A 143,711-nucleotide genomic window follows, 5' to 3' on the forward strand; every position below is an offset into this window, starting at 1 on the left:
CCGACAAATCCCACAATGAGCAGGCAAGACCGCAGGTAAGCCGCTAGTTAAGTCCCAAGAACCAGAGGTCAGACAAACAGGAGCCAGCTGCAGGATCCAGTGCAAGCAAAAGTCCCCAAGCCTTGCCAGAGAGTCCACCTATATTGGGTGCAGGCCCCACCCCCCAAGAAAATTCTCTTTCAACTGATTGGCTACTCACAGCAGATCCCATCATGGAGGCGATCATATTATATCAGGTCTCATCACTGAGGTGATTACATCATTACAACAAACTATATCATAACTGGAAACCCTGGTGGCATAGTGGTTAAGAGCTACAACTGCTAACCAAAAGGTCAACACAACAGTTCAAATCCACTGCATGCAAAAGCTGGACAATTAATAAGGAAAACCAAAGAAGAATTGACGCCTTTGAATTGCAGTGTTGGTGAAGAATATTGACTATACCATGGACTGCCAAAAGAACAAACGAATCTGTCTTGGAAGAAGTACAACCTTAGAAGCAAGGATGGCAAGACTACGTCTTACATACTTTGGACATATTGTAAGGAGGGATCAGTCCCTGGAGAAGGGCATCATGCTTGGTAAAATAAAGGTCGGCGAAAAAGAGGAAGACCCTCAACGAGATGGATTGACATAGTGGCTGTAACAATGGGCTCAAGCGTAGCAACAATTGAGAGGATGGCGCGGGACCCGGCAGTGTTTCCTTCCTCCTTGAATGCTCCAACTGGGGTCACGATGAGTCGGAACCGACTTGACGACACCTATCAACAACAACAATATCATAACTGCCAAACCACTGGGAATCATGGCCCAGCCAAGTTGACACACAACCTTAACCATCACAGACAGGCAGAAGGGCCTCTCAGCTTGTGTTTTGAATGAATGATTTCTGGGTTTTAAACTTTGACTCCATATCCCTTTTCCCTGGGCTGTGGTTTCTCATACCCACCAGAGGGCAATCTGACACAACAAATCTTCAGGTCAGTGTCACGGCCACCTCTAGCCTTGAGAAAGAAATAACAATAATAATAATGTTGTTGTTAGTTGCCATGGAGTTGATTCTGCCTCGTGAAGATCCCATGTATGCATAGTAGAACTGTTCTATGGGATTTTCAAGTCTGTGGCCCTTCAGAAGCAGATCGCCAGGACTGTCTTCCAAAGTGACTCTGGGTGGGTTCAAACAACAGGTTTGTGCCATCCAGGGTCACCAATAATAATATCAACTGGTAATTTCAGCCCTACCGCATGCCAGACCCTGGGCTAACTGCTCGTCCGTATCCCTGATCTCTAAATCAATAGCTAGATGAAACCTAGAGAAAGTGAATGAGAAAAGCAAGGCTCAGAGAGGTTGTTCAATTTTCTCAAATCACACAGCATCCAAGTTGTGGGAAAGATTCCAGCCCCAGCCTCTATGACTTCACAGGTCTTTGTTCTGTTCTTTACCAAGGTCCCTGTGAGAGACAGTGGTGATTCCATAATGTGCCCCTTGATGAAGATGGAGGCAATGATTGGAAAGCGGGCTCTGTCCAGGAAAGCTCCCCACCCCCTCCAGAGCCTACATGCTATACGGCAGATTTTCCTACCCTCAGATGATAACCTCTGTAATTCTCACAGCAGTCCTGTGCTGTGAGCCCTATTATTAACCCCATTATACAGATGAGGAAACTGAGGCTCATGGAGGTTGAAGAACCTGTCCAGGGTCACAGAGCATGGAAGTAGGGGAATTGTGATTTGCCCTTGGGTGTGTCTGACTCCACAGCACCATGTACTGTGCAGGGGGCTGCGGTCACGGGATGATGTAGAACCCTCGAATGTCAGGATAAAGAAATGAGACTCAGTCCTGAGAGGAAGAGGACGGAACTAAAAGGTGGGGGCTTGGGAGGGGGGAACAAGAGCCTATATTAGGAGGAAGAAAGGGCAGTCATTTGCAGATTTGGGTCAAAAATTCAAGGAATCTCAGGGATCCTCTAGATTTTGAAAGTTCTTATTTTGGACAGAATCCATACCCATACATTGGAACATTGTACAGCCATAGAAAGGAATGAAGTACTGGTACATGCTACAACATGAATGAACCTAGAAAACATGATGCTGAGTGAAAGAAAGCAGACACAAAAGACCACATGTTGTATGAAATGTCCAGGACAGGCAAATCCATAGAGACAGGAAGTAGATTAGTGGTTGCCTAGAGATTAGGGGCAGGGGGATGGGGAGTGACTGCTTAAAGGGTCTGAGGTTTCCCTTTGAGGTAAAGAAAAATGTTCTGGAGCTAGAGAGTGGTGAGCTTTGCATGTCATTGTGAAAGTACTAAATGCCACTGAATAGTACACTCTAAAATGGTTAAAACGGTGGACTTTATGTTACATGAATTTTACCACCAAAACCAGACAAACACACACACACAAACCCCAAAGGATGCAGACCGGGAAAGGGGATGTGACAGGGACCGTTAGAAGAGAACAATCTAGGCCCTTTATGGACCTGCCTGGAAAAAATGTCCGGGTAATATTAAGTGAGAGCTTTAAAAAGCCATTGGTAGCATAATGTATGTAGAATGAGTTCCTTCTAGCTAACCAAATAAATAAATAGAAAAAGCTAACATTTATTGCCTGCTAATGGCATGCCACCGTGGGTGACCCTGCTGGTATTTGAATACCAGTGGCATAGCTTCCACCGTCACAGCAACACACAGGCCCCCACAGTACGACAAACTGACAGACACGTGGGGCCCAACCTGAGGGGCTCATCTTCTCGCACTATAGCAGACAATGTTCTGCTGCCATTCCTTAGGTTTTCACTGGCTAATATTTTTGAGATGTAGACCACCACGTCCTTATGAATACCAGCAGAACATTGTCTGATATAGTGCGAGAAGATGAGCCCCTCATGTTGGAAGGCGCTCAAAAGATGACTGGGGAAGAGCTGCCTCCTCCAAGTAGAGTGGACCTTAATGACGTAGATGGAGCCAAGTTTTCAGGACCTTTATTTGCTGATGAGGCACTTCTCAAAATGAGAAGAAACAACTGCAAACATCCATTGATAGAATGGGGAATGCATAAAGTATGAATCTAAGAAAATCGAAAGTTGTCAAAAATGAAATGGGACACATAAACAGTGATATCCTAGGCATTAGTGAGCTGAAAAGGACTGGTACTAGCCATTTTGAATCAGAGAATCATATGGTCTACTATGCCAGGAATGACAAATTGAAGAGAAAAGGCGTCACATTCACCATCAGAAGGAACATTTCAAGTTCTACCCTGAACTACAACAATGTCAAAAATAGGATAATATCCATACACCTACAAGGACAACTTCTTCATTGCAAATACCATTTTTCAACAACATAACTGGTGACTATACACGTGAACCACACCAGATGGGATACACAGGAATCAAAAACGACTACATCTGTGGAAAGAGACAATGGTAAAGCTCAATAACATCAGTCAGAATAAGGCCAAGGGTGGACTGTGGAACAGACCATAAATTGCTCCTATGCAAGGTCAAGTCGAAGCTGAAGAAAATTAGAACAAGTCTACAAGAGCCAAGGTACAGCCTTGAGTATGTCCCACCTGGATTTAGAGACAATCTCAAAAATAGATCTGATGCACTGAACACTGATGTCCAAAGACCAGACAAGCTGCAGAATCACATCAAGGACACCATGCATGAAGAAAGCAAGAGGCCAATAAAAAGACAGGAAAGAAAGAAAAGACCAAAATGGATGTCAGAAGAGACTCGGAAACTTGCTCTTCAAAGTTGAACAGCTAAAGCAAACAGAAGAAATGAAGTGAAAGCAGAACAGATTTCAAAACGGAGCTCAAGAAGACAAAGTATGATAACGACATGTGCAAAGAGCTGGAGTTAGAAAACCAAAAAGGAAAAACACGGTTGGCATTTCTTAAGCTGAAAGAACTGAAGAAAAAAATTCAACCCCTGAGTTGCAATATTGAAGGATTCTATGGACAAAATATTAAATGATTCAGGAAGCATTAAAATAAGACAGAAGGAATACACAGAGTCACTGTACCAAAAAGAATTGGTTACAATTCAACCATTTCAGGAGGTAACATATGATCAAGAGCTGATGGTACTGAAGGAAGAGGTCCAAGCTGCACTGAAGACGTTGGGGAAAAACAAGGCTCCAGGAATTGATGGAATACCAATTGAGATGTTTCAACAAACATTTGCAAGGCTGGGAGTGCTCACTCGTCTATGACAAGAGATTTGGAAGACAGCCACCTCGCCAACTGACTGGAAGAGATTCATATTTATGCCTACTACAAAGAAAGGTGATCCAACAGAATGCAGAAATTATCAAACAATATCACTGATATCACACACAAGTAAAAGTTTGCTGAAGATCACTCAAAAGCGGTTGCAGCAGTACATTGACAGGGAATTACCAGAAATTCACGCCAGATTCAGAAGAGTATGTGAAATGAGAGATATCATCGCTGGTGTCAGACGGACCTTGGCTGAAGGAAGAGAACACCAGAAAGACATTTACCTGTGATTTATTGACTGTGTAAAGGCGTTCTACTGTGTAGATCATAACAAATTATGGATAACATTGAGAAGGATGGGAATTCCAGAGCACTAAATTGTGCTCATGAGGAAACTTTACATAGACCAAGAGGCAGTCGTTCAAACAGAAAAAGGGGATACTGATCGGTTTAAAGTCAGGAAAGGTGTACCTCCGGCTTGTATCCTTTCACCATACTCATTCAACCTGTATGCTGAGTAAATAATCCAAGAAGCTGGACTACATGAAGGAGAACGTGGCATCAGGATTGGAGGAAGACTCATTAACGATCTGCAATATGCAGGTGACACAACCTTGCTTGCTGAAAGTGAAGAGGACTTGAAGCACTTACCAATTAAGATCAAAGACCACAGCCTTCAGTATGGATTGTACCTCAACATAAAGAAAACAAAAGTCCTCGCAACTGGACCGATAAGCAACATCATGACAAGTGGAGAAAAGATTGATGTTGACGAGGATTTGATTTTACTTGGATCCACAATCAACAGCCATGGAAGCAGCAGCCAAGAAATCAAAATACACACTGCATTGGGCAAATCTGCTACAAAAGACCTCTTTAAAGTGTTAAAAAGCAAAGATGTCACTTCGAGGTCTAAGGTGCACCTGACCCAAGCCATGGTATTTTCTATCACCTCGTATGCATGAAAAGCTGGACAATGAATGAGGAAGACCAAAGAAGAATTGCTGCCTTTGAATTACGGTGTTGGCGAAGAATATTAAATCTACTATGGACTGCCAGAAGAACAAACAAATCTGTCTTGGATGAAGTACAGCCAGAACACTCCCTGGAAGCAAGGATGTCGAGACTTCATTTCACATAATTTGGACATGTTATCAGGAGGGACCAATCCCTGGAGAGGGACGTCATGCTTGGTAAAGTACAGGGTCAGTGAAAAAGCAGAAGACCCTCAGTGAGATGGACTGACACAGTGGCTGCAACAACGGGCTCAAGCATAACAACGATTGTAAGGATGGCGCGGGACCGGGCAGTGTTTCGTTCTGTTGTGCATGGGGTCGCTATGAGTCGGAACCGACTCGACGGCACCTAACAACAACAATTTAGAAGAGGGGACACATGAGGGAACAGCTCACATGCACATGACAAGAAGCTCAAAATGATTAGAATTAGAGATTTACAAAATATAGCAACAGTGAGTATCACTTGACGCCTGTGAGACCGGAAACCTTAGAAAGCTGGATGTTGTCGTCAGTTGCTGCCGCGTCAACTCCAACTCATGGTGACCCCATGTGTGCACAGTAGAACCGCTCCATAGGGCTTTCAAGGCTGTGACCTTTTGGAAGTGGATCACCAGGCCTTTCTTCTGAGGCATCTCTGGATGGGTTCAAACCGCCAACTTTTTGTCTAGTAGAGAAGCGCTTAACTGTTTGTGCCACCCGTCAAGTGCCACTCAAGGACTTCAGAAAGCTGGATAATGCCAAGAGTATCCTGATTTTCCAGATGAGACACTTGAGGCTTGTGGGTATGTGTGTGTGGCGGGGGAGTCATGTGCCGAGTCCACACAACTGGGAAACAGGATGTGAGCACAGGTTCTCTCAGACTTAAACCCCAGACTCTTCACAGCTACACTAGGAGGCCTGCTGGCAACACCATCACTGCCATCCATCCGTCACTCATTCGTCCGTCCACCCATCCATCGTTCCATCCACTCGTCATCCATCCATCCATTCACCAAGAAGAGCATCCACGGTTGGTGGTTACAGTTGTAATCAAGATAGGCCTGGTTCCAGCTGACATTTTCAGAGACCGAAGTTAACTGTACAAATCAGCATCCAGTTGCTGCCCCACCCACGTGTGTCAGAGCAGAACTGTGCTCCACAGGGTGTTCAGTGGCTGATTCGCCAGCAGTGGCTCACCAGACCTTTCTTCTGAGGTGCCTCTGGGTGGGCTCAAACTGACAGCCTTTCGAGTAGCAGCCGATCACATTAGCCATTGCACCACCCCAGGCCCTTTAATTACACAAACAGTTGCTTAATTACAGATGTTGAGTTATTGCCTGTTCACTGTTTTAGTGACTATTAAATAGCTTCAGCTGGGTCCCAAAGTACTAATCTGGCAAATGTTGTTGTTGTTGTTAGGTGCCGTTGAGTCGGTTCCGACTCATAGCGACCCCATGCACAACAGAACGAAACACTGCCCGGTCCCGCGCCATCCTTACAATCGTTGTTATGCTTGAGCCCATTGTTGCAGCCACTGTGTCAATCCACCTCGTTGAAGGTCTTCCTCTTTTCCACTGACCCTGTACTCTGGCAAGCATGATGTCCTTCTCCAGGGACTGATCCCTCCTGACAACATGTCCAAAGTACGTAAGACGCAGTCTCACCATCCTTGCTTATAAGGAGCATTCTGGCTGTACTTCTTCCAAGTCAGATTTGTTCCTTCTTTTGGCAGTCCATGGTATATTCAATATTCTTCACCAACACCACAATTCAAAGGTGTCAACTCTTCTTCGGTCTTCCTTATTCATTGTCCAGCTTTCACATGGATATGATGCGATTGAAAATACCATGGCTTGGGTCAGGTGCACCTTAGTCTTCAGGGTGACATCTTTGCTCTTCAACACTTTGAAGAGGTCCTTTGCGGCAGATTTGCCCAATGCAATGATCTTTTGATTTCTTGACTGCTGCTTCCATGGCTGTTGATTGTGGATCCCCAAGTAAAATGAAATCCTTCACAACTTCAATCTTTTCTCCGTTTGTCATGATGTTGCTCATTGGTCCAGTTGGGAGGATTTTTGTTTTCTTTATGTTGAGGTGCAATCCATATTGAAGGCTGTGGTCTTTGATCTTCATTAGTAAGTGCTTCAAGTCCTCTTCACTTTCAGCAAGCAAAGTTGTGTCATCTGCATAATGCAGGTTGTTAATGAGTCTTCCTCCAATCCTGATGCCCCATTCTTCTTCATAAGTCCAGCTTCTCAGATTATTTGTTCAGCATACAGATTGAATAGGTATGGTGAAAGAATACAACCCTGACACACACCTTTCCTGACTTTAAGCCAATCAGTATCACCTTGTTCTGTCTGAACAACCTCCTCTTGATCTATGTAAAGGTTCCTCATGAGCACAATTAAGTGTTCTGGAATTCCCATTCTTTGCAACGTTATCCATAGTTTGTTAGGATCCACACAGTTGAATGCCTTTGCATAGTAGAGAAAAAGAAAGTTACAGGATAATGTGTTCAGTATGATCATTTATATCGATCAGCTCTAGTCAAGACGCATCATATTTCATCTTAGGAAAATGTTGTATCCTTTTTCCACCTGTTGGCTGCTAACCAAAATGTCGGCAGTTCAATTCTGCCAGCTGCTCCTTGGAAACCTATGGGGTAGTTCTACTCTGACCAATACGGTTACTATGAGCCAAAATTGACTAGATGGCTATGGGTTATTAACTAGTGAGGGGAGTCCCTGGGTGTCGAAAACAGCTAAGAACTCAACTACTAGCCCAGAGGAGGGCGGTTTGAACCCACTCAGAGGTGTCTTGGAAGACAGGCCTGGCGATCTGCTTCTGAAAGGTCACAGCCATTGAAAACCCTATGGAGCAGTTCTGCTCTGCACACATGGGGTCACCATGAGTTAGAATCAACTCCAAGGCAACAAACAACAGCAATGACTAGTGAATGGATAACCACTTTTGGGCCATTATGAACAATGCTTCTATGAACGTTTGTTTTTTGTTTTTGTGTGGACATATGTTTTCATCTCATATACACCGAGGAATGGAATTGCTAGGTCAAATGGTTACTCTATGTTTAACTTTTTGAGGAACTACCAAGACTCTTTTCCAAAACGGCTGCAGCTAGAGGTGGCTCTTTAAGATTGCCTCTTTTCTCTGTATTCATCCTCCTGCCCAAGAATTTTTGGAATCCAGACAAAGCTAAGCTACAAATTATTTTCAAATAAAAGACATGGTAGGAAAATTTAACAATCTATTTGACCTTCTTCAGACATTTAATTGTTAGCAAATTTTGATTTTGCTGGTTTCTTTCTGTATTCAGAGCCAATACTTTTTTTTTCCTGATTCAAACATTTTGGGGGGTTCTTAAAAATGATTGAGGTCACTGTGCTCGGCTACTACCTGAAGGTTTGAGGTTTGAACCCACCCAGAGGCACCACGGAAGAAAACGCTGGCAACCTGCTACATAAAGATCACAGCCAAGAAAACCCTATGGAGTAGTTCTACTCTGTAACACATGGGGCCGCAATGAGTTGGAATGACTCACTCGACGGCAACGGGTTTGATTTTTGGGTTGGTTAAAAAATGATTTATGCTACCCACTAGGCCCATGGGGTCTTGTAGACAAAGTATTAAAATAACTCAGCAAGAGTGTGCTAAGTTCGTGAATTTGGGTCTTCGATTCTCATAGCTACGAAAAGCTAACTGTAACTCTTGGTTGTTAAAACACAAACTTTGTCGTTAGTTCCTCTTCCTGCTGCAGCTGAACTATTAATAAAGTGATTTCAGACAGTTTTCCCGAAACTTAAAAATAAAGTCAAGAGGCTTATTTTTTGGATTCTGCATATTTCTGTTGTTAATTTATATGTATATATATATACACACATATGGGCACAGGGGAAAAAATCTGACAGCTAACCAAAATGATAGCAGGGTTCCTCTCTGGGTTGGGAGGTATATGGAGAATTCCTGCTGAAGTTATGTATTGCAACATAACAACCAACAAAAGTAATTAGAAAAATACATGCTCATTGTAAGAATTTAGATATATATAAAATCACAAGGAGAAAATAAAAAATCAGCTAGAATTCTTCAACCAGAAATCAGATAACCCCTATTCTTAGTTGGTTGTATACTTATAATCTGTTTTATAGACATAGATAAGGATTAGATGTAGATGTAGACAAGGATTTGAATAGAGATATGGACGTAGACGGCACTGGGTGGCACTGGATGGATATGGATATAGGTATAGGTATAGATATTGATATGGCTTTAGATGCATGTTGTGAGGTGCCATCTAGTTGGTTCCAACTCATAGAGACTCTACGAACAACAGAACGAAACACTGCCTGGTCCTACACCATCCTCACAATTGTTGCTGTGCTTGAACCCACTGTTGCAACCACTGCGTCAATCCACCTTGTTGGGGGTCTTCCTCTTCTTTACTGACCTTCTACTCTACTAAGCATGACTTCTTTCTCCAGGGACTGATCCCTCCTGAAAACATGCCCAAAGTATATGAGATGCAGTCTCGGCATGTTTGCCTCCAAGGAGCACTCTGGTTGTACTTCCAAGACAGATCTGTTCGTTCTTTTCGCAGTCCGTAGTATATTCAATATTATTCCCCAATGCCACAATTCAAAGGTGTCAATTCTTCTTTGGTCTTCCTCATTCATTGTCCAGCTTTCACATGCATATGAGGCAATTGAAAACACCATGGCTTGGGTCAGGCACACCTTAGTCCTCAAGGTGATATCCTTGTTTTTCAACACTTTAAAGAGGTCTTCTGCAGCAGATTTGCCCAATGCAATGCGTATTTTGATTTCTTGACTGCTGCTTCCATGGCTGTTGATTCGGGATCCAAGCAAAATGAAATCCTTGACAACTTCAATCTCCTCTCCATTTATCACGATGTTGCTCATTGGTCCAGTTGTGAGGATTTTTGTTTCCTTTATGTTGAGGTGTAAACCATACTGAAGGCTGTGGTCTTTGATCTTCATCAGTAAGTGCTTCAAGTCCTCTTCACTTTCAGCAAGCAAGGTTGTGTCATCTGCATAATGCAGGTTGTTAATGAGTCTTCCTCCAATCTTGATGCCCCATTCTTCTTCATATAGTCCAGCTTCTTGGATTATTTGCTCAGCATACAGACTGAATAGGTATGGTGAAAGGATACAACCCTGATGCACACCTTTCCTGATTTTAAACCATGCAGTATTCCTTTGTTCTGTCCGAACAACTGCCTCTTGATCTATGTACAGATTCCTCATGAGCACAATTAAGTGTTCTGGAATTTCCATTCTCTGAAATGTTATCCATAATTTGGTATGATCCACACAACCGGATGCCTTAGCATAGTCAATAAAACACAGATAAACATCCTTCTGGTATTCTCTGCTTTCAGCCAGGATCCATCTGACATCAGCAATGATATCTCTGGTTCCATGTCCTCTTCTAAATCCAGCTTAAATTTCTGGCAGTTCCCTGTCAATATACTGCTGCAGCCACTTTTGAAAGATATTCAGCAACATTTTGCTTGCATGTGGTATTAATGATATTGGTCAATAATTTCCACATTCAGTTGGATCCCCTTTCTTGGGAATAGGCATAAATACGGATCTCTTCCAGTCGGCTGGCCAGGTAGCTGTCTTCCATATATCTTGGCATAGATAAGTGAGCTCTTCCAGCACTGCGTCCGTTTGTTGAAACATCTTAATTGGTATTCTGTCAACTCCTGGAGCCTTGTTCATCACCAATGCCCTCAGTGCGGCCTGGACTTCTTCCTTCAGTACCATTGGTTCTTGATCATATGCCACCTCCTGAAATGTTGAACGTGTACTTATTTCCTCTCCTTTTGATGTTTCCTGTGCCGTTTAATATTTTCCCTGTAGAACTCTTCAGTATTGCAACTCGAGGCTTGAATTTTTTCTTCAGTTCTTTCAGCTTGAGAAATGCTGAGCATGTTTTTCCCCTTTGGTTTTCCATCTTCAGGTCTTTGCACATGTCATTATAATACTTTGTCTTCTCAAGCTGCCCTTTGAAATCTTCTGTTCAACGCCTTTACATCATCATTTTTTCCTTTTGCTTTAGTACTCAATGTTCAAGAGCAAGTTTCAGAGTCTCTTCTGACATCCATTTAGGTCTTTTCTTTCTCTCCCATGTTTTTAATGACCTCTTGCTTTTTTCATGAATGATGTCCTTGATGTCATTCACAACTTGTCTGGTCTTCAGTCATTAGTGTTCCGCGCATCAAATCCATTCTTCAGACGGTCTTTAAATTCACGTGGGATGTACTCAAGGTCGTACTTCGGCTCTCATGGACTTGTTCTAATTTTCCTCAGTTTCAATTTGAGCTTGCATATGAGTAATTGATGGTCTGACCGGCAGTCGACCTCTGGCCTTGTTCTAATGATATTATGCTTTTCCATCATCTCTTTCCACTGATGTGGTTGATTTGATTCCTGTGTGTTCCATCTGGCAAGATCCACGTGTGTAGTCTCCATTTACGTTGTTGAGAAAAGGTATTTGCAATGAAGAAATTGTTGATCTTACAAAATTCTATCATGCCATCTCCAGCAACATTTCTGTAACCAAGGCCATATTTTCCAACTTACCAATCCTTCTTCTTTGTTTCCAACTTTTGCATTCTAATCACCAGCAATTATCAGTGCATCCTGACTGCAAGTTCAATCAATTGCAGACTGCAGAAGTTGGTAAAAAATCTTCAATTTCTTCATCTTTTGGCCTTAGTGGTTGGTGTGTAAATTTGAGTAATAGTCATATTACGTGGTCTTTCTTGTAGGTGTGTGGATATTATCCTATCACTGACAGCATTGTACTTCAGGATAGATCTTGTAATGTTCTTTTTGACAATGAATATGACGTCCTTCCTTTTCGAGTTGTCATTCCCGGCAGAGTACACTATATGATTGTCTGATTCAAAATGGCCAATACCAGTCCATCTCAGCTCGCTAATGCCTAGGATATCAATATCTATGTATTCCATTCATTTTTGACAGTTTCCAATTTTCCTAGATTCATACTTCCTACATTGCAGATTCTGATTATTAATGGATGTTTGCAGCTGTTTCTTCTCATTTTGAGTTATGCCACATCAGCAAATGAAGGTCCTGAAAGCTTGACTCCATTCATGTCATTAAGGTCAACTCTACTTTGGGGAGGCAGCTCTTCCCCAGTCATATTTTGAGTGTCTTCCAACCTGAGAGGCTCATCTTCTGGCACTATATCAATTTTCTGCTTTCATTCATAAGGTTTTCACTGGCTAATTATTTTCAGAAGTAGACCACCGGGTCCTTCTCCTTAGTCTATCTTAGTCTGGAGGCTCAGCTGAAACCCGTCCGCCATGGGGGATGCTGCTGGCATTTGAATATCAGTGGTATAGCTCCCAGCAACACACAAGCCCCCACGGTACAACAAACTGAGACACATGGGGGGGAAATGTATATTAAAAAAAAGATGGATATAAATAAGGCTATAAATACAGGTGTAGATGGATATAGATGTAAAGATATGGATACATCTGCAGATTTGTATATATATAAGGATGTAGATATTATCAGGAGGCACAAATCCTTGGAGAATAACATCAGGCTTGGTAGAGGGTCATTGAAAAAGAGGAAGACCCTCAACCAGATGGATCAACACAGTGACCGCGACAATGGGCTCAAACATGCCTACTATTGTGAGGATGGTGCAGGACTGGGCAGCGTTTTGTCCTGTTGTACAGATAGTCCCCGACCTACAACGTGTTTGAGCTACAAAGAACCGCACTTACAACCACCTTTTTTTTTTTTTGTACAGCTTATCGTTATATATACTACACAAAGTGTTGCAGCATGTAACTTGCTGATGTTATCGTTCTCAGATGTTCACTTGCAAATGTTCAATGTTGTGATTTAATGTTCAAAACACTGCCATATAGCAGGCTATGGCAGTAATAATGAAAAATAAAAAATAAAAAATGAGGTATTCAACTTACTTCAGAACTGACTTACAATGGAGTTGTTGGAGCAGAACCCCATTATAAGTTGGGGACTACCTACATATGGGGTGGTTATGAGTCAGAACGAGTTCAACAGCATCTAACAACAATAACATAGATATATATATACCTGGTGGCACAATGGTTAAGCATTTGACTGATAACCGAAAAGCTGGAGGTTTGAATCCACCCAGTCATCCTGTAGAAGAACCTGGCGATCTGCTCCGATGAAGATTACAGCTAAGAAAACCCCATGCGGGCAGTTTTACTCCATTATATAGGGCCACTATGAGTCGAAATTGACTCTATGGTACCTAACAACAACATAGATGTAGATGCAGACATAGTGACATGTATATAGGTGTTGCTTTAGGGTCTTTGTAGATGTAATAAAGTGAAGGATCTTGAGATGAGATCATCCCGGATTATCTAGGTGGGCCCTAAATCCAATGAGAGTGTCCTTATAAATGACAGTAAAGAAGACACACAGACACACTGAGAAGGCCATGTGAAGATGGAGGCAGAGACTGGAGTGATGCAGCCACAAGCCAAAGAAAGCCTGGAGTTACCAGAATCTGGAAGAGGCAAGGAAGGTGTGATGGTTAAGGTTGTGTGTCAACTTGGCTGGACCATGAATCTCAGTGATTTGGCAGTTAAATAATGATGTAGCTTGGCAGTTATGTAATGATGTGGTTATCCTCCATTTTGTGACATAATGTAATCACCTCCATCATGCGGTCTGATGTGATCAGCCAATCAGTTGTAATGGGAATTTCTTTGGGGTTATGGCCTGCATTCAATATATATGGATGTTCTGGCAAAACTTGCTGACTTTTGCTCACTCTAGATTCTGCATCCAGCTCATCATCTGACTTCCAGTTCTTGGGACTTGAGCCTGCAGCCTGCCGTATTGCCTGCCAATCTTGGATTAGTCAGTCTCTGAAGCTACATGAGTCCGAAGAACCCTCTAGTTTGACACCTGACCCATGGACTTGGGACTTGCCAGCCTCTACAATTACACGAGCCATTTCCTTGACATAAATCTCTCTCTCTATGTATATATATGTATGTGTGAGTATGTGTATGCTTCACTGGTTTTGCTCCTCAAAACCCAGCCTAAGACAGAAGAATTCTCACCTACAGCCTTCAGAGGGAGCATGGCCCTGCTAACACCTTGATTTCAGACTTCTGGCTTCCAGAATTGTGAAAGAATAAATTTTTGTGGTTTTAAGCCACCAAACTTGTGGTAATTTGTTACAGCAGCCACAGGAAACTAATACAGACACAGATATGGATGTAGATCTGAATGTAGATGTAGAGATATAGATAAGGATACAGCTGTAGATAGGGATATAGATGTATATAGACATAAACACTGATGTAGACAGATATGACTATAGATCTTTTTTATGGCTGAATAATAGTCTATTGTATGGATGCACAATATTTGCTTATCCACTCATCTGTTGATGGACAATTGGGTTGCTTCCACCTTTGGCTATGGTGAATACTGCTGCTGTGAACATTGGTGTACAGTTTTTGTTTTAGTTCCTGTTTTTGATTCTTTTGGATAGATACCCAGAAGTGAACTTAACTGGATATGAGTTAATTTTATATGTTTCTGAGGAACCACCAAATTGTTTTCCACAGTGGCTGCACCATTTTACATTCCTACCAGCAACGTAGGAGGGTTCCAATTTCTCCATGACCGCCTGTGTTTAAAGTACAGCTGCAAAGCATGAGGCTCCCAGGACCCTTGACTCTGCGTTTCCCTCATCCTGAGACCAGCACCCATCCCACCCCTCCTGGTGTCCCAATTCCCCCAGGGGACCCGCCTCACCCCATGGGCCTATAGCCTTGTGGTTAACAGCTCTGGATTTAGGAAAACCTAGGGTGCAAATCCTGGCTCCATGGCTCGCTGTCTGTGTACCCTCAGGGTAAGTGGCACCACCTCTCTGTGCCTCAGCTTCCCCATCTGGAACATGAAGGCTGTGTGGCATTGTGGGTGATCAAATGAAATCACAGCTTTAAATTCTTAGCACGGTGCCAGGCATAAAAGAAGGGTTCGAGACTATTATTATTAGTTGAATTTGGGACAATGACAGGAGGTGGAGAACAGCGTTTTTTCTCACCCACTTGGCCTCTGCCCTCCCTCTACTCCGGAACAAGTGTCTCTTGAGCGCCTCCTGCAGGCCGGGCCGTGCCAGTGCAGAGGAATGCTGGCAGAATCCTAGCACAGAGCTGGGAACAGGGCAGACACAATCCCTGCCCTGAGAGCTGGCATTCTGGTGGGGACACAGACAGTGAAGATGGCCAGCAAACTCTAAATATGTTGGAAGTGGCAAAAGTGCTGAGCAGTGCTCGAGGCAGGGTCCTCACGTGAGATGGCAGGACCTGAGCAACCCTCTCAGCACAGATCTAAGGCCGCGAGGGAGATGGCTAAGTAGGTGAGACAGTGAGACGGAAGCAGGTAGAACAAGTGCAAAGAGAGCAGTTGTGGCTCAGTGGTAGAACTCTCGCCTTCCACGCGGGAGACCTGGGTTTGATTCCAGCCCAATGTACCTCATGCACAGCTACCACTTGTCTGTCAGTGGAGGCTTACGTGTTGCTAGGATGCTGAATAGATTTCAGTGGAGCTTCCAAACTAAGACAGACTAGGAAGAAAGGCCTGGCAATCTCCTGAAAATCAGCCGGTGCAAACCTGTGGATCACAATGATCTGATCCAGGGCGGCTAATGACAGAACAAGTGTGAAGGCTCTGATGCTGACAAGGGCCTGGAGGGTTCCAGAAACAGCAAGGAGGGAGTGGGGTCTCAGTGAACTGAGGGGCAGCGGTAAAGCAGAGGAGACAGAAGTAAAAGGCTGGGAGACAAGGATTTGCCAGTCATGGAGGAATCTGGTTTTTACCTAAGACTGGTTTCACATGGGTGAGGGGTCTAAGCAGAGGGACTCACACCTCAAAAGAGCTCCACAGGCTGAGTTTCCCCATCTGTCATGTGCTGGAGTGTGTGGGGTGAGGGGCAGTGGTATCTGTCACTCTGGCTGCCAAGCACCTGACATCCCCTGATAGGTGAGGGCAGGCACCTTCCCTCTGTGCTCCTGAGTAACAGGTAATCCCTTTGCCTGCCCAGGGTGGCCAGAGGTTGGGCCTATGACCTAATCAAGGCTACTGACAGGTGGGAGGGCAGAGGAAAGAAAACAGCTTAAAAGGGACCAAGGGTGGGAGACTCTGGGTCCCAGCTGCCTGAGTCAGCTCCATCCAGAAGGCACTTGTCCTGAGTTCACTCATCATTGCTGATGGGGGCCAGGGTCTTCTGATACCCTCCCTTCCAGTTCTCAGCCTCTCCTTCAGTTTCTTTTGCAGGTGCCTGTTACGGATTGAATTATGTCCCCTAAAAATATGTGTTTTAAATTCTAACCTCTACACCTGTGGTGGGTCCCTGGTGGTGCAGTGGTTAAGAGCTCAACTGCTAACCAAAAGGTCAACAGTTCAAATCCACCAGCAGCTTCTTGGAAACCCTATGAGGCAGTTCTACCCTGTCCTATAGGGTTGCTGAGTCAGAATCAACTTAACGGCAACAGGTTTGGTTTTTTGGTTTGTTCACATGTGATTATAATCCCATTTGGGAATGGGATTTCTTGGTTATATTGAGACAGTATTAGTGTAGTGTGTGTCTTAAGTCAATCTCTTTTGAGATGTAAAGAGCAGATTGAGTAAGCAACCAAGCAGGGATGGGGGAAGATAGAGATCTCCAAGGAACCAAGAAACAGAGCCCTCCTAAACTGAATTTTTCTTTTTTTGTTTCCCCCTGAAACCTCTCCAGCATTCGTTATTGTCTATTTTTTTTTTTTTTTTGACTAGTGCCAGTAATGTTGGGATATGATAGTACCTCACTGTAGTTTTTTATTTTTGTTATTGTACTTTAGATGAAAGTTTACAGAATAAACTAGCTTCTCATTAAAGAATTAATACACATTGTTTTGTGACATTGGTTACCGACCCCACATGTCAACACTCTCCCTTCTCAACGTTGGGTTCCCAATCACCAGCTTCCCCCTCTCCCTGCCTTCTTGTCCTTGCCCCTGGGCTGGTGTGCCTCTTTAGTCTCGTTTTGTTTTATGGGTCTGTCTAATCTTTGGCTGAAGGGTAAACCTCAGGAGTGACTTCATTACTGAAATAAAAGGGTGTCTGGGGGCCATACTCTCAGGGTTTCTCAAGTCTCTGTCAGGCCAGTAAGTCTGGTCTTTTTTTGTGAGTTAAAATTTTGCTCTACATTCTTCTGCAGTTCTGCCCAGACTCTTTATTGTGATCCCTGTAGAGCAGCCAGTGGTGGTAATCGGGCACCATCTAGTTGTGCTGGACACATTCTGGTGGAGGCTGTGGTAGTTGTAGTCCACTAGGCCTTTGGACTAATCTTTCCCTTGTGTCTTTGGTTTTCTGCTTTCTCTCTTGCTCCCAACGGGGGAGGCTGGTGGAGTATCTTAGATGGCCGCTCACAAACTTTTAAGACCTCAGACACTACTGACCAAAGTAGAATGTAGAACATTTTCTTTATAAACTATCTTATGCCAATTGAGCTAGATGTTCCCTGAGACCATGGTCCCCACAACCTTCAGCCCAGTAATTCGGTCCCTCACGGAGTTTGGATGTATCTATGAAGCTTCCATGACCTTGCCTTGGACAAGTTGTGCTGGCTTCCCCAGCACTGAGTACTGTCTTACCCTTCACCAAAGTGACCACTTATCTATCGTCTAGTTAGTGTTTTTCCATCCCCACCTCTATCCTCCCTTGTGACCATCAAAGATTTGTTCTGTGTAAACCTTTTCATGAGTATTTAGTCTCATACAGTATTTGTGCTTTTGTGATTGACATCTCACTCAGCACAATGCCCCTCAGATTCATCCCTGTTGTAAGATGCTTCACAGATTCATCATTGTTATCATTGCGTCATACTCCACTGTGTGTACCACAGTTTGTTTATACCCATTCATCTATTGATGGGCATCTAGGTTGTTTCCATCTTTTTGCTATTGGGAACAATTCTGCAATGAACATGGGTGTGCATATGTCTATTCATCTGACATCTCATTTCTCTAGGATGTATTCCTAGGAATGTGATTGCTGGATCATATGGTATTTCTATTTGTACAGAAGGGGGAGTACATGCCAGCAAACAGGGCAAATGTTTCATAGTAGGTGAATCTAGATAAGGAGCATACAGGTGTTCTTCATATTACTCTTGCAACTTTTTATGAAGTTTAAAAAATTTTTTTCAAATAAAGTTAAAAAAAAAAAAAAGTGAAATCAATCAGGATTTTATGTGGAATGCCAGTTTGCAATCCAGAATTGAGTCATCCTTAACATGTAGGGCCAAGCAAGTGCCAAATTAAATTCCAGAATGGGAACTTTTCTGTAGGAAAGATCACATCTCTGGGCTTAATTTAGGGCTCAACCAATGACTTTTATTTTTTATCAAAAACTAAAAAAAAAAAAAATTTCCCCCAAAAGGGTTGTCACATGGTCTTGGTGAGGTTTAGCATGTCAGGCTGTGCCTTCCAAAGATGACTGCCACGATGTCTCCTGTCCCACACGCTCCTCTGCACTGTGACCTTGCCACTTCCATCAAGGGGTGGAGTCTGTTTCTCCAACCCCTTGAATCAGGGTTGGCCTCAGTAATTGCCTGACCAACAGAATACGGAGGAAGTGATGCTGTGGGACTTCAGAGGCTGGGTCACAGGCAGCTGGGAATGCACACTCTTGGAACACAGCCACCATGCTGTGAGAAGCCCAAGCCACATGGAAGGGCAATGTGAAGGCGCTCCAGTCAACGGTTCCCAGCCAACAGCCTGCATCAACTGCCAGTCATGAGAGTGGGCCATTTTGGATGTCCAACCAGTCGAACCTTCAGATAACTAGTCCCAGCTGCCATCTAACTGCAAACACCTAAGACCTCAAATGAGAACCGCACAGCCAGGCCCTGTCAACCCACGGAACTGAGAAAGACAGTAAGACATTTTTTTTTAAGCCAGTGAGTTCTGGAGTGGTTTGGACCTTTTCCAGTCTTTGGAATGTCCTGCCTTTGTTTACTTGGGGCCTTGGGCCACACCAAATAATCTATACTAACAATGTGCGTTGAAGTAAAGCCTTTGAGCTACAGGGTATCAACTTGACCTCGGAGAGGCTGGAGACTAAGGTTTGCCACGTGGGTGGTCAGCACGTCTACGTGACCAACCTCCAATCAAAACCCTGGACACCAAGGCTCGGGTGAGCTTCCATGATTGGCATTACTCCAAGGGTGTTGCCACACATCGCTGCTGTGAGAATTAAATGCTGTCCATACAACTACATCGGGAGAATAAGTGGAAGCTCTTTGCACTTCTTCCCTTTGCTGATTTTAGTCTGAATCATTCAGCTGTAATAAACCGTAATTGTGAACATTACAACTTTTTCAAGCTCTGTGAATCCTTCCAGAAAATCACGGAACCTAAGGGGGGTCTTGGGGACTCCCAAGCTGTACCAGCAAAAGATAGCTGTAAAACTCAATATGCCTGAGGATATTATTATCCCATCTGTAGACCTGAAGCATCCCTCGTAACAGTCATTATGCAGTTGATTATTCGTCTCTTGTGGGAAATAAATGGAACTGGCAAATTGGGACTCAAGCCTATTTTCCTTAAGACAGTCAGAAACCCCTGGGCACCTTCCCCCAGCGAGGCAATCACACTCACCGCCATGCTCACTTGCTTCTGGAGAAAAGGGTAGCTTCCCTGCTCACCCTCCCTGAATGCCACCAGACCAGGACTGTGGTTGCCTCATTTCTGCCCCAGCTCGGGAGGCACCAAAGGGGCCAAAGTACTCACCACACTCCACACCCTGGGGTGTTATTTGCCCAGAGACAATCCCCAGGTCTACATTTCCTCAGAAAAAGGTGGGCCCAGAAGAGCTCAGAATTGAGAATAGAAATCTCACCAGGGAGCCAAAGCCAGGTGGAACAGCCTGAATGGGATGTATTGTCACTTTTGATAGGGAATAAAAGGGATGAGAGAAAGGACCACCTGGTCTTCGTTGCCAACTGGAAGTTTCGGCCTCATTGCTTAATGTAAAGAACCAAAACTGGGCCTTCCTGAGAGGGGTTGCTGTTCCTGTTAGCTGCTGTCGCGTCTATTCTGACTCACGATGACCCTATATGTACAGAACAGAACTGCTCTGCTGGGTTCTCAAGGCTGTGACCTTTGAGAAGCAGACTGCCAGGCCTGTCTTTCATGGCGCCTCTGGCTGGTTTCAAACCACCAACCTTTTGGCTAGTCATCGAGCACTTAACCGTTTGTTGTGCCCAGAGAAGTCCCCCCAGTCCTGGCAATGCCCTCGGTGCGCCAATGAACTTGGGCTGCGGAGGGCAGGGGCGGCACTGAGCAGGGGCTGAGTGGGATACTCGCTGGACAGAACGGGCAGAGGACTCGGTGAGGAGGGTCTTCCAGCTCCCACTCCTGCCCGGCCCTGCTGGCCCATTCTGGGCCTCAGTCTCCCCACACACACAACCACCTGCTGACAGGGGATTTCCTACCCTAGGTGGCATCAGAACTCTCTCTCTGGGGCCTACCACAACCACAAACACAGAAATGGGCTGGCTTTGAGGGCGATCTCTGAGCACCCAGATACAGGACCCCTCAGCTGCTGTGTCCACCTCCCACCCTTGACCAGACCCCTCAGCCTCTTTCTCCCCAAAAACCTGGCCAGTTCCACTTCCTCTATCCTGGGGCACCAAGAGAAAAAGGACGGGGGCACTGCTGGTTCCCTGTCCCCCTGGATCTCCGGAGGAAATGGGAACCCTGGCCACTCCACTATCTGGAGACAGGCTGACTTACAATAATGACTTTATTTTAACATATTTAATTACAGACATAAAATAGCTGGAGAAGGGGGTGGGCCCCAGCCTAGCCCCACCCTGGGGCTACCAGGAAGGGGGCTGCAGGTGAGGCCTCCCTGATGACCCTCCTTCCGGGGGGTCTTCCTATGGCAGGGGCCCTATTGCTTTAGCGGGGGGAGGAACCATGCAAACAAGAGGGGCAGGGAAGCCTCGTGGCCCCCATCCACCCCGAGGCTGGCTTCCCCCCAGAATGCCCGGGCTGTGCCCCCCCGACCCCGGCCTCTCCACCTCCTTCCTCTTTGTCCAGGGAGCTGACCCTCTGGCCAGCCCTCTGCTCTGCCCCCCACCCCCTCTGCAAACCTAAAGGGGGAATAAATACAAACTTTACAAAGTAAAAGGGGGTCCAACGTTGCCCTTGGGGCCGGGCCTGCTCTGTCCCCCGGCCTGGTCCGGGGTCCGTGGGAAGCGGAGGGCCCTGGGATGCAGGCCTCCCTCTCTGGACTCCTCACATCATTCCTAACTGCAGCAGCGTGTTGGCATAGGCCATGGGCTTGACGTTGGGATGAGGCTGTGGAGCAGGGTAGGCAGGGCAGACAGAAAGACACAGAAACAGGCTGACTTCAGGGGGATCTCTGAGCACCCAGATGCAGGAAACCCACCCCCCGCCCCCAAAGCTGCTGTGCCCACCCCCCTTGACCAGGCCTCTCAGCCTCTTCCTCCTAGGTCCGGGCAGAGACGTACAGGGACCTGAGGGCAGGAACTCACCACTGCTGTGAACTGGTGGAACTGGGGCCGCAGGTCAGAGCCCCGGAGGTGGATGTACGAAGCTTTATTCCCCATCTGGTCACTGCAGAGACAGGGCCAGAGTGGGCAGTGTGGTCAGGGGCTGGGTGGGGCTGCAGGACAGGAGAAGAAGGAAGGGCCAAGCAGAGAGGAAGAGGGGCAGTCGAGGGGAGGAGCCCTGAGGAGGCTGATGATGGAGAGTGGAGAGCCAGAAGGGAGAGGGAAGACACAGAGATGGAGACCACAACAGACAATGACGGAAACAGAGACGGAGATCTTGAGACAGCCAAAATGATGGAGACAGAAGAGGACGTAGATGGACAGAGAGACCGAGACGGGAGAAAAGATGACTGGGGGAGAGAAAAATTCAGACGAAAGAGAATGGGCCCAGAGGGCACAGGCAGGAGGAAGGTGAGAGAAGCAGACAGGGGAAGGAGGTGAGGGAGGGTGCGGCAGGCCAGGTGCACAACAGAGCAGGGGGCACACACACCCTTGAAGCAGGACTCTCGCCAAAACCTAGACTCAGATGGGATCGTGCCTCCAGCTCTAACAGCCAGTGCCCAGGAAGTACAGGGGCCGGGGAATGTGGCAAAGGGCACTATGGGGCTATGTAAGCTGAGTCCAGAGCGCAGGACCCCCTGCAGGATAAATGACCTGGTTCCTTCAACAAATCAATGCCAGTGGGGAGAAAAAGAGGTGCAGGGAGCTTACAGATTCAGAGACTGAAAAATGTGCCCCTGGTTTGGGTTCTGCCTTGAAGAAATCAACCAAGGAAAGACGCTTTATACAAAAGCAGAACGAAGAAACGGAGCTCTGGCTGGAGTCAGATGGTGGAAAGGGGTTACTGCCCACGTTTTAAAGGTGGGGTAAGGGGGTCATGGTTATGTTAAGAAAGAAGTTCTGTTCTTTATGAAGCACAATGAGGTGTCCATGGACAAATGAGAAGCTGCCTGGGCTTTGCTCTGAAATAAGCCATGGTTTGGGGTGGGAGTGGTGGGAGCTGACAGATTGGCCCTGAGGTGATAACCAGGGCAGGTGGAGATGGCAATAATGGGGTTCATTAAACTATTTTATCTGTATCTTTGAAATTTTTCATTAAAAAAACAAAGAAAAGGCCCGTGGGCTGGGGCTGGGGAGGAGAGGCCGTGGGAGGCGGGGACGCACCAGTAGTTGGGGGCAGAGAAGACGGTGACGCAGCGGCCACCATGTGCCACCTCATAGCCCTCGGCCTTGACCTCGTGGCTGCGGATGATGTAGTCCAGGTGGTTCTCCTCCAGGAAGGCCTTGGTGACGTCAGGCCCGAACTGGCAGCTCACACCTCGCTTGCTGACGGAGCGTCCGTTCTGGGACAGGTGGGGTAGACAGGAGCTCAGAGTGGCTATCTGTCAGCCCTGCCCTGCCTGCTGCCCACAGCCCACACCTACTGGCCCGGCCCACCCTCCCAGGCACTCACCTGCGGCTGCGGGTCTGACCAGAGCAGGTCACACATGGGACCTGCGGGGAGTGGAAGGGGTGTCAGAGCACATCAGGGACATTCCAGGGATGCCTGCCAACCCTTTCCCTGGGGTGGGTATTCATAGGCCACCCCAAGACCCTGCCCACCACCCAGCCTGGGTCAGGGTAGGCAGGGGACACCTGTGCAGAATGCACTCCAGAGCCACTAGCTGGGGTCCTGAACTGGCCGCAGTGAAGGCAGCAGCCTCCCCAAGGGTCCCCCCCACCATCCCCTTCAAGCCATCATCACCCCACAGCCAGAAGGTGTTTTCCACATCACAACTCAGACCAGGTCTCTCTCCTGCTCAAAGCTTCCTGTGGCTCCCATCACTTTAAGAATAAAGACCAAACTCCTCACTGGGCCCAGAAGGCTCATCGTGACCTGGCCTGTTAACCAACGTCCAACATCAACTCCCCTGAACTGCCACCTGCTCTCCCTGAAAACCTCTGTGCCAACTGCCGCCTGCTCCTCCCACCTGCAAGTGCTCTGCTGTGTCAATCCTCTGCACATCCGGAGCCCTTCCCAGGCTCGGTGCAGCTCAAACATCACCTCCCCAACCACCCATCTCACACAGTCCTAAGCACAGCCTGCTCACACTGTGTGTGAGTGACTGAGTGTCAGTGTGTGTGTCCTCCATAGACTTCTCACAGTTGTGTGTGTGCACGGGACTATGCCAGTGTGTCAGCAGCTGGGCTCAAGAGCGAACAGATGACCATGGTTACTGACATCCCTCCAGGGAGGTGCACCGACCCCAGGAACAGATGAGGGACAGAGCTCATGGGTGCAACTGAACCTGTGGCCAGGTGGGATCACAGCTGAGGTCTGAGCCCACGAGGTCCTCTGCTCTGGGAACGTGAGCCCCATGAAGGGCAGGGCTGCCCACCCGGCCCCACCCACTCACCTGAGTCTGGGGGCTGCCGATTTCGCTCAATCTTCCGAATATCATCCAAGGTGATGCCATCTTCACTGAACAAGCCCCCATGCATGATCTGGGGGTGGGGGCACTGTGAGGGGAGGAGCCATCTGCACCCCAGCCCCCAACCCCCTTCCCCAGGGGGTGCCATCCCTGGCCACTGCGCAGGTGGCGGTGGGGTGGGGCCCACTGCCATCCTCACCAGCACTTTGCCATTGATACACTGGGCCAGCGGGAGCCATTCGAACACCTCACTGAACAGCTCGTACATCTGGGCTGTGTACTTGGCCTTCACCTCGCCCTCGAAGCCGTAGATCTGGTTCATGTTGTCTGTCTCATGATTGCCTGGCCGACAGCGGGACAGAAGCGGACTTTAGCCTCCAGGCCCCCAGGGCATCTTCAGCATCCCTTAGTCAGGCCTGGGACCCAAGGCCCCCAGGGACATTCATGCACCAGCTCACACCCTTCACAGAAATAGGATGTGTGCACCCGGTGAGGTGTGTTGTGTTCCCACTGTGTCCCCATGGCTGGACGGCTGGTCACAGAGCCGGCTTAGTGGCTCAAGAAACCTAAAGGTTGGAGTCCACCCAGAGGTGCCCTGGAAGAAAGGCCTGGCAAGCTTCCAAACACTCAGCCACTGGAAACCCTAGAGAGCACAGTTCTACTCTGCTACACATGGGGGCACCACGAGTCGGAATCAACTCAACAGCAACTGGTTTCGTTTTCCTTCCTCCTCTAGGAAGTGGGCGTAACGGCCCTGGAGCCTCAGGGCCCTGGTGAGGGTATGGGAGGAAGGGAACAGCCCCAAGGATGACAGTACCTTCTGTAACTGTTTCCTCAGTTACTGTTCCATACCCTTGTACAGTTTAGACAAAAGGCGTCCCTTCGAGACCCCTGACTGCCACCTGCTGGGAAGGGGCCATAATCCACATGTCTATCCCTGCCGTGTGCGGGTGAGCGCTGCTCCCCCAGTGATACCGTCCCATAGCGCACGGCCTGTCCCGCCTCACATGGCGGCCTGTGCCCAGGCTCGGTGGGCCCACAGATCCCCGCCCGCACTTGCCAGAAGAAAAAACAGAGGCTCCGAGGGGAAGCAAGTGCCCCGCTCGGCCCCACATGGCCCCCCAGAGCCCGCCACCTCCCGGCTCACCTCGAAGTAGGTGGAAGTGATCTGGGTACAGGAGCTTAAAGCCGAAAAGGGTGAGGATCACTTCTACGGAGAAGGAGCCGCGGTCCACAAAGTCACCATTAAATATCTGCCCCGCTAAGGAAAACACAGAGGCGGCTGCCTTGCCATGCCCCAACTTCCTGTCAGCACCTCCTGAAGAGCTGGGAATGGCACGAGGGCACGGGGGAGGGGCCAGGCCTCAGTCCCTTCCTCGCCATGTGGAGGGCCTCTGAGGACAGTGCTGAGGTCCTAATCTGGCCTGGGGGAAGCACTGGGTGGTCAGCTCACCATGAATACGGGCCCAAAGCCACAGTGGAGATGGGGTATGGGTCCTCCTACCCAGCCCTGTCTTGGCCTAGTGGCCCCACAGTGACCATTTATCAAGCAAATATCACATTAGCAAATACTTACACAGCACCACCTGTGGCCTGTCCTTAGTCCTCACATGTACTGACTCACATAATCCTCACAATAACCCCGCGAGGCAGGCCCTATTATCAACATTTTATAAACGGGGAAACCAAGGCACCAAGCAGCAAAGGAACTGGTGAACAGGTGGTACATGGCAAAGCCAGGACGGAACCCAGGTAGGGCAGTGCCAGGTGCTGTGTGTAAGTGGTCTAACAGCCCCATTTTACAGACAAAGAAAATGCCCAGAAAGACTGAGCCGCCTACCCAAGGCCACACAGCATATGGGGACTGGCCCACAAGGCCAGCCTGCTGCCCACCCACACCGTGGTGCCTGGGCAGCCACTCAAGGCGTTTCCTTTCACACGCTCATGGCTTTTTCTCTGGCAGGGTCCCTCTCCCTCCTGCACCCTAAATCCAAGTGTGTGTGTGGGGGTAAGACAGAAAAAGGGTCTGCTCTTCTGAGAAAGGATACGTAGGGGTTGGTCTCAGAGGGTAAACCGTTGAGTTCAAATATGTTGAGAAGGTCATAGAACTGGCCGTGGGTGTCCCCGCACACTGTAATCTTCTCTGTCTGGAAGAAAAGAGGCCACGGGAGAGGGAGGGGCCCAGAGACAGACATGGGGAGGGGGCAGAGGAGAGCAGAGAGGCCAAGAGGTCACGGCAGACCAAGAAAGACCATGTGAGAGACACAGTGGGGGACAGAGATGTGATGAGGGCAGGACAGAGACCAAGAGGCCAGGAAGGAGCGACATCAGGAGGAAAGACACAGTGGGGGGTGGGGAGAGATGTCCCAGGGCAGGGAAAGGGTGGGGGGGAGAGCAGACCAAGACAGGTGAATCGGTGAGGTCCTGGGCTCCGTGGCCCTGCCCCAGCCAGGGAGCCCCTACCTGCCCCCCTACCTGCTGTTCCCACAAACCACCTCGCGGCACGCACCTCTTTGAGTGTAGTCTCCACGAGCGTGCTCAGCTTTGAGAGGACTTCTTTGACCTGTACCAGAATCTGGAAGGCAGGGCGGGCTATGAGTGGGGCTGGATGGAGGGCCCATCACCCACCCAAATGCCCAAGAGATGCCCCTGGGCTGGGGGCAGGGAGAGGGCGGGGCATGGGGGACCAGAGAGGTGGGTGGCCCCTAAGCTGTATTCTGAGCGACCTAATGCAACACTTAAACATCGGGATTGCTTCACACGAAAATCCGCTGTGTGCCATCGAGTTGACTGCGGCTCATAGTGGCCCCATATGACAAAATGGAACTGCCAATAGGGTTTCCTAGGCTGTAATCTTTTAGGACTGTGAGCACAGCGCAGGACCAGGCAGTGTTTCGTTCTGTTGTACACAGGATTGCTATCAGTCAGAATCGACATGACAGTACCTAACAACAACTATCTTTATGGGAGCAGATCACCAGGTCTTTTCTCCGGAACAAGGAGCCACTGGGCAGGTTTGAACCACCAACCTTTAGGTTAGCAGCCAAGCGCTTAACTGTTTGCACCACCAGGGCTCCTAGACTCTTAGCTTCTCTAAAATAATCAACATCATGAGGAAACACACAGATGGATCTAGATTATAGCGCATTTTATGTAACAATTGCCCAGACACTTGTAAATGCCAGTATCATCAAAGACTCCTAAAAAAGTCTGTAAGGCTGTTCTAGATTAAGAGACTAAGAAGACAAAAGAACAACATGCAATATTTGATTTATTTCCATGGATTCTGGATTAAAAGAAACAAACAGCTAAAAAGGATGTTTTAGGGACAACTGGGGGAAATCAGAATATATCTCTGAAAACGTGCATAGTATCATCTTTTACATATTGAAGATGGCCTTGACAATGTCATGAATATTTGCCAGTGTTTGCATTTTTTAATTACCTTCAGCAAAATTTTACTTGCGTATGGTATTAATGATATTGTTCAATAATTTCCACATTCTGCTGGATCACCTTTCTTTGGAATGAGCACAAATACAGATCTCTTCCAGTTAGTTGCCCAGGTAGCTCTCTTCCAAATTTCTTGGCACAGACGAGTGAGCACTTCCAGCACTGCATCCATTTGTTGAAACATCTCAACTGGTATTCTGTCAATTCCTGCAGCTGTTTTTTTCGCTAGTGCCTTCAGTGCAGCTTGGACTCCTTCCTTCAGTATCATTGGTCCTCGATCATACGCTACCTCCTGCAATGGCTGAACATTGACCAAATCTTTTTGGTGCCACGACTCTGTACTTCTTCCATCTTCTTTTGATGCTCCCTGCATTGTTCAATATTTTGCCCATAGATTTCTTCAATGTTCCAACTTGACGCTTGAATTTTTCTTCAGTTCTTTCAGCTTGAGAAATGCCGAACATGTTCTTCCCTTGTGGTTTTCTAACTCCAGGCCTTTGCACATGTCATTATACTACTTTGTCTTCTCGGGTTGCCTTTTGGCATCTTCTGTTCAGCTCTTTTACTTCAACATTTCTTCTGTTCAGTTTAGCTACTCTATGTTCCAGAGCAAGTTTCAGAGTCTCTTCTGACATCCATTTTGGGTCTTTTCTTTCTTTCCTGTCTTTTTAATGACCTTCTACTTTCTTCATGTATGATGTCCTTGATGTCATTCCACAACTAGCCTGGTCTTCGCTCATTAGTGTTCAATACATCAAATCTACCCTTGAGATGGTCTCTAAATTCAGGTGGGATATTCTCAAGGTCAGACTCTGGTTCTTGTGGACTTGTTCTAATTTTCTTCAGCTTCAACTTAACTTGCGTATCAGCAACTGATGGTCTGTTCCACAGTTGCCCCCTGGCCTTGCTCTGACTTGACTGATACAGAGCTTTTCCACAGTCTCTTTCTACGGATGTAGTCAGTTTGACTCCTGCGTATTCCATCCTGCAAGGTCCACGTGTATGGTCATGTTTATGTTTTTGAAAAAATGTATTTGCAATGAATAAGTCGTTGGTCTTGCAAAATTCTATCCTGCAATCTCCAGAGTCATTTCTACCACCAAGGCCATATTTTCCAACCACTGATACTTCGCTTCCAACTTTTGCATTCCAATCACCAGTAATTATCAAAGCATCTTGGGTGCATGTCTGATCAATTTCAGAAGGCAGAAGTTAGTAAAAATCTTCAACTTCTTCATCTTTGGCATTAGTTGCTGGTGGGTAAATTTCAATAATATTCATATTATCCGATCTTCCTTGTAGGCATGTGGATATTATCCTACACTGACAGCACTGTACTTCAGGACAGATCTTGAAATGTTCTTTTTGACAATGAATGTGAAGCTATTCCTCTTCAAGCTGTCATTCCCGGCATAGCAGACCATATGACTGTCTGATTTAAAATGCCCAATACCAGTCCATTCCAGTTCACTAATGCCTAGGATATCTATCTTTGTGTTCCATTTCTGACCTACATATATAAGTAGACTTCAATCCATTGTACTGCCAGAGATAAAGAGGGACATTTCATAAGGAACAAAGGGTCATTCATCAAAAAAGCATAACGATCCTGGATGTGTGTATACCTAATAAAAGAGGTTCAAAATATATGAAGCAAAAATTGACAGACCTACAGCGAGAAACAGGCAAACCCAAAAGCATAGTTGGAGACTTTAACAATCCTCTCTCAATAACTGATTGAACAATTAGAAAAAAATACTAAGGATATAAAAGATTTTTAACAGTGGTATCAACCAACCTGACCTAACTGACATTTATAGAACCCTATACAGAACCTATGAACTGCAAAATATATATTATTTTCCAGTGCTCACTGCATAGTCACAAAACAGAGCTAGAAATAGCAGTAAATTGAATCATACTGAGTAAGCAGAACTACTTTTATTCAACAATGTACTCATCAAACACCACCATTATGAAAATGAACAGACACACCAGAGACTAGGAAAATATTTGCAAACACTTATACCCGACAAAGGATCACATCTAGAACACATAAAGAATCCTACAAATCAACAATAAAAAGACAAATAACCCAATTAAAAAATGAGCAAAAGACTTGAACACTTCACAAAAGATACATGAATGGTCAACAAGCATGTGAAAAAGTTCAACATTATTAGTAATTAGGGAAATGTAAATTAAAATCACAATCATTAAAAAAAAAAATCAGTGCTCTCTTCGGCAGCACATATACTAAAATTGGAACAATACAGAGAAGATTAGCATGGCCCCTGCGGAAGGATGACACGCAAATTCGTGAAGCGTTCCATATTTTTAAAACATTTACAGATAAACACAAGCTTAGAGAATTTGCAAAAACCAAACCAAAGCTACAAGAATTACTAAAGGAAATTGTTTGGTCAGAAAATCAATAATATCAGATACCAACACAACACAAGGTCATAGAACAGAACATCCTGATATCAAGTCAAATAGGGAAATCACAAAAACAAATTAAGATTAATTTTAAAAAGAAAAAAAAGCTCAAAACAGGGAATCATTGAAGTCATTATGTAAAAGATCACAATGATCAAAAAGAGGGACTAAATACAGGAGGCATAGATCTTCCATATGGAGAGGAAAACAAGGCGATATAGGACGATACAAGTTAGGTTTTTACTTAGAAAAATAGGGGTAAATATTAAGGTAGCCACAAAGAGGTCTAACAATTCCATAATTCAAAATAAAAACCAAGAAAAACATAATGACTCAGCGAACATAAATTGAACTACTATGAAAATGAGGAACACACAATTTACAAAGAAAAACGTCTCAGCACAAAAAAGTAAGTGGAAAAATGAAATTGTCAACAACACACACAAAAAGGCATCAAAACGACAGTACTTAAACTCATACTTTTCTATAATTACGCTGAATGTAAACCGACTAAATGCACCAATAAAGAGACAGAGAGTCTCAGACTGGATAAAGAAACAAGGTCCGTCTATATACTGCCTATAAGAGACACACCTTAGGCTTAGAGACACAAACAAACTAAAACTCAAAGGATGGAAAAAAATATATCAAGCAAGCAACAATCAAAAAAGAGCAGGACTGACAATATTAATTTCTGACAAAATAGACTTTAAAGTTAAATCTACCACAAAGGTTAAAGAAGGACACTACATAATGATTAAAGGAACAATTTACCAAGAAGATATAATCATATTAAATATTTATGCACCCAATGACAGGGCTGCAAGATACATAAAACAAACTTCAACAGAACTGAAAAGTGAGATAGACACCTCCACAACTATAGTAGGAGACTTCAACACACCACTTTTGGTGAAGGATATGACTTCCAGTAAGAAGCTCAATAGAGACACGGAAGACCTAAGTGCTACGATCACCCAACTTGACCTCACAGACTTATACAGAACACTCCACCCAACTGCTGCAAGGTATACTTTTTTTTCTAGTACACATGGAACATTCTCTAGAATAGATCACATATTAGGTCATAAAGCAAACCTTTGCAGAATCCACAACATCGAAATATTACAAAGCATCTTCTCAGACCACAAAACCATAAATGTAGAGATCAATAACAGAAAAATCAGGGAAAAGAAATCAAATACTTGGCAACTGAACAATACCCTGCTCAAAAAAGACTAGGTTATAGAAGACATTAAGGAGGGAATAAAGAAATTCATAGAATGCAACGAGAATGAAAACACTGCCTATCAAAACCTCTGGGACACAGCAAAAGCAGTGCTCAGATGTCAATTTATATCGATAAATGCACACATACAAAAAGAAGAAAGAGCCAAAATCAGAGCACTGTCCCTACAACTTGACAAATAGAAAGCGAGCAACAAAAGAATCCATCAAGCACCAGAAGAGAATAATAAAAATTAGAGCTGAACCAAATGAATTAGAGAGCAGAAAAACAATTGAAAGAATTAACAAAGCCAAAAGCTGGTTCTTTGAAAAAATTAACAAAATTGATAAACCACTGGCCAGACTGACTAAAGAAATACAGGAAAGGAAACAACCCGAATAAGAAACGAGATGGGCCATATCACAACAGACCCAAATGAAATTAAAAGAATCATATCAGATTATTATGAAAAATTGTACTCTAACAAATTTGCAAACCTAGAAGAAATGGATGAATTCCTAGAAAAACATTACCTACCTAAACTAACACAATCAGAAGTAGAACAACTAAATAGACCCATAACAAAAAAAGAGATTGAAACGGTAATCAAAACACTCCCCCCAAAAAAAGGCCCTGGCCCGGACAGCTTCAGTGCAGAATTCTACCAAACTTTCAGAGAAGAGTTAACACCACTACTACTAAAGGTATTTCAAAGCATAGAAAATGACGGAATACTACCTAACTCATTCTATGAAGCCAGCATAGCCCTGATAACAAAACCAGGTAAAGACACCACAAAAAAAGAATTACACACCTATATTCCTCATGAACATAGATGCAAAAATCCTCAACAAAGTTCTAGCCAACAGAATTCAACAACATATCAAAAAAATAATTCACCACGACCAAGTGGGATTTATACCAGGTATGCAAGGTTGGTTCAATATTTTTTTTATACAAAGCCAACAGCCAACATCATTCTAAATGGAGAGAGCCTGAAAGCATTTCCCTTGAGAAGGGGAACCAGACAAGGATGCCCTTTATCACCGCTCTTATTCAACATTGTGCTAGAGGTCCTAGCCAGAGCAATTAGGCTAGACAAAGAAATAAAGGGCATCTGGATTGGCAAGGAAGAAGTAAAATTATCTCTATTTGCAGATGACATGATCTTATACACAGAAAACCCTAAGGAATCCTCCAGAAAACTACTGAAACTAATAGAAGAGTTTGGCAGAGTCTCAGGTTATAAGATAAACATACAAAAATCACTTGGATTCCTCTACATCAACAAAAAGAACATCAAAGAGGAAATCACCAAATCAATACCATTCACAGTAGCCCCCAAGAAGATAAATACTTGGCAATAAATCTTACCAAAGATGTAAAAGACCTATACAAAGAAAACTACAAAGTACCACTGCAAGAAACTAAGAGGGAACTACATAAAGTAGAAAAACATACCTTGCTCTTGGATAGAAAGGCTTAACAAAGCAAAAATGTCTATCCTACCAAAAGCCATCTATATATACAATGCACTTCTGATCCAAATTCCAACGACATTTTTAATGTGATGGAGATACAAATCACCAACTTCATATGGAAGGGAAAGAAGCCCCAGATAAGTAAAGCATTACTGAAAAAGAAGAAGAAAGTGGGAGGCCTCACTCTACCTGATTTTAGAACATATTATACAGTCACAGTAGTCAAAACAGCCTGGTACTGGTACAACAGACACATAGACCAATGGAACAGAATCGAGAACCCAGATATAAATCCATCCACATATGGGCAGCTGATATTTGACAAAGGCCCAGTGTCAGTTAAATGGGGAAAAGAGAGTCTTTTTAACAAATGGTGCTGGCATAACTGGATATCCTTTCGCAAAAAAATGAAACAGGACCCATACCTCACACCATGCACAAAAACTAACTCCAAGTGGGTCAAAGACCTAAACATAAAGACTAAAACGATAAAGATCATGGAAGATAAAATAGGGACAATGTTAGAAGCCCTAATACAAGGCATAAACAGAATACAAAACATTACTAAAAATGATGAAGAGAAACTAGATAACTGGGAGCTCCTAAAAATCAAACACCTATGCTCATCTAAAGACTTCACCAAAAGAGTAAAAAGACCACCTACAGACTAGGAAAAAATTTTCAGCTATGACATCTCCGACCAGCGCCTGATCTCTAAAATCTATATGATTCTGTTAAATCTCAACCACAAAAAGACAAACAACCCAATTAAAAATTGGGCAAAGGATATGAACACGCACTTCACTAAAGAAGATATTCAGGCGGCTAACAGATACATGAGAAAATGCTCTCGATCATTAGCCATTAGAGAAATGCAAATTAAAACTACAATGAAATTCCATCTCACTCCAACAAGGCTGGCATTAATCCAAAAAACACAAAATAATAAATGTTGGAGAGGCTGTGGAGAGACTGGAACTCTTATACACTGCTGGTGGGAATGTAAAATGGTACAACCACTTTGGAAACCTATCTGGCGCTTCCTTAAAAAGTTAGATATAGAACTACCATACAACCCAGAAATCCCACTCCTTGGAATATATCCTAGAGAAATAAGAGCCTTTACATGAAGAGATATATGCACACCCATGTTTATGGCAGCACTGTTTACAATAGCAAAAAGCTGGAAGCAACCAAGGTGTCCATCAACGGATGAATGGATAAATAAATTATGGTATATTCACACAATGGAATACTACGCATCGATAAAGAACAGTGAGGAATCTGTGAAACATTTCATAACATGGAGGAACCTGGAAGGCATTATGCTGAGTGAAATTAGTCAGATGCAAAAGGACAAATATTGTATAAGACCACTATTATAAGATCTTGAGAAATAGTTTAAACTGAGAAGAACATATTCTTTTGTGGTTACGAGGGGGGTAGGGAGGGAGGGTGGGAGAGGGTTATTTGCTGATTAGTTAGTAGATAAGAACTACTTTAGGTGAAGGGAAGGACCATACTCAATACACAGAAGGTCAGCTCAACTGGACTGGACAAAAGCAAAGCAGTTTCTGGGATAAACTGAATGCTTCGAAGGTCAGCGGAGCAAGGGCGGGGGTTTGGGGACTATGGCTTCAGGGGACATCTAAGTCAACTGGCAAAATAAATTCTATTAAAAAACATTCTGCATCCCACTTTGAAGTGTGGCATCTGGGGTCTTAAATGCTAACGAGCGGCCATCTAAGATGCATCAATTCGTCTCAACCCACCTGGATCAAAGGAGAATGAAGAACACCAAGGTCACAAGATAAGTATGAGCCCAAAAGACGGAAAGGGCCACATGAACTAGAGACTTACATCATCCTGAAACCAGAAGAACTAGTTGGTGCCCGACCACAATAGATGACTGCCCTGACAGGGAGCACAACAGAGATCCCCCGAGGGAGAAGAACAGTGGGATGCAGACCCCAAATTCTCATACAGAGACCAGACTTAATGGTCTGACTGAGACTAGAAGAATCCCGGCGGTCATGGTCCCCAAACCTTCTGTTGACCCAGGATAGGAACCATCCCCGAAGACAACTTATCAGACATGGAAGGGACTGGACAATGGGTTGGAGAGAGATGCTGATGAGGAGTGAGCTACTTGTATCAGGTGGACACTTGAGACTGTGTTGGCATCTCCTGTCTGGAGGGGAGATAGGAGGGTAGAGAGGGTTAGAAACTGGCAAAACGGTCACAAAAGGAGAGATTGGAATGAGGGAGCAGGCTGACTCATTAGGGGGCGAGTAAATGGGAGTACGTAGTAAGGTGTATATAAGTTTATATGTGAGAGACTGACTTGATTTGTAAACTTTCACTTAAAGCACAACAAAAATTATTAAAAAAAAAAAATCACAGTGAGATACCATCTCATATCCACTGAAATGACTGAAATAGAAAACTGACAACAACAAATGTTGGCAAGGATATGGAGCAACTGGAACTCTAATACGCTGCTGTTGGAACTGTAAGATGGTACAACCACTTTGGAGAGCTGGCTTGTATTTCTTATAAACATAAATCTACTCTATGACCCACCAATTTCACGCCTAAGTATTTATGGACCCATGAGAAATGTTCACAAAAAGACTTGTACAAAAAAGTTTGTAGCAGCTTTATTATAAAAGCTAAAAATTGAAAATAATCCAAATGTCCATCGGCAAGGGACTGCATAAATAAATCGTGATCTATTCACACAAGGGAATACTACTCAGGAGTGAAAAGGGATGAACTCCTGATACATGAAACATACATGCATGAATCTCTCAAACATTATGTTGAGTGAAAGAAGCCAGACACAAAAGAATGTAATCTTGTACAACATTTATGTGAAGCTGAAGAACAGGCAAAATTAATATATGGTGGTCAAATAAATCAGACCAATGGCTGCCTCTGGGGTGGAGACTGACTGGAAAGGGACACGAGGGAATTTTCTGGAAGACGGAAATGTTCTGTAACTCTCTTTGGGCAGTGGTTACAAGGGTATATAAAAGTATGTGAATTATACTTCAATTAAAAAACAACCAGGAAATCTGGATATTCCTCCTCCTCTGTCTTCTCATCAATGTGGTCGCCATAACAGCTCATCAGTCAAGGGTGCTAACTACATGCCAAATACTGTTCTAAGTACTTGACATGGATTAAATCTAGTCAATCCTCACAACAGCTCTAGGTGGAGGTACTATGAGCATCCTCAGCATACAGAGGAGAAAATCCAGGCACAGAGAGGTGAAGCCACGTGCCCATGGTTGCACAGGTAGTGAGTAGAAGAGCTGAGATTTGAAGGCAGGCCATCTGGCTCCTTCATAAAAGCAGACCCCACTGCTCCCTAAATCCTCCCCACCACCTGCCATGCTCCTTGATGCCTCCTGCCTGTCAGCCAACTCACAGGAGGTGGTGGACCCCATCAGTTTCCTCACCGCTCTGAGATGTGACAGCAGAGAGCAGAGGGTCTCATCCAGACAGGACACTAGAACCCAAGTCTCAACCAGCTCACCTCATAGGGGCCACAGGGGAAGTATCAGCCACCAAGTCCCAAACAACCTGCAGAACTGCTGTTTCCTCACCTTTGACCCTGGTCAAGTTAACCAACCCTTCTGGCTCTCCGTCCCTGCACCTGTGAAATGGCAGTACCCGCCACCTCATCAAACTGCTTCGGGCACTGGATGCGATCATGCAGTAGCCCCTCCGCATGGTGCCCGGCACACCACACACTCAACAAATGTTAGCTATTGTTGCCACCTTTCTCTTCCATTTTGCTATCAGGGAAACTGAGGCTCAGTGCCCACGGCCTCAGAGGGCATCTGCCCTTGGGGCTGAGTCTAGGCTCTGCCAGCATTGCAACGCTGTCCTGGGGTTACAGGCGTTTGCAGTACCTGTTCGGTACCTATTAGCTGATGTTACCTGGTAGGCACACTTCCGGTGCAGTTTCTTCTGATCCTTGTACCACTGCATGAGCTCTTTCATGAAGGTGATTGTCACTCTGCCGTCCTCGAGCTTGGGCCCACTGTACTCGTCCTCGATGGCTGGTGTGTAAATGGGGGAACAAGAGTCAGTGGCCACAGCCATTGTGAGGGTGGGAAGGGCAGGACCGGCTTCCAGGGACTGGGCAGACAGTCCTGGACACACACAGGTCAGGAGAGGGACGGAGCGAGTGAGGAGTCCACTCTCCAGTTAGGTCCTCTCGTGGCCCCTCCTTTCCTGGTCTGACTCAGAGAGACCCTCCCTTTCTAGTGTATCCTCCCCTTCCATTGCCCCTCTCCCCTCACCCTGTCTGATTCTGTAGCACTATTTACTCCTTGGCTGACTCGATCACTCCCCACTAGAACATCAGCACCACGAGGGCAGGGGCTGTTTGGCTCACAGCCGCATCCCCAGTGCCTGGAACAGTGCCTGGCATGCAGTAGGTGCTCAGTAATTATTTGCAGAACGAATGACCGGATCACCCACTCAGGGTCGTCCAGGGGTGAATCAGCTGCAGGAGGCCTGGGCACAGAGGCCAGTAGGGAGGTTGGGCCTGAGGGGGGGTCAGAGCGGTGACAGGGTTAGGGCTCTCACCCAATCAGGGGCACTCGAGCCCAGCTCTGGCCCGTGCAGCTCCCAGGAATGCACCTGAAGGAGCCACCCTGAGCATGCCCCACCCAGTGTGCATGGGGAGCAGAGAGGCCCAGGTCAGGGGCGGCAGGTTCTGGGCCAGAGTGCTGGGCATGGCAGGGCACCCAGGCTTGACTCACTCATGCTCTCGATGTCCAGCGAGTCCACGACGGAGCGCTTGTGCTCATCACCCGCAATGGCCCGCTCGAAAGCCTTCTGCTTCACGATCTTGTTGCACTCCTGGTATTTCATTTTAGCATCTTTGTCATGGGGCTTCACCTTCACCACCTGGGCAGGTAGGTGGCGGGGGGGTGGGGTGGAGAGACATCAGTGCTCAGGCCCAATCTCCCCTCCCTCTCCATCTCCAGTTCCAGGGGCCCAGGGGCCAGCCCACCTGTGGCACGGAGCAGTCAGGAGCAGGGAGGTGGCGGCCCAGGAGTAGGGACACAGAGGCCAGGCCACCCCGGCACCACGTGCCAGTGCTGTAGCCCTGGGCATGTTTAATCTCCAAGCCTCAGTTTCTGCACCCCAAAACTGGGCGTGACAACAGAGCTGCCCACACAGAGCTGCTGTGATGACTAAATGAGTCAGTCCACACAAGTGCTTCTTAATGACTCAGAGCCCAGACTACCGTTAGAATAAAAACCACCGTCTGAGCACCATGGCTCTGCTTTGGGTGCCTTCTGGGACCCAGAACAGGTGTGAGAATGAGCGTGTGCTCAGGCGTGGTCAACAGGAGCCCACCTTCCTGACATTACTATTGTTCACCATTATCACTGTTATTACCAAGGGAGGTGGGAGTCTCGGAGGAAAGAGTGGGCCAGGTCTAAAGTCACAATGAACAGCTCAGACTCATCCAGTCGGCCCAGGACTTGCTGGCTGACCTGGAGTCTCTGAGCCCCAGCTTCCTCATCTACTGTGTTGTTGGTAGCTGCCGTCCAGTCAGCCCTGACTCATGGCGACCCCATGCACAACAGAACAAAACGCTGCCCAGTTCTGCACCATCCCGTGACTGGTTGCTGACCGGACCGCTGTGATCCACAGGGATTTCACCAGCTGATTTTCCAAAGGAGGTCACCAGGCCTTTCTTCCTAGTCTTAGTCTAGAAGCTCCGCTGAAAACCTGTTCAGCATCACAGCAACACGCCAGCTTCCACTGACATATGGGTAGTGGCTGCACATGAGATGCGCTGGCTGGGAATCTAACCGGACCTCCTGCGTGGAAGGCAAGAATTCTACCACTGAACCACCACCACCCTCCTCCTTCTATAAAATGGGAGCAGTAAGCGGCCCCACCCACCAGCGCTGCTAGGAGGATCAGGTAAAGAATGCAGGACCTGGCATTCACACAGTAGGGCTCGGCAGGCTGCAGCCAGCACTGACTGGTGGCCCAACCCTCACTCAACCTCCAGCTCTCGGAGAACCCCAGGACAAACGACTTCCCTCCATTTCCTCTGAAGAGAAGTGAAGACTGTGGGCCACAGAGCCAGGCCATCTGGTTCAAACCCCAGCTCCGCCAATTAGTAGTTGAGTAACCTAGGGCAAGTGAGTTCGCCTCTCTGCATCTCAGTCTCCTCCTCTGTAAAACCGGAGTTATGACAGTATCTCCCTCTGAGGGTTGCTGTGAGGGTTAAATGAGTGAGCACTTGTGATGTGCATGGCAGTGAGGCCACCCCAGTGTTGGCTGCCCTGCACCACCACCTCTTCCGTGGGGTTGCTGTGCCAATCAAACCAGATCACACACAAAAATCCTGGCAGGGACAAAGTGCATTCTCAGGAAGGAGTTCTTCCTCTTCCCTCTGCCCACTTTCCATCGGGCTTCCTGCAAACTCTGATCCTCTGAGACTGGGCTGGATTCAGATCCCTGCTCTGCCATTTGCTGTGTGACCTTGGACAAGTGACCTCACCTCTCTGAGCCTCGGTTCAGTTATCTGTACCTGTTGCAACCTGCCCTACAGCTCCTGTACCGGCAGGCAGAGAGGATGCCAAGACTGGCCCTCCAGGGGTAGGGGGAGTCTCTAGTGGAAAGCCTGGCAGAGCAAGCCAGAAGCCTGTGCAGACACCTGCTGACCCCAGTGGGTGCACCCAGGCAGGGGGTAAAGCTCACCCATTCTGGGAACAGGAGCTCGGAGGAAGTGGAGTGGCTGCAGGCCAGCCTCCTCCCCGGCTGGGCAGGCCCAGACCCAGCCCACCAGGCAGCTGCACCCAGGGTGGGGTGAGGTGGCAGGGGAGGCAGGAGCCTCAGACATCCCCTGGAGTCCTTCCCAACAGGGAGGCAAGTCTGGACTAGGGGATAAAGTCCAAATTGCCACTTGGCCCAGGCCACCAGGCCACACCCGCCGCTCTTTCTGTTTACCCTGTCCGGTCCAGCCAGACAGAACTCACGTTCCCCAAACTTGTCAGCTCCCTCACCCCCAGGCCTCTGTACAGGCTGCCCCAGGCCCAGAACATCTTATTTCTACCTCCAGCTCCTCCTCCGAGTCTCAGCTCTGCCAGCCCCTCCTCCAGAAAGCCCCTACCCCACCCCCCAAATGACTCAGGTGTCCCCTCTAGGCTCTCTCTCCCCAGTCCTGAGGACTGCTGGGGATGGTCTGTCCCCCTGGAGAGCAGGGGGGCTCAGCCATGTTGCGTCCCCAGGGGTGAATGGACTAACATCTCCTTGGAGGCAGCCCCATTCTCGGGTAACCTGAAGGCTGGGGTGGGAGACAAGGCCAACTATGACACTGCAGGGATAGGAACGGCAATGGCAGCAACAAAATAGGCCACAGCTAGATTTTTGAGCATTTACCTTTACGACACTGTTTGTAAGCAACTGACTTGGTCACTTTATCCTCCATCCACCCTATGAGGTAGTGATATAGAAACTCCCATTTGACAAATGAGGACACTGAGGCCCAGAGAAGTGACGTCAATGACCCAAGAAGTAGCTAGGATTCCATTTTCTCCCTGGTCAACCCACCCCAAAGCCAGGGCTCCTGACTCCTCCAGGCAGGCTAGGGTGTGCTCCCCTTCCGTCACCTCATCTCCTCGCAGGGACCACAGGAAACAGCTCTGTGGCCCAACATGGGGCAGTGGTTGTGAGAGCAAGCTCTGAGGCCAGGCTATGTGGGTGTGAATCCAGGCCTTTTGGGGCAGGTGGCCCCAGCTCTCCACCCTCCCTCAGCTTCCAGAAAGTGGGAATGGTGCCAGCACCCCCATGAAGGGCTGGTGTGCGAATGCGGCACCAGGCCTGCCACAGGGCCTACAGCTGCTGCTATGATCAGTCCTTACCAAGCCTGACTGGGAGAGGGGATATTCATGCCATTTTGGAGGGCCTGGCTGAGTCTTCCAGGAGCTTGACCAAGCCTTAACACTGGACTGGTCTTTATAAAGTGGTATCTGAATTGTATCAGTGCCAGCATCTTGCCTGGGATATTGCACATGGTTATGACTCACCCAGTGGCTCCTGATGGGGGCGCGGGGGAGGCCTGGTGATCTGCTCCCATAAAGATTGTTGGTGTTGCTGGGTGCCGTTTAGTCGATTCTGACTCATAGTGACCCCATGTGACACGGTAGAACTACCCCACAGGGTTTTCTAGGCTGTAATCTTTATGGAAGCAGATCACCAGGTCCTTCTCCTGAGGAGCAGCTGATGGGTTCAAACCACCAACCTTCTGGTTAGCAATCGAGTGCTCAACCACTGCACTGGTAGGGCTCCTTCCGTAAAGAATACGGCCTAGAAAAACCTATGGAGACGCTCTACTCTGTCACATGTAGTCATATGAGGGTACCCAATAACAATGAATGCCAGCTGTGACCACTGGGGGAACTGGGTGGAGAGTCCATGGGTTCTCTGTATGATTTCTTACACCTGCACGTGAATTGATAATGATCTCAAAATAGAAAGTGTTTTCTGTTTTTTTTTAAAGGGTTACTGGGCTCAAACACACTAACAATCATGAAGATGGCGCAGGATCGGACAACGTTTCGTTCTATCATACGTGGGATCTCCATGAGGCAGAGCCGACTGGACGGCAACTAACAACAAAGACAGCTGGGTGTGCTCACGGCAATAACAATGTTCAAATGGAAGCCTGTGGACGTCACAGTAACAGCTCCCCAACGTCCACCTGAAGCACTGGTGGAGCAGCAGCCGGACATGTTGTGAAGAGGGAAATTGCAGGATTTCAGCAGGCGCTGCAGTGCACGCACTGTCTGTTCCACAACACTGCCCGCAGGCCCGGGGCCGCAACTGGGAGTTACACACACTCCCACTGCTGCTGCGAAGGCTCCCAACAGTCACACCATGTGTGATTTGTTCAGGGCAGGTTTTGCCACCAAATGTCCTGCCTGAACTTTCCGCAACAACCTTGTTTTTCAGAGATGGTCTATTCAGTGCAGATCAAAGTGCTGGGCTCAACCCACTAAATTTTCCCCACAGGCCACTAGGGATTAAAAGCATGGACTCTGGAGCCAGACGGCCTGGGTTCAAGTCCCTGCTCTGCCGTCCCAGCTGGGTGACCTTGAGGAGGGTCTTCTCTCTCCAGACCTCAGTTTCTCCTCTGTGAAACAGGTTGAATGAATATGTGGTAAAGGGCTAACAGGAGACCCGGCCACACAGTGAGCACTATGAGGATGCCAAGGCTGAGAGGGAAGGCCTTCACCCCGGTCTAGGCTGCTAAGAGGCAGCACCCTGGGCTCATCTGCTTCAACCAAGGTCCTATCTTGGCTCTATCTCCACAGGCCAAGCTCCTGGACACAGGGGACAGGAGTCCGGCATGTCCTCCGTGAAATTCCAGCATCTGCCATGAGACGGCCCCAACCCCAGAGCAGCAGATGGTGTATGGAGGCAGGAGGCAGAGACCCTGCTGGGGAGCCACCCTAGGACCTGGCCCCTCGCCCCGGCCCACGGAGCCAGATAAAATGTGTCAGAACGGAGAAGAATTGGTAGTTGGCAGGCATATAGATATACAATGGCTGCTGACGGTGGCCAGGCTGGGTTATGGGCTGGACAGACACCCAGGTGAGGATCGCAGACTCACATGGGGGGACTCCCCAGTGCTGCTGGGAGGGTACCCACAGGACAATGACTTATGACAATGTAAATGGGTAGGGTGAGGGGGAGGAGTCCACCTGGCAAAGTGCTGTGGAATCTCATCTGTGCGTCCACAAGATGGCTGCGATGGACGACCAGCCTCATAGCGTGCCTCTCCGAAGCTGCAGGCTCAGGCCCAGGGCCATGAAAGGAATGCCAGCGCCTTACCTGGGGAAACTTTTCTGCAAGCTGGCTGAGAAGACCCTGCCTACAACTGTCCTGGGGTTCCTCTGCCTTCTGCCCTCCATTTCCCCAAGGCCCTGCTCCCACTCTGCTGCCCCTGTCCTTCCAGTCCAGAACCGTCCTTCGAGGTTACTCATTACCTACTCTTTACCGAGCCCTCCAGCCCCATGACCTTCACCCACACTTCATCAGAGCCTCAGGACCATACCAGGTGGCAGCCACTGCCCCATCACCATTTCCCAGATGAGGATGCCAAGGGGGGCCGAGAAACTGCATGGGAGCCTGAGCTCCTAAGGACCCAGCTCTGTTCCCTTCCCCATCCTCCCAGATGTCACCTCCGCGCCCCCTCCATCTTGCCCCTGGGTCTCCAAGTACCTCTCCACACCTCCACCCTCCCTGGCACAGGCCTCCCCCTGCACCAGCCTGAGGCCCACCCCAGGCCACAGCAGCAAGAGCCCAGGCAGTCTGACCTGGCTCCTCCAACTGCAGCCCAGGCCTCATCAGCCCCTCTTGGGCCCCCACCCCCGCAGACACACTAGGGACTGCTCAGAGCTCATGCTAAATGAAATGGGGGGGAGGGAGGGCCTGAGGGAGGGCAGCAGACAACTTACTCAGCAAACACTGATGGAGCTCCTGCACCTGCCAGTGAACACAGCAAACAGAAACCCTCCTTTCTAAGGGAAGGAATACAGCCTCCTGGGGCAGGCTGCCCAGGCTCAAATCCCAGCTCTGCCAGGCACCTGCTGGGTGTCCTCAGCCAGGTGACTTCACCTCCCTGTACCTCAGTTTTCACATCTATATAATGGAGGTGATAATAGCACCCACTTCATGGGGTCATACCCACCTCACGGGGTTGTATTTACCCAATTAATTGGGCCGTACTTGCCTCACGGGGTTGTGCCTGCCTCACAAGGCTGTGCCCACCTCATAAGGTCATATCCACCTCATGAGGTCATGCCTGCCTCACGGGGCCGTGCTCACCTCACAGGGTTATGCCTGCCTCATGGGCACAGGGCTATGTCTGCTTCACGAGGTTGTGCCCGCCTCATGGGGTTGCTGCGACAACTCAGCCAGCCAGTTTACTTGAAGGGCTAAGAACATGCCTGGCACAAGGGTGGCACTCTGTACATGCTCCCTCTCATAACTGATGTCATCAAAGCAACAACGGTGGCAGTGGCGGAGCGAGGCAGCGGGTGGGCTCTTGCTGAGCTCGAGGTCCCCTCCCTCATCACCACACTGCAGTGCCCCCGCGTGCTACCCTCCACAGCGTATCACCACGTTGCTGTTTTTTTCAAAGTGGGTGCCAATGACGAGCTTCTCTGCCTGCCCCTGAAGTGTGAGTGCCACCGAAGGACCGTGCCGCACTTGTTCACCGAGAACGACAATAACCATAATGGCCGAGCCTTACAGAAACATGACCCAGTCCCAGACACTGTTCTGAGCACTTTAAAGGCAGAATACTTGTTCATCCCTCCCAGCAACCCTGAGAGGCAGGTTCTACTGTTGCCTGCATGGCACAGCTGTGGAAAGGAGGCGTGGAGAGGCTGGGCAACTTGTCCAGAGCCACACAGAAAAAGAGGGCCATCCAGGGGTTGACCCGGGCGCTCTGCTCCAGGCCACGTGGCCTCCTGAGGGCGCTAGCTGGATGAATGGGCGGTGAGTGAAAGCGCGAATGGCCTCCTCACTCTCCCCCTCCAGCCCACATGCTCAGAGACTGCCCTTCCCCAACTCCCCACCATTCCCTTGCACCCCGACTCCCACTGGCACCTGCCCCTCCCCTCAACTCACCGTCTCATAGTCACGCAGGGCAGCTCGAAACTTGCCCAGTGCCATGTTGCTGGCGGCCCGGCGGTAGTAGCCCTTGATGTACTTCTTGTCAAGTTCAATGGCCCGTGTGGCATCAGCCAGTGCGTAGCCATAGCACTCGGTGCGCAGGTAGGCCAGGCTGCGGTTGCCATAGTAGATGGCATTGCTGGGGTTCAGCTCAATGGCCTGGCTGTAGAACTTGATGGCGTTCTCATAGTCCTTGGCTGAGGAGGAGGAAGAGAGAGCATGATGAAGGGCTGCCATCACCAACACAGGCCCTGACTGGGTGTTGGCCTGCACTCCCCATCTACAGATGGGGAAACTGAGGTCCACAGCCGAGCTCAGAAATGACACTTCAGTCTGTCACTTTTGCCTGTCTCAACTGCCCCAACTGAGCTCAGGACTGGACCCAAATCCTAGGCCTTGAAGTCACTCCCCCACATCTGCCACCCTGCCCTGTACCCATCAATAGCTATCTAAGGCCCCCAGCTGGGCAACACTCCTTTCAGGGCTTCAGGAGGGTCTCACCGAGTCCTCCCTGTGCCCTGAGGGGGTTAAGTTGCCAGAGCTGAGATGTGAACCAGGCACATCTGAGTCGGGAGCTCCTGCCCTGAGCCCCTTGGCCTTCCAGCCTCTAAAACAAGCCAACAAGCCCGAAGAGGGGAGCAAGTGGAGGATAGGAAGTGAGAAAGAGGAGGGGCCTACTTAGACTCAAGGAGAAGGGATCACACAGCAGAGCCCGAAGGAAGTGACACACAAGGAAGGAAGTGACACACAAGAAGGAAGGAACAGAGTTGCTGACAGGAGGAACAGGAGGTGCAAAGGCCCTGAGGTGGGAGCCCACCCGGTGTGGCTGGGGGAAGGTGGGAGGTGAGGGCAGAAAGGCTGACCAGGCAGACCCCAGAGGCCCTGGCACCATGGTGGGGTCTGGAATTGATACCTAAGTGCAGAGGATTTTGAATGACAGGATGTGCCATGTGGCTGAGGGGAAAAGGTCAGATTGCATTTGAAATAAGCCACGTGGTGCCCTGCACTCAACAACCCGACCCCTGGAATCGCTCGTTTTACAAACGAGACTCAGGTCTTGCTTAACGGCAAACACTCGATCTGCAGGTGGCAGAGCCAGGCTGGGACCCACCCAACAGGCAGGAGAACCAAGGCTTGGGTAGCCCCCTCAGAGCTTGTCCAAGTTGGAGCACTGTGATATACCAGGAGCCATGTAGGGCTCTCAGCACCTGAGTCCCTTCACTGAACCCTCACAGCAATCCTGAGGAGGCTGCATCAGCCCATTCTCCACACTGGAGACTGAGGCTCACAGAGGGAAAGCCTGTGCTCAAGGCCACACGGCAAGTGGCAGGTGGGAATTCCACCCAGATGGAGGTGCAGGGGCAGTAAGGATTCTGACCCAGGGTCAGGAGCAGGGGCAGAGGCAGGGGCAGTGGAGATTCTAACCTGGGGACAGATGCGGGGCAGGGAGGATTCTGACCCAGGGGAGGCAGAGAGGCAGGAGTGGTGAGGATTCTGACCCAGGGGAGGCACAGAGGCAGGAGTGGTGAGGATTCTGACCCAGGGGAGGCACAGAGGCAGGAGTGGTGAGGATTCTGACCCAGGGGAAGGGGCAGTAGGAATTCTGACCCAGGGCAGGCAGTGAGGCAGAGGCAGCGGGGATTCTGTCCAGAGGCAGGAGTAGACGCGCAGGTGGTGGCCTGGGCTCCATCCCCGGCTCTGCCCCTTACTCACTGGCGTCCATGGAAAACAACCATGCCCTCCCTGGACTTCTGTTTCATGGAGTCCTTCTCCTACCAGTTGAAATGGGTTATCTCTGCCCTCACCCTTATTAATTTTTCTCCCGAGGACGTATCACCATTGCAGAAACCATGATTTTGCTTGTTTGCTTATTATTTGTCTCCCCAGTGTGAAGAGAAGCCCACAAGGGGAGGGGCCCTGTTGGTCCAGCACACAGCTGGCCCCAAGCAGACGCTCAGGCAGCATCCCGGGATTGAGGCTGGGGTCAAAGACCAGCTCACACCTGCAGGAAGCCGGTGTACTTGAGCCAAGCCCTCAGCGGGTGCTCAGAAGTATGCACATGAAAATGATGCAGAGGATGAAGGCACCGCCCTCCACTGTAACTCCAGATGGAGGTACTCTCTTTCCCTCCTCACATCTCAGAAAGAAAGTGGGCTTTGTGGGGCACAGAGGAGTCTGGGCGGATGTGGTGGGGGCGGAAGGGACACGCTTGGGGTAATAGGAGGGAGGCAGACTCTGGAGGTGATGAGAGAGGAGACTGCCAGCAGGCGCCCCTTCCTTTCAAAGGCCACATTTCCCACTCCGTGCAGCAGACCTGCTTCTCTCCATCCTCGTTGTGAGCCACTGCTCGTGACTCTATGTGATCCAGGCATGGGTATCCCTGCCTCAGCTGCACACACGGCACCCTCCTTCCCTTACTCCTGGGGCTGCCTTCCAACCTGATTCTGCTTGGGCATTGTCCCCTCCTCCAGGAAGGCCCCATGGGCCCTCCAGGTGGGGTCAGTGCCCCCTCTAGGCTTTCCATCCCCCTGAGGTCCCTGTCCCAGTCCTGCCTACTGTTTGATCTTGGCGTCTCAGGATGGGTCTGTTTCCCCCACTGGACTGTGAGCCCCAGGAGGGGCTGCCTCTCAAGTCCATTGCCCCTCCCAGAGTCCCGATGCAATCGCCTCTGCTTTGTCCTGGCCTCCCCACATCCATAACCACTCAGCTGGGCTGGGGTTAGGGAGACTGGGGCTGGCAGGGGCTGAAAGGCCAGGCCTCCTCCCACTGATCAACCCCTTCTACCTCTTCTCTAGGTGACATGCATTCATTCATTCATTCTTCGCCACATACTCACTGCCCTTCCACTCAGGGCCCGATGCTGGGGACAGTGGTGTCTGCGAGAGTCCGGGGGGGTCCCTGACTCAGCCAGGGGAGGAGGGGGGACAACAAGGAATAGGGCCTATCATGGAAGGCTCCCCGAACACAGGAGGATCGTTGGAGCCAAGTCTTGAAGGATTAGAGGATGGGGTCAGTGGGCGGCAGGGTTCCGGGCTGAGGAAATCATGTGCAGAGGCCCAGAGGTGATAGGGAGCCTGGAGTGGCTGGCAGCATAGATGGAACCATGTCCTTCCCTGATCCAAGCTCCCTGGCACTCTCAGGAGAGTTCTGACTCACAAAAGCCCAGCACTTGCTCATTAGTTCACTCACTGGGCAAACTTCCTGTCTGGGAAGGGTCCTGCCCTCCTGGAGCTCCCGGTCCAGTAGGGGAGACAGATCTGTCCCCAGGAGTGATGACCCAGGGTGGGCAGGGCTGGGGCAGCCCAGAGGGGGACACCAGACCCAAGACTGAGATGGTGAGGGGTCAGTCAGGTGTAGAGAATGGAAGAAGAGAGTCCTGGGCTCTGTGAGTGGTTCTTAAATGAATGAATGCAGGAAAGAAAGAGAGAGAGAGAGAGACACGGTGATCGACACCAGAGAAGGGAGAAGCAGCCAGGCCCTGAGACATGACCAGGAAGAATATAACAATCCTCTATGCCAGGCTAACTTCTGGCAATCCTTCAAATGGCTCAGATGTCCCCTCCTCCAGGAAGCCCTCCCTGACCTCCAGGCTGGGTGAGGTGCTCCTTCTGGCCTGCCCCAGTCCCTGGGCTCCCCCATCCCAGCCCTGCCCACTCTGGGCTGTCACAGTGATGGGTGTGCCCCCCATGAGGGCAGGGCCCAGGACTTCCCAGAGAAAAGCAAAGGTGAGAGCCCGGCTCTGACCTCCCTCCCTGGAATGCCAGAGCCTTCGAGGACTCCGTCCGGCTTTCTGGCAGCATTCCAGAGGCCGGCTGGCCAGCGGGCTGGATGGGTGAAGTGGTATTTGGGTGCTCTTTGGCATGGGGCAGGGAGCCTGACACCCAGCTCTGCTGAGGAGACCTCAGGCAGGAAGCCTTCCCTCCCCGGGCCTGTTTCTCCTCAGGAGGTTGAGGGTTCCGTGGACTCTCTCTGAAAAGTAGCCTCAGCAGTGGAAGCAATCAGCAAAAACTTGTAAAACGCGGGAATAAACGATTACATGAAAGGAAGAAGAGAAGGGAGGGACAGAAACTAGAGGACCTCACAACAATCACATGCCTGCACCTCGTGAAAGTTACACTATATCCCGGTCCTGTTCTGCATGCTTTACAAATATTAACACATGCGATCCTCCTGACATTCCCCATCTTAAGAGACTGAGGCACAGAGAGGTTAAGTCCTAGGGGTCACAACGGGTAAGAGGATGAAACAGGGTTTGAACTCAGGCAGCCTAGGCACTTCTCTAAGAGGTTATGCCTCCTTTCTATAAGCTCTCAGACCCGGGGACCTCCTTGAGGCTAAGCACTGCCTACCCTGCCCCATTTTACAGAGGCGGGCATTGAGGCCCAGAAGGAAGGGAAGAGAGATGAGCCACACCAACCTGAGTCATGGCCCAGGCTCTGTCCCCCAGGGCCTCTAGAATGGGCCTAAGCTCACAGAGGGGACCCAGCCATGAAGGGGGCACCTCTGAGCCCCTGCAACCCCTCCTTTCCTCCCTTCCCTGCCGGGCCAGGACGGCTCTGGGTAAGGACTCTGAATACTGGAGGCGAGCACGTGGTGAGAAGTGGTGAGAAGTGGTGAGAAGAGGGATATCCGGGCCCTGCTGTTCACACACTCTGACCTTGGGCAAGTGGTTTCACTTCTCTGCACCTAGGCTTCCTCTGTAAAACAAACAGGGCTGTTCCAGCCCCTCCCAGCGCCTCAGGGTGGATTAAACAAAGCTGTGTACCTGGCTGCTGCAGGGGCTCAATTAAGGCAAGCAGTAATTATTCTTTCTGTTATTCAAGCAGCCCCAGAGGTTGGGGCCCTGTGCCTGCCACTGCCTGCCAGATGCCGGGGAGCTGGGCCTGGACGAGCATCATCGTCCGTGCCAGCTCAATGCTAGGCACCGCTGGCTGCCCACACAGCCCTAGGGCTCCTGAAGCTTGGCTCCCAGATCCTGGGGGACAAGATGTCCCTCCTGACGGCGCACTGCTTCCCAAAATTCTTCGCTAACTCAGCATCAAGCCCCTTCCCTGCTCCTCCTCCCATGCCCCACTCCAGGGACAGCCCCACCTTTCACCTCATTACCCAGCTGGAGACTGGGTCTCACCCTGCTTGCCTCCCAATCCCTTAACCCCCAAAGCCCAGCAGTCACCATGTCCGGTCAAATCAGAGCCCTCGACATCTCTCAAATCCATTCATTCACTTCCATGCTCGCGGCTGTGCCCTGGTCTGGCCTCTGTCCTCTCCTGCCCACGTTCCTGCACCAGCCTTCTCTCTGGCAACCTGGCCTCCTCCCCAGTCTTCTGGCCTCCTCCTTACACCCCAGCCTCCTACCCAGCATCCTGGCCTCCTCCCTGGTCCTGTGGCCTCCACCCCAGTCTCCTGGCCTCCTCCTCACACCCCAGCCTCCTCCCCGGTCCCCTGGCTTCCTCCCTGGTCTTGCCCCCTCCACATGGCAGTGTAGGGGGTCTTTCTAAAGCACAAACCTGACCCTGTGCCCCCCTGCTCAGACACCAGCCATGGCTCCCCTGGGGCCTCAGCAGAAAGCTCAGCCTCCTCCCTGAAGCCTCATCATAAACTACGCCCGCCTCCTACATTCCAGTGACCATCACCTTCTTGGTGCCAGGCTCCACTCACCTTGAGCCCCTGCCACCCTGCTCCTTCTGCCTGGAATACCCCTTCCCTTCTCATCTTCTCTCTGAAACACTTCTTGAGTCAATTTCCGTCTCAGTCCATAGCACCCCCACCTCTCATCTGTCTACCAGGGTAGTGTTTCCCTGGTCTCCTGGTGTCTATTCTTGTCCTTGTGTCCACTCTCTGTGCACCAGCCTGGGGATCTTTTTTGAATGCTCAGACCATGTCACTCCTCTGCTTAAAACCCTCCATGGCACCACACTGCCCTCAGACAACATCCACACTGTCAACCTGGTCTCCAAAGTTCAACCTCCGGCCTCATCGTTCACCAGTCTCACCTCCTACTCACTGCTCCAGCCTGACCAAATGTCCCCAAACTTGGAATCCACTTCTGCTCCCACTGGAGGCCAACTCTCCACTAAGGCTCTAGGTCTACCCCACCCCTGCAAAACCTATCCAGGGCTTTGTTGCTGCAAGTCTCCCCCTCTCCTGCAGAATCAATTTTTCCTCTTAGATCACACTCTAGTCTCTCCCAGGAGTCCCTGGGTGGCACAAATGGTTAACACGCTCAACTTCTAACCAAAAGGTTGGGAGTTCAAGTCCACCCAGAGGTGCCTCAGAACAACGGCCTGGTGATCTACTTCTGAAAAATCTGCTATTGAAAACCCTGTGGAGCACAGTTCTACTCTGACACACGAGGTTGCTGTGAGTGGGAATCAGCTCGATGGCGACTGGTTACTGACTAGTCTCTTCCATCCTTAAAAAAGGAGCCGCCTTTGACCCCACTTTCCCTTCCTGCTATTCGCTATTTCTCTACTACCTACCAAAAGGAAAATACTCGAAACACGTGTCAGCATTTGCTCTCTTCTTCCTCTCCCATTCACTCTCCAGCACCCTCCTAGCTGGCTACCACCCCCGCCATGCCCCAGAAACACGCTTGGCAAGGTCACTGCCAGTGTCTGCAGAGCCAAATTCGAGGGTCAACGCTCAGCCCTTGCTTTGGCAGCATCTGACTCAGGGCACTTTCTCCTCCTCCAGAAGCATTCTCTTCTTTCAACTTTCCTGGTTTTCCTTCCACTTCACTGGCTACCCCTCCTCGGGGTCCTTCTCCTACACACTAAATAACGAGTTCCATCCTAGCCCCCTTCTCTTTAGAAACTCTTCCTAGGTGACCTCATTCATTCCCAGTGTGCCTTGTTCCAACCATAGGCGATCACACCCAAATTCCTCTCCAGCGCAAACCTCATCTCTGAGGTCCAGACTGGCCCATCTACCTACTCAGCATCTCTTCCTGGACAAGTGAACAACATCCAGACTAGTCTTTGCAATGACTTACGAGACCCTGCATGTTCTGGCCTTTGTCTTAACCTCATCTTGTATCAACCTCCCCCCTAGCTTACTGAAGCTCCAACCATGCCAGCATCCTTTTCTTTGCCACCTCAGGGCCTTTGCACATGCTGCTCCATCTACCTGGAACAATCCTCCCCAACTGTCCTTCTCTGAGTTTCAACTTAAATGCTGCCTCCTCGGCGAGGCCTTCCCTGACCACCCTTATCTAAAGCATCCCTCAACCCTTATTTTCTACATCAGCACCCTGTTGGTTTTCTTTCAAAGCACTCATCACAACGAACAACTATTCTGCTTATTTGTGTTTACTCAATGTTTGGTTCTTCTACCAAATTACAACTTATATATAAGGGCAAAGATATCTGTCTCATTTGCTGGTATAGCCCTAAAAAAAACTAGTCCTGCACAATCCTTGGCACTTAGCAGGTGCTCGATAAATATTTGAGTTAATGAATGAATGGGTGCCCCCATACATCCTTCCCAAGATCCTAAGTCACTCTTCTTAAGGTTCCCCCATTTTTACTCCCAGGTCCCCAGATATCTCCCTTTCCCTCAGGTCCCCCCAAACCTCCTACTTCTCTGCCCCACATCTAATGACTGTTTCCCCACCCCCACACTTCCCTAATCTATTGGGACTGTCTCCCCCTACCTCCCACTTGGTGGCGCCCACTCCAGGGCTCTTGATGGTGCCATCACTCCCCCCGCCACATGTCACCACTTCGTAGCGCCCTCTTCAGGCCTCATCACCAAGTAGCACCTCCCTAGATCTCACCATCTAGTAGCGTCTTCGTTCCCGACCCACTCCCCGCCCCACCTTGGTCCCACCCTTCTCAGTCTCCTCACTTAGTAGCACCCGCACGCCACTTCTTGGTACTATCCCCTTCTCTCAGAGGTCCCCTGTGTTGCCCCCTTTGTAGCGCCCATCCTGGGCCTCCCCACGCCTGACCACTTGGTAGTGCCTGCCCCGCGCCCAGGCTGCCGCTCCGCGTTGCCATGGTTCCGCGCGGGCCCGGCACCCCGAGCCCTGGGCCGCTCTCTGCCCTCACTCGCCCCTCCGAGGCAGGCGCACCTTTGAAGTAGTCGTTGGCTTGCGTCTTGAGCTCCTCTGCCCGCTTCAGAGCGCCATCAGCCGGGGGTTCGTCCCGGGGGGGCTCAGCACACTCAGTCCGCTCGCCCTCCGCCATCGCCATGCCGCAAAGCGACCCCCACCTTGGCAACGGCAGCCAGCGGCACCCGGCCGAAGCGTCGCGAAGGAGCGCCGAGTTGCCGCCGCCGCTGCCGCACAAGTGTCGTAAAGCGCGGGCCCCGAAGGCGCACATCGCGCGCCTGCGCAGGGCCGTCTCGCCATAGAGCGCGCGGAGGACAAGGTGACCAGAGGGTCCCGAGACAGCGCCCTTCCTAGAAAGATCCAACAGGAAAAGCTAACGGGGCACGTGGGCAGAAAAGGCCCGGTGTGGCCCCTGCCTCCGAAGTTACTACGTTCCGACCTAAAAGTTATTTGGGGGGTCCCCTTGGGTTGGTGGGTGGGTTGCAAATGCCATGGGCGGGTGTGGCTGCTCTGCTAGGCAGCACCATGCCCAGCGTGGAGCCGAGCTGGGTGTCATCCCTATTGCCAATTACCTGTGTAACCTTGAATAAATCCTTTCTTCTTCCCTAGAGCCTCAATTACCCTCTAAAAAATGGGCGATTTCTCAAAATAAAGTTCAACCTTGAGGGTCAATGTTTTATTAACTGAGGGTGCCCTAGATCCCAAGCCCTGAGCAAGGCTCATAAGTTTGTTGCACCATCTCCTGTTGACTCTTCAAAATGATTCTTGTCTGTCTGCATCTTCTCTCCTGGATCACATCTTCAGCCTTGTCTGCTGCTTGCATTCAGCCTTCCTCCTCCAGTTTGCCATCCACGTGGCAGAGAGTAAGATCTTTTTAAAATACGATGTATGTCACCCCACCACCAGCAGCCTTCCATGGCTCTCCAGTGCCCTCCAAACTTTTTCTTATGACCTAAGAGGCCCTGAATAGTCTACCCTGGGGCAACATCTCCAGATCCCACTCCCCCACCCCCACACTACATACACACCATCCAGTCCATCCTCCAAGCCCCAAGCTGCTACTCAAGGCAAATAGCATTAAGTCATTTAAAGCTCCCCTCTGATTCCCCTCCAGGAAGCACAATTTGTCCCATCCCAAACTTTCCTGACCTCTCAGCTGGCCCCACTACTCCCACCACCCCCCACCAGCCCAGCAAACATCCCAGAAGGTAGATAATGATATCGTCTACATTTTACAGATGAGGACACAGAGGTTCACAGTGATCAACATGCTTGCCCAAGGTCAGACAGCAAGGGAGTGGTAGATCCAGGATTTAATCTGTCCCACCTGATTCCTGGAAGCAGCCCTGGTGGCAAGGTAGTTAAGTGCTCCGCTGTTAACAGAGAGGGTGGCAGTTTGAACTCATCAGCCGCTCCTCCTCGGGAGAAAGATGTGGCAGTCTGTTTCTGTAAAGATTATAGCCTTAGAAACCCTGTGGGACAACTCTACACTGTCTGATAGGGTTGCTATAAGTTGGCATCAACTGCAACAGGTACCTGATTCCTGTGTTCTAAGTTCCTACAGTACTGGCTCTATCAGCTCCAGAGTCAGCTTTGTGGGTTAATAGTTTGGGGGTGGGGAGAGCCCTGTGGCGCAGTAGTTAAGAGGTCTGCTGCTAACCGAAACCTCAGCAGTTCAAATCCACCAGTAGCTCCTTGGAAGCCCTATGAGGCAGTTCTCCTCTATCCTGCAGGGTCACTATGATCAGAATCAACTCAAGGGCTTTTTTGTTTGTTTTTTAGATGCCCGGGTTGGGGTAGGGCTGCAGTAATGGATTTGAGTCCAGCTCATTCATTTCCCTGCTGTGTAACCTTGGGCAAGTGATCACCTTCTAATAACCATGCCTACTGTATACTATTTAACACACCACTGACTGCCAGAAGAACCAACAAATCTGTCTTGGAGGAAGTACAGTCAGAGTGCTCCTTAGAAGGGAGGATGGCAATACTTCGTCTCACATACTTTGCACGTGTTATCAGGAGGGACCAGTCCCTGGAGAAGGACATCATGCTGGGTAAAGTAGAGGGTCAGCGAAAAAGAGGAAGACCCTCAATGAGATGGGTTGACATACTGGCTGCAACAATGAGCTCAAACATAGCAACAATTGTGAGTATGGCACAGGACCAGGCAGTGTTTTGTTCTGTTTATACACAGGATCACTGTGATTTGGAACTGACTCGACAGCACCTAACAACAACAACACGGTAACTACATACTGTTAGGGGAGAATTTTATGAGATCCCATGAATAAAGCATTGGGCAGAGGGCTTCACACAGCATAAATACTCAGAGTGGGGCAGAGTGACTAGCGCTGTGATGGTGGAGGAAGGCCCTCTGGGGACTACGAGAACCCAGAGGAGGACCTTGCCCAGTTGAGGCAGGCCAGGAAGGCTTCCTGGAGGAGGGGATGTCTGAACTAAGTTCTGAAGTACAAGTAGGAGATACCAAGTGAGGGGAGGGTCAAAGGTGTTTAAGGCAGAGGGAGCGGCAAGTGCGAAGGCCTGAAAGTTTTATTCCCTGAATATTCCTACTTGGAACAAAGGAGAGTGATGTACAGAGATGTGACAAAACAGATACTCCCACTCACGCGTGTAGACACGCAACCTCTTTCTTGCACACACACACTGTTACAGAGAATTATGCCACACAGACACACATAGGTAAACAAAATTAAGCTTTTCACAGTCCAGCACATATGTACATAGAATCACAACATCACACAGATGCACACCCCCCAAAAAAAGCAACCCCGTTGCTGTTTCTAGTCCATTTCAACTCATAGTGACCCCATGTGACAGAGTAGAACTGCCTCGTAGGGTTTCCTAGGCTCAAATCTTTACAAAAGCAGATCGCCAGGTCTTTCTCCCACAGAGCTGCTGGTGGGTTCAAGCAAGCAACCTTTGGGTGAGCGCTTAACCACTGCACCACCAGGGCTCCTTCAGACACACCCAGGGGCCAAAAAAATCACATTGTCCACACTTAGGAACCACAGAAACCTAAAGGAACCATAAACACTCATGAGGCAGAATCATTTCACCTGGATATTAACACACACGTAGAAAGAATTATAACCCCCCGCCTTCCCCGCCCCCACACAGAGATTCACAGAATTGTCACGAAGACACACAATGACACAATGTATATACACAAAATGACAATCTCACCAGAAATATGCAAGTTACATAGGCCCACACGATAGGTAGGTAGGTAGACAGACAGACAGTCGAGCTGGCTCCTACTCCTGGTGACTTTATGTACAACAGAACAAAACACTGCCCAGTCTGGCATCATCCTCGTAATCACTGGCATGTTCGAGTCCATCGTTGTGGCTGTTGTGCCAACCCATCTGTAATGATTGAATTGTATCCCCTCAAAATATGTGTCAAATTGGTTGTCCTCCACTGTGTGGTTTTCCCATGTGTTATAAATGATAATCTCTGCCTGCGGTCAAAAAGGATAAGGGTGGGATGTAACACCCTTGCTCAGGTCTCATCCCTGGTCCAATGTAAAGGGAGTCTCCCTGGGGTGTGGCCTGCACCACCTTTTCTCTCTCAAGAGATAAAAGAGAAGCAAGTAGAGAGCTGGGGACCTCATACCACCAGGAAACCAGCCACGGAAGCAGAGCGCATCCTTTGGACCTGAGGTTCCCATGCTGAGATGCTCCCAGACCAAGTGAAGACTGATGACAAGGACCTTCCACCAGAGCCAACAGAGAGAGAAAGCCTTCCTCTGGAGCCGGCATCCTGAATTCAGACTTGTAGCCTACTAGACTGTGAGAGAATAAATTCTCTGTTAAAGCCATCCACTTGTAGTATTTCTGTTATAGCAGCACTAGATAACTAAGACACCCATCTCACTGAGGGTCTCCCTCACTCTTGCTGGCTCTTTACTTCTCCAAACACGATGTCCTCCTCCAGAGCCTGATCCCTCCTGACAACATGGCCAAAGCAAGCAAGTTGGACAATGTACTGCTGTCGTCCATAAGATTTCCATTGGTGAATTTTCAGAAGTACATTGTCAGGCCCTTCTTCCTAGTTTATCTTAGCCTGGAAGCTCTGCTGAAACCTGTCCACCATGGGTGACCCTGCTGGTATTTGAAATACCAGTGGGATAGCTTCCAGCATCACAGCAACATGCAACCCACCACAGTAGGACAAACTGACAGGGGGGTGGGGGGCCCACATAGGAACATATATTTTCATTCACCTTCTCCCTCTCTCACACACACATACTCACTAAGTAACAGGAACACACAGGTGCACACAGTGAGTCACCCAGTATACCCACACCCCGTGAAACCACCCCACAGATGAGTCAACACAGAGAGCTCTGGTGTCTGCCAAGGCAAGGTCTTTATGGTAATATGAACGTTAGCGGGTTTCGGTCAGCCTTGGCTGGCCCAGCCCCTTCCCCTTCCCCATGCCAGCACAATTCCCACCACTTAGGGGCGGGGTCACCCCGAGGGAGGGAGGGGTCAGGCCCTTTTTCCCCTATAGCACCAATCTGGACAGGTCATCCCCTGATAAAACATAGTGGGCAGAGCCTTCCAAAAAAGGGGTGAATCAGGCTGAGAGAGGGAGGCCTTTTCTTCTCTTGGTGAGACACCAAGAGTAGCACCATCGTAGAAAGGGAGTCAGAGGCAAGGGGGGATGCACAGGTGGTGGTGGAGCGCCAAGGAGTCCTGGCCTTTGTCCCCACCCTGCGATATGCAGACAGGGCTGTGCGTGTGCCTGTGAGGCGGCTAGAGAAGTTTTCCCGGACTGTGAACCCCAAAGCGGGGGAAGGGAGCTCCAGGTCCCCCAGACATCTGGAGTAAAGTAAAGGTGAGTGCATGCCTGGAGAGCTGGGATGGGGAGTGGAGTGGGTCTAGAGCAGGGATGTGGGACTGAGAAAGGAGCAACTAGCGCATGAAGTCCATGAGCAGAGAGGCCTGGAGAGCCAGGATCTGGAATGGGAAGACACAAGACTGAGGGCGGGGAACTGGAGACAGTTGAGTGAGACGGTGTTATGGATTGAATTGTATCCCCCCAAAATATGTGTCCTAAATCCTAACCTCTAAACCTGTAGCTATAATCCCATTTGGGAATGGGTTGTCTTCGTTATGTTAATGAGCCAGGATTAGTGTAGGGTGTATCTTGAGTTCAATCTCTTTTGAGATATAAAAGAGATCAAACAAGCAAGCTAGCAAGCAGAAAGAGAGCTGCCAAGCCACTTGAAGATTGCCCAGTGGCAGGATTCTGCTCAGAAGAGACAAGGACCTTCCTCCACAGCCAACAGATAGAGAAAGCCTTCCCTTAGAGCTGACACCCTGAATTCAGACTGCTAGCCTCCTCAACTGTGAGAGAATAAATTTCTCTTTGTTACCGCCACTATGTGTGGTATTATCCATTACAACAGCACTAGATGACTAAGACAGAATTTGGTACCTGAAGTGGGGTGCTGCTCTAACAGATACCTAAAATGTGGAAATGGTTTTGGAATTGGGTAATAGGTAAAGGCTGGAAGAGTTTTAAGGTGCCTAAAAAAAAAAAAAAAACAGTATAAAAAAAATTTTTTTTAATAGTGAAAGCTTAGGCTGCCTTGAAGAGACTGTTGGTACAATCATGGATGTCAAAGGCAATTCTGATGAGGGCTCAGAAGGAAGTGAGGAGAGCTATAGAGAAAGTCTATATCGTCTTAGAGAATATATATGGTACCAGCAACAGAATGTTGCAAGAAACGTGGACTTTAAATGTGCTTCTGGTGAGGTTTTAAAAGAAAACAATGAATATGTGATTGTGCTAGGGAGGAAGGGTGATGGTTTTTATGCAGCGGCAAAGAATTTCTCTGAATTACGTTCAAGTGTTTGATGGAAGGCAGAACTTGTAAGTGATGAACTTGGATATTTGACTGAGATTTCTAAGCAAGATTTTGAAAGGGCCACGTGGTTTCTTCTTGCCAATTATAGTAAAATGCAAGAGGAAAGAGGTGGACTTAAAAATGAACTTTGCAAAATGAAAACAAAACTTTAAGATCTGAAAAATTCTACTGTACAAACTAAGGACATGTGTCCTAGAATGTTCATCTTTCGTTAAAGAGATTAAGCCTGTGACTTATGGATCTAACCAACTGCCACAGTAGAAAACCTGTCAGCTTAGACCGAAGGGGACAGAGAAAGACCAAAGGGGACAGAGAAAGAAGGAAGGGAAAGAACACAATCTGCCTCTTGGAATTCCACAGGTAAGAAATAGGCCGAAGGAGCTACATCTGTTGTCCTGCAAGAAAAGAACCACCCCCAGAGCAACTTGGAGATCAGCAGAACTGCTAGAAGGAGCACAGGAAGCAGAGCCACCTCAGTCTCAAAGGGTGGGGACACGCCCTTTGGGATGTCACAGGGTAGAGCCACAGCCTCCTAGCTTTCCAAGAGTCAGGTTTTCACCAATTCGGTTCTAGAGTGTAGGGCTGCCATTCAGTTTGGCCAAGAGGATGAGGCCCTGCCCAAAGCTGAGAGGGTGGGGCTGCCATGCCTGAGGGGCAGAAGGATGGGGCCTGCCAGGCCAAAGGGGGTGGGGTTGCCACATAAATGGACTAGGAGCATGTGGTGCCCAAAGCCAGGGAGCACAGTTGCTGTTCTAGTGGACCTGGAACGTGGACCTGAAGCCCAGAGCTGATGGGCCTCCACCCAGAATCCAAAGAGCATGGCCAACACCCCGAGTTTGGTGGGCAGAGCCATTGTCCAGATGGTTTCAGAGAACAGAGGATTATTTTCAAGCCTTGAGAGCTAATGTAAATTGTTCTCCTGGGTTTTGGACTTGCTGGGTGCCTGTTATGCCTTCTTTCCCTTCAATTTCTCCCATCCCTAATGGAAATGTCTACCTTGTGCCTGTTCCACCATTGTACTTTGGAAACAGATAACTTGTCGCCTAGATTTCACAGGTTCACAGATGAAAAGGAATTTTACCCCAGGATGGAATACACCTGAAGTGTAGCCCATATTTTATTTAGATGATTCAGAAAATGAGATTTTGAACTTGATATTGACTTAAGACTTTCGGGATGTGTTCTACATGTGGCAAGGACATGAATTTGGTGGGGGGGGGGAAGGGTAGAATGTTATGAATTGTGTCCCCCCACAAATACATGTTGTAAATCCTAACCTCTATGCCTATAGGGTTGCTATGAGTCGGAATCAACTTTATGGCAACGGCTTTGGTTTTGGTTTTTGTGATATGCCTGTGGTTATGATCCCATTTGGGAATGGTTGTCTTCGTTATGTTAATGAGGCAGGATTAATGTAGGGTGCATCTTGAGTTCAATCTCTTTTGAGATATGAAACAAAGCATGCTAGGAAGCAGAGATGGGCAGAGAGAGATGCCAAGCCACATGAAGATTGCTTAGGAGAAGAAGCTCAGAAGAGACAAGGACCCTCCTCCAGAGCTGACAGAGAGAGAAACCCTTCCCCCTAGAGCCGGCACCCTGAATTCAGACTTCTAGCCTCCTAAACGGTAAGAAAATAATGGTGAGAAAATAAATTTCTGTTTGTTAAAACCATCCACTTGTGGCATTTCTGTTACAGCAGCACTTGATAACTAAGACAGATGGGAAGCCCAAAATCCAATTTGGAGAGTGAGCTCTGGAATCAGAAAGTTAGCGGTTCTAAGATTTGAACCCAGAAGAATTTACAAAGTGAGGTCTAGATTCTAGAATCAGAAGCATTTGGAGGCTGAATTCCAGAACCAGAAGAATTTGGATCTCAAAGTAGAAGCAGTTGAGGCTGTGAGGCCTAGAATCAGAGCTGTTTATAGAATAAGGAATAGAATTAGAAAAAGTTTGAAGGCCAAGTTCTAGAACCAGAGGAATTTTTGGAGCCATAATGTAATCAAAAAGGGGTGGGATTTATAAAACGGGGGTCTAGAATTAGAAGACACTTAAAGCCTGAGTCCTAGACTGAGAGTAATTTGGAGTCATAAGATCAGGAATGAGGGAAGCTGAGTTTGTGAGGTCCGGAACTAAGGGAACTTATAGGATGAGGTTTTGAGTCAGAAGACATTAGTGGCTGAGTTCTATAGGCAGAGAAATGCGAGATTATCAGCATGGAATCAGAGATTCTTGGAGGTTGCAAGGTATAGAGGTTGGGTAACCTAGAACCAGTGAACGGTAGAGGTCATGAGGTCTAGAACCAAAGAGAACTGGAACATGATGCCTGGTTCTGGAAGAACTGACTATAAGATCCAGACACAAGACTTGCTGTACTTTAAATGTGCTTCTGGTGAGGGGTTTGTAATTGAGAAAGCAAGCCTTGAGTGTAGAAAGCTGAAGAGGAATAAGCTTCGTATCATGTTTCCCATTAGAACCAAGATAATTTAGAAACTAGATCTAGATTTGGAACCAAATATATTACAGATTGGGAGTTCTAGAACCAGTAGGAAGCTTGGGGTTGTGGGGCCCAGAGCCAGAGGAAATTGGAGGTCATAATACCTGCAGTCAGAGGAAGTTGGGGGGGATGAGATCTAGAACTAGGGAAATTTATAGGGAGCGGTCTAGAACCAGAGACAGATAGAGGGTGAGATCTAGAACGAGAGGAATCTGGTGGCCATTGGTTCTGGAGCCAGAGGGAGTTGGAGGTTGTGAGGCCTAGAACCAGACAATTTTGAAGACCATGGGGTTTGAAAACAGAGTTGGAGGGTATGAGGTCTAAAATGAGAAAGAGCTGAAGACTGTGAGATCTGGAATCAGAGGGCTTTGGAGGATGAGAGGTCTAAACTGAACACATTGGAGGTTGTGCGGTTTAGAATCAGGGAAGGTTGGAGGTTATGTGATCTGGAAGCAGAGGGAGTTGGAGCCTGCACCTGGAACAGGAAGACCATGAACGAAGTCAGGGTCCAGGTGAGGCTGGGAACAATGGTAAGTCCAGAGTGAGGGGAGGCACAGGCAGAACTGGTGCAGAATGGGAGACTGAGAGCTCAATTGGAAGTAGCTGGGGGTAAGGCCTGGCCCAGAGACACCTCCCACTGACACCTGAGGAGGGGGGAACATCAGAGCCCCCCACTCTTATGCCCCCCACAATTCATAGTTATTAAAAACCTTATCAAGAAAACAACAAAAATAAGAACAATAATATAAGAAAGATGGATAGACAAAATATGATTATGGTTATCAATATCCCCCAGAGCCCAGAAACACAGATCTGTTCCTCAACCTGGCCCCCACCTCCTAGCTCCCCAAAATAAAGCCAAGAGAGTCTGAGAAAGGGACAATGAGGTAACCAAAAATCAAGAACCCAAGGGAAGTCCTGAGAGAACGAGGAGGAGGGGGCCAGGGACCTCCTCCCAGAGGTCACTGAGCTGAGACCACCCCAAAGAGACCCCAGAGGCCAGAGGGGTGGGGGGCTGAGGTAGGCCCGAGGCAGGTAGGGGCACTCAGAGGAGAGAGGGAGCCCCTCTCCTGATACCCCCATCCTGTGTGTTCGCTGCCATCTTCGAGTATGGGTGAGGTCCTTTCTGGAGGAGCAGAAGAGCAGTGGGAGAAGGGGCTGGCTCAGTTGACCTGGGTCAAGCCTGCTGTTGGCTGGAGGTGGCTCCTGGACTGGACAGTGTCCTCATCCGAATAGACAGAGAGCAGCGAGGGACCCAGGCCTGTGGGGGAGATGGAAAATGAACCCGTGAGAATTACCACCCCAACCCCATCTTCCCTTCGTGGGGGTTACAAGCGTGGCAGTGAGGCAGGCAAGCCTGAATTCAAATAGCAGTGAAATCCCAGCAAGTCCTTTCTTCTCTCTGAACCTCAGGTCTTGGGGACATTTAGGGCAGTGGTTAAGAACCCAATTTGGTATGTGCTTAGGTTTGTTCTGTCCTTTGTTCATGTAACAAACAGTTATTGAACGCATACCATGTCCCAGGCACTGTCCTACGTGCTGGAGACACAGCCATGAGCAAAACACACTGAAATACTTGCCCTCATAGAACTAAGACACTGTCCGAGTTTGAATCCAGGCTCTGCTATTTACTCGCTGTGCAGCCTGGGGCAGGCGACGTCACCTCTCTGTGCTTTAGTTCTCATCTGTAAAATGGGCTAATAATAGTATCTCCCTTGCAGGGCTGTTGCAAGTAGTAAATGAGTAAATCCAAGGAGAGTGCTTTGAACAATAACTAGTACATGGTGAACCCTCAGTAAGTAAGCTGCTGGTATCTGGAAAATGGAAATACTCATAGCTACCTCACTGATGAGAATTCATTCATTCAAAAGTATTTACTGAGCACTTACTGGAGTCCCAGTGGCACAGTGGTTAAGAGCTCAGCTGCTAACCTATAGGTCAGCAGTTCAAATCCTGTATCCGCTCCATGGAAACCCTATGGGGCAGTTCTACTCTGTCCTATAGGGTCACTATGAGTTGGAATCGATTTGATGGCAACAGGTTTTTGGTTTCTTGAGTGCCAGGCACGGTGCTAGGTACTGGGGATACAACAATGAAGGTGACACAGGAAACTCCCTAACGTTCTAGTGGGAGGCATCAATTAGATCACACGTACAAAGCCTGGCAGAGTAAAAACCAGCTGCTGTCGACTCGTCTCTGACTCATGGTGACCCTACATGTGTCAGAGTAGAATTGGCTCCACAGGGTTTTCAATGGCTGTTTTTCCAAGTGAATTAATTGCCAGATCTTTCTTCTAAGGTGCCTCTGGGTGGACTCGAACCTCCAACCTTTTGATTAACAGCCAAGCACATTAACTGTGTACACCACCTGGGGACTCCAGCAAGGGTAAGTGTTCAATAAATAAATGTGAGCTCCAATAAGGGGGAAGTCAGTACATCATTACCAAAGCAAGAGGAGATACTGAAAGGTACCCATATACATATGCCATACAGATTTATAACATATACAATCCTGCAAGGTGTGGAAGGGCATATGCGAGTACACCCACGTGCATATATAGGCTTGGATACGCATATTTCTACGTATATATTTGTATGTGCTGCATGTATGTTCGTCTGGATAATAGAGCACACAGGGAGCACAGTCATGGAAACTTCCTAGACACGATCAAATGCCTCATGGACCTGCGTCACTGGGCTTGAAGGCTAAGGACTATAGTCTCAGGGAACATCTTGGTCAATTGGCATAACATAGGTCATAAAGACAATGTTCTACATCTGTCGTGGATTGAATTGTATCCCCCCAAAATACCTGTCAACTTGGCTAGGTCATGATTCCCTTCTATCATTGTATGGTTGTCCACCATTTTATCTTCTGATGTGATTTCCCTGTGTGTTGTAAATCCTATCACTGTGATGTAATAAGATGGATTAGTGGCAGTTATACTGATGAGGTCTACAAGCTTAGATAGCGTTTTAAGCCAATCTCTTTTGAGACCTAAAAGAAAGAAGTGAGCAGAGAGACATGGGGACCTCATAGCACCAAGAAAGCAGTGCCGGGAGCAGAGCACGTCCTTTGGACCTGAGATTCCTGTGCTGAGATGCTCCCAGACCAAGGGAAGACTGATGACAAGGACTTTCCTCCAGAGCTGACAGACAGATAAAGCCTTTCCCTGGAGCTGGCACCCTGAATTTGGACTTCTAGCTTACTGGGACTGTGAGAGAATTAACTTCTCTTTGTTAAATCCATCCACTTGTAGTGTTTCTGTTACAGCAGTACTAGATGACTAACATCCTACTTTGGTGGGTAGCAAGTGGGGTCTTAAAAGCTTGCAATCCTTTCAGTTAACAGCTGAGTGCTTAACCACTTCACTATCAGGGCTCCTGCTTATATTTAAGGATGAGGAAATTCAGCAAAGAATGGAGGGAAAAGCATTCCAGACAGAGGGATCAGTGTATCCAAATGTCTCCTCAAGCAAGAGGACTTCGAAGTCATCAGAAGGCCCTGTGGAGGCCCTATGCAATCTGTCCCCCACCTCTCTCCCCTTACTCTCTCTGCTTCAGCCACACTGGGCTTGCTTGTCCCCACACTGGCTGTTCCCTCTGGCTGGAATGCTCTTCTCCCAGATATCCTCACAGCCTGCTCCTTCACCTCCTTCAGGTCTTTCCAGACATCAGTTTCAATGATCACCTCCTCCTTGATTTATATCACACCTACTCCTCACTTATCAACTATCTCATTATCTGACATTCTGCATTTACGAAAATACTAAAAAAAAAATTAAAAAAAAAACTACTATCTGACTATTTTGCACATTAATGACATACATCTGGCAGTAACAAGCACTCAGGTGCAAAAGCGAGAATAACACTGGCTATGACGGTTTGTTTTTTTTTTTCTATGATGGTTAAGGTTATGTGTCAACTCGGCTGGGCCATGATTCTCAGTGGTTTGGCAGTTATGTAATGCTGTAATTTGGCAGTTATGTAATGATGTAAGCATCCTCCATTTTGTGACCTGATACAGTCATCCTCCATTTTTGCATAACACCAATTGCCACATAACAATCTGGTCTTTGTGACCTAACCACGTCGATAAATGAGGGGTGGGTGTATTCGAAATTGAGGTCTCCCACACCGGAACTTCCTTTCCTCCTGCATACATTATTTTTCCCAGTAGCACTAATTTTCATCTCTCCCACTCTTTTTTATACTTGTTTCTTTGCTTGTGGTCTGTCTCCCTCACTAGACTATTGGCTCCATGAGGACAGGGATTTCTATGTGTTTTTCTCATGGCTGTGACTCCAGCACCCAGGAAGTGCCTGGGATGTAATATGAGTTCAATAAATATCTGTAACATGATGGAAGGAAGGAATGCACCAAAACACAGTGTCTGTGGCTGAAACAGAGGGTGTGAAGCAGAGTGGAGTCTGAGACAAGGCATCATCCAGACCCCACAAGGTCTTGCAGTTCAAGAATGAGAAGTTTGGTCTTTCTCTGGAAGGTGGTAGGGAGCCACGGAAGGCTTTTGAGCAGAGAAGGGCCAGGGTCAGATTGGTGCTTTACAAAGATCCCTCAGGATGACGCCTGGAGGGTCAGACATGTGGAGCTATGGCTACCAATAGTTGCACTGGAAGATGATGACAATAACACAAACATGCACAGCAACTTGTCTCAAGTTCTGTGGCGGGACTGCAGGAATGGCATCGCCACCACGGACACAGTGCTTGAGCGCTTACTATGTAACAGGTCTTGTGCTAGGCACTTCCTGTGCAGCATCCCCACGAGTCTTCAAAACATCTTCATAAGGTAAGAACCATTATGGCACCAATCAACAGAAGGGAAAACTGAGGCTCCAGAGCAGAACCATTTCCAAAGGCACCCAGCTAGGAAAAGGTCAAGGCAGATGCAACCCCAATTCAGTCAGGCTACAAAGCAGGCTTCAGGAGACCCAGGCTCAGGTCTCGGCTTGGTTTCCACCCCCAGAGGTGGCCTTGGCAAGCCATGCCTTTTGCGGAGCCTCTCGATTTTCCCCAGTGGAGCCCCACAGCATCCCTGAGAGGAGGGAGGGGCTGCTTGCTTCCACCAAGTGCCTCCGGGCACTGAAAATCCCCCATTGCCTTCAGGATGGCTCCATCCCTCTTTCTCCCAGGGGCAAGGGGGTCCCCATGGCCTCTGCACATCTAGGTTGCTACTCACCCAGGGGCTCACTCATGTCCAAGAGGTGGGTGTTGGGATCCTGCTGGCTCCCTGGGGCTGGTCCTCCCGTCAGAAGGAAACTCTGTGGGAGGGGACAAAGCCACTGTGAAGGCCAAGTTTACTGCCATTTGGTTGTTTGGTCAAACACAAGTCTAAATGTTACTGATGAACATCCACAATCAGTTGATTCTAAGCAAAGAAGATAATGTGGGAGGGCCTCATCCAATCAGTTGAAGACCTTAAGCGCAAAAACTGAGGGCTCCGAGGGGAGAAGGAATTCTGCCTCAAGACTGTAACATAGATATCCTGCTGGAGTTTCCAGCCTGCTGCCTGGCCTACAGATTTTGGGAGTTGCCAGGCCCCACAATCACATGAGCCAAATTCCTTAACATAAATCTCACTCTCTGTCTCTTTTTGTCTGTCTGTCTGCCTCTGTTCCTCTCTGCCTTCCTCCCTCCCTGCCCCCCTGCTCTCTGTCTCTGCATATATATATATATGTGTATATACATATATGAGTCCCTGGATGGTATAAACAGTTAATGCACTTGGCTACTAACCAAAAGGTTGGAAGTTTAAGTCTACACAGAGGAACCTCAGAAGAAAGGCCTGGCAATCTACTTCCAAAAAATCAGCCATTAAAAACCCTGTGGAGTGCAGTTCTACCCTGACACACATGAGTCATAGAGTTGACTGGATGGCAACTGGTTTTATTGGCCTATATCTCTACCTGTCTGTCTATCTACCTGCCTATCTATCATCTATTTATCTATCTGTCTATGCATCTCTAAACTGAAAACCAAACCCGTTGCCCTCGAGTCAATTCCGACTCATAGCGACCCTATAGGTCAGATTAGAACTGCCGCATAGAGTTTCCAAGGAGTGCCTGGTGGTGGATTCGAACTGCCGACCTTTTGGTTAGCAGCTGTAGTACTTAACCACTACACCACCAGGGTATCTATCTCTATCTCCTATTAATTCTGTTTCCCTGGAGAACCCTGACTAACACCATCACCATCATCATCACCACCAACACCCAGGAGGCAGGACGGTGCAGTGGTTAACGGTACCACTGGGGTGCAGCAGCCACTTGCCAGCTGTGTGGCTTTAGGCAGGTCCTTATCCAGACACCCTACGTGTGTTCTCCTCCACGGCCTTGTTGTGCCCTTCTTCCACTTCTGTGCCCCAGGAGACTGGCACGTGTGATCTACATCAGCACATGATCTTGCTCTCTGAGCTCTGATGGGTTTAGCTCATTGAAGGCAGGGATTTCTGTCTGTCTTCTCCGCTGCTGTATCCCCAGTTCCTACAACAGCTGAGCACCTACTATGTGCAGCCGATGGACTGCAAATCCCTTTCATACCCATTACCAGAGCCAGAAGATGAAGGTTCTAAACTTAGCTGGACCGACGGCTTTCTGTGTGACCTTCAGCCAGCCCCTGCCCCTCTCTCGGCCTTGGTTTTCCCATGTATAAAATAGATATAAGCCTGTTTGATTCTGAGGGCCAGAGAATCCCATCAATCCCCAAACTTACCAGGCTGAGGGGAGGCAGGAGAAAGTGTTCGGGCTCTGAGCTGGACAGACGCTTGGGAGGTCTCACTCCCAGTACCTCCACCCCTTCGTCCTCGTCCTCTGGGCTCTGGACCAGGGTCCTAGAGTAAAAAAGGCAGGAGTCTCAGAAGACAGGAAACCTGGACAGGTGTAAGCACCAGTGTAGCCAGGTAATGAGCATTATTCACTCTCCAATCACCTATTTATTCTTCTGCTCATACACCTACCAATGCATCTATCCATCCGTCCATCCATCCATCCATCCGTCCATCCATCCACCCATCATCCATCCACCCATCATCCATCCACCCATCTATCCATCATTCATCCATCCATCCATCCACCCATCCATCCATCCATCATCCATCCATCATCCATCCACCCATCCATCCATCCATCATCCATCCATCATCCATCCACCCATCCATCCATTCATCATACATCCATCATCTATCCATATGTGTATCCATCCATCCATCATCCATCCACCCATCTATCATCCATCCATCCATCCATCCATCATCCATCCACCCACCCATCCACCCACCCATCCACCCACCCATCCACCCACCCATCCATCCACCCATCATCCATCCATCCACCCACCCACCCATCCACCCATCCACCCATCCATCCATCCATCATCCATCCATCATCCATCCTCCCACCCATCCACCCATCCACCCATCCATCCATCATCCATCCATCATCCATCCTCCCACCCATCCACCCATCCATCCATCATCCATCCACCCATCCATCCATCATCCATCCATTCATTCATCATCCATCCATCATCTATCCATATGTGTATCCATCAATCCACCTTTTCATTCATCCACTTGATGATCCATCACCATCCACTCATCCAACCTCCCATCCATCATTTATTCATCTACCTATCTATCCATCCATATACCCCCTCTTCCTTCCTCCATCCATCCATCCACCCACCCACCCACCCACCTATTCACTTATACAGCTATCCACCCACTCACCCATCCATTTTTCCATCCACTTACTATATTCATTAATTCCCTCCTTCCTTCATTTAATAACTATTTACTAGGCACCCACTGTACACCCAGCCCCAAACTAGGATCCTTGGGAGATACCAAGATATATTCATAAACCTTTCACAAGGAGAGTAAAGAGACCACTCTGGAAACTAGATGAGCGCATGCCTACAACTCGAAGAGCAAAACCCTGAGTATTTAATAACCCAATGTCTGGAAGGAGAACATGGCCTCTCTGAAAGTATATGCAAAATTGTGTGTCTGTGTGCATCGGAAATTTTTTGGGGGAACAGTCTATAGCTTTCCTCAGAGTCTCAAAGGGGCTAGGACACTTAGTTTTAGAGTTTCTCTGACACTGTGGCAATATCCTCTTCACTGCAGCAAAAACTGTCACTAAGCAAGAGTTATGGATTGCATTGAGTCCCCCAAAAAGATATGTTGAGGTCCTAACCCCGGTACCTGTGACTGTGTCCTTATTTGGAAACAGCGTATTTGAAGATGTTATCAGTTAACAAGATGTCATACTGGAGAAGGGTGGGTCCTAATCCAATATGACTGGTGTCTTTATAAAAGAGGAGACGAGACACAGAAATGCAGAAAGAAGACAGCTAGGGGATGACAGAGGCAGAGCTGTAAACCAAGGAATGCCAAGGATCACCGGCCATCACCAGAAGCTAGGAGAGAGGTGTGGAACAGATTCTTCCTCAGAGCCCTCAGAAGGATTCAACACGGCCCATACCCTGATTCTGGACCCCCAAAACTAAGACAATAAATTTTTGTTCTCATAAGCCACCCACTTTGTGGTACTTTGTTATGGCAGCCCTAGAAGCACTGATAATTCCGTAGTAGAGTTTTTGCCTTCCATGTGGGAGACCCGGGGTTCGATTTCCAGCCAATGAACTTCATGTGCAGCCACCATCTGTGATTGGGGGCTTGCATGTTGCTATGATGTTAACCAGATTTCAGCAGAGCTTCCAGACTAAGATGAACTAGGAAGAAAGGCCTGGCAACCTACTTCTAAAAATCGGCCAATGAAAACCCTATGGATCACAACAGTCCGATGTGCAACCAATCACGTGGATGGTGCAGGACCAGGCAGAGATTCGTTTCATTGCACATGGGGTCATCATGAGTCGAGGGTCGACTCCGCAGCAGTTAACAACAACAGGAGACTAATACAGCCAAATATAAATATGCTCCAAAGGAGAGAGCCCCGGGTGGCCAGTGGGATTTGGATGAACAATGAGAATGGTGGAAGGCACTCTAAAATGGTGGCAGGGCCTAGGCAAAGACTTGGAGGTTGAGACAAACCTGGCATGTGCTGAGGCCTTATGGGCTCAGCTGGAGCAGAGATCAGGGTAGGAGAAGAGTGGCTGATAAGGCCAGAGTGGGAGGCTGGGGAAAGGCAGGGAGCAGGGACCTTCTCTATGTTCCCTGTATATCCCTCCTGTACTGTGGCTCACCTCTTCCGGGCCCCAGCCATGGGGGAGGGTGCTGAGGGGTCCCCTTTGGAGGGGCTGGAGCAGCTCAGCCGGGGGTCACTCCCCCAGCGGGGCAGCAGAGAGGGCTCAGGGATTGGGGGTGACAAGCCGTGGAAGCTCCGAGCGCGGGGCCGGGGGACAGCCCCTGAAGGTCTGTGGTAGGCCCTGGGTGGCTGCTCGCTGGAGTTGAGCTGGAAGTCATCATCCATGGAGATGTAGGGGGCCAGCATCTCCAAATCCAGAGCATCGACGTCCTGCGGAGGGCAGGAGGGAGTTAAGAGCATGAGCCTTGGACTTGGGTGGACCTGGGCTGGAGTCCCAGTTCCACCACTTCTGAGCTGTATGTCTGAGGTCAAGAGTCTGAGCTTCAGTTTCCTCATCTGTAAAACGGGGGTAAGGACTCTGTGGTAGCCAGTCACCAAGATGGCCCCCAAGGATCCCCTACCACAGTGACCTTGATATTGTGGAAATAATGATGTGTCACTTCTAAGATTAGGTTATAGAAGATGCTGTGGCTTCCATCTCTCTGTCTCTGTCTCACTCTGTCTCTCTCCCTGTGTTTCTCTCTCAGATCCCGTGCTCTGGGGAAGCCATGTCATAAGCAGTCCTATCAAGAGACCCACAGGGCAAGGACCTGAGGCCCCTAGTCAACAGCCAAGTGAGTGAACTTGGAAGTGGATCACCTAGCTCAGTCAAGTCTTCAGATGACTGCTATCCCAGCTGACATTTTGACTGCAACCTCATGAAACATCCCAAGCCAAAACTACCCGGATAAGTGGCTCCCAAACCATTGACCCTCAGAAACTGTACCATGGTAAGCGCTTGTTCTTTTATGTTGCTAAATTTTAGGGTAATTTGTTATCCGGAAATAAATAACTAATACAGATTTTGGGCCAAAAGTGGGGTCCTAACAAAAAACCTAAAGTATGGGAGTGGCTTTGGAACTGGGCAGGGGCTGGAAGGACTTTGAAAAGCATGTTAGAGAAAGCCTAGACTGCTTTGAACAGACTATTAGTCAAATTATGAACTTTAAAAAGGTTGTCAGTGAAGGCTTAAAGGGAAGTGATAAACATGTTACTGGGAACCAGCGGAAAGGAGATCCTTGTTAAGTGGTAACTGAAAGTTTATTGCCTGCTGTTCCGTGGAGAGGAGAAAATGTAACTAACGAATTGACTGCTCTAGCTAAGAAGATTATCAGCCAGAGTTCCGAAGGGGTTGCCTAATTTCTTCTTGCTACATATAAAAAAAAAAAAAAAATTTTTTTTCTTACATATAGTAAAAGACAAGAGGAAAGAGATAATCCTAAAGGAAGAACTGTTAAACATGAAGCAACTGGAACATGATGGTTTTGAAAATTCTCAGTCTCCCCAGATGGCAAATGATGCTAAAATTAAGAAATGGTTTCTGTGTGAAGAAGCATACTCTAAAGAAAGCATGATTTAAAGATGAAGCCTAGGGTGTGAATATAAAATTTCTTATGAAGAGCTCAGAATATTAACTCTGGTGGTGCCTCTCAGGGTATCTTTCACTCAGACAAAGCCCCTCTAAAGAGTTTAAGCATGTGATGACTTACAGATTCTCTCAATCAAACAATAGGGTTTCTAATAAACTGATGGACATTGTTACTTCCAGGTAGGGCTTATCTCAAAGAGATTTGTAGGTGTGGCTTTTGTCTAATGGAGTGAACACCAAAAAGATTCACAGGAGACCTGCAAAGTTTTTAAGAGACTTATATCAACAGAAACTTGGACTGAAAGGGGTAGAGGTTGTACAAAATGAAAAGAGGTCTTTGGACCACCAAGCTTTTACAAGCAGGAAGCAGGCAGAGAAAACTACTCAGCTGCAAATATACATTACCTTTTATGAGAAAGGAAGTTAGACTCAGAGTGAAGAACCAAGAGCTCGGAAAACAGAGCCAAGAACCATGGAGAAAAAAACTCCATGTTTTAGAGGAAGTAGGAGGAGTGAGTTCTAGTCAAAGAACTTCCAATATTTGCCCAGCTGGATTTCAAAACTGATATGGACCAGTTGACAACTATGTGCTTCATCTTTTCCCCCCTTTTGGATAGGAAGATCTATGGCAGTTATTCTATGCCTGTCTCACCACTGTATGTTGGGTACGTAGGTGGCAGATAACTTGTCTCTTTAGTTCACATACCTACCAATCAAAAGGAACTATACTTGAGAAGTTTCATCTGCACCTGGACCTGATTTAGATGACAAGATTCTAAACTTCAAGCAGATTCTAAAATGGGATGAGTTTTTTGGAGGTCTTGGGAGGTGGTAAGTGTACTGTGTGTGGTGAAAAAGCATGAATTACCAGGGGTTCCCAATGATCTCTGCCTTTTGGTATTCACACTGTTGTGTAGTTGCCTCCCAGATTGTACTAGGTTGGTCTATGTGACCAGTACAATACACAAGAATTAATATATTGCATCTTCTGTATTGGGCTCTCTCTCTCTTTTTCAAATTACTTGTTCTGGGGGAAGCCAGCTGCCATGTTGTGAGGCAGTCTATCTGAAAGCCCACAGGGTAAGGAACTGAGGCCTCCAGCCAAAGCCAGCAAGGAACTCAACCTTCCAACAACTATGTGAGTGAGCAGATTCTCTAGCCCCAGATGACTGTAGCCCTGGCTGACAGCTTGCCTTCAAACTCATGAAAGACCCTGAGCAAAAAACCACTCAGTTAAGTGACTCCCAGATTCCTGATTCTCAGAAACTGTGGTATATATATAACAAATGTTAGCTGTTTTAAGCTGCTAAGTTTTTGGGTGATTTGTTATACATCAATACATAACTAATATTATTATGCCACTGTCATCTATCTACTCAATCCATCATGCATCCATCATCCATCCAATGAACTGAGGGCCCACCTATTCAATTATCCATGCGAACATTTATCCATCCACCCAAATAACTGTCTAAATATCATCCATCCATCTACCATCATCCACCTAATGAATCCATGGTCCATTTATCCATCCATCCATCCACCCATTCTACCACCCTTCTCGGAAGCCTAGATAGGTCAACCCCAAGGGCCTGGAGGTGAAGACCATTCTTCCCATACTAACCCTTACCTGAGCTATATCTACATCTGTCTCCACTGCCTTGAGGACTTTCCCAGAGGCAAACAGTTTGTGTGAATTCTCCACATCCACATGTAACTCACTGGGGAGATCAGCCTGTGGGGAGACAGAGTGGAGACTTTAGGAGATCACGAGCCTATGAGATGTCAACAGTAAGGGAGTGACTAGCATTTGAGCTTAGGGATAGAAGTGGGGGTCACATGGACCCCTGAGGTCAAATGTCAGACTATCTGAACCCTAAGAAAAAAATGATAACTTCTATAGCCTATTGGCCATCTACTTGGTGCCAGGCCCCTCTGAAGTACTTAACCATGAATGACCTCAATAACCATCACATCACAATAACCAATGAAGTGGTTACTTGTTATTATCCTCATTTTACAGGTGAAGAAACTGAAGAATTCACTTGCCCAGGGTAACACAGCTGATAAGTGGTAGATTTAGGATTTGAATACAGGTCTGTGTGACTCAAGAATTACATATTCCTGACTCCTTGAGGTCAAAGGTCAGAGGCCCTGGACCCTTGGTCACATGTCAGGGAGGTCACCTGTACCAGCATCAAACATCTCAGGTGGGGTCCGGACTCTGGAATTGTAATGGTTGAAGAATCTGGAACCTAAGTCTTAAAGGAACCTCAGACCCCATCTCATCCCAACCCTCCCCTCCCACTACACAGATGAAGAAACTGAGGCCCAGAAGTTGAAGCCGAAGGTCAAGACAACCTAGGTCCTGAAGCCTCAAGTGAGTGGGACTACTTACCGGAAGAGGACTTTGGGGGCGCCGTGCAGCTGGGGGCACACTGGGGGTGGCAGCTGCTGAAGCCCCATCCAGGATGGGCGCCAGGAGGCGGCGGAGATCAGGGCTACAGAAACGGCGAGGGTCAGCGGCCAGGGCAGCTTCACTCAGTGCAGGGGGGTGCAGGAAGGCCAAGATCTGGGGACCAGGGGTGTCTGCAGGACACGTCGAAATGGAGAGGATGTGAAGGTGGTCAGCCAGGTCCACAGGACTGGGCCCTCCACTGCTGACCCCAGGGAACACAACCAACATCTTCAACCACCAGTTAGGACGGATGCCAGGATGTCAACAGGCAGACGGTCTAGACATTTGCGCTCAGAGAGAGGAGTGGGGGCCAACGTCAGACAGGGTATAAAGAGGGTGCAAACCATTCTTAACACTGGAGGGAAGGGTTCTGGAAAGCCCCTGCTGGGGCAGGTGTTTGGTTGTAAGATTGTGGAAAGGCCCCAGAGGGGCCCAAGGGGAAAGGACAGGGTGGGGAGGCAGCCCCTTGGCAAAAACAGTAGCTATTTGCCAAATGGTGCCGATGTGCTTCAATATTTAAAATCAACACAGCTGTTGTCTTTGGGTGCCATCGAGTCGATGGTTGACTCAAAGCAACCCCATGTGACAGAGTAGAACTGCCCCATAGGGTTTTCTAGGCTGTAATCTTTATGGGAGCAGATCGCCAGGTCTTTCTCCCACAGAGCCACTGGGTGGGTTCGAACCTCCAACCTTTCTGTTAGCAGCCGATTGCTTAACTGTTGCGCCACCAGGGCTGGCGCATATGGTTGAGCCCTGATTTTCCAGCTGCATAGAAGTGGGGGGCTTGCATGTGAGGCGAATGGCCTGGTCCGAGGCCCTCAGGGGGTTCTAAGGTCCCCAGAGGTCAAGGATCAGCTCTGATTTCAGGAAGGGCGATAGTTTAACAACATGATGAATGTATCTAATGTCACTGAACTGCACATGTGAAGATTGCTGAAGTGGCAAATGCTTTGTTACCTATATGTTGACCACAACTAAAAAAAGGTAAAAATTTAAAAATAATAAATAATAAAAAAGAAGCGGCTCTGAGCCAGAAAAGGAAAGGGCAGCAGCAACCCCATCCCAGACCCAGGGTCGGGCTGCCAGCAACAGTGTGGAGAAGATGGGGCCTTGAAGGACAAACAGGGAAGGATTAGGGGAGGAAGAGAAGGAAGGAAGAAGTGAAAAAGAGCTGGATTTGGGAGGGTCAAGAGGATTATGGGAAGCCGAAGAGTAGAGAGGCAGGAGAGAGGAACAAGATGAGGGGCGGAGGCAATGGGGAGCCATAGCAGGATTTAGAGGACAGGGTGACAAGAGCCTGAAGTAATCATTCCAGGGACACAGCCCACCACCCCCAGCCCGGCCAGCCCATACCAAGGCTGCCCCCAGGACTGGGGGCATCCTTCTGAGAGGTGGTGGCTCGCTGAGCGGGTCTGTGAGAGTGTTGCTCCGTCTGCTCCAGGGACAGCACCACTCCGGTTTCCTCCACCCGGCTGGGGTACAGGGCAGAGAAGGGGAGTAGGAGTCAGGGAGGGGCCGTGGCCTCTCCCACACAGCCCGCTCACATGGGGTCCTGTCACAGGAGGCAAACTTCTCCAGGGGCTGGAGGGTGTTTTCCAGAAAAGGATTTGCCACGCATACTTGTTTAAGGATTTCGTTTTTATTGCCTGCTTCTCATTATAATGGCATTTAAAAGAAAGTGAAGGGTATCGCTTCCCAAGCTCCCTCTGTTGAAGGGAAGACAGAGAAAAGAGCTAGTATTTAGCATGGGGGGTGGGGGGCGGGAGGAGGGAAAACTGAGGGGGAGAGAGAGGGGAGACCAAGAGGGCAGAGAGAGGGAGAACTGAGGGGCAGAGAGAGGGGAGATGGAGGGGCAGAGAGAAGGTAGGCTGAGGGCAAAGAGAAGGGGAGACCGAGGAGCAGAGAGAGGGGAGACCGAGATGCATAGAGAGGGGAGACCAAGGGGCCGAGAGAGGGGAGACCGAGGGGCAGAAAGAGGGAAGACAAAGGAGCGTAGAGAGGGGAGACTGAGGGGCAAAGAGAAGGGGAGACTGAGGGGCAAAGAGAAGGGGAGACTGAGGGGCAAAGAGAGGGGAGACAGGGGCAGAGAGAGGGGGTACCGATGGGCAGAGGGGGGAGAGTGAAAAGCAAAGAACTATTCTCTTTATAGATATTTACTTAAGAACATATTCTTATAAACATATTGATGAAGAATATATTTTCAATATATTCTAGATTATGTTGCCAGGTAGGAATTGATAGAGGCATATTTTTATGAATAAGATAGATATTTATGAAGCCTCTATTCATAGACATTTTTCACATGCAAGGAGACAGATTTATAAATACACCCTTCTCATGTCCCCCGCACCTCCCATCCCCAGTCTCTAGCTGCAGAGACAATCCTGATGTTTAAAAAAAAAAAAAAAAAACTTGTTGCCGTAGAGTCCGACTCATAAGGACCCTATAGGACAGAGTAGAACTGCCCCATAGAGTTTCCAAGGAGCGCTGGTAGATTCAAACTGTAGACTTTTTGGTTAGCAGCCGTTGTACTTAACCACTATGCCACCAGGGTTTCTATTCTGATGTTAGAAGGGTAAATTAGTGACTGGAGAATTGGTGTGGAGTTGCGAACCAGGCCCTTGTTTGCATCTCATCTGCATAACACCATACAGGAGGGCATGTAGGCTGGCCTAGGGCTCCCAAACCAAACCAGTTGCCATGGAGTCAATTCCAACTCATAGCGACCCAGTAGGACAGAGCAGAATTGCCCCATGGAGTTTCCAAGGCTGTAAATCTTTTATGGAAGCAGATTGCCACATCTTTCTCCCATGGAGCAGCTGATGGGTTTGAATTGTGGACCTTTTGGTTAAGCAGCCAAGCGCTAAAGAAGCTATGACTGGTCCCCACCCTCACCAAGGCCCTCCTGGCCTGGAAACATCTCAGTTTAGGCTGGATTGAAGCTGCCCCCCATCTGCCTGAAAAATTCAAGCACACACAATCTCACACGTTCATACACGCAGGCACAAAGAGGAATACTTATATACCCAAGTGTACATATACATACACACAGATACGTTAGTGTGCTTCATGCCCTCGTGCTCACACACACACACACACACACAAACACACACACACACACACAGTCACACAGTCACACGGAGCTCGCTCCTTCATTCACTCCCCAAACACTTGCTAGACAAGTAATATGGCATGGTAGTTAAGGGCAAGGATTCTGCAGCCAGCTGCCTGGGTTTGAATCCCAGCTCTGCTGCTTACAAGCTGTGTGACCTCAAGCAAGTGAGTGCCCCTCTCCGGGCTCCATTTTCCTCATCTGTGAAGAGGGATGTATTGCATTGGGCAAATCTGCTGCAAAAGACCTCTTTAAAGTGTTGAAAAGATGTCACTTTGATGACTAAGATGCATCTGACTCAAGCCAGGGTCTTTTCAAAGCATCTCAGATGCACATGAAAGTTGGAAAATGGAAAAAGGAGACAGACGAACTGTGTGTTGGTGAAGAATATTAAATATACCATGGACTGCCAGAAGAATGGACAAATCAGTCTTAGAAGAAATACAACCAGAATGCTCCTCAGAGGTGAGGATGGTGAGACTTCAACTTGTTTATTGTGGACACTTTATCAGGAAAGACCAATCGCTAGAAAGAGACATCATGTTTGGTAAAGTAGAGGGTCAGAGAAAGACAGGAAGCGCCTCAATGAGATGGACTGACACACTGGCTGCAACAATGGGCTCCAACACAGCAAGAACTGTGAGGATGGTGCAGGACCCAGCAGTGTTTCATTCTGTTGTACACAGGGTCGCTACGAGCCGGAACTGACTGGACGGCACCTAACAACATGTTACAAACCATACTATGTGCCTTTATATTAACTACATGTATCTTCGTTTATCCTAAATACATTATTATTTAGGATAAATGAAGATAAATAGTATCTTTAGAGACAGATAGGTAGGTAGGTAGATAGGAAGGAAGGAAGATAGGTAGGTAGATAGCCGTAGTTAGCTGCCCTGCCATCAAAATGGTCTCTGATGTTGACCCCACACACAATGGAACAATCCAGACTGCCATGATCCATAGGGTTGTCATTGGCTGATTTTTAGAAATAGATCACCAGGCCTTTCTTCCTAGTCTGCCTTAGTCTGGAAGCTCTGCTGAAACCTGTTCAGCATCATAGCAACACAAAACCCTCCACCGACAGACGGGTGGGCGTTGTATATGAGGTGCGTTGGCCAGGAATTGAACCGGGGTCTCCCACGTGGAAGTTGAGAATTCTACCACTGAACCACCACTGCCCCTGAGAGACTGACAGATAGATAGACGATGTTAGACCTGCATTATTCAATACAGCAGTCACTTGCCACAAGTGGCTTTGGAGCAGATGAAATGTGGCTTGTCCCAATTGAGATTTGCCATAAGTGTAAAATACACACTGGATTTCAAAGATGAGTATTAAAAAAAAAAATCTAAAATACTTCATTAATAGTTTTTACACTGATGACATGTTGAAATGATCATGTTTGGGTATGTTGGGTAAAATAAAACATGTTATTAAAATTATTTTCAACTTTTTATAATGTGGCGACTAGGAAATTCAAAATGACATTTGTTGCTTATATCACACTTTATTGGACAGCGCTGGGTTAGAGAGTGGAAAAAACCAAAAACACACAACCAAACTGGTTGCTGTCTAGTGGATTCTGACTCACGGTGGCCCAGGTGTGTCAGAGCAGAACTGTGTTCCATAGGGTTTTCATGGCCATGACCTTTCAGGAGCAGATCACCAGGCCTTTCTTCTGGGGTGCCCCTGGGTGGGTCGTGTGGGTTTGAACCACCAACCTTTTGGTTGGCAGCCCAGCGCTTAACCATTTACACTATCCAGAGACACCAACAGTGAAAGTACGAGGAGAAAGGAAAAAAGGGGAATTTTTTAAATTTTGCAATTTTGAAAAGCGTAGTCAGAGAGACCTCGTTGAACATACAAATAGATACTTACAAATGGTTTTAAGAGCTCTGTGGCAAAAGAGGAGCCCTGATGGCACAGTGCTTAAGTGCTCGGCTGCTAACCAAAAGGTCAGCAGTTTGAATCTACCAGCTGTTCCCTGGAAGCCCTAAGGGGCAGTTCTATTCTGTTCTATAGGGTTGCTATGAGTTATAACCAACTCAACAGCAACAGGTTTGGGGCAGAAGTACAGTATAGGAAGAGCAAAAACGGGGAGACCTGACCAAGTGTGGGGGTTCAGGTAAAGGTTCTCTCAGGAAGTGATGTCCGAGCTGAGACCAGAAGAGTAAGTGGGCATAACTCAGGAGAAAGGGGAAAAGGGAAGAGAAGCATTCTGGGTAGAAGAAACTGCATATGCCAAAGCCCTGAGGCAGGAAAGAGTCTGGCATGTTCCAAGAACACTGAGAATGCCAGGGTAGTTCTGAGAAGGGAGTGAGAAGGGGAGCGATGCAGGAGTCAGCTCACATTTCAAGTAAGTAGCAGAGCTGGGGTTCGACTCAAGGCAGGCTGACCCTGGCCTGGCGGCTACACTTATGCACAATACACGCGCACGCTCGTGTGCGCACATCTATACCTGCCCACACACATGTAGATGAGACCCACATGCTCAACCATCCCACTTCCTCTCGCTTACCTGATTAGGAAGTGGATGCATACAATACTCTCAGACTGGGGGCCCCGGCCACCTGACACCACAGTGGCTTGAGTCTGGGTCCACAGGTAGCCACCACTCCGAGCCAGGAAGCGATACTGTCCTGTTACTGCCTGACCCTTGCTCAGCACTGGGAAGGGGGACAGAGAGGGGTGAGGGCTGCAGGAGGGACAACTGAGGAGGGGTTGGGTATAAGGGGGCCATGGTGGAGAGGCTCCTTGTGGTTTGGGAAAGAGGGAGCTAGTGTTGGCATGCACAGGGGAAGAGGTGGTTGGAGTTTGGGGAGCTGGTGTGTGTGAAGGGGAGGCTCTGGGATGTGGGAACTGGGGAGCTAGTGTTGGGTGGGGGTAAGCTCTCTGGAGTGTTAGGGGCTGGGTTTGGGGTCAGGTTGGGGGCTCAGGCCTCGGAAAGGGCACACGCACAGGTGTGGATGCTCTTGCTGACCGCGTCGGAGTCCAGGGCATGGATGTACTTGTAGGCGGAACAGCCAATCAGGTCCTCAGGGCTGTAGCCAGCGACCTCCGCAATCCTGGGGGTAGGGTGCACACAGGGGCAGATTAACCAGGAAGCAAGGAACGTACACACAGACTTATAGTAAAGCAAGGTACTCACAGGCTTAATTGCCTTTACTTACTAATGCACAATGCACAATTTCACATCAAAGATGTGATGAAAAACAGGTGAAATTGTGCACTACAGCTTGGTAAGTAAGTGCAAGTAAGCCCGTGCATACCTTGCGTATTGGGTAATCCGTCCCTGAGTGCACGGAGCCTGGTCAGGCCAGAGTTCAGCTGGCTGGGTTGGGGTGGTGGGAAGATGGAAGGGCAGGGGATACAGAGATAAAGCCAGCAAGATAGGGAGACACAGGAATATAAAGAAGAGAGAGAGTGAGAAACGGAGATGCAGTAGGCTGAGTAATTGCTCCCCAAGATGTCCATGTCTTAATTCCCAGAGCCTGTGAATATGTTACCTTATATGATAAAAGGGACTTTGCAGATATGATGAAGGCTACTGAGATGGGGAGGTGACCCTAAATTACCCAGGTGGGCCCCATTGAATCACAAAGGGTCCTTATAAGAAGGAGGTAGGAGGGTCGGAGTCAGAGAAGCAGGTGTAACAACAGAAGCAGAGGTTGGAGTGATGCACTCTCAAGATGGAAGAAGGGGCCACAAGCCAAGGGATGCAGGCAGCTTCCAGCAGCTGGAAAAGGCAACAAAACAGATTGTCCCCTAGAGCCTCCAGATGGAACCTGCCCTGTTGACACCTTGATTTGAGCCCCATAAGGCTCACTACATGGAGACCTCATGTGTTACAGCGTAGAACTGACCTCCATACTGTTTTCTTGGCTGTAGTCTTTACCGAAGCAGATCGTCAGGTCTTTCTGCTGCAACACTGCTGAATGGGTTTGAACTGCCAACCTTTAGGTTAGCAGTCAAGTGCAAACCATTTGCGCCATCCAGCGGCCATACTTGGGGTTGCCGTGAGTCAGAATCGACTCCATGGCAGCTTTTTTTTTTTTTTAAGGTCCATCTCAGACTTCTGGGAGTCCTGGTGGCGCACAGTGGTTAAGAGCTATGGCTGCTAACCAAAAGGTCGGCAGTTCGAATCCACCAGGCGCTCCTTGGAAACTATGGAGCAGTTCTACTCTGTCTTCTAGGGTTGCTATGAGTTGAAATCAACTCAACCGCAACAGGTTTGGTTTTTTTTTTTTATTTTTGGTTTCAGACTTCTGACCTCCAGAGCTGTGAGATAATAAATGTGTTGTTTCATCATTTTTTACAGCGCAGTGGCATCACTAGGACAATGCGGTGGGTGCAGACCACACTGGGTGACACCATCAGAGGGGGTGACATCAAAACGACTGTCTAGAACTTTTGTGCTGTGTTTCAGCAAAAATTCATCATTTTTTATAAAAAATAGCCCTGTGGTTACTTTTAACAACAAAAAATTTTTTCGTAAGCCCAGCCTACATGCATCAATATACCTACAAGGCTAAAACTCTACACTAATTTACTTTTTGAACCTTCTAATGCACTCAGGTCAGAACTGTCATTATTACCCAATTACAATGACTCTGCAGATCACGTGGTCTTATCTGACGTGCTAGAAGCACAAGCTGTTCTTTTTATTGCTGCCAGTGTTTTTATGGTCACCGATTTTGTTAATTTTTCTGGTGTTTTGGCTACAATATTGTGGTAATTATCATGGGGGGGTGACACCAGGAGTTACTACACTGGGTGACACCAACCCTAGTGATGCCACTATACAGCAGCAACAGGAAGCTAATACAAGAGGGAGAGAAGGCAAAAAAAAGTGGGGGGGAAGGTCAGAAAAAGAGAGAGAGAGAAGGTGAAAGAAATAGGAGGGGGTAAAGGAAGGGGAGAAAGACATTCAGAAAAGGAGAAAGAATGGAAAGAAAGAAATAATAATGATGGCGATGATGAAAAGAATACACTTCTATAGTGCCCTGTGCTGGGCAACTCACTGAGTGCTCAGAACAACTGTATAAGGAAGGTTCTATTATTATCCCCAGAAGACGGATGAGAAGACTGAGGCATGAGGACACGAAGTCACTTCTTCAAGGATTTAAACTCAAGCAGTCTGAATTCACCCAGAGCCACCGTCCCTAAGCACCACTCCACAGTGAAAGATGTAAGATGTGGAAAAACTAAGGGAGGAAGGAAGGGAAAGAAGGACAGAGGGAAGAGAAGGAGAGAAAAGAAGGAAAGGGAAGTACGTTCATTTCCCAGGGCCACCGTCACAAAGTACCACAAACTGGGTGGCTTAAAACAACAGAAATGTTTTGTCTCACAGTTCTGGAAAGCGGAAGTCTGAAATCAAAGTGCTGGCAGGGTCGAGCTCCCTTCAGAGGCTCTAGGGGACAATCTTTCCTGGTCTCTTCCAGTTTCTAGTGCCCTCAGGCATTCCTTGGCTTATGACAGCATCACTTCAATTTCTGCCAATGTCATCCCAAGGCCATCTTCCCTGTGTGTGTCTCTGTGTCTCTTCTCCCCTTGTTCTAGGGACACTAGTCATATTGGAATAAGGGCTCGCCGTACTCCAGTATTATCTCATCTTAACTAATTACATCTGCAAAAACCCTATTTCCAAATAAGGTCACATTCTGAGGTTCCAGGAAGAACATGAGTTTGGGGTAACACTATCCAGCCCTGCTACAATTCCTAGCCAATGCGCCTCATGTGCATCCAACTAGCAGCGGAGGGCTTGCATGTTGTTGTGATGCTGAACAAGTTTCAGTGGAATGTGCAGTCTAAAATGGAATAGGAAGAAAGGCCTGGCAATCTACTTCCAAAAATCAGCCCATGAAAACCCTGTGGACCACAATGGTCTGTTTCATTCCATTGAGGATGGGGTTGCCGTGAGTTGGGGATCGACTTGACCGCAGCTACCAACAACTAACTATTCAACCCAGTACAGGACGGAGGGAGGGAGAATCAATAAATATAGTTTCTTGAGTACTTCCTGTGTGCTGGGCACCGTGGGAGCTGCTTTACACAGATTGATTCATTCAGGGAAAGCAACAGAAGGACAAGAGGGAGACCCTCAGAAAGACAATCAAAGAAGACCCACAGAAAAATCAGAGACAGACAGACAGAGATAGCTGGAGTCAGAGAGAGACGAAGAGAGAGAGAGAAGCATGTGGGGGAAGGGATGAGGTCAGTGAATTTGGGCACATATCTGGGGGCAGCAGTTGCTGCCCACCTCTCGTCACAGTAGGTAAACTTCATGTCCAGGCTGTGGCGGCTGAGAAAGGCCCCCCGGCCCAGCGGGGGCTCCAGGCTGCCCGGATGGGGTATGGCCTCACAAATGAGCACGAGGCACCGCAGGGGAGGCTCCAGGTCAGGGGAAGTCTGTGCAGGGGGCTTGTAGGCCCTCATGTGCCCGGAGCAATGCAGCACCTGGGGGGTGGAGGGGGAGTCAGTGGGGTGCACTGTGTCAGTGCATTACTGGGCCTGGGACACCCATGGGGCCGGGGATTGAGTTTCTGTGGGGTCCACAGGGTGCTCTGAGGGCTACAAAGACCCAGCTCACAGAGGTCTGAGAACCCCCAGACCCCAGTCCCATGGAGACCCAGGCTCAAGGGGCTCTGACGCTCCCAAATTCCAATGCCATGGAGATCCAGGCTCAGGGGGCTCTGCCAGCCCCCAAATTCCAATCCCATGGAGACCTAGGCTTGGGGGGGTCTGAAGACTCCCCAAACCCCAGCCGCATAGAAACGTAGGCTCAGAGGCTGAGAACCCCAAGCCCTAAAAAAAAATAAATAAAAAAGCCCTAGGCCCACAGAAATCTAGTCTAAGAAAGATGACAAGGACTTCCCAGACCCCAACTCCACAGACACCCAACCTCCTAGATGCCCCAGGGCCCACCAGACCCAGCCTGAGAGATCTTGCAGATCCCCACCCATGAGACCCCTGGTCTGACCCCCTCGAGGCCTTTAGGGGCTCAGGCTCAGCTCCACAGCCGCCTGGCCATGCCCTCCTCTGCCCAAGCCCTGCCCACCTTCCAGGTGGCCGCTTTGAGGTTGAGGGTGCGCCCCCTGCTGGTGAGGGTGCTCTTCATACGCAAGGAGAAGCACCGCTGGGTGGGGGCCTCCGGCTTCTTTTTGGACAAGCCTGGGGAGGGCCATGGGGAGTGAGTCACAGTGCAGTGCCGGACTGGCCCCAGGTCCCTCTAGCATGCTGCCACTAAAGCCTTTCCAGCCTCACCTCCAAAACTGGGACCTGGAACCAGAGAAGGTCCCCCAGAGCAGGGCTGTATCCCCTCAGACCTCCAGGTCAGGGCCTCATCCCCTCAGACCCCAGGGCAGGGCCATTTCCCCTCAGACCCCAGGACAGAGCCATGTCCTCTCAGGCCCCAGGGCAGGGCCATGTCCCCTCAGTCCCCAGGACAGGGCCATGTCCCCTCAGGCCCCAGGGTGGGGCCATGTTCCCTCAGTCCCCAGGACAGGGCCTCATCCCCTCAGACCCCAGGGTAGGGCCATGTCCTCTCAGACCCCAGGGCAGGGCCATGTCCCCTCAGACCCCAGGGCAGGGCCATGTCCCCTCAGGCCCCAGGGCAGGGCCATGTCCCCTCAGTCCCCAGGACAGGGCCTCATCCCCTCAGACTCCAGGGCAGGGCCATGTCCCCTCAGACCCCAGGGCAGGACTAAGTCCCCTCAGACCCCCAGGGTAGGGCCATGTCCCATCAGACCTCCAGGGCAGGGTGTGTCCCACCATACCCCAGGGCGGGGCCATGTCCCCTCAGACTCCAGGGCAGGGCCATGTCCCTTCAGATCACTAGGCAGGTCAGTGTCTCCTTAGACCCAGGTCAGGGCCACATCCCCTCAGGCCCCCAGGGCAGAGCCATGTCCCCTCAGGCCCCTAGGGTAGGGCCTCATCTCCTCAGACCCCAGGGCAGGGCTGTGTCCCCTCAGACCCCCAGGGCAGGGCTGTGTAAGCTCAGACCCCAGAACAAGGTTGAAACCCCTCAGACCCCAGGGCAGGACCATGTCCCCTCAGATCACAGGGCAGGGCCGTGTCCCTTCAGATCCCAGGGTAGGGCCACGTCCCCTCAGACCCCAGGGCAGGGCCATGTCCCCCCAGACCCCAGGGCAGGGCCATGTCCCCTCAGACCCCAGGGCAGGGCCATGGCCCCTCAGACCCCAGGGCAGAGCCATGGCCCCTCAGGCCACAGGGCAGAGCCATGTCCCCTCAGATCCCAGGGCAGGGCCATGTCCCCTCAGACCCCCAGGGCAGGGCTATGTCCCCCCCTTCACATTTCTCTCAGTCCGGTGTTCCAGAGGAAGAGGGGATATGCTGAGGGAAGGGTTGAGCCTCTGTTTCCTCATCTTTAAAGTGGGGACAGAAGGGCTCCAGGGCACTCACTCTGCCTGGGGGTCAGGGCATCCTGAAGCTCCTCTTGGTCACAGGGATGGATGAAATCAAAGACACTATGTCCGATGAGCTCAAGCTGCAGGTAAGGAGAGTGGACAAGGTGTCTTGGAGGGAATGGGCTCTTACCAGGACCTCTGACCATCTCCTCCTCCCCATCCTCATGCCCCTGCCCTAATTCAGAGCCTGGATTGCTTTACGAGTCTCCTCATTCATTCATTCATTCACTTGTTCTTTTACTCACCAACACTTATGCAGCACTCACTATGGACCAGGCCCTCTTCTAAACGGGATGGACATAGCAGTGACCACAATGACCAAATTCCTGCCTTACAGAAGTAACTGTCTAATCCAACCTATATATATATATATATATATAGTTTATATATGTAAATATATATATATACGATAACAATATAATAAATAATACAGATAAAGCAAACTGTACCTTAGGTGGTACAGTTTGCACTGGACTCCTAACCTAAAGGTTGGCACTTCAAACCTACCCAGTGGTACTGTAGAAGAAAGACCTGGCAAGCTGCTCCCATTAAGACTACAGCCAAGAAAACTGTAAGAAGCAGTTCTACTCTGTAACACATGGGGTCACCAAGAGTTGAAATCAATTTGATGGCAACTAAAACAACAACCACAGCAACATGGATAAAGCAGGATAAGGCAATGAAATGCTGGGGTGCTATTTTAGATAGAGTGGTCAGGGATAGCTTCTTGGAGGAGGTGATGTTTAAACTGAGAGTTGAACAGAGTGGGAGGTGGCCTCAGAAGCAAGAGTGTTGCAGGTAGAAAATCAAACAAACCAAACCTGTTGCTGTTGAGTCGATTCTGACTCATGGCAACCCACTGTATTACAGAACAGAACTGAGATCCACAGGGTTTTCTTGGCTGTAACCTTTACAGAAGCAGATTGCCAGGCCTTTCTATTGCAGTTCTGCTGGGTGGCTTTGAACTGACAACTTTCGGTTAGTAGCTAAGAGCAAACCCATTGCTCCACCCAGGTAGAGGGAACAGCAAATGCTAAAGCCCTGAGATGAGACCCCATTCAAATCACATCTCTTCGACAAAGCAAAGCCTCAATTCCTCATTTCAATTCATGAAAGGAGACTGGTGCTGGGAGCAGGGGACACAGAGGAAAGGGACCCACATCAGCTCACGGTCTGCTAGTGGTGGCGCCAGTGATGGTGAGAAGGGGAGAGAATGAGATCATCCTCCTCTGACAACACTTCTTGTACCTGGGTTCCAATCCTGCCTCTGTTGCTTCCTAGCTTTATGAATCTGAGACATTCACCTTCATGAGCCCAAGAGTTGAAACTAATAGATAAACTGGTACCAGGAGTGGGGTATCGAGGCAGGGAAACGACACCAACTAAGGAGCCTGTAATGGGTTGAACTCTGCCCCCCCAAATATGTTTTGTAAATCCTAACCTCTATGCCTGTGGTTATAATCCCATTTGGGAATGAGTTGTCTTTGTTATGTTAATGGGGCAGGATTAGAGTAGGGTGTATCTTGAATTGATCTTTTTTGAGATATAAAAGAGATTAAACAAGCAAGAGAAGCAGAGATAGAGGAAGAGAAATGCCAAGCCACGTGAAGATCACCCAGCAGCAGCAGGTCAAAAAGACAAGGACCTTCCTCCAGAGCCCACGGAAAGAGAAAGCCTTCCCCTAGAGCTGGCACCCTGAATTTGGACTTCTAGCCTCCTCAACAGTGAGAAAATAAATTTCCGTTTGTTAAAGCCACCTATTTCTGGTATAGAAGACTAAAATAGTGCCCATTTATGTGAAACAGAAAAAAGAGTGGTGTCTTAGTTACCTAGTTATCTAGTGCTGTTATAACAGAAATACCACAAGTGGATGGCTTTACCAAACAGAAGTTTGTTCTCTCACAGTCTAGTAGGAGGAGTTTTTCTCTCTCTGTTGGCTCTGGAGGGAGGTCCTTGTCATCAACCTTTCCTTAGTTAAGGAGCTTCTCAAGGCAGGGAGCCCCGGCCCAAAGGACAAGCTATTTTCCCAGCTCTTGTTTCTTGGAGGTATGAGGTTCCCATGTCTCTCTGCTCCCTTCTCTCTTTTAACTCTTCTAAGATAAAAGGTGATGCAGGCCACACTCCAGGGAAGCTTCCTTTACACTGGATCAGCGATGTGACCTGAGCAAGGGTGTTACATCCCACCCTGATCCTCTTTAATATAACCTAATCTTGACTCATTAACCACAGGCAGAGATCAGGATTTACAACACGTGGGAAAATTACATCAATCACAAAATGGAGGACAACCACACAATACTGGGAATCACAGCCTAACCAAGTTGACACATATTTTGGGGGGACATAATTCAATCCATGACAAATGGTAACCTTCTCAAAGGGCTGGCTGAAAGGATGAGTTGAAAGTCTTCCCACTCTCATGGCCTCTGCCCCCGCCTTTCTTCTCTCACTTGAGTCTCTGAATCCACTTCCTCACTAGTCTCCCAGCCTCTAGTCTTGGTCCTTCCAGTTCTATCTCCATAGGGTAGCTAGAGGAATCTTTCTAAAATGTAAATCAGATTCTACCTCTCTGACACAACCTCTCCCCTGCTTAAAAATCCTTTCGTGGTTCCCCAGTGCCCTGGAGGTAAACCTGATAATTTGGTCCTAAATTATCTGGTCCCTGCTGACCTCTCTAGTCTTTTTTCTCTCAACATCTCCCATTGTATTCTGCACCTTGTTGTTGTTAGGTGCCATCAGGTTGATTCTGACTCCTAGCAACCCCATGTGACAAAGCAGAAGTGGACCACGGGGCTTTCTAGGCTGTAATCTTTACAGGAGCAGATCACCAAATCTTTCTCCTTTCAGTCAGCAGCAGAATGCTTAGCCATCGCACCACCAGGGCTCCTTATTCTGCACCTAAACCTAGCCAGGTAAACTTCTTTATTTCCCTCATATGCTTTTTATTGTTGTAAATATATATATAACACAAGATTTGCCAATTTAATGTTTTTTGCACGTACGATTTAATGACATCAACTACAATAATCATGTTGTACAACCCTCACCAGTATCTGCTGCCAAATTTCCATCACCATCAACAGAAACTCAACATTTCCTAAACAATGACTTCCCCCTTTCGTTCATCCTCTTGCCCCTAGTAACCACTAAAAATAAACTTCGGTCTCTATATCAAAACGCTTCGTTTTATCTCACCTCTGGGCCTTTGCAGGCTCTCTTCCCTCTGCCTGGTACATTCCCAGTACTCACTGGTTCCACTCATTCCCCACACCCTTTACCTGGCTAACTCCTTCAGGTTGTCACTCAGATGTCTTTTCCTCCAGGAAGTTCCCTCTTACCTGTCTCCCCTGCCCAGCTGGGTCAGGCGCTCCCCCCCACCGTGGGCTCCCACAGCCCTACTTATTCTGAGTCTTTCTGTCTGGTGACATGCCTGTGTCCATCTTTACTGTGAGCCCCATGAAGGCAGGGCCAGGGCTGTTCTGGTCACTCCTGTATCCCCAGGATCACCCAGCACAGGCCTGGGTATAAAGCAAGCATCAACTCTCACCTGACTGAGGCCCAGGTGTTTGCTCACATTCTCCGACAGGTAAGCCATGTCTCCCTCAGCCGTGAGCACCATGACGAAGCCCTCCAGGGCCTTCAGGTAACAGGCATCCAGTGCTTCTCCCCCTGCTCCCACCTGGTTCCATTCCCCTGGCGCCAGGGCAGGGGGCATGGGGAATTGTTCTAGTCAGCCCCAGGCAGCCCCAGGCCCACACTGGCTCATTTCCTCAGAGGAAGTTACAGGTGCCCCAGGTGAGTGGGGACACATCCCAGTGGCCTGGAGTCCCAAGGAAGTAGGCAGGGCCACCAAGGAATGAAATTCTAAGACAGCAGAGCCTCCCAAGAAGACAGAATTCTAAGGAGGTTTGGTCTCCCAGGAGAAAAGAATTCTAAGGGGTTGGGCCTCCTAGAAAGAGAGAATTCTAAGATGGTGGAACTCCCATGGCTCAAAATGCTAAGGGGGCCAGGCCTCCCACAGGCTCAGAATCCTTGGAGGGCTGGGTCTTCCCCAAATCGAACCCCTCCCCCTGAAATAACAGTAGCCTTTGAGTTAATTCCAACTCATAGCAGCCCCATGTGTTGCAGACAAGAACTGCGCTCCATAGGGTTTTCGAGGCTGCAACCTTTCAGAAGCAGATCACCAGGCCTTTCTTCCGAGATGGATTTGCCAACCTTTTGTGTTAGTATTTGAGCACTTAACCATTTGTGTCACCCAGGGACTCTTGGTCTTCCCCAGGGGGTCAGAATTCTAAAGAACCAAAAGCTCCCAGCAGACAAAATTTAAAAGGGCCACCTCCCCCCGCCCCCCAAAAAAACCAAACCTACTGCTGTCAGTGGATTCTGACTCAATTCTATGGGGCAAGGAATTCCAACGGGGCAGAGCTCCATTAGATCACTGTACTTCCCCTACGAGAAAATCTTTTCTGGGTCCGGGGAAACCAAGGGATCTGTTGCGGGGGAGTGGGGAAGGGGAGGCAAAGGCTCCTGCAAAGTGAAATTTTAGCTGGGTGGAGGATCCAAAGGGATGGTTTCTAAGGGAACAGAGGATAGAAGTAGGTAAAGAGAAGGGAAGGAGAAAGGACTGAGGGGTTCTGCTAAGCCAAAAAGAATGGGAGGGGGCGCCTCGCAAGAGTATTTATTATAAAGGGACAGACCTAGCCAAGGTCTCCCAGGGCTCCAAACACTAAAGGGTTGAGGCGTCTTAGGTAGTTACTGGGCCTCCCATTCCTTAGAGTTCGAAGGAGGCGGAGCTTCCCAAGGGAGCTTCGCAAAGGGGGCGGGGCCCCACAAATGATAGACATGAAAAGTGGCGGTATTTCCCAAGGAACTAGGCTCCGACTGGCCGAGACCTCAAAGGCGGCGGGGTCTCCCGGGGGGCGTGGATTCCAAGGGAGGTGGCAGCGCGCCAGGAAGACATCATCAAGGGGCGGGGCCTTGTCGGGATCCGGCTTCCCGGGGGCGGGGCCTCCCTGGAGGGTCGTTTTCCCAAGGGCGGGGCCTTGCCGCGCTGGGAACTCATCGGGGCGGGGCTTTCCTGGGACGCATTTTCCCAGGGCAGGGCTCACCTGCGGCGCAGAGGCGGTGCATACGCAGGTAGCTGATAGTGAGGCGCATGATGGAGGCCTTGTCTAGGTGGGCGCTGACCCCGCGCGCGAAGGGCAGCGTGTGCGCCAGCTGGTACAGCACCTCGGTCTCCTGGCTGCGCCGGCTGCGGGCCGCGTCCCGGGACTTCTCCTTGCGCAGCTCGGTGCTCGACCTGCGGGCAAGGGCAGCGTTCAGGCGGAAGGGAAGGGGTGGCCGGGACAAACACGTGGGGCACTGCCATACGGGACCCTGGGTCACAGAGGCCTAGCTTTGTGGGCCGAGCGAATTGCCGGCGCTCTCTGGACCTGGAAGGGTTACGCTCTGGAGCCCCTCCTAGCCCACGGTTTTACCTGTCCCCGCGCCAGCCCACACTGCCTTCTCAGCGCCTCGCTCCTCTCTGAGGCGTGCCCAGGGACCCTCTGACCCTCCCTGACTTATCTGCTGCTTATTTCCCAGACTAGGGACTAGCCCCAGGGACGTCTGGGGGACAGAGAGGCCTCCTGCTGGGAGGGGGCAGGCCGAGCTGGCCTAGTGCCAAGGAGGAAGGCGCCTGAAGACTATGCTTGCAGCTTGGCCCCCTGCCCTACAGCCTCCCAGAGTCCCCTCCCTGCCCTTTCCCCTCTTAGTTGAGCTGAGTCTTCAGATCTTGGCGAACACATCAAAGTCCAACAACCCACCAACAGGGTCCCCAAGAGGGGCGGGGCCTCACCACGGTGACACAGCAAACCAACCCCAGGTTTCTGTCCAGCCAACAGCTAACCACTCACCCCTGCCCTTTATTCCACTTCATAGACCTGAATTTGTCGGGCATATGTGGGGAAAAATTGAAGGTGGAAGAATAGGTTTCATTTTGTCAGTAACTCCTGCCACCTGGGTGATGTAAAGGGTAAACAGGCTCAGCTGTTAATCAAAAGTTCAAGTCCACCCAGAGGTGCCTTGAAAGAAAGGCCGGGTGATCTGCTACTGAGAAATCAGCTTTTGAAAACCCTATGGAAGCACACTTCTACTCTGACATACATGAGGTCTCCATGAGTTGGAATCAACTTGAAGGCAACTAGTGGTCGTATCCAGCTCTTAGTTCCCAGGGCAAGCATCTAACTTACACCAACACATTTAATGCTCAGACAACCCTAGAAAGAAGATGATAACATCTCCACTGAACAGATAAGGAAACCGAGGCACAGAGAGGTGCAGTGTTTGCCCTTAAGTAGTGAAGCCATCTTTTCGACAGCGATCTACCCAAACTCTTACATTCTCTGCCTCTGTGGCCCTGGGTTTGCCTCCAGGTCCTAGTGCTTCTTCCTGTTTCTGCCAGTCTTAAAATTTATACTCCAGATCTGAATGAATCCAAAGTCTGTACACTTTAGTTTTCAAATTTAAAGAAGTAAAGCATATATTTACATACACCTGCTGCCATAGTCAACTTTGACTCATAGCAACCCCATGTGTTAGAGTAGAACTGTTCCATAGAGTTTTCTTGGCTGTAATCTTTACAGAAGCAGATTGCCAGGCCTTTCTTCCACCATGCTGCTGGGTAGGTTCAAACACCAACCTTTACGAGTAGATGAGCACAAACCGTTGGCGCCACCCAGGGACCTCTGTATTACATATAGTACAGTATATATAATCTTGGAGCCCTGGTGGCGCAGCAGTTAAGAGCTTGGCTGCTAACCAAAAAGTCAGCATTTCGAAACCACCAGCCGCTCCTTGGAAACCCTGTGGGGCAGTTCTACTCTGTCTTATAGGGTTGCTATGGGTCGGAATTGACTCGATGGCAATGAGTTTATATATAATCTTATTTATACGTATAATGGAGCCCTGGTGTGCAGTGGTTAAGAGATTGGCTGTTAACCAAAAGTCGGCAGTTCGAATCCACCAGCTGCTCCTTGGAAACCCTATGGGGCGTTCTACTCTGTCTTAAAGGGTTGCTACGAGTCGGAATTGGCTCAACGGCAACAAGTTTTTTTTTTTAACGTGTAATATTGTTAAAGCTATTAATAACCAACCAAACCCAGTGCTGTCGAGTCGATTCCGACTCATAGTGACCCTATAGGACAGAGTAGAACTGCCCCATAAAGTTTCCAAGGAGCGCCTGGTGAATTCGAACTGCCGACCCTCTGATTAGCAGCTGTAGCACTTAACCACTACACCACTAGGGTTTCCATAAAGCTATTAATAAACAGCTATAACTTGCTGCCACCAGCCATCTGTCAGTTTGTTGTGCTGTGGGTTGCTATGCTGCTGGAAGTTATGCCACTGGAATTTCAAATACCAGCAGGGTCACCCATGGTGGACAGGTTTCAGCAGAGCTTCCAGACTGAGACAGACTAGGAAGAAAGGCCTGGGAATCTACATCTTAAAAATTAGCCAAGGAAAACCCTATGGATCACAGAATATTGCCTGACTTGCTTACTTTGGACGGGCCGTTAAAAGGGATTGATCAATAGAGAAAGACATAACAATAATCACAAAGATGGCGCAGGGCTGGGAAATATTTCTTTCATTCTATTATACATGAGACTGCCACGAGTTGGAACCGACTAGACAGCAACTAACAACATAATTTGCTAAGCATTTGTGTGCTAAGTGCTTTGCCTAAGTGTGCTCCCTCAATCCTCAGAAGAGCCCGAGAAAGGGGGCATTTTAAATTTCTGTGTTACAAAGGGGAAACTGAGGCTCTGAAAGACGAAGCCCTTTGCCCAAGAAATCACAGAGGCAGTAACTGGCAGAGCTGGGATTTGAACCCAGGTAGTGAGGTTGCACAACCTTCATTCTTCTCTAATCCCCTTCTTGTCACCCACCCCAGGGAAGCACAACCTTCATTCTTCTCTAATCCCCTTCTTGTCACCCACCCCAGGGAAGCAGAACCTCTAGGAGGGTAGGCTCCAAAAGAGACTCAGAGGCCATTTCTGGGGGTAGAACCAGCCCCACTCCCAGGCATGAGACCTGCAGCCCCACCCCCAGGCACAAGGAGGAGAGGGAAGGAGATTTTCCTATGTGGCTGTAGAAGGGAAAAAAAACAAAAACTGTGCTATAGGGTGGGGGAGACAAGGAAGGGGGCAGGCTGGGCGGGGGAGTTGGAGGCCCCATCCTCTCCCTCCTAACTGGTGGAGGGCAGGGGCCTCCAGTCCTGCCCCGTCTGCCCAAGAGGACATTTCGTCCTGTTCTGTTCCAGCCATGTTTGTCTTCCTGCCCAGAGGGTGGGGGTGGGCGGGCCTCACTGCTCTGGGAGCCCCAACAGAGAGAACAGGGAGAAGGAACAGGAATGGGGGTGGGGCCAGCCCCCACCTCCCAGGCAGCTGGGTTCTGTAATCCTCTCTCTGGAGCAGGGCTATTCCCTTCACAGGAGGGGCTGCAGTGGGACCCTCCTTCCAGCTCCCAGCCTGTGCTCTTTCCGAATGTTCTTCAAAGGGGAAGTGTGGGCCTCTCGCTCCCTTCCCAGAAGCCTGTCCTTTCCTTGGTTAAATAAGCCAACCCAAGTCAGCTGCCTTCAAATCAATTCCAACTCATGGCAACCCCATGTGTGTCACAGTAGAACTGTACTCCATAGGGTTTTCGGTGGCTTTTGACCTTTTGGAAGTACATGGCCAGGGATTCCTTCTGAGGTTCCAACCTTTAAGTTAGTAGCTGAGCGCTTAACCGTTTGTGCCAAGTGGGGGTAATTCTTCTGGTTCAGGCCTGGGTTCCAATTCTGATGCCATCGCCTGTTAGTTGTATAACTTTGGACAATTTACACAGCCTCCCTGGGCATAACAGCATCTCGAGACCTCATAGGTTGTTCTGCAGATTAAATGAGTTAAAAGAGATCAGAGAAGCCCTGGTAGCACGGCGGTTAAGGGCTCGACTGCTAACCAAAAGGTTGGTGGTTCAAACCTACCAGCCACTCCTTGGGAGAAAGATGTGGCAGTCTGCTTCCATAAAGACTGCAGCCTTGGAAAGCCTATGAGACAGTTCTACTCTGTCCTATAGGGTCACTAGGAGTCGGAATGGACTCAACGGCAGTGGGTTTGGTTTGGGGAAAATACATCAGACTTAGAATTAAAAAAAAATTGGTTAGTGTCAGTTTGTCATACTGTGGGGGCTTGTGTGTGGCTATGATGCTGGAAGCTATGCCACCAGTAGTTCAAACACCAGCAGGGCCACCCACGGTGGGCAGGTTTCAGCAGAGCTTCCAGACTAAAACAGACTAGGAAGAAAGGCCTGGTGACCTACTTCCAAAAATTAGCCAATGAAAGCCGTATGAATCGCAGGGCATTGTTCGATACAGTGCTGGAAGATGAATCCCCTAGGTTGGAGGACACTCAAAATACACAGTGGCTGTAACCATGGACTCAAGGATATCAAAGACCGTGAAGACTGGGCAATGTTTCATTCTGTTATACATAAGGCTGCCATGAGTAGGAGCTGACTCAATGGCAACTAACGATAATAACAACAACATATGCACTATTATATGCTTCAGGGATGGAAGGTTCAGGCTTAGGATCCTGTTAAGCACTGGAGTAACACATGGATGTTGATGGGAACTCATGGAATAGTGTACATATGTCAAGTATATACATGGATCATATACACGTACCTTGGGTTGATACTACACACTAGCAATGACAGTGATAGTAACAGAAATAATAGCTCCAGTGTATTGAATGTCATAACAAGTTGTTCCCGTTACTTGATGTGGAGTCAATTCTGACTAATGGTGACCCCATGTGTTATACGGTGGAACTGCTCCACAGGGTTTCCCTGGCTGTGATCTTAACAGAAGCAGATCACCAGGGCTTTTCTTCCATGGTACTACTGGGTGGGTCCAAACTGCCAGCCTTTAGGTTAGTAGCCAAGTGCAAACCGTTTGCACGACCTGAGACCCCATTAAATCCTTCCAACAACCTTATGTGTCAGGAAAAGCTATTTCCCTCTTACAGAGGCTCCAAGCAGGGGGTGTCACCAGATCGCACAACTAGTAATCCAGGTACCCAACCTGACCATGTACCTGTTATTACCATCCCCATTTTCCTGACAAAGAAGTAAATAGGCCTGGGGAAGTGACACGCCTGAGATCACGTAGCTTGTAAGTAGCAGAGCCAGTATTCAAACCAGGTCCGTCTGCTCCCGACATGAACTCTTTCTGACTTGTACACCTATTGGATGTCCCACACGGTTATCTGTTACCACATTGGCTCCCCATCTAGATCCTGTGCAGGGCAGGGAGGAGTGTGGAGGTCAGACCCCCTTTTTCCAGTGTAGGAAACTGATAGAAAGCCTCAGGGAGGCAGTCACTGGCACAAGGCCACATGGCCAGCAAACAAGTGAGCTGGGATGTGAACCCTGACTTGGGGCTTGTGTTCTTAAAGGTCATGGCTTGGTGGGCATGCCCACCCAACGGTCCCGATTCCCTGCCCCTCCTTTGCCCAGTGACTCCAGACCCTTTCCCTGCACCACCCATGCTGCCTCTGGATCTCCCCAGCTGGCCAGTCTCCCCTGCTGGCTCCAAGCCCAGGCCTGGGCCAGCCCCCTGGCGCTCTGCCCAGCTTGGGACGTGCAGCTGGAACCCTGCCACCCTTCCTCCGTGTTCCAGCCGAGAACAGGGGTGGGGCCAGGGCCTGGAGGCCCCAGGCTGAGGTTTGGGAATGGGGGCTGGGGCCTGGCATCCTCTAGCCAGGATGGGGAGAAACCCATGTCTTCTTTGCCCTGAGGAACTCGCCACCCATGAGCGAAGGCATGGAGAAAGTAGGGAGACCCCACCCCACATTCAGGACTTCTCCTGGGCCTCTCTGTTTTCTAAACACAACTGGGTATGAAGGTCTTGAAAAACTGTAAGGGATGTGGGGGGCTTAGGTTGTATCTGGACAGGGATTCCCCTTGGCACTGCCCAGAGGTGGCCTGAGAAGCCAGGGGCAGGTTCAAGAAGGGACCTGGGGGTCTTTGTGGCCCCAGTTCTGTTAGTTACCAAGGACATGGAAATCCAGTGGGGTGCCCGTACTGAAGACCCTATCTTTTCCAGAATCTTCTCTACCCTGGGTGGGCTCCCCAGGCAATGTGCCCATCAGGGACTCCCCAAGATCATCCCTGCCCAGGGTGGGGTGGCAGCAAGCCCCAGCCAAGAGGAAGAAGGAAGGGGCATGGGGGCCCACTCACCATCGCCCAGACCCCTTTTGGCCGAGCTGCCATCCTGGGGGCGCAGGAGGGTATGAGACGCAGCTAGGATCCGGGTGCGAGTTGTGAGTGGGTGGTGCATGGTGGCGGTGGGATGACCCGACAGGAAAGGGCTGGCCTTGGGTGGGGAGGGGGGAGCGCCCCAGCTCAGCCAAGAGGGGCCCCCACCCAGCCAGGAGGGGGTGCTGGGAGGGGCGGGGCCGCTGCTGGACCAGAAGGGGGTGGGATGGAGTTCCCTGGTGGGCCCAGAGCCAGGAACCAGAATAGAATGGGATGGGGGGAGACCTTGGGGGGTGAGAAACATGGGGGTATAGACGGATCCAATCAGCCCTGTGAAGCCAGGGAGGAGGGAAAGGGGTGAGGCTTGCTGGACGCTTCAGATTGGACAGGGAAAAGCAAGGACCTGGGGTATGTTCCAGGGTCCCCTGAGAACAGGGACAGAAACAGCCCCCGTGGGAGTGGACCCAGGGCACAGGTTCCCCTCTGCCCCAGCAGATCTGCACCTGCTGGGAGGTGAATACAGAAATGCCCCTCTACTAGGGCACTTCGGAAGGGGGCGCTCTCATCACAGCTCACAGGGGCTTACACTGAATCAGGCACACCCCCCCTCAGGGGTCTCCCCAAAATAAGGCTTGGGTGGGGCTCTCCTGTCCCTTCAATTTATGCTTCAGAAATAGGGTTTGGGTGACGACGGGGCGGGGGGGGGGAGGATAACATAAGTGGCCAGATTTCGGTAAATGGGTCACGGTTGTCTCCCTGTTATTAAAGGAGGTGACCCTACTCTTCAAAAGGAGACAAAGGGCCCCTTAGAAGGATCCCAGACAGCTTTGAAAGGGGACCCCTCTGTTCTTTTCCAGGGGAAGCCAAGGCTTTGGACACTGTGTCAGGAAGGGATAGATCAAAGGGGACCACCTTTCTCCATCTCAGGAGCCCAAACCCTATTCCAAGGTATTCCCTATACCTGGGAAGGCTCAGCGTGGGGTGTCCCATATCTCCTAGGATCCCAGGGCGTTGGTGGTAAAGAACAACGTCAGTTTGGGGGGTTTCGAGGCCAGAGGGGACAATATGTGGAGGGAGAAAGTCGAGACTTGGGGACTCAATCGGCCCCACTTCCGTGGGGACCCCGAGTTTCACTCCCAACCAGGCGGGGAAGAGCACCGGGGCTGCGGGAAATCCAGGATCTCCACTCCGAAGCGGCTCTGGCTGGACGGACTGGGCAGCCAGGGATTTGGGGGAATCCCCCACCCCCGCAAGTCCCCTAGGGTGGAGTGCGCAGAGGGGATGTGGCTCCAGCCACGGGCCCCGGGAGTCCTTGGTTTGCACCCGCGCACCCCCACCCGGCTCAGGGGTCCCTGGAAGGAGAGACCTTCAATTCCCATCATCCCTGCTCCGGGACCCCAGTACCTTGCGCGCTGCAGCCCCAGCGCCATGGCTCGCCACTCGCCGCTGCTGAGCCCTTTGAGGCCCCTAGCCCCCTCCCCTGGCCCTGAGAGCCCCCTCCCCAGCTCCGCCCCTCGTCGCGTAATTGGCTGAGCCGCACCCGGCCCGCGGCGCTGGTTGGGCTGCATTTCCGTCACTCTCGAGAAGGGGGCGGGACAGAGGCGAAGGCTTGCAACGCGAAGAGTGTGTGTGTGTGTCTGTGTGTGTGTGTGTAAGGGGGGTGTAGCGTAATACACACACACCCCTCAACCACGCCCCTCGCCGCGGACTTCCTCAGTAGTGTCGCCTGCACGGGTCGGCTGGCCAGGCCTTCAGGCCCAGCCTCCACTGCGAAGTTCCAACACTTCTGTACGCACCCAGTTCACTGTGTTCCTTACACCCGAGCCCTCACCCTCTGACCGCCTCCCCCGGTTTTACTCCTCTATTTCCCACTCCCAGTTGGGCCCCTCCAACCTGCAGTCTCACCCTCTCCCATCTCCCAGCCTCCTCCCTTGCCCAGTTCTGTCTCCTCTGTCCTCTCTTCCGTGTCCGTTTGAGCCCCCCAGCCCCCATCTCCTGTCTCCAAACCTCAACTCCTAACCCCACCCCATTTCTACAGTCCTTCCCCTCAGTATCCCACCCTTCCTTCTCAGTCCCCAGCCCCTCCCTCAAGCCCTACCTCACCCCAATTCCTCTGGTCTGGCTCCCTCTGTGTCCCAGCCCCACTTTCTTCATCGCTGTCACTCCACCCTGACCGCTTTGTCTCTCTAACTCCCTTTTCAGGTTCTCATTGATGATCAAGCTTATGTCAAATAAAAAAAAAAAATATGTAAAACTCAACCACATCCTCTTTTGAAAATGGCAGAGAAATGGCATCTTTTTACCACTCAAGTAAAAAGAGAGAGGTACAACGTTACCAGAACCCCTGGGTGGTGCAAAAGGTTAAAAGGTTGGTGGTTGGAGTCCAGCCGGAAGTGCCTCGGAAAAAAGGCCTGGCAATCTACTTCCAAAAATTCAGCCCTTGAAAACCCTGTGGAACACAGTTCTACTCTGACATACATGGGGTCGTCATGAGTCAGGGTCAACTTGACAGCAACTTATTTTTTTTTTAACAAGGTCACCAAGGAGTGGCAAAAGCATTACAACTGGATAAGGAACAGAGTATAGGGGCGGGGAGTGAGTTGTGTGCTAATTTCCAGCGTTGGGCAGGGAAGGGGACACTATAGCAGAAGTATGTGGGTTTTGCTGGCCCAATATCTGGCTCAGTTTTCTTTTGAGAAACCTCTTTCCTCCCCAGTCTATTTGGTTTGAATGGGGCTGGCCAGACCCTCCGTGGCCCAGCTCCAGGGATGGTTATAGGACTCAGACCTAACAAACCAGTTAATTTTGTCTCCCTGTTCACAGTGATTGGTTCAGGGACAACATGTGACCTAGCCTAGACCAGTGAGAATCAACTCCAAGACATTTGCTACACCTATCAGTAAACAGATCACTTATCTGCTGGAGTTGCCAAACTGGCAGAATGTAAGCCTGGAGCTGATGGTGGTCACCCTGTCACCAAGAGTGGAGAGGCTTCTTGAGATGAAAGTCAAAACAGAAAAAAGCAGAACTGAAATATTGGCAAAGAGCTCTGATGCCAGCACTTGGGTGCCTCGATTGAGCCATACCTAAACTCCAGTTTAATCAGGGAACTTTTACATGAACCATTATGGATTTTTTTGTTGTTGTTATTGCTGGTTTGTGGTTAAATATTGTATTATTTGTTTTGTCCTTGGATTAATTTGAGTTCACCTTCTTACACCCAAAAGAATCTTGACAAACAGAGATGTTAGCTCCTGAGCCCCAGTGTGGAAGCATGTGGAGTGTGAGATAATGAGAGGCCTGAATTAGAGAGGGCTGCAGGGGAAGCTTGGAAGTAAGGATGACGAGACTTTGACTGGCTTACTTTGGATGCCTCATTAGAAAAGACCAATCGCTAGAAAAGGACATTACGGTTGGTAAAGTAGAGGGTCAACAAAAATGAGGGAAACCCTCCCTCAATGATATGGATTGACATAGGTGTTACAACAATGGACTCAAACGTATCAATGATCATGAAGATGGCACAGGACCAGGCAATGTTTTATTCTGTTTTATATAAGGTGCCATGAGTCAAAGTCGACTTGTTGGCAACTGACAAGAAGCAGAAGCAGCAGTGTCCTTGGGGCTGGTTAGGCTTTAAGTAATGATATAAAGTAGAAGAAATGTTCGGGAAAGAAACTGAGGAGAAGGCAAGGTTGTTAACCATGGGATGACAGTTCCAGAGGGTACAACGGAAGGGCCTGGAGAAGAGTGGAGGAGTGGAGGACTGAACCAGGTGATATTGGAGGGCAACATAACAGATAGAAAATCTAAGGGATTTGCATTTTGAGCCGTGTCAGGGGAAAACTGGCACTTGTTAAACATTAAAATAGAATTAAAACTATATAGATATTTCTCCAAAGAGGAAATACAAATGGTCAATAAGCACATGAAAAGATGCTCAATGGTCATTTGGTCGTTGCTGTTGTTAGTTACCAATCAGTCAGCTCCGATTCATGGAGACGTCATGTATAACAGAACGAAACATCTCCCAGTCCTGCACCATCTTCCTGATCCTTGGTATGTGTGAGTCCACCGTTGCAGCTATCGTGTCAATCCATCTCATTAGGATTTCCCCCATTTTCGCTGACCCCCTGCTTTACCAAACATGGTATTCTTTTCTAGCTTTTAGTCTTTCCTTATGATGTCTCCGAAATAAGCAAGCTGAAGTCTTGCCATTCTTGCTTCTAAGAAACATTCTGGCTGTATTTCTTCTAAGACTAATTTGTTCATTCTTCTGGTAGTCCACCACAAATTGAATGTATCGATTCTTCTGTCTTCCTCTTCGTTGTCCAGCTTCCACATGCCTATGAGGAGACTGAAAAGACCATGGCTTGGGTCAAGCGCAACTTAGCCATCAAAATGACATCTTTGATTTTTAAAACTTTAAAAGAGATTTTTTGCAGCAGATTCGTCCAATGCAAATTGGATTTCTTGACTCCTGCTTCCATGGACATTGACTGTTGATCCAAGTACAATGAAATTGTTGACAACTTCAATTTCTTCTTCATTTATCATGATGTTATTTATCGATCTAGTCGTGAGGATTTTCATTCTCTGTATTCAAGTGTAACCCATACTGAAGGTTGTAATCTTTGACTTTCATCAGTAAGTGTGTCAAGTCATCTTCGTTTTCAGCAAGCAAGGTTGTGTCATCTGCGTATAGCAGGTCATTAGTGAATCTTCCTCCAATCTTCAGGCCACGTTCTGCTTCGTATAGTCCAGCTTCTCAAATTATTTGCTCAGCATAGAGGTTGAATAAGCAAGGTGAGAGGATACAACCCTGCCACACATCTTTTCCAGTTTTGAACCATGCAGCATCTTCTTGTTCTCTTCAAATGACTGCCTTCTTATCTGTGTACCAGGTTCCACACGAGCACAATTAAGTCTTCTGGAATTCCCATTTTTCACAATGTTATCCATAATTTATCATGATCCACACAGCCAAATGCCTTACAAGAAATATTTAAGGGGTAAAAGGGGCATGGTTTGGGCATTACTGATTGATTATTTGTTGATTATTATTTGGCTAATTATCTGGTTGTGGGGATAAGAGAAAAAAGTTTTTTAGTGTATATCCTGTCTTGGGCAAATGGAAGACTTCATGTTTTCAAGGAGGGCTGGAGTCTTTTCCTCTTCTCCTCCTGCACTTTCTTTCTGTCTGATTTATTTATCCAGTAATGTTATTGTTGTCATTATCTGTCATTGAGTCATGGTGACCGCATGCACAACAGAACAAAATGCTGCCCTGACCTGTGCCTTTCCATGATCAGTTTCAGACTTGATCATTGTGATCCATAGGGTTTTTCATTGGCTGATTTTCAGAAGTAGATTGCTAGCTCTTTCTTCCTAGTCTGTCTTCGTCTGGGAGCTCCACTGAAACCTGTTCAGCAACACAGCAACATGCAAGCCCCCACTGACAGATAGGTGGTAGCTGCACACTAGGTGCATTGGCTGGGAATAGAACTCAGGTCTTCTGCACAGAAGGCAAGAATTCTACACCCGAACCACCAATATACCTCCTATGCCTTGGAATACAGAGGAAGAAATGCTTGTCTCATGGACGGGGAAAGAGGGTTCAGCAACAAAAATCCAGAACTCCGTGTGCACCCAGTTCCAATAAGCCAGCGTCTCCTGAACCTCTGCTCAGACATCACTTCTGTGTGACTCACACTCCTTCGCTGCCCGAGGCTTGAGGAGTAGTTGCTAGCCCCTGCACAGCTACCTCTCATGATCTGATCTTATTTCCATCACCCCCCTGTCCTGACTCTGACTCCTAATAAGGTGGGTTTAGAAAAGTCAGCTGCCATCCCTGGCAACCTGCCAGGGGCAGAATATCCCTCCAAACTCAAGCCAAGGCCAACCTTGAGTCCAGTGATGGAAATAAACAGTACAAGTTCCAAGTACTGTGCCCTGGCACTGTGCCAGGCACCAGGCTAAGCTCTTCACATTCCTGCTCTTTAATGGAACATCACAACAGCCTTATTGGATGGATGACTTTATTTTTCTGTAGTGTGGTGGTTAGGAGCCTGCCTGGGTTCAAATCCTGGCTCCACCACTTACCGGCTGTGTGAACCTTGGGCAAATTTCTTAACTTTTCTCTCACTCAGAGAGTCACTTCCAGAAAATGAATATGATAAAAATAGTACATTCCTGGGGCAGATGAAAAGTTCTTGGGTGACACAAATGTTTTGTGCTCAATTACTAACCTAAAGATTGGCAGTTCAAACCCACCCAGTGGTGCCACAGAAGAAAGGCCTGGTGACCTGCTTCTGTAAAAATTATAGCCAAGAAAATCCTGGGGAGCACAGCTCTAACTCTGTAACACATGGGGTCACTGTGAGTCAGAATCAACTTGATGTCAACAGGTTTGATTTTGTTGTTGTTGTTGTTTAGTGACAGTTTAGATTATTGTTTCCAAACCTCCACTCCCTCCTTTTGATAGAATTGGACAACCATGGCTTTACTATCTGACTCTGTGGATCCTTCTCTCTAGGCCAAATACATTCCCTGTGCCATTGATGGAGATGCACTCGTGGCGAAGTGGTGAAGCACTCAGCTGCTAACTGAAAGGTTGGTGTTTGAACTCACTAGCTGCTCTGCGGGAGAAAGACGTGGCAGTCTGCTTCTGTAAAGATTTCCGCTTTGGAAGCACGATGGGGGCAGTTCTACTCTGTCCTGTAGGGTCACTATGAATCAGAATCGACTTGACGACGATGGGTTTGGTTTTTTGTTTACCAGCCCCTGCAGCTCCGTGAATCAGGAGAAACCTTGTGTTCTTGCCTGTGGATCTTGGGATTTATCGACCTTCACAGCCCGTGAACGGGAGCCCGGGTCTCTTACCTGCAGATCTTGGGTCTGCCAGCTTCTGCGGCTGCGTGAATTGGGGGAGGCCTCTATCCCGGGCCACGGACACAGGATGTTCCAGCCTCTACAATCGTGTGAGCTGTTTCCTTGATATAAATCTGTGTCTATATGCTTTATTGGTTTTACTTCTCTAGAGAACCCAGCCTAAGACAGAAGCATACATATATAGAGAGAGAGAGAATTATTTCAAGGAAATGGCTCATGCAGTTGTGAGGCTTGCAAGTCCCAAATTTGTGGGTCAGCTCTCAGGCTGGAGGCTTCTCCTGACTCATGTGGTTGCAGGGGCTGACAAATCCAAAATCTGCAGGTCAGACAGCAGTCTACTGGCTCATGTCTGACTCACTTCCCAGGAACTAGAGGTCAGAGGTTGACAAGTCAAATGCAGGTTCGAGAGAGGGTGAGCTTTGCCAGAACATCCATACATGTTGGTTGCAGGCCACACCCCCAAGGAAGCTCCCCAATCAACTGATTGGCTGCTCATATCAGATCACAAAATGGAGGATGATTATACAGTATCTGCCAAATCACTGAGAATCATGGCCTTGCCAAGTTGACACAACCTTAACCATCACAGTTCACCCATTGTCAGCTTGGCACCTATACACATCTTCTTAAACCATAAAAAAAATACGTAATCTCTAAATAAAATTATAAAGTCATACTTGCACCTAACATCATACAACTAACATGTATACAACTGAAAATATACTATCCCAACCAGTTGCCGCCGAGGCAATTCCGACTCATAGCAACCCTATAGGACAGGGTAGAACCGTCCCATAGGGTTTCCAAGGAGTGGCTGGTGGATCCAAACAGTTGACCTTTGGGTTAGCAGCCAAGCCTGTTAACCACTACGCCACCAGAGCTCCATATATATACAAACATACCCATATTGAAGGATGCATGAAGCATTAAAAGAAGATGGAAGGAATAAACATAGTCACTGTACCAAAACGAATTGGTTGACTTTTGTCTTAGTTATGTAGGGCTGCTATAACAGAAATACCACAAGTAGATGGCATTAACAGATGAAAGTTTATCCTCTCGTAGCTAGTAGGCCAGAAATCTGAATTCAGGGTGCCAGCTCCAGGGGAAGGCTTTCTCCCTCTGTCAGCTCTGGAGGAAGGTCCTTGTCATCAATCTCCCCCTGGTTCTGGAGTTTCTCAGCACAGGAATCTCGCGTCGAAAGAACATGTATTCTGCTCTCAGAGTTGCTTCCTTGGTTGTATGAAGTCCCCACAAAATAGGATTTTTTGAAATTACTTGAATTTGTTACTCAGTTTGATCCATTTTTAGCAGGTCACATCCCCAAATTTGGTAACACAGGAAGGAGCAACCCATCATATATGCCTAAAACAACATATGAAGAATTAATAAAACTAATAAGTAATAAAGTTCAATCCACATTTTCAGTGAAATAAGTATAGCTAGATATTTCAGTTTGTTCGTAGATTCCAATCCTGATCTTTCTCATAAAGGTCAGCTAAGTATTATTTTAAGATACATATCTCCAACAGATGGAAAACCTGTTGAGCGATTTATCATGTTTGCTAGCTTAAAAGGTCATGCCAGTGAAGAAATTACACATCAAATACTTCGCTATTTATGTGAAGTTTGCAAAACTGATTTTTCTAAGTGCAGAGGCCAGTCCACGACAATGCTGCGAATATGTCAGGGTGTTATAAAGGCATATAACAGAAAATTTTAGAATTTAATGAATATGCCATTATCATACCACGTGCTGCACATTTACTTAATCGTGCAGTGCGTAGTGCAGTAGATTATCGTCCAGAAGCAGTTGATTGTTTTTTTTACTGTTCAGTTACTCTACACATTTTTTGCCACCTCTACTCACCAATGTGCACTTCTTAAAACATATTTAGGCAATGATCGAGTACTAAAATGTTTTTCTAATACAAGTTTGGAAGTGCATGCTGTAGCGACAGGTGCAATCCTGGAATCATACACTCAGATTATAGGTGCCATGGAAAATATGGCTGAAGATCAGACACAAAAAGGAGATTCCAAAAGAGAAGCTGGAAACATCACCAACGAAACGCAAACACTGGAATATGTGTTTATGCTGGTTATGTGGAATAACCCATTGCAGCATTTTCATTGGACGAGTCAAACTCTCCATTACTCAGAAGTAAATTTAAAGACATGCACAGATCTCTACCAGTCATTAACATGGTATTTACATACTTTAGGTGAAGATTTTGAAAATTTTGAAAACACAACAAAACAAATACTGCCAAATGCTGATTATCAAGCAGTTCACTGTCACAGAAGCATTAGAAAGAAATAAGTAAGTGACAGAAGTGCTCCAGAAGTACAGCTGGCCCTCCGTATCTGCGGGTTCCACATCTGTGGATTCAACCACCCGCAGATCAAAAACATTCAGGAAAAGAAAAAAGCCAGGCTTTTTTTCCTTGTCATTATTCCTTTAACAACTATTTACATAGCACTTTTACGTTGTACTGGAAACCCTGGTGGTGTAGCGGTTAAGAGCTACGGCTGCTGACCAAAAGGTCAGCAGTTCTAATGCACCAGGTGCTCCTTGGAAATCCTATGGGGCAGTTCCACTCTGTCCTTTATGGTCGCTGTGAGTTGAAATCAACTGAATGGCAATAGGTTATATTAGGTATTATAAGCAATCTAGAGATGATTTTAAGTACACGGGATGTGTGCATAGGTTATATGCAAATACTACACAATTGTATATAAGGGACTGGAGCATCCATGGATTTTGGTATCCATGGGGGATCCTGGAACCAATCACCCTTGGATACTGAAGGACAACTCTATTGAATGCCAGAGATCAATTTTGTGTATCCACATACTACACCATCACTGGCCCACTTGAATCTTGCATGAAAAGAAGGGCAAAAGGGTATGAAGTTCTTTCCAATAGATTTTCCTTCTTAAATAACATGGATAAGTCTGAAGAAGAATGCATAAAGTCATCCAAGAAATTAGTAGAGGCTTATCCCAAAGACTTAAACACAAACCTTTATGGAGAAGTGCAACAATTTCATTCTTACATGAGAACTAAATTTAAAATTTACAGATTCAAGGAAGACAGATTTTACTTACATAAAAAATAGGCATGTATAATTCCATAATAGAAAATAAAATACCATGTGTATTTTCCAATGTCAAAATTGCTTTACTGCGGTGCAATGGCTCACTTTTATATGGCCTTTCTCACCATGGTCTTGTAACTACCATCAAATTACTGAGTTGGACTATGCATAAAAGGTGCTGTGGCCACCAAAGGGATTTCACAGCTTGCTAATAATACAAATAAGGTACATGGACCCTTGTGGGGTGGGATTATGTAAATAAGATAGAAGAGATCCATATTTGTGCCCATTCTGCAGAGGATAGCAGAGCTTCGTACCAAAATCCTAAGGATCTGTGCTGTGAATCACCAATAGGGGCCTGCCAAAGACACCAAACAGCATCTCTGTCACTGACACTTCAAGCACCATTGGATCAGCCCGATCATATGGCCCAAGTGCCAGACTTGCTTGTACAACAGCCTGGACCTGTTGCAGAACCCTCTCTCATTCTGGGCCCCAAGCAAAACTAGCAGATTTTTCAGTCACTTGATAAATACGCTGGAGAAGCACACCCAAATGAGGGATATGTTGCTTCTGAAATCCAAAGAGGTCCACTAGGCATTGTGCCTCCTTTTTAGCTGTAGGAGAGTCCAGATGTACCAACTTATCCTTCACTTTAGAAGGAATATCTTGACATGACCCACACCACTGCACCCCTAGTAATTTCACTGAAATGGAAGGTGCCTGAATTTTTGTCAGGTAAACCTCCCACCCTCTAGCACACAAATACCTTGCCAGTAAGTCTAAAGTCATTGATACTTCTTCCTTAGTAGGTCCAATCAGCATAATGTCATCAATATAATAGACCAGCATGATGTCTTGTGGAAGGGAAAGGAAATCAAGGTCCTTGTGGACTAAATTATAACATAGGGCTGGAAAGTTGGTATACCTCTGAGGTAAGACAGTGAAGGTGCATTGTGGGCTTTGCCAGCTGAAGGCACATTGCTTCTGCTGTTCCTTCAAAACCAGAATCAAGAAAAAGGTATTGGACCAGTCCAAAAGCAAAGGCAAGAAGGCAAGAAGGGAAAGGAAAACTGGACAAAGGCAAATGGGGAACCCAAGGTCTAGAAGGGGAGAGTGGTGACACATCACAGGGTTGGCAACCAATGTCACAAAATAATTTGTGTATTAATTGTTTAATGAGAAAGTAATGTGCTCTGTAAACCTTTAATCTAAAGCACAATAAAAAAAAAAAAAAAGGAAGAAAAGGCATTGGCCAGATCAATAGCTGCATACCATGTACCAGGAGTTGTATTAATTTGCTCAAGCAATGAAACCACGTGTGGGGCAGCAGCTGCAATTGGAGTCGTAATCTGGTCGAGTTTTTGATAATCCCCTGTCACTCTTCAAGATCCATCTGTTTTTCGCACAGGCCAAATAGGTGAGTTGAATGGGAATGTGGTGGGAATCACCACCGTGTATCCTTCAAGTCCTTGATCATGGCAATTATCTCTGTAATTCCTCCAGGAATGCAGTATTGCTCTTGATTTACTATTTTTCTTAGGTAGAGGCAGTTCTAATAGCTTCCACTTGGCTTTTTCTACCATCATAGCTCTTGCTCCACATGTCAGGGATCCAATGTGGGCGTTCTACCATTTGCTGAGTGTATCTATTCCAATTATGGATTCTGGAACTGGGGAAATAACTACAGGATCGGTTCGGGGACACACTGGACCCACTGTGAGACAGACATGAGCTAAGACTCCATGTATAATATGATCTCCATATGCCCCCACTCTGACTGGTGGGCCACAGTGACATTTTGGGTCTCCTGGAATTAGTGTCAGTTCAGAGCCAGTGTCCAGTAATCCCTGAAAAGTCTGATTATTTCCTTTTCCCCAGTGAATAGTCACCGTTGTAAAAGGCTGTAGATCCCTTTGGGGAAGGCTGGAAAAATGATTTGCAGTATAAATCTTTGGCAGTGTAGTGGGGTCCTTCCTCAAGGGGACCTGGCCTCTCCTTCATTCAAGGGGTTGTGGGTCTATAAACTCATTCAAGCCTGGGAATTATTTGAGGGGCCATGATTTTTTTCTGGCAATTCAAGTTAGACTGCCCTTCACTTGACCTAGAATTCTTCCCCTTGCACAGATAAAGTGATACAGATTTTCCATCTATTTCACTTCTGGGGACACCATGACTAAGTAGCCAATGTCATAAGTCCATAAAAAAAAAGCAGGCTATTCTCATTACTGCTTTGTCTCTGCTGTCCATTGTGGCAACCACGCCCACCTTGTCTTTGTCGATTGCGTGTACCTGTATCAATAAACTCACACTGATCCAACTTTATGTTCCTTGCGCCATTATCCCACACCGTTAACAGCCATTCCCACACATATTCCCCAGGTTTCTGTTTGTATATACTAGAACAATCAAGCAGTTCTTTTGGAGAATAGTGTACGTCCTTCTGGGTCACACTTTGTATTTCACCTCTTGGGGCTCGCTGGAACCTAAGTCTAGTTATAGGTCTAGAAGCAAAAACGGGTGGTGCAGGTGGCTCCTGGGGACATTCAACAATGTTTTATAAGGCATCTGCCTCAGGCGATGCCCCAGGCAACACCCTAGGCCCCGCCCCAGACACTATCTAAGACAAAGACTCTTCAGGCACAGCTGGGTTACTCTAATCAGATGGAGGTGGAGGGGATAATGGTTATACTGGGAAGAGTGACTTAGCAGACAAAGATGGGGTAATCTTTTCAGATGAGAGTAAGAGGGCTGGTTCTGTTGGCAGGAGTAATTCAACGGAATTTAGGGGCTCAATGATCACAGCTTCCTGATTATCTGCCCACATGACCCCATCCCAAGTTTCAGGATCCCATTTCTTCTCAATCAGTGTCCTTACTTTAACTGCAGACACCGTTTGATGTTCAGAATTCAATTGGCACTGTAATCCAGCCACTCTTATGATAAGACTCTGGATTTGGTTTTTGCAACACCAGCTCTGCTACAAGAAATAAGGTTTTCTTTCGGGCACAAGTGGCAGCTTTCAGGTGTTGTGTGCGGTGTTTGAGCTGTGACTTTGAAGCTTTGAGCTCATCTCTTTCTTTCACCACTTTGTCTCGCAAATGTAGAACAAACCAACCAGCTTCCTTATATTTCTCATTCTTATAAAACCGTAGAAATGTATCACATATGCAATTACCCAGAGCCTTGTCTCTCACAGATATTTGATCCATTGATGGTGATATTCTGCATATTTTTATTGCCATGTCACACCATGGATCAGCAGTGCCCTCTTTACTACTGGAGGCAGTCACCGGTGCCTTTAAGAATAGCCATACTTGAGAACCAGTTTAGAAACCTCATGCTTTTGATTTTGTTCCTCTAGAACCACTCTCAGTACCAAATGTCTTAGGCTGGGTTATTTGGAAGAGCAAAACCAGTGAAGTATATATAGAGATTTATTTCAAGGAACTGGATCACACAGTTGTGGAGGTTGGCAAGCACCAAATCTGTGGGTCAGGCGACAGTCTGGAGGCTTCTCCTGACTCATGTGGTTGCAGGGGCTGTCGAACCCAAAATCTGCAGGTCGGATGGCAGGCTCACGTTCCAAGAACCAGGGGTCAGAGGATGACGAATTAGAGGCAAGATCGAGAGAGGGAGATCTTTGCCAGAACACCCACAGATACCAGATGCAGGCCACATCCCCTAGGAAACTCTCTTTTCTACTGATTGGCTGCTCATATCAGATCAGATCACAAAATGGTGGATGATTGCGTAATGTCTGCCAAACCACTGAGAATCATGGTCTAGCCAAGTTAACACATAACCTTAACCATCACACCACATGTGGCTAGTGGTGCAGCTCTAGGGGACAAATGCCCCAGTTTCTTTAATAAATTACAAGGTTAGGGAACCTATAGATCCGAGAGGTTTAGTTGGCATTGAGGAGCCCCTGGTTGGCACAGATGGTTAAGCGCTCGGCTACTAACCTAAAGGTTGGCAGTTCAAACCCACCCAGAAGCACCTCAAAAGAAAAGCCTGGCAATCTGCTTCCGAAAAGTCATAGCCATGAAAGCCCTACGGAGTAGTTCTACCCTGACACACACGGGGTAGCCATGAGTCACAATCAACTTGATGGCAAGTTTTTTTTTTTTTTTTTTTTTTTTCCGGCATTGTATTCATTTCCTAGGGCTTCTGTAACAAATTACCAAAAACTGGGTGGATTAAAACAACAGAAATTTATTCTCTCACAGTTCTGGAGGCCTAGAAGTCTGAAATCAAGGTTTCAGCAGGGCTGCACTCTTTCCAGAGGCTCTAGCGAAGAATCTTTCCTTGCCTCTTCCACCTTCTGGGGGCTCCTGGCGTTCCTTTGGCTTGTGGCTGCATGACTCCAGTCTCTGCCTCCACCTTCACTTGGCTCTCTCCTCTGTGTGTCTTCTCTTCTGCCTCTAATAACACACTTGACGCATTGCATTTATCGCCCACTTTGTTATCTACGGCGATCTCATCTCAGGATCCTTAATTACATCTGCAAAGACTTTTTTTCAAAATAAGGTCACAGTCACAGGTTCTGGGGGTTGAAAACCAAAAATACCAAACTCGCTGCCATCTAGTGGATTCCGACTCATAGGGACCCTGTAGGACAGAGTAGAACTAACTGCCCCACAGGGTTTCCAAAGCTGTAATCTTTACAGGAGCCGACGGCCACACCTTTCGCCCACAGAGCTGTGGATGGGTTCAAACAGCCAAGCTTTCAGTTAGCAGCCGAGCACTTAACCACTGTACCACCAGGATATGACTATATCTTTTTGGCAGCTTCTGTTCAACCTACTATAGGCATGTTAACCAACTGCAACATTTGGGCCTTGCTTGTGACTTGGCTAAAATAACCAAACTTAAAAAATTTTCTGAGAATGCTAACTAGATATTTAATGATATGGATTTAATTAGATCAGGCATCTGAGTGTTTAGCTTAGCACAGCACCTGACATGTGGTGAGTTCTGATTTGTTGTCTTTCACTCATTCATTCACGCATTTATGATGCATGTATTCTTTGCCTGAGAGAATACATGCATCATAAATGCTTGAATGAATGAGTTATGGCACTGGGTTTTTTGGTTATTCTTCGCCTGATGCATGGGACACAGAACGTAATCAGAACGGCCTCCACCCACCAAGAGGCTCCAGGTTGGAGGGCAGAAGGACAAGCTCTTACCAGCATTTTCACTACCCAGGGTGACACATATGTCCATACCTATGGCATGTCCATGTGTGTGTCAAAGTAACACACACAGGTGCCGAATAACAGGCTGCCATTAGCCCACAAGTCTTTTCAAACTGTGTGGATTCCAGCAAATAGACATGTGACAGCGCACATCATTTGTTGTTGTCGTTACGTGCCGTTGAGTCGGTTCGGATTCATAACAACCCTATGTAAAGTAGAATGAAACGCTGCCTGGTCCTGGCCATCCTCACAACTATTGTTACGCTTGAGTCCATCTTTGCAGCTACTGTGACAATCCCTCTCAGTGAGGGTCTTCCTGCCTTTTGCTGACCCTCTACTTTACCAAGCATGATGTCCTTCTCCCGGGACTGGTCCCTCCTGATAACATGTCCAAAGTATGTGACACGAAGTCTTGCCATTCCCACTTCCAAGGAGCATTCTGGCTGTATCTCTTCCAAGCCAGATCTGTTCATTCTTCTGGCAGTCCGTGGCATATTCAATATTCTTCGCCAATACCAGAATTCAAATGAATAAATTCTTCGGTCTTCCTTGTTCACTGTCTATCTTTCCCATGCATATAAGGTGATTGGAAAATACCACGGCTAGGGTCAGGCGCAGCTTAGTCCTCAAAGTGACGTCTTTCCTTTTTAACGCTTTAAAGAGGTCTTTTGCAGTAGATTTGATACCACAGTATCAAGATATGTGTCTTAGCCTTGTTGTTGTGTTGTTAGGTGCCTTTGAGTTATTCCCTGACTCGTGGCAAGCCCGTGAATAATGGAAAAAATGCTGGCCGGTCATGCATCGTTCACATGATCAGCTGTGGGTGGGGCCGTTGTAATCCATAAGGTTTTCGTTGGCTGATTTTTGGAAGTGGATCGCCAAGCCTTTCTTCCTAGTCTCTCTTAGTCTGGAGGCTCCACTGAAACCTTAACACACCTTGATGTTAGCATGCTGGCTGACGAAGGCATGTGGATATATGTTGGTGCCCAGGCTGACAGTGACAGCTGTGTGCATTGGGGTTCCATAAATAAGGGCACTTCTCCTTGTTAACCCACGCTAAAGGCTATGTTCGTGGCTATGAACACACGCATGTAAAGGGCTCATATGTGTCATGGTTCTCATTTATAGAGGCTGATGTATGTGTTGACGTTGATGCCGGTGAGTGTCCGGACTTCAGCACAACGGCTGTTGTCGTCGTCGTTGTTGTTAGCTGCCGTGGAGTTGATTCTGACTCCTGGCGGCCCCATGTGTGCCGAGTAGAATTGCTCCACAGGGTTTTCTTAGCTACAATCTTAACGGAAACAGATTGCCAGACTTCTCCTGCAGTCCCGCTGGGTGGGTTTGAACCACCAACGTTTATGTTAGCAGTCAAGAGCAAACGGTTTGCCACACCCACGGGCCTCGTGTGATGGATGTGGTGGCTCAAGTCCCCCACTTGTGCCCTCAGCGCCGCAGCGCCCTCTGCAGGAGAGCTCAGGCTCAACTCTGGGAGGCCAGGGAGGCCCTGCCCAGGTCCTGAGCCCCGCCCCCTCCTGCGCACTGACCCGTCTCAGAGATCCTTAACCAGCTCTCAGCAGCTGGGGCCAGCCCGAAAGGTATAAACCCGTTGCAGCTGAGTTGATTCATAGCGACCCTATATAAGACAAAGTAGAACTGCCCCATAGGGTTTCCACGGCTGTAATCTTTAAGGAAGCCGACTGCCATACCGGGGCTTCCAGCTATGTGTGCAATTCCTCCATGCCTCGTTCAGTCCTGACAATGAGGACTTTCCCCTCACGTAGGGAGTAATCTGTTCACAACTCTGAGGCCTAGAACCTCTCCCCATTTTACACGTAAACAGCAAGAATTTTGCATCATTTTTATATACTCTGGAGCTCTGGTGGCACTCGGCTACTAGCCAAAAGGTCAGCAGTTCGAATTCACCAGCCGCTCAGGGGGAGAAAGATGTGGCAGTCCGCTTCTGTAAAGATTTACAGCCTTGCAAACGCTATGGGGGCAGTTCTACTCTGTCCTATTCAGTCATAATGCGTTGGAATCGAGTTGAAGGCAGTGGGTTTGGTTTCGGTTTTAATATACTCCGAATTTTCCAGGAAGGCCAAAAACCAAAAAACCAAACCTGCTGCTGTCAAGTCAATTCCGACTCATAGCGACCCTAAAGGACAGAGTAGAACTGCCCCATAGGGTTTCTAAGGAGCCCCTGGTGGATTTGAACTGGCGACCTTTTGGTTAGCAACCGTAACTCCTAAGCACTACGCCACCAGGGTTTCCTCTGGGAAGGCAAGTACCTGTAAATCAAGGGAAGAGCACACTCTATTTTGAGCATAACGTTGGTATCGGGAGTGTTCACCGCTTCAGAGATGGCATCTTTGGAGTCCTCGATAATTTTTAAGAGTACACAGGAAATTCTAAGACCAAAACGTTTGTGAACTACCGGTCTATCTAAACTGAAAAGTGGTTAAGCCTTAAAATAAGTATGATGCACCCTCTGGTGGACGAAATTATAATGTGACCATATACACACCCGGAGCCTGGGTGGTGCAGTGGTTAAGAGCTTGGCTGCTGATGAAAAGGCTGGCGGTTCGAATCCACCAGCCGCTCCTTGGAAACCCTACAGGGCAGTTTTAGTCTGTCCAATACGGTATCTATGAGTCAGAACCGACTGAATAGCAACGGGTTTATATATTATATACATATTCAAAAAGAGCCCTGGTGGCACCGTGGTTAAAGAGCTGGGCTGCTAACCAGTGGTAGTTTGAACAGACTAGCGGCTGTGACAGAAAGATGTAGCGGTCTGCTTCCATTGAGATTGTAGCCTTGGAAACCCTATGCGGCATCTCTACTCGGTCCTATAGAGTCCCTATCCGTTGGAATCGACTCTAGGGCAATGAAGTTTTGGATAATTAATAAATTATTTAGTGGAGAGATACTTTGAGACTATGTAAATATCCCATTCCTTATCAAATTTTACTCTCTAGTTATAGCATCTGCTGTTGTAGGCTGGCTGAATAAATTACTACGAAAGTTATGAATGAAAGTTATAAATGAAAAAATTCTAATTCTGTCTTTCCTTCTGGATTTATTACCTGTCATTCTGCCATAAGGAAAATATTATTCTTCTCCTTTATTTATAACAGTATGGACTCCTGGATTCCTATTTCAATGATTGGGTTATATCATTATTTTGAAATTCAAATTGTCGAAGATTTGGTGAGTAGGAGCCACCTCAACTTGGCCCCGTGTTCTTCTGAAATGTCCCCGTCATCCTTTATGCACTTCCTTACAAGACGTTGCAGGCCCATCCTATACTTCCCCTGTCCCGGTCCTGGAATCAGCCATTCCTCCAAGGAGCTCTGGTTCCCTTCAGTAAGGATGGTATTGGATACCAAGGTCTGGGTGCCCGGTGTGTTCATTACTACTGCAGTGTTGCTGTCCTGGGCCCTTACAGTAAAGAGAACTAGACAAAGTACATACATACACCCACATATTCATTTCTCTATCTGTATTTATTGAAAACCTTGCGTTCACACCAACACATCCCAATTCAATCCAATGCCACTGGGTTCATTTTCGTTTTCTCCCTTTCCATATGTTTAGCTCCCTTCTGCAACAATGAAAAACCTGGCCTCCATTATCTTCAGTATAATTACTTGCTGCGTCAGTCTTTCTTGGGTTAGCTCATGTCCTACAGGAAGCAGACACTGAGATGGAGTTAGGAGTGGAAGAGCTATGTTGGAGGGTACCACCACCACCACCTGCCGTCAAGTCAATTTTGATTCATGGCGACCCCACGCGTGTCAGAGTAGAACCGTGTTCCACAGGGCTCTGAATGCTGATTTTTTGGAAGTAGATTGCTAGGTCTTTCTTCCTTGGTGCTTCTGGGTGGACTGAAATCGACCTTTGAGTATTTAACAGTTCGTACCACCCAGGACACCTGTTACTGGAGGATAGAGCTTATGAAAGACAGAGGGACAGTGTAGGGATATGGCTTTGTCATGGTGTCCTGGAGACCTTGAGAATCTCCACAGAGACTGCATAGATAGATAGCTAGAGAGATAAATAGACAGAGAGACAGCTGTTGTCAAGGCAACTCTGATACATGGTGACTTTGTGTACAACAGAACAAAATGTTGCCCAGTCCTCTGCTGTCCTTAGGATTGTCAGCATGTTCAAGTCTATGTTAGTAGCTACTGTATCAATCCATCTCACTGAGGGTCTCCCTCGCCCTTGCTGGCCCTCTCCTTCACCAAACCTGGTGTCCTCCTCCAGTGGTTGATGCCTCCTGATGACTTGTCCAAAGCAAGTGAGTCAGACGATGTCCTTCTGTGATCCGTAAGGTTTCCATTGGCTGATTTTTGGATGTAGATTACCAAGCCTTTCCTACTAGTCTGTCTTGGCCTGGAAGCTCTGCTGAAATTGGCCACCATGCATGGCCCTGTTGGTATTTGAAATACTGGTGGCATAGCATTCAGCACCCCAGCAACACAGAAGCCACCACAGTGCAACAAACTGATAGATGGGTGGCGGATAGACTTCATAGACAAGGCTTAACCACAACTGGGCTGTCTTGGAAGAATGCCCTGTGATCCTTCCAGAACACGGGAGCATGGGGGGCCTGTGAGGAGCTGCCACAAGGCTATTCTTACTCCCCTTTCCATCTTTCTGGGAGGCCTTCATGAAACAGTTTCTCTTCGCCTCTGGGGTCTGGTGAGGTATGAAGCTTTCTGCTTCACTTCGTCCTCGGGGTGCAGCTGCAGGCCAGAAAACTGCTGAGCTGAGCATGGGATCAGCTCCTCAGCAATGGGGCACCCCACTGCCGTGCTGCATCACCACATCATGGGTCCCTTGTGTTCTAGCGTCATCCTGTGGGACAAGGGACACAGGGAGCTGGCAGCTTTGCTACTGTTGCTTTTGCTGTCCGTGTGCATAAGCTGTCTGAATTCAACAAGGGCTTATTGCTTCTTTTCTTTTTAATTAATACTTTATTACTTAGAGGAAGGAGCCCTGGTGGTGCACATGGTTAAGCACTCCTCTGATAATAAAAGGTTGATGGTTCTAAACCACCGAGCGGCTCCGAGGGAGAAAAGCCTGGTGATCTGCTTCCATGAAGTTTACAGCCTAGTAAACCCAACGAGGCAGTTGTACTCTGTCACATGGGATCATTATGAGTCGGAAACAACTCGATGGCACCTAACAACAACAACATTGCTTAGAAGAATTTTAACTTTACAAAAAAATTGGGCACATAGTATACGGAGTTCCTGTATACCCCTCTCCCCGCCCTGTGCATACACAAAAACCAAACCGGTTGTCTTCAAGTTGATTCCAACTCATAGTGACCCTGTAGGACAGAGCAGAACTGCTCCATAGGGTTTCCAAGGCTATAATCTTTATGGAAGATTTTACAAAGTAGGCTGCCATGTCACTCTCCCGAGAAGTGGCTGGTGGGTTCGAACTACCAACTTTTCCATTAGCAGCTGAACAATTTTAATCGCTGCATCACTGAGAGTTTCTTATTACTGTTGCTGTTGGTCCCTCTGAGAGTCCAGATGTGGGGACAGGGGTTGAAGAAGCCACAAAAGTGAGTTTTTTTTTTAATTGAACTTTACATGATGGTTTACAGAACTAGTTTCTCATCAGTTAGTACACAATTGTTCTATGACATCGGTTAACAACCCCATGACATGTCAACATTCTCCATTCTCGACCCTGGGTTCCCTATTACCAGCTTTCCTGTTCCCTCCTGCCTTCCAGTCCCTACCCCAGGGCTGCTGCGCCGGTTTAGTCTTGTTTTGCCCTATGCACCTGTTCATGGCTGAAGGGTGAACCTCAGGAGTGACCTCGTTACTGAGCTGAAAGGGTATCTGGGGGCCATACTCTCAGGGTTTTTCCAGTCTCTGTCAGGCCAGAAGTCTGGTCTTTCTTTTTGAGCTAGAATTTTGTTCTACATTTTTTCTCCAGCTTTGTCTCCTCCAGTCTGAAGAGCTGCTGACTTCAGCTGCCCCGTCACATCCCCCAAAAAGGGGGTTCAGTTCTCATGTCCTTGGTCCCAGGTGTTTCCAGGGGCAATTGGAGTTGAAACAGGCACTGAGCTTGTCATCTCTGCCAAAGAGAGGGATGAGGCCAGGCCTGGACACCAGCCAGGGCAAGAGATGCCCATTCCCCAGGGCAGGTGGAGGTGGCATCTTTGAGCAGGGAGGAGCCAAGCTGCCCTCTTGGCCGGGTACCTGGTGTCACAGGTCAGCAGAGTCAGGCCCTAGGGCAGGAGCTTGGAGGAGGTCAGGACAGGGCTAGCAGGGCTCAGAGGCTGTGTCAGGACAGGTCAGGGGCCAGTCCAGCTCTGTGAGGACACTGAGGGACAGTGACTTGACAATGATGAGTCTTAGAGGACACAGCCCTGGCTTTGAATCCTGCCCTCCCCTTCTGTCTACAGGGAGCACTGTTCACTCCTACATGAAGAGGACGATTCCATCTTTGAAGTCTGACTCTGACAGCTTTCAAGGCTCACCCCTCCCCTTCTCCCCCACACCTGGGCAACCTGATGAGAAAGCCCGTGGGGTCCCTCCAGTAGTGTCACTGGGAAGTTCAATCCACACAAAGCCCAGCCCACAGGAGGGAACCCTCACCCTGGCCCTAGTTCCTACCCAAGAAAAGCCAAAATCACGGGCCCCATTTATGACTCAAGAGTGAAATTGAGACTTTCTCCTCGGGGTCCTCTGCTGCCGTTTCCTGTCGGTGACAGGCTGTTTTTCATATATGTGGTGCCTGTGTCACTCGCCATGACGTCATATCAGCCCTGGGAAGGAGCCACCTGGTGTCCTGCAGGAGACACCAAAACCGGTTGCCTTGGGGTCGATTCTGACTCGTAGAAACCTATAGGACAGAGCAGAACTGCCCTGTACGGTTTCCAAGGAGCAGATGGTGGATTCAAACTGATGGCCTTTTGGCTAGCAGCTGAGCTCTTAACCACTGGGCCACCAGGGCTCCACAGAAGACACCAGGAGCCCAAATAAAACAACTATCAAGTGAGCTACCTCTGCGTCCCAGTCTCAGCTAACTCTGAGTTTCTGTTATCTGGGGACAAGTCAGCTACTCCACTGGCCCTAGAATTTCCACGAGGACAGGAAGCAGGCTGCCTCTTATCCCACGGCCAGAGGAGGCTCAGGGGGTCTATGGGAAATAAGACGGTAGTTGTACCCACATTGGTTGTATTTCCCACCCCAGTTCCCCCCTTGAAAGGAGGGACCAGGCACGAGGTCCCATTACAGGGCACTGAGACCATCTGGACTGGACCTAGACACCCTAACTTCCCCCACAAGGGACTTCCACCATCAGGGCAGAAGCGACTGACAAACTATTTGGCAGGAATGGGTATGCTGGCTCCGTGTTGGGACTCCACAGATGCCCTGGGACAACTCTGCTGGTCTTCCGACCTTGTCGTTAGGTGCTGTCAAGTCTGACTCATGGTGACCCTATGTACAACAGAGCAAAACTTTGCCTGGATCTGTGCCTTCCTCACAATCATTGCTATGTTTGAGCCCATTGTTGCAGCCAACCTGTCAATCCATCTGGTTGAGGGTCTTCCTCTTTTTCACTGACCCTCTACTTTACCAAGCATGATGTTCTTCTCCAGGGACTGGTTCCTCCTGATAACATGTCCAAAGTACCTCAGACAAAGCCCCGCCATTCTCCTTTCCAAGGAGCTTTCTGGCTGTACTTCTTCCAGGACAGATTTGTTTGTTCTTCTGGCAGTGCACGGTATATTCAATATTCTTCAACCAACACCACAAGTCAAAGGCATCAATTCTTCTTCGGTCTTCCTTATTCGTTGTCCAGCTTTACCATGCATATAAGCTGACTGAAAATATCATGGTTTGGGTCAGGTGCACCTTAGTTCTCAAAGTGACGTCTTTGCTTTTTAACACCTTAAAGAGGTCTTCTGCAGCAGATTTTCCAATTAAATACGTCATTTGATTTCTTGGACCGCTGCCTTCATGGGTGTTAATTGCGGATCGAAAGAAAGTTAAATCCTTGGCAACTTCAATCTTTTCTCCATTTATCATGATGTTGCCTATTGGCCCAATTGTGAGGATTTTTGTTTTCTTTATGTTGAAGTGTAATCCACACTGAAGGCTGTAGTGTTTCATCTTCATTAAGTGCTTCAAGTCCTCTTCACTTTCAGCAAGCAAGGTTGTGTCATCTGCATATCACAGGCTGTTAATGAATCTTCCTCCAATCCTGATGCCCCATTCTTCATATAGTCCAGGTTCTCAGGTTATCTGCTCAGCATAGAGACTGAATACGTATGGTGAAAGGATACAACCCTGATGCACACCCTTCCTGATTTTAACCATGTAGTATCCCTTTGTTCTGTTCAAATAATTGCCTCTCGATCTATGTACAGGTTCTCCATAAGCACAACTAAGTGTTCTGGGCTTCCCATTCTTTGCAATGCTATACATACTTTGTTATGATCCACAGTCGAATGCTTTGCTTAGTCAATAAAACACAGAAAAACATCTTTCTGGTGTTCTCTGCTTTCAGCCAAGATCCATCTGATATCAGCAATGATATCCTTCCTTCTGTATCCTCTTCTGAATCCAGCTTGAATTTCTGGCAGTTCTCTTTCAATGTATTTCTGCAATCACTTTTGAGTGATTGTCAGCAAAATTTTACTAGGGTGTGATATTAATGATATTGTTCGATAATTTCCGCATTCCATTGGCTCACCTTTTTTTGGAATGGGCACAAATATGAATCTCTTCCAGTAGGGTTGGTCGGGCAGCTGTCTTCCAAATTTCTTGGCATAGATGAGTGAGCACCTCCAGCACTGCATCCGTTTACTGAAACATCTCTATTGGTATTCTGTGAATTCCTGGAGCCTTCTTTTTTGCCAATGCCTTCAGTGTAGCTTGGACTTCTTTCTTCAATACCTTTGGTTCTCAGTCATATGTTATCTCCTGAAATGGTGGAATGCTGACCAATTTTTTTTTGGCACAGTGACTCTCTGAAGTCCTTCCATCTTCTTCTGAACTTCCTGCATCTTCCAATATTTTGCCCAGAGTGATTCAATATTGCAACCCGAGGCTTGAATTTTTTCGTTTCTTTCAGCTTGAGAAATAATATGTTCTTTCCTTTTGTTTTTCTAACTCCAAGTGTTTGTACATTTTCATTATAATACTTTGTCTTCTCGAGCTGCCCTTTGAAATCTTCTGTTCAGCTCTTTTATTTCATCATTTCTTCCATTTGGTTTAGCTCTTCTACGTTCAAGAGCAAGTTTCAGAGTCCTTTCTGACATTCATTTTGGTCTTTTCTTTCTTTCCTGTCTTTTTAATGACCTCTTGCTTTCTTCATATATGATGTCCTTGATGCCATTCCGCAACTCGTATGGTCTTTGGTCATTTGTGTTCAACGCATCAGATGGTCTCTAAATTCAGGTGGGATATACTCAAGGTCGAATTTTGGCTCTCATGAACTTGGTTTAATTTTCTTCAGCTTCAATTTAAACCTGCATACGAGCAACTGATGGCCAGTTCTACAGTCAGCTCCTGGCTGATGACAATATTGAGTTTCTTCTGACTGATGATATTGAGTTTTTTCACCATCGTCTCTCTCCACAGATGTAGTCAATTTGATTCCTGTGTATTCTATTGGGTGAGGCCCACATGTATGGTCGTCCTTTACGTTGTTGAAAAAAGGTATTTGCAATGAAGAAGTAATTGGTCTTGCAAAATTCTATCACGCAATCTCTGGCATAGTTTCTATCACCAAGGGGATATTTTCCAACTACTGATCCTTCTTCTTTGTTTCCAACTTTTGCATTCCAATCACCAATAATTATCAATGCGTCTTGACTACATGCAGAAGCTGGTAAAATCTTCAATTTCTTCATCTCTGGCATTAGTGGTTAGCACCTAAATTTGAATAATAGTCATATTAACTGGTCTTCCTTCCTTGTAGGCATATGGATATTATCCAATCACTGACAGCATTGTACTTGAGGATAGATCTTGAAATGTTGTTTTTGACAATGAATGCAATGCCATTCCTCTTCATCATTTCTGGCATAGTGGGCCATATAGTTGCTTGATTCAAGATGGCCAACGCCAGTCCATTTCAGCTCACTAATGCCTAAGATATCGATCTTTAACCAAAAACCAAAACCAAACTCAGTGCTGTCAAGTCAATTCCGACTCATAGCGACACTATTGGACAGAGTAGAACTGCCCCATAGAGTTTCCAAGGAGCGCCTGGCGGGTTCGAACTGCCGACCCTTTGGTTAGCAGCTGTAGCACTTAACCCGCTACACCACCAGGGTTTATGAGGTCCATTTCATTTTTGATAACTTTCAGTTTTCCTGGATTCATACTTCATACACTGCATGTTCTGATTATTAATGGATATTTGCAGCTGTTCTCATTTTGACTCATGCCACATCAGCAAATAAGGGTCCCGAAAGGTTTACTCCATCCATGTCATTAAGGTTGACTCTACTTTGAGGAGGCTGCTCTTCCCCAGTCATCGTTTCAGTGCCTTCCAAACTGAGGGGTCCATCTTCGGGCACTATACCAGACAATGTTCCTCTGTTATTCATAAGGTTTTCACCGGCCAAATTTTCAGAAAGTACACTGCCAGGCCCTTCTTCCTATTCTGTTTTAGGCTGGAAGCTCTGCTGAAAGCGGTCCACCATGGGTCACCCTGCTGGTATTTGAAATACTGGTGGCATAGTTTCCAGCAACACACAAGCTATCCCAGTACAACAAGCTGACAGATGAGTGGTGGCTGTGAAACTCAATTTATTTTATTAAAAATATACAATCGATATCTATCCAGCAAAAAATAGAGAATTTTTACCCCCAATACATTTGTTATTCTGTCTTTCCATTTGGATTGTTGTTCTTTGATGCCGTTAAGCTGATTTTCAACACATGGTGACCCCATGTGGCAGAGTAGAACTGTCCTATAGGGTTTTTATTTTTATTAATAATAATTTATTGTGTTTTCATTAAAAGTTTATACAACAAATTTGGTCCCTATTTGACAATTTCTACACAAATTGTTCAGTGACACTAGTTATGTTTTCCACAATGTGTCAACATTCTCTTTAATTGCTTTCTGGTTGTTCCGTTTCCAGTACTCTAGTTTCCATGCTCCCTTATCTTCTCATCTTTGCTTAGAGTAATTTTTGACCTTTTGGTCTCATACACATGGTTTTTGAATGGAGCACTGTACTCATGCTTAATATTCTTTATTTTGTGTGCCAATCAGTTGTTTCTCTTATGATTTTATTTATTTAACAGGTAATACATTCCCCATAGGGCTTTCTAGGCTGTAATCTTAAAGGAAACTGAACACTAGATAATGCTCCCACAGATGGAAAACAACCATTAGATCTCAGATGCAGGTGAAGGATCCCCCACATGAATGATGCTAGTGTGACTGAGTGTTCCTTTACTAGGAACATTTTTTTTTGGCATGGTTGCTGTCTTAGTCTGGGTTCTCTAGAGAAGTAATACCCGTAAAGCATATAAATCTATTTAAAGAGAGACTTACATCAAGGAAATGGCTCACACAATTGTAGAGACTGGAACACCCCAAGTCCGTGGATCAGGATAGAGGTGTCTCCTGATTCACGTAGCCGCAGGGGCTGATAAACCCAAGATCAGCAGGTCAGAGAGCAGGGCTCTTGCTCACAGGCTGCAAAGATCGATGAATCCCAACATCAGCAGCCAAGACCACAGGTAAGCTGCTACCTCAAGTCCCAAGAACCAGGGGTCAGATGAACAGGAGCCAGCTGCAGGACCCAGATTGAGCAAAGGCCCACAAGCCCTGCCAGAAATGTCTTCTTATATTTGATGCAGCCCACACAGACAAGAAAACTCCCTTTCAACTGGTTGGTTACTCAAAGCAGATTCCATCATGGAGGTGATCACATTATATCAAATCTCATCACGGAAGTGACCACACATCATACAACTGCTAAACCACTGAGAATCATGACCCAGCCAAGCTGACACATCACCTTAACCATTACAGTTGCATTGTGCACAGGTCCAGACTTTTATCAGTATTTCCTGAACACAGAAGCATGTCTGTACAAGACAGAATCCAACTCCTTCCTCTCAGATGGACATAAAAAAATATAATTAGCAGGGAACATTAATGTAAGGGAACAAAGGCAGAGAACGACCTCTGGGATGTCAACAAAAATCTTCTCAGGCCTATAGGGAAACTTGGTTCTTTATTGACACAAGTCCTAATACAGGAATTTCTGCACATGCCACTCTTAGCTCCATGGCTATGTTACATTTTATAAGTCATAATACATGATTATAATATAAATCTGACAACTATTGTACTGATCATACAACTATGATATAAATCATATAATTAATATCATATAATATTTATGATTATATATTGACCAAGTTGTTGAGGGGACCTAGCTAGCCTTTTGCAAAAATTGACAATCTTGTCCCAAATTTTATGAGGAAATGCAAAGGACCAAGAGGAGTCAACACAATCTTGAAAAAGAAAAGCAAAGTTGAAGGACACACACTTGCAGATTTCAAAATCTACTACCAAAGCTACTGTAATCACAGCAATGTGGTACTGGCATGAGGATATATACATTATTGGAATAAATTTGAGAGTACAGAAATAAACCCACACATTTATAGTCAATTTATTTTCGACAAGGGGCCAAAACCATTTACTGGGAAAAGAATAGTCTTCTCCATAAGCAGGGATGAGACAACTGGAATTCCACATACCCATGAATCGAGTTGGGTGGATACCTCACACCATATTAAAAATAAATCAAAATGGATCATAGAGCTAAATGTAAGAGCTAAAACTATAAAACTTTAAGAATATAAACATAAATCTGCATGACCTGGCAATAGGCAACAGTTTCTAAAAACACAGCAAAAGCACGAGTGACAAAAGAAAAAATAAATAAACTGAATTTCATAAAAATGAAAACTTTATGATTCAAAGAACACCATCAAGAAAGTGAAAAGAGTGTAAGAGAAAATACTGGCAAATCATGTAACTGAGAAAGGAATGTACCCAGCATGTGATAATTACTCTTACAATGCAACAATAAAAACCCAACTAACCCAATTTAAAAAGGGGCAAAGGAGCCACTTCCCAGATGGCTTCACTGGAGAATTCTGCCAAACATTCAGAGGAGAGATTGAACCAGTAATACTCAAAATAGTTAAGAACATAGAAAAGGAAGGGATACTTCCAAATTCACTCTGTGAAGCCAGCACAACCCAGATACCAACACCAGGTAAAGACACCACAAAAAAAGAAAATTACGGAGCAATGTCTGTCATGAATATAGATGAAAAAATTCTTAACAAAATTCTAGCCAAAAGAATTCTTCAGCATATCAAAAAAATGATACACCACGTCCAAGTGAGGTTCATACCAGGTATACAAGAACGGTTCGACATCAGAAAATTAATCAATGCAATCCACCGAATAAAGAATCACACGATCATCTTAATCAATGCAGAAAAGGCATTTGACAAAGTCCAACACCCATTCCCATAAAATAGGTATAGAAGGGAAATTCCTCGACATGATAAAGAGCATCGATACAAAACCAAGAGCCGACAACATTTTCTTTTTTATTGTGCTTTAAGTGAAAGTTTACTATTCAAGGCAGTTTCTCAAACAAAAAGTTACACAAACATTGTTATGCGACCCTAGTTGCGCTCCCTACAATGTGACAGCACACTCCTCCTCTCCACCTGTATTTTCATGTCCATTCAACCAGCTCCTGTGCCCTCTGCCTTCTCATCTCACCTCCAGACAGGAGCTGCCCACTTAGTCTCATGTGCCTACTTGAGCTAAGAAGCACACTCCTCACCAGTATCATTTTATGTCTTATAGTCCAGTCTAATCTTTGTCTGAAGAGTTGGCTTTGGAATGGTTTTAGTTTTGGGGTAACAGAAAGTCCAGGGGCCATGATCTCTGGGGTCCCTCCAGTCTCAGTCAGACCTTTAAGTCTGGTCTTTTTACTAGAATTTGAGGTCTGGATCCCACTTTTCTCCTGCTCTATCAGGAGCTCTCTGTTGTGTTCCCTGTTAGGGTAGTCATTGGCGGCGCCGGGCAACATCTAGTTCTTCAGGTGTTAGGCTGATGGAGTCTCCGGTTTATGTGGCCCTTTCTGTCTCTTGGGCTCATGTTTTCCTTGTGTATTTGGTATTCTTCATTCTCCTTTGCTCCAGGTGGGTTGAGACTAATTGATGCATCTTAGATGGACACTTGCTAGCTTTTAAGGCCCCAGATGCTACTCACCAAAGTGGGATGCAGAAGGTTTTCTTTATGCCAGTTGACCTAGATGTCCCCTGAAACCGTGGTCCCCAGACCCCCACCCCTGCTACTCTGTCCCTCGAAGTGTTTGGTAGTATTCAGGAAACTTCTTAGCTTTTGGTTTAGTCCAGTTGTGCTGATTTCCCCTGTATTGTGTGTTGTCCTTCCCTTCCCCTAAAATAACTCGTCTACTATCTAATTAGTGAATACCTCTCTCCCTCCCTCCCCGGCCTCATAACCATCAAAGAATGTTTTCTTCTGTGTTTAAACCTTTTCGTGTGTTCTTATAATAGCGGTTTCATACAATATTTGTCCTTTTGCAACTGACTAATTCCACTCAGCATAAGGCCTTATGAAATATTCCACGGATTCGTTGTTCTTTATCTTGCGTAGTATTCCGTTGTGTGAATACACCACAATTTTTTTTATCCACTCATCTGCTGATGGGCAACTTGGTTGTTTCCATCTTTTTGCTACTGTAAACAGTGCTGCAGTGAACAGGGGTGTGTATACATCTATTCGTGGAAAGACTCTTATTTCTCTAGGATGCATTCTAAGGAGAGGGCTTGCTGGATCTTATGGTTAGTTCTATTTCTAGATTTTTAAGGAAGTGCCAGATGATTTCCAAAGCGGTTTTACCATTTTACATTCCCACCAGCAGTGTATAAGTGTTCCAGTCTCTCTACAACCTCTCCAACGTTTATTACGTTGTGTTTTTTGGGTTAACGCCAGCCTTGTTGGGGTGAGATGGTATCTCACTGTAGTTTTGATTTGTATGTCTCTCTCTTTTTTTTTAATGGCTAATGATTGTGCGCATTTCCTCATGAATCTGTCTGTCACCTGAATGTCTTCTTTGGTGAAGTGCCGGTTCATATCCTTTGCCCATCTTTTAATTGGGTTATTTGTCTTTTATTATTGAGGTTTTTGCAGTGTCTTGTAGATTTTAGAGATTAGGCGCTGATCAGATTTGTCATACCCCCAAATTTTTTCCCAGTCTGTATGTTACTCTTTTGGTGAAGGCTTTGGATGAACGTGTTTGATTTTTAGGAGCTCCCAGTTATCTAGTTTCTCTTCTGGTGTTTGTGCATTGTTAGTAATGTTCTATATACAGTTTATGCCATGTATTAGGGCTCCTAGCCTTGTCCCTATTTTTTTTCCATGATCTTTATCATTTTAGATTTTGTAATTAGGTCTTTGATCCATTTTGAGTTAGTTTTTGTGCATGGTGTGAGATATGGGTCTTGTTTCATTTTTTGCAGATGGATATCCAGTTATGCCAGCACCATTTGTTAAAGAGACTGTCTTTTCCCCATTTAACTGACTTTGGGCCTTTGTCAAATATCAGCTGCTCATAGGAGGATGAATTTATGCCTGGATTCTCAATTCTGTTCCATTAATCTATGTATCTGTTTTACCAGTACCAGGCAGTTTTGACTACTGTGGTGGTATAATAGGTTCAAAAATCACGCAGTGTGAGGCCTCCCACTTTGTTCTTCTTCTTCAATAGTGCTTTACTTATCCAAAGCCTCTTCCCTTTCCATATGAAGTTGGTGATTTCTTTCTCCATCTCATTAAGAAACGCCATTGGAATTTGGATCGGGTTTGCCTTGTATCTATAGATCACTTTGGGAAGAATAGACATTTTCACAATGTTGAGTCTTCCTATCCATAAGCAAGGTATGTTTTTCCACTTACAGAAATGTCTTTTGGTTTCTTGCAGTAGTGCCTTATAGTTTTTTTGTATAGGTCTTTTAAGTCTCTAGTTAGACTTACTTCTAAATATTTTATCGTCTTGGGGGCTATTGTAAATGGTATTGATTTGGTGATTTCCTCTTCGATGTTCTTTTTGTTGGTGTAGAGGAATCCAACTGACTTTTGTATCGGGATACTCTGCTGAACTCTTCTATTTGTTCCAGTCGTTTTCTTGTGGATTCTTTAGGCATTTCTGTGTATAAGACCATATCATCCACACATAGAGATACTTTTACTTCTTCCTTACCAATTTGGATGCCCTTTATTTCTTTTTCTAGCCTAACTGCTCTGGCTAGGACCTCCAGCACAATGTTGAATAAGAGTGGTGATAAAGGGCATCCTTGTCTGGTTCCTGTTCTCAAGGGGAATGCTTCTAGACTCTCCATTTAGGATGACGCTAACATCATTCTTAATGGAGAGAGGCTGAAAACTTTCCCCTTGAGAACAGGAACAAGACAAGGTACGCTTTATCACCACTCCTATTTAACATCATGCTGGAAGTCCTAGCTGGAACAATAAGGCAAGACAAGGAAATAAAAGGCATCCAAATTGGTAAGGAAGAAGTAAAACTGTCCCTATTTGTGGATGATATGATACTATACATAAGAGCCCAAAAGACTCCACAAGAAAACTACTGGAACTAATAAAAAGATTCAGCAGACTAGCAGGATACAAGATAAACATACAAAAATCAGTTGGATTGCTGTACACCCATAAAGAGTACAAGGTAAAGGAAATCAGGAAAACAATACCATTTATAATAGCCCCTAAAAAAATAAAATACTTAGGAATAAATCTTACCAGGGATGTAAAAGACCTATACAAACAAAACTACAAAACACTACTGCAAGAAACAAAAAGAGACCTGCATGAATGGAAAAACACACCATGCTCATAAGTAGGTCCACTCAAATTTGTGAAAATGTCAATTCTACCCAAAGCAATCTAGAAATACAATGCAATCCTAATCAAATACCAACAGCTTTCTTTAATGAGATGGAAAAACTAATCATTAACTTTATGTGGAAAGGGAAGAGCCCCCGGGTAAGTAAAGCACTATTGAAGAAGAAGAACAAAGAAGGGGGACTCGCACTACCTAACCTCAGAACCTACTATACAGCTGTGGTAGTCCAAACAGCCTGTTCCTGCTACTACAACAGACGCGTTGACCAATGGAACACAAGTAAGAAACCAGATGTAAATCTATCCACCTACAGTCACCTGATCTTTGACAAAGGAGTAAGTCCATTAAATGGGGGAAAAGACAGTCTTTTTAACAAATGATGCTGGCAAAACTGGATGTCCATCTGCAAAAAAAAAGAAAGAAAGAAAGAAACAGGACCTATACCTCACACCATACACAAAAACGAATTCAAAATGGATCAAAGACCTAAATATAAAAACAAATGCTCTAAAGATCATAGAAGAAAAACTAGGGTCAACGCTAGAAACCCTAATATACAGCATAAACAGGATATTGCAAACCACAATTAACAATACACAAATACCAGAAGATAAGCTAGATAACTGTAATCTTCTAAAAATTAAACACTTATGCTCTTCAGAAGACCTCACCAAAAGAGTAAAAAGAGAACCTACAGGCTGGGGAAAAAATTTTGACTCTGACAAATCTGACAAGGTCTAATCTCTAAAATCTATAGGGAAATCAAATACCCCTACAACAAAAAGACAAATAATACAATCAAAAAATGGGCAAAGGATATGAACTAACATGCCTCCAAAGAGGACATTCAAGGGGCTAACAGACACAGGAGCAAATGCTCCTGCTTACTACCCATTAAAGAAATGCAAATCAAAACTGCAATGTGATACCACCTCACCCCAACATTACTGGCATCGGTTAAAAAAAGAAAATAACAAACGTTGGAGAGGATGAGGGGCGGTTGGAACACTTATGCACTGCTGGTGGGAATGCGAGATGGTACAACCATTTTGGAAATCGACATGGCACTTCCTTAGAAAGCTAGTTATAGAAATACCATAAGATCTAGCAATCCCACTCCTAGGCAGTACACTTAGCAGCTATAGCCCTTGTCACCCACCTCCATCCTTCCTCACTGCGGACGTTTCCAATTATCCATTTTGACACAGACCCAGAATGGAAACACGTGCTTCTGGGAACCACCAAAACAGAGGGTATGGCTCTGAGTCTGGCATGAGGGGGAGTGTGGTCACTTGTTCAGAAAGTGGGTTATCTGTGAGCTGGGACATCGCACCTCAGTGAACACAGCACGCTGAGGGGTCACATTGTCAGCGTCGCCTGTAGTGTCACCCACAGGAACACAGGCAGGCTGAATGGTCACACTGGCATGGTCGCTGGCAGCAATCTTGTCTGCAGGCTGGAGGCGAACGTTCAAAAGCTGGCGGACGATGATGACCACTGTGGTGATGTCAGACATTAGAAGTGTCTCTTCTGTGAGCAAGTGTGTGACAATAGCAAATGGAAGGACAAGCTTGTGTGTGAGGGCGGGAAACAGAGGGTCCCTTCTGCTGGAGGGTGTATGACCCTGCCAAGGGGCATGGGGACATGCAGAAGTCACTGCAACATGTGGTCCAATAGCTTGGCCACATCTGGAAGTGGAAGGGCAATACTGGAGAATGGGTGTGAGGCCCTGTGTATGTCCAAGTGAGACATGTGAGGAGTTGGGAGATGCTCGGGCATGTCTAGGAGCCATTGATGTGTAGACATGAGAGACGGGGGAGTAACCGGGTGAGGTCTGTGAGGGGCTAGGTGTGTCCTGTGTGTGGTGGGATGTCTCCCGCAGAAATTTAGGGATGGTAGGAGAGTAGCTGGGTGACACAGGAGATTCCCTGTGGGTGAAGAGATTGGAGACATTTGAGAGTAATCCAACAAGCTCCGTGAGTTACTAGGTGTTTGCTGTGTGTGGTGGGGTGACTCTCGCAGAAGTCTGGGGATGGTAAGGGAGTAGCTGGGTGTCACAGGAGATTCCCTGAGGGCTGTGGGTGAAGAGTTGGGACACATGGGGGAGCAACCTGGTGAAGTCCATGGCTTACTAGGTGTGTCCTGTGTGTAGTGGGGTGACTCTTGAAAAAATATATAGGGATGGTAGGAGAGTAGCTGGGTAATACAGGAGACTCCCTGAGGGCTGTGGGTGAAGAGATGGGAGACATGGAGTAATCCAGTGAGTACTGTGAGTTACTAGATGTGTCCTGTGTATGGTGGGGTGACTCTGGAAGAAATCTGGGGATGGTAGGAGAGTAGCTGGGTGACATGGGGAATTCCCTGAGGGCTGTGAGTGACTGACTTGGTGATGGCAGGGAGAAGAGGTGGCATACTGTTGATAAGCGTGGTGAGTCTGAAGAGTCAGAGCACAGTGACAACGGTGATAGTGTATCCTGACATGGAGAGGGAACTGTGAACTTGAGTGATGGAGATGTGTGTGGAGAAAACCTGGCAGAGCCTGGAAAAGAGACAGGTGTCGCTGGCGGGGGGCTTCCCCGGAAGTTTGTGTGACTGGGGGAGGAGAGAAAAAAGGTGGCTGGAGGCTGGTGTGTAGATTCTAGGGTCAGGGCTGGGGGACCCTTCACGGGAAGAGCAAGACCCGACCCCACTCTCCTTTGAGGCAGACATGGTTGAGGAACCTGCAGGTCCCAGAGCCTTCTGAGCCCAGAAATGGAGGGAAGCGCAGTGTGTGTGTGTGTGTGTGTGTGTATGTGTGTGTGTGTGTGTGTGTGTGTTCCCGCTCTAAACAGATGATTTGGGAATAAAAAAAGAGCAAAGATTCGCTTACCAAGTGTCCTGTCCTGTCCTAAATCAGCTTCCAGGTGGCCAGGACACTGTGAGCACCAGATCCAAGCAGCGAGCTCCGACCAACAGTTCCGAAGCCACTGTGCTCAGAGAGGGGCTAAGAAGTCTGCGGGGAGTTTAAGTGCGGGTGAGCGGGGCCTGGAGAGTAAGGGGTGGAGCTTCCAGCCCCATCCCGGTCCCTCAGGACGTCTCCGGCTGTTTTGGAGACTGCACTATGGAAATTTGCTCTCCTGACGTCATGTTCTGTTAAAAACATCATTTTCTCAAAAGTGCGTATACTTTTTGAAAGGCCATATAATTAGAATTAGTGATGGTAGAGGAGCCCTGGTGGCGCAGTGGCTAAAGCGCTGGGCTGCTAACCGAAATGTCGGCAGTTCAAATCCTCCCCTCCACCGCCGCCCCCGCCCCCGCCGCCCAGCAGGAGAAAGATGTTTGGCAGTCTGCTTCCGTACAGATCAAAGCCTAGGAAACCTTGTGCGGGCAGTTCTTTCTGTCCTACAGGGTCCCTATGAGTCGGAATCGACTCTACAGCAATGGATTTTTTTAGTGACTACAGTGTTTTTTTTTTTTTTCTTTCCCTATTCAAAGTTAAAACGGTTATTGAACGAAATTTCACGTGGTGGTTGCTAAAGGGTACTTTCCTGAATCTATTTTTATTTCTTTTTTTAGTAGTAAGTAATCCTCTCTGAAGAAGAGCTGTTCATTTCTCTGGTCATTTTTTATTATCATATTTGAGTCAGGGATATTTTTTCATTCATGTTATAACATAGGTATGTCCTATTGCCCAAACTCCATTGCCCTTGAGTCGATTCTGACTCATAGCGACCCTACAGTAGGACAGAGTAGAGCTGCCCCATAGGCTTCCCGGGGCTGTAATCCTTACGCAAGCCGACTGGCACCTCGTTCTCCCTCTGGCAACTGGTGGGTTCTAACTGCGAACCTTTAGGTTAGCAGCTGATGTCTTAACCGCTGCGCCACCAGGGCGCTCTCTCTCTCTCTCCCGTGTCTCTTTCTCTCTTCCATGTCTCTTTCTCTCTCCCCTGTCTCTCTCTCTCTCTCCCATCTCTCTTCTTTCTCTAATGCTCAAATTATTCCAAATTTGTACAGTGAGATCTCTCTCTTGCTGGCTTTTGTAACTTCTTGAAATATCCCATCAGCTGCTGAGAACATTTTACTCTCTCTAGCAATAGCATATCCCATATTCATGTTTGCTCTCCCAGACCATGAATCAGCCCTTTTTTTCAGAGCCTGGTTCTTCATGTGGCCAATGGTGTTTAGAAACCCAGATCTTTTACTGGAATCTCCAGTGTTAATCTAGTTCCGCAGAGCTCTTTCTTTTCTTTGTCAATCCATTTTCTGACATCATTCTCCCAGAAGGAAAGACATGGTTCCTTTAAAATATCAACACATGTTGTCATCTGCTCAGTCCTACAACACAAACTTGTTAAGAGATATGAAGATTTTGATTTAGAAGGAGCCTCATTTTTTTACTCTTTCATTCATTAATCTTTCTCATCTATGTCTTTATCAAGCATCATTCATCAACCTGTTTAAGCTTATTCCTCTAAGTATTTTTATATTTGTTTCTTCTCCTTTGAGATCTATCATTCTGATCTAATTATGACTTTATGAATGATATGAGGGAAAATCCAACGATGTTTCATTAAACAGCCAAGAGGACAGATGCAATTTTTATACTATCCATCTTTTCCATTGATTTGAAATCGTTTCTTCATTACACAATAAATGCATGAATATAAACTGGTCACATATTCTATTTTCACTTCTGCTTCTGTGATGTATGACCATGTGCCTGTAAGATCACCACACTGTTTTTAATTAACATAGATTTTTTTTATTATGGTTCGATTTCACTTTAGCATTGAGAGTAAATATCATTTGATAATTATATTTTTCTGCGTTTGAGAATTTTTTTTTTCTGAAAAAAATTTGAATCTGATTTTCGTATTCCATGAAAACCTGGTGGCAGTGGCATGGGAGATAGACATATGTGAAATAAGTTATTATTGTCATGGAACATGCAACATTTCACCCCATTTTGTAAGATTTTCCTCACATGGTAACTGCAGAATGTTATGTGGTATTTAACATGGCAAAGAAAGTAAAGATTTTTTCTTTTTACTTCTGGGTTTGCACCGCGGAATTGTTAAGAACTTGCTACATTTGAAAACACATTTCACACTGAGGTAGAAAAGTAATTTCATTAGGAAATCACGTGAGAAGAGAACAAAGGCAAAAGAAAAAGAAAACTCATGGGAATTTGGATCCAGACATGAGGGCCTCGACAGCCATGGTCTCTTCCCTGAATCATGTCCCCCATGATCACCTTCATCTCCTGGGGATTGGAATCTTATCCCCGCCCCGTTAATTCAACCATTTCAAACCTCTCCTCATTTCACTCTTCTATGGCCTGGTTATGAGCTCAGCTTCTAACCAAAAGGTTGGCAGTTAAAATCCACCAGCTGCTCCTTGGAAGCCCTATGGGGCAGTTCTGCTCTGTCCTGTCAGGTAGCTATGAGTAGGAATCAACTCGATGGCAACAGATTTTTTTTTAACAGTCTCATACGTGGCCCTGACACCCAGAAATGCATTTCTTACTGATCTAATGCTGCTGTAACAGAAATACCACAAGCGAATGGCTTTAAGAAACAAACTTATCTTCTCAGTTTAGGAGGCTAGGAGTCTGAATTCAGGGTGCTGGCCTCAGGGGAGGCTTTCTCTCACCGTCAGTTCTAGAGGAAGGTCCTGGTCTCTTTGAGCTTCTGCTCCTGGGCAGTCTTCATATAGCTTGGCATCTCTCTTCCCCCATCTCTGCTTCCTTGCTTAATCTCTTTTATATTTCAAAAGAGATTGACTCAAAACCCTCCATACACTAATCCTGCCTCGTTAGCATAACAAAGACAACCCATTGCCGAATGGGATTCTAACCATAGGCATAGAGGTTAGGATTTACAACACATATTTTGAGGGAGCTAATTCAAAAAAAAAAATTTTTTTTTTTTAATTCAATCCATAACACTAGCCAAAGTCATTCAAGTCCCAGGTCAAGACGTGGAGGTCAGACAGACACCAGAGCGGCTGATATAGTGGTCTCTACGATGTACTGGTGGTGACTGTGGGAGGCGTGTTCAACTCACACAGGCAATGATGGTGATCAGCTCTCCTCAACCAACTGAAGCACATTTTCAAAAACCCTCCTCCACCAACTCTCCCAAGGGACCCTCCACAGCCCCCACCTGAGACTCATGGCACTTTCTTCTAGGGCTTCATTGGCTCATGGAAACGAAGCCACAAGTGCTTTCGATGACATGGCCCTGTGGTTCATGGAAACTCTGAAACTCTCAGTTCAACAGTGAGTCCTGGGGAATAAATCCTAACAATGCTTCATGACAGCACATTTTCCCTCCTCATCTCCATTCATATCCACCTCCCAGCTGGGAAGTGTTTGAGGCAGAGAGGAGATGAGGCACGTCTTCCCTTCCTTCCGTCCTCAATACCTGCGTGGTGCACAGATGGCCACACTTCCTTTGGGACAAATAGAAAGTGTTGGAGAATCTCCAGGGACATATTATGTGAAGGATTTCTAAGCATACAGTTGGGATTGTTTGCGATTCAGGGGAGAAATAAGAGTGCATTGCAAAAATGAAAGATTCCAGGTGGAGTAGTCTTCAAATGCCCTGTATATGCCCAACTCCTTAATAAGAACCCAACCTCACTCTGAATTAAGTTACTCAAGTGACTTACTGTTTTTGTTGTTGTTAGGCACCATTGATTTGATTCCAACTCCTAGCGACTTATATACAAAAGAGTGAGACACTGCCCGACCCTGCACCATCCTCATAATCATTGTTATGCTTGAGTCTATTGTGGCAGCCACTGTGTCAGTCCATCTCACTGAGGGACTTCCTTCTTTTCACTGACCCTCTACTTTGCCAAGCATAAAGTCCATCTCCAGGGAATGATCCCTCCTGATAACATGTGCAAAGTATGTGTGACAAAGTCTCACCATCTTTGCTTCTAAAGAGCACCCTGGCTGTATTTCTTCCAAGACAAATTTGTTTGTTCTTTTGATAGTCCGTGGTATATTCGATATTTTTCACCAACACCATAATTCAAAGTGTCATTTCTTCTTCAGTCTTCCTCATTCATTGTCCAGCTTTCACGTGTGTATGAGGTGATTGAAAACACCATGGCTTGGGTCAGGTGCTCTTTAGTCTTCAAGGTGACATCTTTGTTTTATAATACTTTAAAGAGGTCTTCTGCAGCAGATTTGCCCAATGCAATACGTCATTTGATTTCTTGATTGCTGCTTCCATGAGCATTGATTGTGAATCCAAGTAAAATGAAATCCTTAAAAACTTCAATCTTTTCTCCATTTATCATGATGTTGCTTATTGGTCCAGTTGTGAGGATTTTTGTCTTCTTAATGTTGAGATGTAATCTATACTGAAGGCTGTGGTCTTTGATCTTCATCAGTAAGTGCTTCAGGTCCTCTTCTCTTTCAGCAAGCAAGGTTGTGTCATCTGCATATCGCAGGTTGTTAATGAGTCTTCCTCTAATCCTGATGCCAAGTTCTTCTTCATATAGTCCAACATCTCAGATTATTTGTTCAGCATACAGACTGAATAAGTATGGTGAAAGGATACAACCCTGATGCACACCTTTCTTGACTTTAAACTATGCAGTGACCCCTTGTTCTGTTTGAACAACTGTCTCTTGGTCTAAGTACATCAGCACATTTAAGTGTTCTGGAATTCCCATTCTTCACAATGTTATCCATAATTTGTTATGATCCACACAGTTGAATGCTTTTGCATAGTCAATGAAAAACAGATAAACTTCTTTCTGGTATTCTCTGCTTTCAGCTAGGATCCATCTGACATCAGCAATGATATCCCAGGTTCCGTGTCCTCTTCTGAACCTGGCTTGAATTTCTGCCAGTTCTCTGTCGATATACTGCTGCAACTGCTTTTGAATGATCTTCAGTAAAATTTTACATGCATGTGACATTAATGATTGTTTGATAATTTCTACATTCAGTTGAATCACTTTTCCTTGGAATAAGCATAAATATAGACCTCTTCCTGTCAGTTGGCCAGGTAGCTGTCTTCCAAATTTCTTGGTATAGATGAGTGAGCGCTTCCAGAGCTGCATTTATTTGTTGAAACATCTCATTGATATCCTGTCAATTCCTGGAGCCTTGTTTTTCATCAGTGCCTTCAGTGCAGTTTAGACTTCTTCAGTACCATCTGTCCCTGATGATATGCTACCTCCTGGAATGGTTGACTGTCGACCAATTCTTTTTGTTACAGTGACTCTGTATACTCCTTCCATCTTCTTTTGATGCTCCCTTCAGAGTTTAGTATTTTCCCCATGGAATCCTTCAATACTGCAACTTGAGACTTCAATTTTTTTCTTCAGTTCTTTCAGCTTGAGAAATGCCAAGTGTGTTTTTCCATTTTGGTTTTCTAACTCCAGTTCTTTGTACATTTCATTAAAATACTTTACTTTGTCTTCTCGAGCCACCCTTTGAAGTCTTCTGTTCAGCTCTTTTACTTCATCATTTCTTCCATTTGCTTTAGCTACTCAACTGTCAAGAGCAAGTTTCAGAGTCTCTTCTCTAGTGAGTTGCTAGAGTCTAACATCCTTGGCCCTGAGACAATGATCTCAGTTTGGTACTCTCCCCTCATCAGAACAATTGTAGGTCTGCCTTCACATCTTCACTCAGTAAAAATATAAGTCCATATAAGAACAAAGAGATACTGTGCTCATGGTTTAAAGTCAAATAAGGTGTGCATCACAGTTGTATCCGTTCACCATGCTTATTCAATCTGTAGGCTGAGCAGATAATCCAAGAAGCTGAACTATATGAAGAACTCAGCATCAGAATTGGAGGAAGACTCATTAACAATCTGTGTTAGGCAGATGACACAGCCTTGCTTGCTGAAAGTGAAGGGGATCTGAAACACTTACTGATGAAAATCAAAGACCACAGCCTTCAGTATGGATTACGCCTCAACACAAAGAAAACAAAAATCCTCACAGCTGGACCAATAAGCAACATCATGATAAAAGGAGAAAAGATTGAAGTTGTCAAGGATTTGATTTTACTTGGATCCACAATCAATGCTCATGGAAGCAGCAGTCAAGAAATCAAATGATGCATTGCACTGGGCAAATCTATTGCAAAAGACCTCTTTAAAAAGTTAAAAAGCAAAGATGTCACTTTAAGGACTAAGATGCTCCTGATCCAAGCCATGGTGTTTTTGATCCCCTCATATGATTGTGAAAGCTGGACAATGAGTAAGGAAGACAGAAGAAGAATTGACGCCTTTGAATTATGGTGTTGGTGAAGAATAGTGAATATACAAAGGATTGCCAGAAGAACAAACGAATCTGTCTTGGAAGAAGTACAGCCCAAAAGCTGCTTGGAAGGAAGGATGGCAAGACTTCATCTCACGTACCTTGGACGTGTTATTAGGAGGGACCAGCCCCAGAAGGACATCATGCTTGATAAGCTAAAAGGTCAGCAAAAAAGAGGAAGACCCTCAACACAATGGATTGACACAGTAGCTGCAACAATGGGCTCAAGCATAACAATGATTGTGAGGATGGTGCAGGACGAAGCAGTGTTTCATCCTATTGAACACCTAACAACAACAACAAGTCTAAATTTAATTCTCCTGATGAGAAAATGACATATTTTCTCACTTAATTATGCTGAGGCACAAAAAAACATTTGCTATTACCAAAAAGTAACTCATTCAAGTGTCAATAAGGAAAAGGAATAAAAGTGTGTGGTTGGCTGTAAAGTTTTAACAGCATGCTCTGTGTTTCAGAATTTTTATGTTGAGCCTTGTGATTTTAGAAAGGACCAATAATAACACCCATCTTGACTTCATTCCCCCATCTCTTAATATGGTACCAACACGTGTAGTTTGTAAATCTGATCCAACCTGCTGTGTGTTGTTGGGCATGTTATTGCCTTTTCTCAGTATCACCCAGACAGCCCTGGACCTGAAGGGCAGAGTGTGAGACACGCCAGAGTTGGGCTTCTCTGCTATGATGGTTGGTGGGAAGCTGGAAGGGCTCAGGTGTCAGCCATCTGGGACCTTTAGAATCTAAGGAGCCCAGTTATCTAAGGGCCTCCAGTCCCAGGCATTTGGGATGATGGCATCTAAGAGTTTGCGGTTCTTTAAAGACCTAGGGAAATACCTGAGCATCTACCCCAAATCTCTCTCTACTTCTCTCCATTACTCTGGAAAGTAGGTTCATATGAGGGCTATGCCTGATCATAAGACCCAGCTGAGGGGGCCTTTGATTCCCATTACTGCCCGGTTCTGGAAAGGTCCCTCTTTCTCTTTCCAATGACAAGTCTTTTCCTGGTTCAGGCATGTGATTGATGGAGGAGTGTTCCTGATGTCAGGGAGGGGGTGTGTGGTTTCTGGAATGAAGAGGCAGGCAGAGCAGAAGGGGAGGGAAGGGAATTTGTGTAGAACGCAGGCATCAAATGGAGAGAGTAATCACTCAAAGCCTCATGGAGTCATGTCTTTTACTCCCAGGCATACTGATTCGGGATTCTCAGAAGCAGATGGTAGGGGTCAGGGACAGCCCCCCGGAGCTGGCTCTGAGAGAACTGATCCCTGCTCTACCGGAATCTCGGAGCTGCTAGAAAAACAAGGGGCAGGAGAAGTGAGGTCCATACTTGATCCTACCAGAGTCTATCTTTTCAACATTCCACCCAGAAGAGACTGTGACAACTTTATTAACAGAAATTGGAAAGTGATGTTCAGACTAAATGTGACTGCATCTGGACCAGGGGACATTTCTTCAGGAGAAAGACAGGAAATTGGGAAAGTGACAGAGGGCAGAAGAAAGAGGTGGAACCAGAAGACACTTAGGGGTGGGATTGCCAAGAGGTGAGAATGAACTCTGCAGACTTCTTAGAGGTCTCTCTGTCCCACCTCACCCATTCACTTGGCCTGCCCAAACCTGTAGGTTCTGAAATTGAGATCCCATTCCATGTTTGAGTGGATCTTGAACCTACCCACAAGCCCCAACTCCAAGCGCCCTTAACCTGGAGACACTGATCTAATTTGGAAACGCTGGTGGCGTAGTGGTTAAGAGCTGTGGCTGCTAACCAAAACATCAGCAGTTCGAATCTACCAGGTGCTGCTTGGAAACCCTATGGGGCAGTTCTACTCTGTCCTATCGGGTTGCTATGAGTCGGAAATTGGTGGTGCCCAGTCCTCCTCCACAGCCCTGTTTACATCTTCCTTCCCCTCTCCTTGTCCTTCACTGGTCCTGCTCCAACCCTTTCTGGGTTCAAGGCTTTGTGGTATTTTATATAGTGATCTTAAATTCTGATAAAATGAATATCATTTTTTCTTTATCAATTTGTATGTAAACCAAATTTCACATCAAATTTTGAAATGGTAGGGAAGTGCCATTGGGCCTCCTAGAATGGAATCTCCCTAGAAAGGCCTTAAAAAATGTCCTTCTCCTTGCCCTGCTTTCTATCCAACACTTTGGGAGGTGGTGGTGTCATGGGTGTGGCACATCCTGAGACGTCTAAGCAAAAATGGGTTTGGGTTAAAGACTCAACCATCCCGATGTTCTCAGGCATCACCCTCCACCAGAGCTGATTCTTATAGGGCCCCTGGATAGTGAGCCCTTTATTTTGAGGGAGAGACCCCTTCTTCTTCAGGGTCTTAAGGATTTTTTTTCTTTGACCATTTTCCTCCACTTTCTGGGACTGAATCCATATCCAGGATTTTCAAAAATCCCCTAAACTCATGCCTTTCTGGTTTCTCCAAACTTGCGTTAAAGGCAAATAAAGTCTTCTCATTTGAGAGTTCAAAACACACACACACACAAACACACACAGACACTACTTACTGCCTGAGGGGCGGACAGGGGCCACTGGTCAGACCAGGCCTGGGACTGGGAGAGGAGGGGGTCAGGAGCGTGGAAGGGTCTGGGTGGTTTGGGATCTGGTGTTGGAGGCCTGGATATAGGCAAGGTGCAAGGGTTTTGGGGTTGCAGGAGAGGGTGTGAGGGATTAGATGGGGCCAAGATAAACACTCTCAACCTGGGCACTGGAGGTCTCAGGAGGAACTCTCATAGATTAATTGCAAATATGGTTCCGAATACCTCCTTTTTTTCATGTTATTTGGTTATTAATTTTCTAAATGTTCATATCTGGACCAAGCACTGTGACTATTCTCTCCCCAGTAAGGGCAACTTCTTAACTGCTTCACACTCAGGGCAGCCCCTCCCGTCGCTGCACTGCGCCCAACATCCGCTAGGGGTCGCGCTGGCCCCGACTTCCCTCCAAAGGGCGGAGACTAGGTGGGGTCTCAAGCTCAGCGCTGAAGCCCTCTCCTTCCCTCAGCAGCAGGAGATCCCCCGCCCCACACTCTTACGAGGTCCATGCAAGAAAACAGAGTCTTCTGACTGAGACCAGATTTTTATTTATGGAATCAAGAGATTCTGGGTGAGTATTTTGAAACTTGGCCATAGATGGACCAATTGGGAATATCTTGTTGCCTATGGATACCAGAGAAGGGGCCCATGTCTGACCTTTGTGACCTTTCCCCACCCCAAGCTCCCATGGTAGTATCAGTAAGGTCGGTGGTCAACATCTAAAAAGTGCCAAGTACTTTGCTCCTGGTGAGAAAGCACTTAGGTAATTAACTTTTCAGAGAAGGGTTCCCAGGGCCAGCCTGGGGAATGTACAACTTGATATTGGCTATAGTGTCCTTGGGCACCCCTCATCTTCAAAGAGACCCTTACACTTGTTCAGCATCATGGAAATAGGACAAGTTGCCTGCTCAGGACATGTAAGGCTGAGTGTTAAAGAGCAGACAGAACGAGGAGAGCGACTGAGTCTGAGTCTTTCCTGTCCCCAAACTCTCACTCCACGCCCCAGATGGAAATCAGCCCCAGGCCCCTCTCGCCAGGCTTATCAAGGCCTCAGCGTCCGGCATCATCTGGTCACCTGATCTCCCATCAGCTGACACTGAGGAGAAACACAGAGAGAGAGGAGGTCAGAGATAGCAAGACAGAGAGAACCAGAGCAGAGGAGGTGGAAAAGGAAGACACAACGAGGGAAGTAAAGCTGTCAGGAGGATGAGGATATGAGAGAGAAATAGAAACAGAAGGAGAAAGAAACACAGGAAAAGATAAAGACAGAGACAGGGAGATACAGAGAACAGGACAGGGGTCCATCGGGGACAGAACAGGCATCAGGCCCTCCCACTCCCTGCACCCCTGATCCCATGGAAGGGCAGGACCTCACCTTCGACAAACTCTGTCATCCAAGGACTGGACTGAAGAGCACATCTGGCCTTTCCCCTTCACCACGAAGGCCTCCTGCGGTCTGAATGACCAGGGACAGCACTGCTCAAAGCAGACACTGAAGGTGCAGTTCCCACACCTCTGGGTCCTGGTCAAGGGCACGAGGGCATCGTCATAGCAACAGTGCTGCAGGGGGTCGTAGAGCTTGTCCCCACATCTCCTGAGTGGCTGGCACAGCATCAGGCTAGCACCCTTGGGGGAGACTGAGAGAGACAGAGCTGGTGTGGGCTGTGGCAGCAAGTGAGAGTGTCCCAACCCAGGGCCCTCCAGAACCCCCACCCCTCCCCTCCTTCTATGCTCACCTGGGGCTCCATGTGACCAGAGGAGCATGGGGATGTCAAGAGCAGCCAGAACAACTGTGGGACAGAAAAGAGAGGAGGTGGGGCTGACGGGGCCGCCATCTGGTCAGCCTCAGGGAGCCGAGGCTAGGGAAGGGGAAGGTCTGAGGTGTCTGCCCTGACTGAAATTCAGAGAAAGGTTAGGAGCAGAGGCAGGGTGGGATCCGGTCTACCTGTGGTCAGGTGTCTTGGGGAGCTTGGGTCACTACAAAGTGAGGTCATGCAGACAGGACTCTTGGAAGAAATAGGTTTAGGATTCAGGGAGGGAGTAGAAGTGGCTTGATGGGAGGAGGATGGAGCTGAAGGCACAGATAGGGTTGGGCTGTGAAGGGGGCTGGGCTGAGACTGGAGGTGGATTATGGATATGATGGTTATGTGAATTGGGAAGAGGATTGGATATGGTGTAGGAAGAGGGATAGAACTGGGGACAGGCATGGGCTTGGGTCAGTCCTGGGCACATGAATGGATCTGATCTTGGGGATGTGGTTGGGTTATTGCTATGGTGAGATACGCAGAAGGAGAGGGCAGAGGATGGGGACAGAGATGATGTTATGGTTGGGCAGGGATGGGGCCTGGGTGGTGGCTGAGATTGGAGAGGGGCTCAGGGTGGGAATTGAGGTTGGGACCCCCTTACCCAGGATGTGGCATCGGAGTGTCATGGCTCTGGGTTGGGCTGCAGTGGAGTCTGCAGGAGAGCAGAGATCCGGCAGGTGCTTTTATACCTAGAGTGGAGCTAGTGATGTCAGCCCTTCTCACACCCCCCAGCCTGGCCTGCAGGGACATGCTGGGCCTGGGGCAGGGGTAGGTGTCACACCGGGTGTCTGTCTCTATAGAACCTGATGTCAAATCTTTTGAAAGCCAGGAGAGGACA

At 47.5% G+C, this 143,711-nt stretch overlaps 3 protein-coding genes and 1 non-coding gene across 6 annotated transcripts; 1 reads left to right on the plus strand and 3 right to left on the minus strand.

The window, feature by feature from the left end:
- Positions 1-21,386: 21,386 nt before the first annotated feature.
- PPP5C (protein phosphatase 5 catalytic subunit) lies at positions 21,387-54,112 on the minus strand. Its single transcript, XM_049900472.1, has 14 exons — positions 54,015-54,112; positions 52,709-53,037; positions 44,593-44,834; positions 37,689-37,836; positions 36,859-36,980; positions 26,819-26,884; positions 26,358-26,456; positions 25,457-25,562; positions 24,509-24,651; positions 24,295-24,382; positions 23,352-23,392; positions 23,063-23,241; positions 21,881-21,962; positions 21,387-21,683 (listed from the first exon to the last, which is right to left on the minus strand). The coding sequence occupies exons 2-14, from the start codon at positions 52,956-52,958 to the stop codon at positions 21,621-21,623; spliced, it is 1,629 nt and encodes a 542-aa protein (XP_049756429.1). The 5' UTR covers positions 52,959-53,037; positions 54,015-54,112; the 3' UTR covers positions 21,387-21,620.
- On the plus strand, positions 29,995-30,101 carry LOC126086384 (U6 spliceosomal RNA). The gene has a single exon (XR_007519476.1). It is a non-coding gene; the product is annotated as a U6 spliceosomal RNA (small nuclear RNA).
- A 1,898-nt stretch (positions 54,113-56,010) lies between the features above and the next one.
- On the minus strand, positions 56,011-98,525 carry HIF3A (hypoxia inducible factor 3 subunit alpha). Of its 3 annotated transcripts, XR_007519226.1 has the most exons (16): positions 98,464-98,525; positions 90,888-91,078; positions 89,327-89,472; positions 85,775-85,859; positions 84,411-84,523; positions 83,613-83,809; positions 80,312-80,418; positions 79,872-80,019; positions 75,588-75,706; positions 74,175-74,365; positions 73,407-73,511; positions 70,307-70,578; positions 67,811-67,928; positions 66,279-66,360; positions 65,819-65,965; positions 62,251-62,341 (listed from the first exon to the last, which is right to left on the minus strand). XR_007519226.1 is itself a non-coding variant. In XM_049900470.1 (15 exons), the coding sequence occupies exons 1-15, from the start codon at positions 98,487-98,489 to the stop codon at positions 62,244-62,246; spliced, it is 1,998 nt and encodes a 665-aa protein (XP_049756427.1). In that variant the 5' UTR covers positions 98,490-98,525; the 3' UTR covers positions 56,011-62,243. The 3 variants fall into 3 exon arrangements, 1 of the variants encoding a protein (XP_049756427.1); XM_049900470.1 differs by lacking the exon at positions 65,819-65,965 and having other exon boundaries at positions 56,011-62,341; XR_007519227.1 differs by having other exon boundaries at positions 65,819-66,360.
- Positions 98,526-142,154: 43,629 nt separating this feature from the next.
- On the minus strand, positions 142,155-143,499 carry IGFL1 (IGF like family member 1). Its single transcript, XM_049902413.1, has 4 exons — positions 143,475-143,499; positions 142,805-142,858; positions 142,444-142,705; positions 142,155-142,164 (listed from the first exon to the last, which is right to left on the minus strand). Exons 1-4 carry the CDS (start codon positions 143,497-143,499, stop codon positions 142,155-142,157), a joined length of 351 nt encoding a protein of 116 aa, XP_049758370.1.
- Between the last annotated feature and the right edge of the window lie 212 nt (positions 143,500-143,711).

Source organism: Elephas maximus, chromosome 11 (assembly GCF_024166365.1).
Source record: "Elephas maximus indicus isolate mEleMax1 chromosome 11, mEleMax1 primary haplotype, whole genome shotgun sequence".
In the NCBI taxonomy this organism is placed as follows: Eukaryota; Metazoa; Chordata; class Mammalia; order Proboscidea; family Elephantidae; genus Elephas; species Elephas maximus.

Bases quoted from the DNA above. Each gene is read 5' to 3' on its own strand.
- HIF3A (XM_049900470.1), bottom strand. From the start codon at position 98,489: ATGGCGCTGGGGCTGCAGCGCGCAAG. The intron at 91,079-98,463 runs GTACTGGGGTCC...CCTTGCCCGCAG, and splicing joins CTGGGGCTGCAGCGCGCAAG to GTCGAGCACCGAGCTGCGCA. The intron at 73,512-74,174 runs GTAAGTAGTCCC...GTCTCCCCACAG, and splicing joins GCCCCCAAAGTCCTCTTCCG to GCTGATCTCCCCAGTGAGTT.
- PPP5C (XM_049900472.1), bottom strand. From the start codon at position 52,958: ATGTGCGCCTTCGGGGCCCGCGCTTTACGACACTTGTGCGGCAGCGGC. The intron at 44,835-52,708 runs GTGCGCCTGCCT...CCTCCTCCTCAG, and splicing joins AGCCAACGACTACTTCAAAG to CCAAGGACTATGAGAACGCC. The intron at 26,457-26,818 runs GTGCGTGCCGCG...CTTTTCTTCCAG, and splicing joins TGGAGACTACACTCAAAGAG to ACAGAGAAGATTACAGTGTG.
- IGFL1 (XM_049902413.1), bottom strand. From the start codon at position 143,499: ATGACACTCCGATGCCACATCCTGG. The intron at 142,859-143,474 runs GTAAGGGGGTCC...TCTGTCCCACAG, and splicing joins ACTCCGATGCCACATCCTGG to TTGTTCTGGCTGCTCTTGAC. The intron at 142,706-142,804 runs GTGAGCATAGAA...TGTCTCTCTCAG, and splicing joins CTGGTCACATGGAGCCCCAG to TCTCCCCCAAGGGTGCTAGC.